Here is a 144,179-nt window from a genome sequence, read left to right as displayed (position 1 = left end):
TGTAACTTGCAATCTATTAGTAGCCTCATTGGGAAGCACACCCCTTTAACTGTGATGTGCACATCCACCTGACTGTAGTACAGCAGGTAATGGCTTGCAGTACTGGGCATCACAGACAGCAGAGATTTCCAGGTTTGTGGTCTATGCATGTGGCAGCACCAGGAATTGAACTTTTTTCTTTTAAGGGGGACGGGGAGAGCTCAGGGCTTACTCCTGGCTCTGTGTGTAGGAATTACTCCCAGTGGAATTTAGGATTGAGCCCACATGGGGCATGTGTAAAGCAACACCCTACCCTTTATATTATACCTCTGGCTCAGGGATTGAACTTTTTTTTTTCTTTTTGGGTCACTCCTGAGCACAGGAGCTACTCCTGGCTCTCTGCACTCAGGAATTACTCCTGTGGGTTCAGGGGACCATATGGGATTCTGGGAATCAAACCCGCATTGGCCTCATGCAAGGAAACGCCCTATCCCCTACCCGCTGTGCTATCACTCCAGCCCCCAGGGATTGAACTCTTGACCTTACACTTGCAGGGCAGTTGCTTTGAGTCACTGACTAATCTATGCAATGGGTAGGGCACTGCCTTGCACGTGGCCATCCCCGCTCTGATCCCAGCATGATTTATGGATCCTAAGCACTGTCAGGAGTTCCTGAGCACTGATCAAGGAATAATCCCTGAGCACTATCAGGTGTGGCCCCAACCCCCCCCTTAACAAAACAAAAGTTTACAATACAACTTTGTTGACTATTACCACTAAGCTGTGCAGAAGATCCCCAGATTTTGTTAGCTACTCATTACAGGTTTCTATCCTTAAAAAACCTCTCTCTCATCTCTCAGTCTCTAGAAAGGACCAGTGTATTCTCTGATCCTATGACTTCAGCTTTTTAACATGTGGAATGTAAGTGACATGTTGCAGGACTTGTTTTTCTCAGTCAGATTTACCTCAGTCAGCATTATGTCCTAAAGTTCTGTCCATGTTTTTGCAAATGGTAGGGCTTCATTCTCTCCCGTAGCCAAACAATAGCTACAAGTGTGTGTGTGTGTATGTGTGTGTGCATTATTAATGTTCTATATATTTCTTATAACTTTTTTTTTTTGCTTTTTTTGGGTCACACCTGGCGATGCACAGGGGTTACTCCTGGCTCTGCACTCAGGAATTACTCCTGGCGGTGCTCAGGGGACCATATGGGATGCCGGGGATCGAACCTGAGTCAGCCGCATGCAAGGCAAACACCCTACCCGCTGTGCTATCACTCCAGCCCCTATTTCTTATAACTTTATCTGTTTATTCCTTGATGAACCTTTAGATTGTTTCCATATCTTGGATCTTGTGAATAATGCTAAAATGAATGGAAAGTATAGACATCTTCTCATTGTTGGGTTTTTATTTGCTTTGGATACATACCCAGAAGTGGGATTGCTAAATTGTATGATAATTATATTATGAATTTTCTGAGAAATTTCCCTATTGTTTTTCATAGTGATTGCACCACTTTTCATTCCCACTAACAGAACAGGAGGGTTTGCTTTCTTCCATATCCCGGCCAGTGTTTTTCTGTTACATGACAGCTATTCTCACATGGGCGAGGTGATAGCTCATTGTGGTGCTGATTTGCATCTCCCTGGTGATTCATGGTGCTGAGCATTTTTTCATGAACCTGTTGGTTTTTTGGATGTCTTTTTGGAAGAAAATTTCTATTTCCTCTACATTTTTTTTGGTTTGGGGGTTCTGTTTGTTTGTTTTGGGAACACACCTGGTGATGCTCAGGGGTTACTCCTGGCTCTGCGATCAGGGATCACCCTTGGTGGGTTCAGGAAACAATATGGGTTCTAGGGATTGAACTTAGGTCAGCCAGGTGCAAGGCAAACATCACACCCTATTGTTCTAGTCCCCCTCCACTTATTTACGTCAAATTTGTATGAGTAGTGCGTGAGTGTATATTTGTAATTTTTTAGAACTGGCTCTGTGCTCAGGAATTGCTTCTGGTGGTGTTCAGGGGACCATATGTGAATGCCACGGATTGAACCCATGTGCAAGGCTAGTGTCCTACTGGCTATGCTATTGATCCAACTCCTGTTTATTTTTTCATCCCTTTTAAACTCATATTCATAATGCTTAGAGATAACTTTTGGCTCTGTGCTCAGGAATCACTACTCTATGTACTATGTCTCTGACCCATAACCAAATGCTTGCACACTTGACCAAGGTGCTGTTGAGGGTTGCACACTTCACTTGTGTTCACATATGTGCTTGCCAGTGGTTACATTTCTGGTTGAGGTGCTCACATATCTTTGTGCTGTATTTGCTGGGGATCAGATACTTTAGCCGTGTTGTGCACATATGCCTGACTGTGCACTGGAGCCACACATTCTGACACAGGGGTTAAGGGGAGCAGAACTGCCAAAACCACCTGGGTGCATGTAGACAGCCCGGGAAATTGAGCGCATGGCTTCATGCTTGCACAGCAGGCACTTTTGCCACTTACTCATCCCCCAGTGCTAGCAATATCAGTGGTAAAGAAATTATGTTTTACTCTAGCAATTTTATAGTACTAGATAATATGTTTATGTTTTAAAAATCCATTTAAGTTAATTTTTGTAAGTAGTGCTCAATTTTACTTTTCTTTGGTGAGTATCCAGTTTTCTTAGTACCATTTATTGAAGAGAAAAAGAAATTTTGGTGGGGGGGTGCCTGGAGCGATAGCACAGCGGGTAGGGCATCTGCCTTGCACACGGCCAACCCGGGTTCAATCCCCAGCATCCCATATGGTACCCTGAACTTCGCCAAGAGTAATTCCTGAGTACAAAGCCAGGAGTAACCCTTGTGCATCGCTGGGTGTGACCTAAAAAGGAAGAAAGAAAAAGAAATTTTGGTGGGGGTGGCACAACTGGCAATATTCAGGGCTTGTTCCAGGCTCTGCTCTCCGGGATCACTCCTGGAGGGGCTCAGGGAACATATGTGGTGCAGGAGACCAGACTCAGGTCAGTTGCATGCAAGACAAGTACACTCCTCACTGTACCATCGTTACAGGAAGAAATATTCTTCACATTTCCTTGTTCTGATGTGCCTGGCTCCTTTACTCTATATTAATAAATCATATTTATTGCAATAATTTATTTTTGGTCTCTATTATATTCATTGGTTTGTGTGTCTTTTTTTTTGCGTTTTGGGTCACACTCGGCTATGCACAGGGGTTACTCCTGGCTCTGCACTCAGGAATTACTCCTGGCCGACCATATGGGATGCTGGGAATCGAACCCAGGTCAGCCACGTGCAAGGCAAACGCCCTCCCCCCTGTACTATCGCTCCAGCCCCTGTGTGTCTTTTTTATACTGGCACCATACTGTTTTAATTAGTATAGCTTTGTAGTATAGTTTTAGATTAGAAAGCATGATGCTTCCACATTTGTCATAATTTTTCAGGATTGTTTGATTTGGGGGTCCTTTGAAGTCACATACATATTTTGAAGTTACACAACTATTTTAGGATTTTTTTTTCTCAATGTGAAAAATGCATTAGGATTTTGATAAGGAAGATATTGAATTTATTGGCAGCTTTAGGAATAAGGGATTTTGGGGGGCAGGAACATATCTAGCTGTACTGAGGGCTTACTCCTGGTTCTATGTTCAGGGATCACTCATGGTGGGGATCAGGTGATTGATTATATGTCGTGTAAGGAAATTGAATGTAAGTCAGACATGTGCAAGACAAATGCCTTACATATTGTACTATCTCTGACCCAGGAAGTAGGGATATTTAAATAATATTATTTGATCCATGAATATGAACTGACTTCTCATTTTTGACTTTTCCAGTTTCTTATACAAAGCCTGTGGTTATCAGTAGTCTTTTATTTCTTTTTTTTTTTTTTTTGCTTTTTGGGTCACACCAGCGATGCACAAGGGTCACTCCTGGCTCTGCACTCAGGAATCAACCCTGTCGGTGCTCAGGGGACCATATGGAATGCTGGGAATCGAACCCAGATCAGTCACATGCAAGGAAAACGCCCTACACATTGTGCTATCGCTCCAGCCCCTAGTCTTTTATTTCTTTGGTTAAATTTGTTCCTAAGTAGTTCATTGTTTTTGATGCTATTGTGACTTGATGATACTCTTTATTTATTTTTCAGATGTTTTGTTTAGATTTTACCTAGTCCTAAAATCATTCTCCAGTTATTATTCCAGACTACACATAATCATAACTTTTCTTCCATTCATATCCTTCTTTCTGGTAGTTCTTTTCTCTTTTCAAAAATATTTGCCTTTCCAAATTACAAACATCACAGTATCTCCTCTTATTTAATCTCCCTCTTCATTCTGTAGCAGAATTTTAAGGATTTATCCAAAAGGTAGCCGACTGGAGAGATACTATAGGCATTAAGGTTTTTGCTTCCATGAGTTTGACTCTGGTTCAATCCCCAGCACCACAAATTGTCCTGAGCTCTGACCAGAGATCCAGGAGTAAGCCCTAAGCACTACTGAGAGTAACTCAAACTCTTACACTCCCTAAATTGGTAGAAGCAATAAGTTTTTAATTTTCTAATTTTATTTATTTACTTATTTATTTGCTTTTTGGGTCACATCTGGCAATGCACAGGGTTTACTCCTGGCTCTGCACTCAGGAATTACTCCTGACGGTGCTCAGGGGACCATGTGGGATGCTGTGAATCAAACACGAGTGGGCCGTGTGCAAGGCAAGTGCCCTACCCACTGTGCTATCGCTCCAGCCCTGCAATAAGTCTTTTAAAACCTCAAGTAGGGACTGGATATTTAGTACAGTGGGCAGGGCACTTGCCTTGCATGCAGCCAACCTGGGTTTGGTCTCCAGCCACATATAGTCCCCTGAGCCCACCAGGAGTGCTCTCTGAGCACAAAGCCAGTAGTAAGACCTGAGCACAGCTGGATATGGCCCTCAAACAAAAACAAAGAACAAAACCCTCAAATATCAGTATCCACAATGATGATCATCAGAATGTTTGACTTCTAAGCCATAAATGAAGGAAAGAAACTAATATGCCAAGTTTTCCATAAACTACATGTATTATTTTTGGAGGACAGTCTTTTACTTAAAGATTCTTATATTACTATTCATCTTATATCAAAATCTTTTATTAACCAGTAATTTCTATAAAATGCAGTAAAAGTATTTTATACTATAAAAAGTAGTATGATTTCATACTACATGGTTTCCGTATCCACCTCCCTTCCCCCCAACATGGCATCTTCCCCCATATTTTAATGCTTCGGGAATTGCTGCACTAACATATGCCTCTGTGTGAGTGTGTGAGTGTGTGTGTGTGTGTGTGTGTGTGTGTGTATGTGTGAATAAGTTTCCCATTTTCCCTTCTATCCTTTTCTTCTTGTTACTGCATCTAGAACCTGATTAAATAAAAGAAAATCTTTAAATGGCTTTGTAATTGCAACTGTAGCCTGAACAGTCAGGATTTTTGCAAACATGGAATTGCTAACAATGCACCTACTCCCTGAAACATTTCCCCTGAAAACAGTGAAAATGCTGCATGCTGAGGTATCTCACACCAAACATGATTCTGAATTGTACCCAGTCACGATTATGAAAGCCAAACTGACGCCATTAATGTGTTAGCTCTTTTGTGGAAAGTGATTTTCCAATAACAGGAATGTACTGAACAGAGATGGAGGAAGGAAAATTATTTTTGCATCTTATGCAAAGACTTTTTGCAAAAGCAAACATTTTTTGGTCTAAGCTTATTTCGTGAATCTCTTGAAGGAAGAAACTTAGGTACAGGCATTTATTGCTATAGTGTAATTTTAGAAACCAAAAAGAATTTTCATCCCCCAAGTATCTATCTCCCTGCCAACCTATAACAAAACACAGCTCACAGGAACTGTGAACAGCGCGAGTCTCAGATGATTTTGCTTCTGCAGTGGTGACTTTCTTCTGACATTATCCAGGGCACCCAGATTTCCTGCTTCTGGGCTCACAATCACCTTCCCTGCCCTTCTCTTGCAGCTCCCCTCCCCCACTCTCTAGACCTTTTCATACTCTATTTATAGCACAGTGGGGGGGAAAAACAGGGTCACAAAATAGGTACAAACTTGGTAACTGCTCCAGCACCGAATAGTTTGACCCTTGATCCCATTTCCCACCTGAGTTCCTTGTCTCCTTTTCTCAAAAACAAGCTTTTTGGGGTCATTTCTAGTCCCCTTCCCTGGTGAAGTTAGTTTTTCTCTGCCAGCCCCAGGAGAGATCCCTGGTGTCTGTTAAAGCAATCTTGTCATTTATGGCTCCACCTCCTCCTCCCCTAACCTCTCTCTCTGACCATCCCTAAGTGTAAGTCATTGCTTTCTGCCTCCTGGCAAGCGGCAGGCTGGAGTCAGTTTCTGCTCTCTTAAAGAAGGTAACTGTAAAATTTTCAGCAAATTTGCAAGCCAGGTGTTAGAATCTTTTTTTTTTTTTTTTTTTTGGGTCACACCCGGCGATGCACAGGGGTTACTCCTGGCTCTAGAATCTTTTTTTTAGAATCTTTTATTATTCAAATTACAGTATATAAAATTATGACCAAAAATGATATGAAACAATAATTGTTCCCTAGTTGTTCTACTATATTTTATTCTTTTATATATACTATGTCATTTGCATCTATTGCAGCTGCATGTCTGGTGAGAATACTATATAGTACTGTGCCACTCTGCATCTCTTCTCTAGTGAACTCAGGGAGAGCACGTTGGCAGCCTGAATTTTATCTTGGTGCAATTATTTACACTAGAACTCCTCCCAGTTTGCCCCCTAAAACATATGGGAAGTATTACCAAACCATTATTGTTCAACACAATGGAATATTCAGCTAGCTCCTTTAGAGTGCCTGAAGAAAACCACAGGGCCCTACATATTGGTACCAGTATTCATTTGGTGGCCCTCCACACTGCTTCTGCAATCTTATGTTTCTCTGGTCTGGATTTTCCTTCTTTTTTAATTATTATAATTTTTTAAATTTTTAGTTTAGGGCTTACTCCTTCCTCTGTGCTCAGGGAGTCTGGTGGTGCTCAAAGGACCATATGTTGGGCCAGAGATCGATCCAGAGTTGGCCATGTTCAAGGCAAAGTGCATTCCCCACTGTATTATCTCTCCGGTGCTCCTTATGCAGTATTTAACTTCTATAATTTGCTCCTATCTCAGCAGCGGAAAGTTTCTCATTCTGATGTCCTTCGACGCCTACGTTTTGCCTATTTTCTTCCTTTCTTTGTCAGACTTGAAGTCATTTGTTCAAATTTCTTGGATTGATTTCCTTTTTTTCCCTTTACTTTCAGTCAATTGTTTCAAACTGGTTTCCTACATGGTTGCATTGAAATGCTGCTGCTAAGGTCATCACTGGCCTCCAAGTTACTAAGGCGAATGAAAAGTAATCTGTCTTTATTTTACTGGATTTCTCAATCACATTTTTATGGGTCTGGCCCTCTGCAACATCCGGATCACTCCCTCTTGGAAAAATGTCTTCTTTCCTTTGCTTCTTGAACATCACCCTTCACTGCTTTCCTCATACTTCTATGACCACTCCTCAATCATTGCAAATTCCCCTCGATTCTTTGAGAAAACTACATTTATTTGATTTTTTTTCTTTTTGGGTCACACCTGGCCATGCACAGGGGTTACTCCTGGCTCTGCACTCAGGAATCACTCCTGGCAGTACTCAGGGGACCATATGGGATGCTGGGAATCGAACCTGGGTTGGCTGTGTGCAAGGCAAACGCCCTACCAGCTGTGCTATTGTTCCAGCCCCCATTTATTTGATTTTTAAAAGGATACTGATTTTTAAAATATTATTATTCTCCTATCTCTAATTACTATCAGCAGGAGCCAAAATATCAGTCTTTTGAGATGCAAACCTGGTTGTAAGTGTGGGGTGGGGGTGGGGCAATGTGGGACAGAGAGGGCTGAGGGGGATTCCAAGTCTGTTTGTATTACTAAAAGTAAGAGGAGCAAAGATGGAAACTAACATTTATTGATATTTATTATTAAATATCTGTCTTTATGTTTTTTTTGTTTTTTTTTTTTTTTGCTTTTTGGGTCACACCCGGCAATGCACAGGGGTTACTCCTGGCTTTGCACTCAGGAATTACTCCTGGCGGTGCTCAGGGGACCATATGGGATGCTGGGATTCGAACCCGGGTCGGCCGTGTGCAAGGCAAACGCCCTACCCGCTATGCTATCGCTCCAGCCCCTGTCTTTATGTTTTATGTTATTTCCTATAATTTAAAACTTTGATATGCATGATTAGATTGCAAGGTAAATACAATAAACCTCATTTCACAGATGATAAAATTGTCTAAACAATCTACTGAGCTAGTACATAACAGATGTGAAAATCAGTTTGATTCTGTCTGTTTTGGGACCACGCCCCATGGTGCTCAAGGATTACTCTTTGCTCTGTGCTCAGAGGAAACATTTGTGATGCATAGGATCAAACGGAGATCAACCACATGAAAAGCTAGTACCTTAATCCCATACTATCTCTCCAACCCCAAAGATGGAATTTAAAAGCACTTCCACTTCTTACACCTTATGCAGCACTGTAGCACTGTTGTCCCGTTGTTCATCCATTTGTTGGAGCGGGCACCAGTAACGTATCCACTGTGGACTTGTTGTTACTGTTTTTGGCATATCAAATACGCCACAGGTAACTTGCCAGGCTCTGTCATGTGAATGGTATATTCTGGGTAACTTGCCGGGCTCTCCAAGAGGGTCGGAGAAATCCAACCTGGGTCGACTGCATGGAAGGCAAATGCCCTACCCCGCTGTGCAACATATATAACATCTCTGATCTGCTCTTGGTTCACAGAGATTCTATAGAAAACAGTTAAATACTTTATTTTTTTATTTTTTTATTTTTTTTGCTTTTTGGGTCACACCCAGCGATGCTCAGGGGTTACTCCTGGCTTTGCACTCAGGAACTACTCCTGGCGGTGCTTGGGGGACCATATGGGATGCCGGGGATCGAACCCGGGTCGGCCGCGTGCAAGGCAAACGCCCTACCCGCTGTGCTATCGCTCCGGCCCCTAAATACTTTATTTTTGGTTTGGGTTTACACCCAGCTGTGCTCAGATATTAGTACTGGCTCCACACTCAGAAATCATCCTGGTGGGATTCAGGGGACCATATAGGGTGCTGGGGATTGAACTGGGCCAATTGTATCCAAGGCAAGTACCCTATTCGCTGTCCTATTTTTCTGGTCCCAACTCTCTTGATATAAGTGATCCAATATTGATGTCCTTTGGCCATTACACTATTAAGATCTTGATAACTTCTCGGTTGTACGAGAAAAAAAAAGAAAAAGTTTACCACCAGGTTAATGAGTAGAAAATGAGAAAGAAATAAGAAGCAAATGACATACATTGATTATTGATCATGATGGAATAAATGAACTAGCATTTTGCTAAGAGGATGGGGGATGGGTAAATAAATGAGTTGCCCTTTACCCTGCTTTAGTCTGTCCATTTTAGGGCAAGTTCCCACACTGAGTCTCCCCTCTGACCCTCCATTTCCCCATCTGCTTAAAAGATCTGTTAGTTTTTTTTTTTTTTAAAGTGAAATTTATTTATTTATTTATTTATTTGGTTTTTTTTTTTTTTTGGGTCACACCCGGCGATGCACAGGGGTTACTCCTGGCTCTGCACTCAGGAATTACCCCTGGAGGTGCTCAGGGGACCATATGGGATGCTGGGATTAGAACCCGGGTCGGCCGCGTGCAAGGCAAACGCCCTACCTGCTGTGCTATCGCTCCAGCCCAAGATCTGTTAGTTTTTAGTCAATATAAAATTTGGGCTTAAAAATAGCACGAGTGGGGCTGGAGCAACAGTACGGCTGGGAGAGCGTTTGCCTTGCACGTGGCCGACCCGGGTTAGATTCCCAGCATCCCATATAGTCCCCTGAGTACCAACAGGAGTGATTCCTGAGTGCATGAGCCAAAAGTAACCCCTGTGCATCACCAGGGGTGTGACCCAACCCCCCCCAAAAAATAGCACAAGTGTTAGCTTGTGGTCCCAACTTTTCATAGAAATTTCTTCTTTCCAAATCCTCAAAAACAGGCCACATTTCTTTGTTTACTTTAACAGTGGGACTTGAGGGGAGTTGTCTGGATCATCTTATCACAAAGTCTTGCCCTTTTGAGTTCCAGCTTTGTTGAGAGAGGGTATCCCCTTAAGTCTGACTATCCCATAAGCCAAAACTATAAAAACTGGCCCACCATTTTCCCCCTTGAACCAAATACCCTCAGAACTATATTCAGGATTACTAAAATCACTTAGATTTTGCCCCAACTTTTTACTTAATGGTAAGACATCCAGAATTTCTATATTTTTCATCAATTTTTTTTTCCTTTTTGGGTCACTCCTGGCTCATGCACTCAGGAATTACTCCTGGAGGTACTCAGGGGACTATATGGGATGCTGGGATTCGAACCTGGGTTGGCCGCGTGCAAGGCAGACGCCCTACCTGCTGTGCTATCACTCCAGCCCCAAAGTTGAAATAATATTACAGGAGCAAAAGATGATACAGGGGTTAAGGAGCTTTCCTTGAGTGCTCCTTGGTCAATCTGGGTTTCACCCTTGGCAACATGTGGTTTCCTGAACACTGTCTTATGTGTCTTCCCTCCCTACCTCAGCACCACTGCAGGACTTGAGCTGCATTATCTCCCAGGCCCCAGGAAGGCCAAGGTCAGCTGAGAATCCCTGGGAGGGACATGCATGTCTTCTGAGTTTCACTTGAAAGGTCATAGAGGAAAAAAAAAGAAGAAAATGAAAGAGGGGAAAAAAGAAGAAACAAAGATTACGATGAACACCCACATTCTGTTTCCCAAATCCTATCATTAATATTTCTAAGCTATTTTATTACATACCAATCTATATTTCAAAATATTAAGAATGGTTTGAGGCTATAGAGAATTCAACTTTTTTGGTTACTCTTTTAAAAGTTGGACATCCTCTGAAATCAGAGGATACATGAGTATAAATTTATAATAATGCTTCACATAAAAAATTAGAAGTATATTTATGATAAATAAAAGAAAATAATTCACAAACAAATTCTTTCACCTTTCAGAATAGGGCCTTTTGCTTTGTGCTATTTTTGTTTGTGTAATTTTGTTACAATTATATAAAGGGCTTATGCTAATTAAGGAACTAAGTTTGTGATTTTAATTACAATCAGTGACCATAATTCCCCCATTCAATTCAACTGATAATTGGATTTCCAGTTTTTAGATTTTTATGAAGGCTATGCTATAAGCATTCTTTGAATTTCAAATTTCATACACTTCTTACAATAATTTAAGATGCTAGGAAGAATATGTTATGAATATGCATTATCAATATGAAGAAAATGAAAGATGTGCTGAAAAATAATCTCTCTTACAAATGAATGCTTTGCTAATGCATATTTCAGGTGAGAAGGCTTTAGTAAAGAAGCTTTTCTGGGCATGTATGTGATCTAATTTGGAGTCATGCCTTAGTTAAATTGTTCTAAACTTCAGTGCACATAAGAACTACCTGCAAGGCTTATTATAAAATTGCAGACCTGATTTGATACCTTAAGATTCTAATCAGTAGGCTTAGTATGGAACTCCAAAACTATATTTCTAGTTGTGCATTCTGACAGGGCAAAAACACATTTTCAGAGACACTATTGATCAAGTCCCAATTTTGTGGTTCTCAGGTTTGACCAAGTGAACCTTAGTAACTCTTCCTTATCAATTTGGATAAGACAGTCATCTAGAATTGGGTGTGACCCAAAAAGCAAAATATATATATATATTATTTCAGTTTTGTTTTATGCTTCAAAATTCTCTTGACCAAGTTTTTGTGATAACAGACATGAATAAAACAGGCAGCTGATCCCTAGCTTACTGTAGATCCACCATATCCCTGCAGAGCCAAACTTGCTCCCACCCCTTAGCAACACCTTCCCTGTTCACCTCACTGATCTATACTTCCTTCAAGATCTTGTTCAAAAATCAGACTTGTGAGGCTAGAGTGATAGCAGTGTGTAGGGCATTTGCCTTGCATGCGGCCGACCTGGGTCCCAATCCCATATGGCTCCCTGAGCACCGCCAGGAATGGTTCCTGAGTGCAGAGTCAGGAGTTTTCCCTGTGCATCGACAGATGTGACCCCCCCAAAAAAAATCAGACTGAACTCCTCCCTCCACCCCAACAGAGAGTTTTTTCTCAGCACAATGTGTATGCTGCATCTATAATCATACCCTAACAGCTCTGAAGAGTCACCTCTGAGCACAGAGCCGGGAAAAGCCCTTGAGCAAAGCTGAGGGAAGGAAGGAAGGAAGGAAGGAAGGAAGGAAGGAAGGAAGGAAGGAAGGAAGGAAGGAAGGAAGGAAGGAAGGAAGGAAGGAAGGAAGGAAGGAAGGAAGGAAGGAAGGAAGGAAGGGAGGAGGGAAGGAAGGAAGGAGGGAGGGAGGGAGGGAGGAGGGAAGGAAGGAAGGAGGGAGGGAGGGAGGGAGGGAGGGAGGGAGAGGGAGGGAAGAAAGGAGGGAGGGAGGGAGAGAGGAAGAAAGAGAGAAAGAGAGAGAAAGAGAGAAAGAAAGAGAGAAAGAAAGAAAGAAAGAAAGAAAGAAAGAAAGAAAGAAAGAAAGAAAGAAAGAAAGAAAGAAAGAAAGAAAGAAAGAAAGAAAGAAAGAAAGAAAGAAAGAAAGAAAGAAAGAAGAAAGGAAAGGAAAGGAAAGGAAAGAAAGAAAAGGAAAGGAAAGGTGTTCAGGGCAAGTTTGAATCCTGAGCTTAATCTCTGAAGCCCAGATGATCCTGACTTCCAACTGTCCATGTTCCATAGCAAGAGAAAATTGGAAAATACAACAATACCCCTAAGATTTGGGGGTGTCTATTTTTCTCAAAGATTTGTATATTCTTCTATGTTTGTTTGAGTCATGTAAATCTACTAGTTTTGTAAATAATAATGGAAATTTTTATGCTGCTTAACCTAAAAAATGTCTTCATATGATCACATAATTTTTGTCTGTTTAAGACATGATTTTTATCCTTTTAAATCTATCTCAAACACTTTCTATTTGGTGAAATGTTTACTTATCAAAAATAATTTTAGGGGCTGGAGTGGTAGCACATCAGGAAGGGCGTTTGCCTTGTATGCAGCTGAGTCGGGTTCAATTCCCAGCATCCCATGTGGTCCCCTGAGCCACCAGGGGTGATTCCTGAGTGCAGAGCCAGGAGTAACCCCTGTGCATCGGCAGGTGTGACCAAAAAAGCAAAAATAATAATAATAATAATAATTTTTAAAAATTTTAAAGAGAATTTTTTTTATCATGATAAGATGAACAGTAAGTTTCTGTTTCTCCTTTTTGTTTACAAAATGCATTTTTGAAATGTAAGCCATATGTGCTGTGTAGATTAAATTCCAAAAGATTACTTTTGTTTTAAGACCTTTCTTTTTTAAACCGTTCCCCTATTTTTGCTTTATTCTCTATGCTTGAATGAGAGACATCTGTTTCTATTTTTGGTGTTCTTTTGTTACATGACAAAGTAGAATATCAAAGTTCTCATTCAACAAGGGAAGAATGTATTCACTTGTTTTTTTTTCCCCTTTCATTTATTTTCATTGGTCTAAGAATTAACAATATTGAATAAAGAGATAAACTACTCCTGAAAATATTCAAACATAGAAGTACAAAGTGAAAACCCCTCTCTCATCTGTACTATTTCTATTTCCTAGGGTTAAAGCCACTAGTTGGTGATTATGTTTTTATACATGTACATGCACATATTTATACATGTGAAACAAACACAAATATTTCTTATTACGCACATACAAAATGTGGAAGTATTTATATATCTATAGCCATAGAAATGGGGTATTGAGGCGCATATGCTGCCTGAGCCCATGTGCTGCTTGTGCCCACGTGGCCGAGCGCATGTGTCACCCGCATCTCCCCTCTTTTTTTTTTTTTTTTTTTGCTTTTTGGGTCACACCCAGCGATGCTCAGGGGTTACTCCTGGCTTTGCACTCAGGAATTACTCCTGGCAGTGCTTGGGGGACCATCTAGGATGCCGGGGATCGAACCCGGGTCGGCCGCGTGCAAGGCAAGTGCCCTACCCGGTGTACTATCGCTTCGGCCCCGAATCTCCCCTCTTGAGATGTGTACTTTCATGCTTTCCTGTCTAGTACTAGGATGTGTGTAGAGCTCTCTCCACCCTTGGAGAAGCCCGAGTTCTCTCTTGAGCGCATTATTCTTACTATTCTCTCCCACTTATCCCTTCCTCCTTCTCTCAGAAACCTCTAAATAAAATCTGTTTACTTAAAAAAAAAAAAAGAAATGGGGTATTGAAGTTTGTTTTATAACTTGACTATTAATGCCTTCAAAATCATGAGTATATTTCCAAATTAGCACATATAGCACTCTACCTTTATTGACTATTATTGATGAGGCATAACTTCTTCAACTGCCCCTCATTATTGGACATTTATATTATTTGCAATATTTTACTACATAACAAATGTTCCAATGGACATCTAGAAAAATGCTTCTACTCTTTTTGTAACTTAGATTTCAGGTTGGATTTCACTGAGTCAATGGTCTGTATATTTAAATCTTTCAAACAGCTACAAAGTTACATTCCAAGGAGGAAACCTTACCAACTTATACAGTTTCCCACACCATATGACGAGATTTCCCTCTCTCTTATGTGTAATGACACACATTCATCATTTCACGGTTTCTGTGGGATGGGGTTGGGCACAGCTAAGTGTGGGTCTTCTTAAACCTTCTCTGAAAGTTGAACAGAGGAAGTATTCACTTCCAAGCTCCTTTGGATGTTTACGTAATTCAGTTTTTTACGCAACTATTGGATTGAGGGCATCAGTTCCTTCTAGCTATTAACCTAAAATGACTCTTAATACCTGGCCATGTGAGCCTCTCCAACATCGAAGATCAATTCATCAAATTGTATACACTGGAAGGTTAGCTAGACAAAAGAAAAGGGGAATTCAAGACTTTCATGTGCTCAAACCATAGCAGTGTCGTCCGGTCTCCATTGCTGTAAGTCACTGGTTCAGAGAAAGTCAGGTACTGCCCACAATTAATGGATTATACAAAGGATGTACTATCAAGAGTTGAGGTGGCTGGAAATCTCCCTGAAGTCTTTCTACAAAACACTTGTCCATTTTTCAGTTGGGTTGTTTGTCTTTATTGATTTATAGAGCTCTTTATATATCTTATATATTATGAATATACTTGTACAGTGGTATATATATATATGTGACATGGGAGGAAGAGAAAATTTTTTTCCAGGCTTAAGTATTCAATTTTGTGAAGTTTATTTTGTCAATTTTGTTTCTTTTTCAAGAAGATTATAGTTTACCAAAAGGTTTTTTTTAAAAAAATACTTGTTTTAAACGCTAATTTTATAAAAAGAATAAAAAATCTTGAAAGGAATGTTTCTTTTTTTTGTGGTGGTGGTGGTGGTTTGAATCCCCACAACTGCTTCAGCAAGTGCCATCACCAGTGGTACCACCCTTGTAATTCCCAGTGCCAACACAAATGTGTGAGCACTAAAACAAGTGTGTAACTCCCTGTGAGCACTACAACCAAGAGTGACATTCCCCAACATTGCAGCAGTGAAAATGACAACAATGAATACAATAAAGGGGTAGGGGGAAACACAATTAATTAGGAGCGATAACACAATGGGTAGGGCATTTGCCTTGCACCAGGCTGACCCAGGTTTGATTCCTCTGCCCCTCTCGGAGAGCCTGGCAAGCTACTGAGAGTATCTCGCCCACACAGCAGAGCCTGGCAAGCTACCCATGGTGTATTCAATATGCCAAACACAGTAACAATATATCTCACAATGGAGACGTTACTGGTGCCTGCTCGAGAAAATAGATAAGCTGGTAGTGACAGTGATACTGACAGTGACTCATTGCCAAACTTTATAAACATTTGAGGTGCTATGAGACCTATGGTTTTGTGTACAAAAGACTGCAAAATTCTTTTTTTTCTGGCTATTTGTAAATGGTACCATATAACCTTTTAATTTCTGTCTTCTAAGAGGACAACTAATCACAATGTCACAAATTACCAAAAGTGACACAAAAGAAAAACTGACATCCTTCCTGGCCTTAATCTTTGATCTGGCCTTTGAGGTCATTACAATTTCTGAATTACATAAGAATTGATTAATGTTAACACATTTAAGGCTAGTCACTGGATTTCAAATCCAGGATAGACAAATTCAAGAAAGCATGTGAGATAAGTAAGCAAGATTTGTGAAGAAAATTAAGAAACAGGAACTAGTGCAGGTGAACTTATTTTTGAAAGACCAGCTCTTACGGGCAGGACAGATATTACAGGAGGTAATAAGCTTGCCTTACTCAGGTTATATTGATATTTTTTTTTCTTTTTGGGTCACACCCAGCGATGCTTTGGGGTTACTCCTGGCTTTGGACTCAGGAATTACTCCTGGCGGTGCTTGGAGGACCATATGGAATGCCAGGGATTGAACCCAGGTCGGCCGCGTGCAAGGCAAACGCCCTACCCGCTGTGCCATTGCTCCAGCCCCTATTGATAATTTTCATAGCAACTTCTATAGGCATTTTAGCATCTTAAAAGGAAATTGTCAAAAAAAAAAAGGAAAAGGAAATTGTCTTAAGACACAATGAAGGGACAAATAAAATCATGGAACTGACTCTGGTTTGATCCATAGCACTACATACAGTCCTCTTTTAAGCACCACCAGGAGTGATCCCTGAGCACAGTCAGGAATAAACCCCAAGCACTGCCAGATATGCCCTCCAAACCAAAATAATAATAATAATAATAATAATAAAATAATAATAATAATAATAATAGCTTTTTTTGAGTGGAGCCATACACAGCAGTGTTTAGGCAAATTGGGCCACACCTGGAGGTATTAGGAAGGGATCATCAATTTTCAGGATCAAACCCACGCTTTTTTTTTTCTTTTTGGGTCACATCCAGCAATGCACAGGGACTACTTCTGGCTCTGCACTCAGGAATTATTTCTGGCGGTGCTTGGGGGACGACATGGAATGCTGGAAATCTAATCTCAGTCAGCCTCATGCAAGGCAAACGCCCTACCCGCTGTGCTATCGCTCCAGCCCCACAAAAATTATTTTTTGATTTATTCATGAATGAATGAATGAGTGAATATCATTTAACTTTTCCAAACTGCCAGTTTATCATCTGTATAATAAAGAAATAAGAACTAATTAGCTTATCCCTCTGTTAATAATCTTTTTATGTACTACTAAATTGTAGTTCCATTAAGAAGGACAAAACAGGGGCTGGAGTGATAGCACAGAAGGTAGGGCGTTTTCCTTGCATGTGGCCTATCCGGCTTAGATTCCCAGCATCCTATATCGTGCCCTGAGCACCGACAGGAGTAATTCCTGAGTGCAGAGCCAGGAGTACCCCTGTGCATCGCTTCCGCCAAAAAAAAAAGTAAAAGACAAAAAAAAAGGAAGGACAAAATACAAAAAAAAAAAAAGAGAAACATATAGGGGCTGGAGAGATAGTTGAAAGGGTAGGGCATTTTCCTAGCACGTGGTCCATGTGGCTTTGACCCTCAGCATCCCATATAGTTCCCTGAGCATGGGCAGAAGTAATCACTAAGCATCATAAAATAAAAAATAGAAAAAGAAAATGAATAACTAAGAAAAGTATTCTATCGCTTTTCTATGCTTAAAGCTTCTTTTTGATCTCTAATTAATAGTTGCTATTGGGCTATTAATGAAGTTTCTTAAAGTTGAATAAATTATTAAACTCACAGAAATAGTATTTAATCCTACGACTGCTATTAGTAGCAGAATCATAACTGATAGTTTTGACATGTGTTTTTTTATAGTTGAGAAAATTTTATTTTATAGATTTATAAAAGTCATAAGGTTAACTTCATATTTTTCTATTTTAGTGAAAACTCTATTTGTTTTTTTAAAGTTGAAACTGAATCTTATAACATGAAGCAGTGCCTATAAGATATATGAAGTGTTTATATTTTATTGTGTCTTTTTTCTTTCTTATCCTACAACTAGAGTGTTACATTTTATTTTCTACAGGTTACTGCTTGCATCTTTTTTTAGTTTATTCTCTCTTAGTGCAAATGTACTTTGCTTCCTCAAATAGAAATATCTTTAAGAAAATATATTTTAGGGGCTGGAGTATATCTATAAAGAAATATCTTTAAGAAAATATATTTTAGGGGCTGGAGCAATAGCACAGCGGGTAGGGCGTTTGCCTTGCACGCGGCCGACCCAGGTTCTATTCCCAGCATCCCATATGGTCCCTTGAGCACCGCCAGGGTTAACTCCTGAGTGCAGAGCCAGGAGTAACCCCTGTGCATTGCCGGGTGTGACCCAAAAACCAATATATATATATGTATATATATATATACATATATATATATTTTAGGGGCACAGCGGGTAGGGCATTTGCCTTGCACGCGGCCAACCCGGGTTTGAATCCCAGCATCCCATATGGTCCCCTGAGCACCGCCAGGGGTGGTTCCTGAGTGCACAGCCAGGAGTAATCCCTGTGCATTGCCAGGTGCGACCCAAAAAGCAAAATATATATATATATATATATATATATTTTTTTTACTCTAAATAATGGAAGGTTTACTGTTCTAGCTATTTCATTTTATTTTGTTGTTGTGGCTATTTTGTTAAAGCTACTTTATACATGTAGTATTTTAAAATATGTTTATAGATATTTTTGGTTTTGTTTTTTAAAATAAAAACCCTTCTAGTAGGCTTACTTTATTTACAATTTTCTTACTTTGGGAATGGTATTTAATTGATGTTCTTGTTTGGTTTGGGGGCTACAACCAGTGATGCTCTGGGGTAACTCCTGGCTCTATACTCAGGGACCACTCCTGGAAGATTTGGAGGATCATATGGGATGCTTGGAATGAAACCAGGTTGGCCACATGTAAGTCAAGGGCCTTACCCACTGAACTATCTGTCCAGCCCTCTATGATATTCTTTAGAGTCCATAAACCATTTGGTCTGGATAAGAGCACTTGTTTCATGACACTTCAACAATAAAACACAGAAAGAAAATTTTAAGATGAATAATCTACTAAAGATGACAATATTTTCATCTACTTTTCTTCATATATTGAAAATACTGTCACAAATAATTCCTCTAGAATTTTCTAACTATGTTCTAATACTTAAAAATTCTAATACTTGGGGCTGGAGCGATAGCACAGCGGATAGGGCATTTGCCTTGCACTCGGCCAACCCGGGTTCGAATCCCAGCATCCCATATGGTCCCGCTGAGCACCATCAAGGTAATTCCTGAGTGCAGAGGCAGGAGTAACCCCTGTGCATTGCCGGGTGTGACCCAAAAAGAAAAAAAAAAGTGGTGAGAAAACCCTGAGAGCACGTACCTCTCCCCATGCCACTGACTCTAAACTTACCCCTAACTCGTGAGGATAGGAGAAATTCATTCTCACATCAAGAATATGTGGTAGCGATTTCCCAGAAAAACTGCTTGAGAAAGGAGAAGAAATATCATTATTTTTTTTCTGAAAATAAACATAATGTGCCTACATAGATGGACAGCTATATCATGTTCAAGAAGTGGGAGACTGGGGCTGGAGCGATAGCATAGCTGGTAAGGCGTTTGCCTTGCACTCGGCCGACCCGGGTTCAATCCCTGGTATCCCATATGGTCTGCCAAGCACCGCCAGGAGTAATTCCTGAGTGCAAAGCCAGGAGTAACCCCTGAGCATCACTGGGTGTGACCCAAAAAGAAAAAAAAAAAAGAACTGGGAGACTAAAACTAGTTAAGACGCAGTTCTTTATGAACTGAGCTCTACAGTCTAGGCAATCTTTAACAGAATCTTTTTTTTTTTTTTTGCTTTTTGGGTCACACCCGGCGATGCACAGAGGTCACTCCTGGCTTTGCACTCAGGAATTACCTCTGGTGGTGCTCAGGGGACCATATGGGATGCTGGGAATAGAACCCGGGTCGGCCGCGTGCAAGGCAAACGCCCTACCCGCTGTGCTATTGCTCCAGCCCCTCCAGCCCCAATCTTTAACAGAATCTTAGCAAGCTTATTATCATTATTTTCAGAAATTTAAAAGGATCTTATAATTCATATAAAAATTCAAAGGCCTAGACCAATCAAAAGATTTTTGAAAAAAATACATGCCTGAGAAATTTTACACCTTATTTTTGAATACATAATAAATGTATGGCAATCAAAAGAATATAGCTTTGACATAATGATAGACATATAAATGAAAAAACAAAATATGTCAAAAATTGATATAAAATCACTTAATTCACTTTACAAAAATACCAAGATAAATAATTTTAAAGGAATTTTTTCCTAACAATGATGCTGTTATACGTGGACATTTTGTTTACTGAAAACTAAACCTTACTTCACTTGTATAAAAAAATTAACTTGGCCAGAACAATAAGACAGTGGGTAGGGCATTTGCCTTGCATGCGGCGAACCCAGGTTTGATTTCCAGCATCCTATATGGTCTGCTGAGCACTGCCAGGAGTAATTCCTGAGTGCAGAGCCAGGAGTAACCCCTGAGCATTGCTGAGTGTGACCTGAAAAGAAAAAAAAATTACTCAAAAATGTATAGATTTGTATTGTATAATAGACTTTAATGCTGTTAAAAATATAAAACTTTTGGTGCTGGAATGATAGCACAGTGGGTAGGGCGTTTGCCTTGCACACGGCTGACCCAGGTTTGATTCCCATCATCCCATATGGTTCCCTGAGAACCCCAGGAATAATTCCTGAGTACATGAGCTAGTAATAACTCCTGTGCATCGCTGGGTGTGACCTGAAAAGAAAAAAAAACTTTAAAAACTCAAAGGAAAATATTTATTATCTTGGATAATCAAAGATTTATTAGCTGTAAATACATGAATCCGAATCTATATATTTAAAATTGTATAAATTTGCTTCATCAAAATCAAATATTTTTTTTAAACTTACAAACTTTCGTGATAACGTTTCAATCATACAATAATCGAGTACCATCCCTCCACCAGTGCCCATTCTCCACCACCAATGTTCTCAGTATCCGTCCTGCCACCCTGCCTTCCCAGCACCTCTCTGTGGCAGGCACGTTCCCTCTTTCTCTCTCCTTTTGGGTGTTATGGTTTGCAATACAGGCACTAAGCAGCCATCATGTTTGGTCCATAATCTACAAAATTAGACATTTAAAAAATTATTTATTTATTTACTAGTGAATTATCGTGAGGTACAGTTACAGACTTACAAACTTCCGTGCTTACATTTCAGTCATACAATGGTCAAGTATCCATCCCTCCACCAGTGCCCATTTTCTACCACCAATGGTCCCAGCATCTCTCCCACCATCCCCACCCCACTACCCCTCCCCCCACCCTGCCTAAAATTAAAATTTTTTTATTCTAAGAACACTATTGGAAAAAAATAAGAAAACAAGCCATTAACTGAGGAAAAAAAAACAACCTTGCAAAATACGTATTTCCTAAAGAAGTTGTATCTAGAATAAACAAAATATTCAAGATATAAAGACAAATAACTCAATGAAAAACACAGGCATATGGGGCTGGAGAGAGAATTCAGTGGTTTGAGCATGTGCATTGGATGCTCAAGGTCCAGATTCAATCCACAGCTGCATGGTTCTGCTGCTCAATCCGTGAGCACTCTAGGATTATCTGGATACTCAAAAGGAGTATATTTTCAGCACTGCCACACTTGGGCCTCCAAGTAGAAACAAATATCCTTCTGAATTTCTGAGTACTAGCTGCCCCCTCTGGGAAAAAAAAGCCTAGAAAAAAGGAGGAAGGAAAGAAGGAAGGAAGGAAGGAAGGAAGGAAGGAAGGAAGGAAGGAAGGAAGGAAGGAAGGAAGGAAGGAAGGAAGGAAGGAAGGAAGGAAGGAAGGAAGGAAGGGAGGGAGGAAACAGCACCATGATCCATGCTCTTGTATAAGCTACAGATCTAGGAGTCACCATTTCTCATTGTTTCCTACCTCTCTCAAATCCCATCTGAGATCTGAATAAATCCTTAAGCAGAAGGGAATCAAGAATAGAAACCAATGTGTCAGCTTTACTACTGATGACGATTAGGTTGAAGAATGTGGCTTTAATGCTTGACAAAAATAAGTTTTCTAACTGAACTCTAGTTTTAGAAAGATTTGCCTATCCTCTTTCTTATGAGCATCTAACCATTTCAGTCTTCTTTTCATAAGGACAAGTCATATATCAAAAAAAAAAAAAAAAAACCAGACCACGAACACATGTCACTGCAAGTAGACCGCTTCTAAAAAAAAAGGCAGGAAAGGAAAGGCCAGCTACTGTTTCAAAATCATAAACTGCGTGGAAGGAGTAAAGACTAAGATAAGAAGCCAGGGCTTCAAAGAAAGTTCCTCTTCATGAAAGCCAGTGGAGGAATGCCTTCTCCTCTAGTACAATGCAACACCAAAATCTATAGATTTCTTTAAGTACTTGTGACAACCTTTTCTCACTTCTATTATCACCTCCTTGATCGAAGCTGGTATTATCTCTCTCCTAGACTGCTACAATATCCTTCTCTCCATTTCAACTACTGGAAGCATCCATTCACATCTATATCCTATCTATTCTCCTCACATCATATGCAGCAATATTTTCACAATGAAAAATTATCATAATTTTCCTTCCCACCTATTTCTTTCCCCCATATCCATAACTTTTAACATAAAGACCCAAATTATTTGGACAGCTCTTAGGGCTTTGCAAAGTCAAGCTTCATTTCTTTCTGAGCATGGTGGTGGAGGTGGCCCTACACTGGGAATGTGCAGAACTTATTCCTGGCTCAATGCTCAGAGATCAGGTCCAGTGGTGCTTAGGTGCCAGGATTCAAACCAGAGTTGACCACATGCAAGGCAAATGCCTTAACATCTGTCTTATCTCTCCAGTCTTTGGCATCATCTCTTGTTGAAGCCTCATTTTTAGACACCCCCTTGTTCTTTGCTCTCTAGTTACACTGACCTTCATTCCATTCTTGAATGTGTCCAACTCCCTTCTGCCTCTGATATACTGCTTCCTTGTCAGAAACTCACTTCCTCCTTTGAACTCTTTGTTTACTCCTGCTCAGCTTTCAGCACTCGGTCAGTCACCATTTTCTTAGACACTTGAGACCTACTGAGTCCTTGCAAAGAATCATTTCTCTTTGATAAGACTTTTTATTATTGTAATTTTACATTTACATGTGTGATCATTTGATCAGTTTGTGCTTTTCTAAAATTTTCTGAGTTAAGTGAGAAAGACACATGAAAAGGATGTGATCTCTCTTCACTTCAAAATATATAGTTTTAGAAATAGCACTTGGTAGGTTCTGTAATATTGAAACACTGAAAGAAAAAAGGAGTTGACCTAAAGTGAGGGGTGTGTGAAGACCTCAAACAATGATTTGAAATGAAGATCTGAAATCTTCAAATGAATTTTTCTGAAAAGAACATAAATATTTTTAGAGAGACCAACGGGATGACAAGAAGAGTTTGGTGAAAAGAGGCAGACAAAGCGTTCTAGGCAGAGGGAACCACAAGTGGAAAAACAGGTGACACACAGTCACCTGAATAGTATGTCCCAGAACATGAGGTGATTTTTTTTTAATGTAGGAGTACTGCTATTTATTCAGCCATTGATTAAGCTGATTGAAGTGTGCATGAGCTCCACATTAGTTTTTTTTTTTTTTTTTTTTTTTTTTTTTTTTTTTGCTTTTTGGGTCACACCTGGCGATGCACAGGGGTTACTCCTGGCTCTGCACTCAGGAATTACCCCTGGCCGTGCTCAGGGGACCATATGGGATGCTGGGATTTGAACCCGGGTCGGCCGCGTGCAAGGCAAACGCCCTACCCGCTGTGCTATCTCTCCAGCCCACCACATTAGTTTTTTTAAAAAAATTTTAAATTGAATATCCATGAGATAGACCAATACAAAGCCGTTCATAATTAGGTTTCAGTCATACAATGATCCAGCACCCATCCCTCCACCAGTGTACATTTCCCACCACCAATGTCCCCTGTTTCCCCTCCCACCACCCGCCAACACCCCACTCCCAACCCCCAGCCTCCCTCTATGGGAGGCACTTTCCTTCTTGCTCTCTCTCTCTCCTTTTCCTTCTGTGAATTCTGGTTTACAACATAGGAACTAAGAAGAAATGATGTTCAGAACACAAATTTTTCAGAATGACCTGAACTGAGAGAATGGCAAAACCATTTTTCAAAATTTTGAAATCTATCCTATGAGCAATAGGAATTTTAAAACAGTTTTTTAAACATGGTGGCGATACAGTTGGATTTTTATTTCCTGGCTACTGTGGGGAGGCCAACTTGGATGGTGTACAGGTAGATTAAATGTCAAGACACAATATTTAAAAGTCATGGTTCATGGGGGCTGGAGTGATAGCACAGCGGGTAGGGCGTTTGCCTTGCACACGGCCAATCCGGGTTCGAATCCCAGCATCCCATATGGTCCCCTGAGCACCGCCAGGAGTAACTCCTGAGTGCAGAGCCAGGATTAACCCCTGTGCATCGCCAGGTGTGTCCCAAAAAGCAAAAAAAAAAAAAAGTCACGGTTCAATGGAAGTGTCAGTGAGGATGATGAAATAAACAGACACAGGTATCTGTATATGAGGTAGAAGACATTGACCTGATTCATGATTAATTATGATCACTCAGAAGGAAGGTAGAGTTGGAAATTAATGCCAGGTTTTTAATTTACACTTGTTTTGGTTTTGGTGGTGCTGAAGACTGAACACTGGGCCTCACATATTCAAGAACTAAGAACAAGGTGTTTGTTTTTTAACTTGGACAGTGCCTGAGCTACATATTAGCAAGATAGAGAGTGTTTAAAAGGTCTAAAATGATTAATAATGGCTGAGACGCCTTAGGAGAGAATACAGAGAAAAGTATGTCAGACAGCCTTGAAGAACTCCATCATGTAATGATAAAGAAAAAAGACTCCCACAAAGGAGACTGATGGGCCCACTATCTGTAAAAAACAAAACAAAACAAAAACAAACAAACAAAAAACAGAAGAGAACAATGTTACCCAGATTAAGAGAATACAGATTTTAGGAGGAAGCACCCACTTCTGCAATTACAGTCCAAGTTCTGCCATCTATATATCAGTTTCTAGGAAGCAATTAATCTAAAACATTTTTCATTTTATGAATCTTTGATTTTCTCTCAGTCTCCCTAGAATGCCCTCTCTCTTTTTTTTCTCCTTCTTTGAGAAAGGGAAAAAATGTTATTTCATTACTGTCTCTTAAGTCACCTTTCATGTTCATGTATTTTTAAGTAATTACTTATTGGCCCCCATTTCCCTTTGTGGCTGTGATGACTAGAGGTCACATACATGGTGGGGTGGTCATATTTTTCAGTGGCATTGTCTAGCAAGGTGTGTGGTTATGATTCACTGCCACTCCCATGCTTTGTTGTGCAGCTGGGGGATCAACCTTAGCATGTGGGGCGGTGCCAGGGATCCAACCATTACTGACCTATTCCAGTGCCACATCTTTCATGATTTTACACCGCTGCTTCTATAACGGTCTTCCTTGAATTAATGTATGAATCAATACAATTAATACAAAGAATATGTGTTTTTTGTTTTGTTTTGCTTTTGGGTCACACCTGGCGATGCACAGGGGTTACTCCTGGCTTTGCACTCAGGAATTACTCCTGGCCATGCTCAGGGAACCATATGGGATGCTGGGAATCGAACATGGGTTGGCCACGTGCAAGGCAAATGCCCTACCCGCTGTGCTATCACTCCAGCCCCAAAGAATATGTGTTGTTTAGTGAACGTTTCCTACTAGATGCACATGTGATAGTTTTTTGGTTTGGGGGCCACACCCGCTATCCTCCAGGCTTATTCCTCACACTTTGCTCAGGGATCACTCCTTCACTGGGCTTAGAAAGTCACATGGAATGTGGTGGATCTAAGCCTACCTAGCTGGCTGCACATAAGGCAAGTGCCCTCCCCACTGTACTACCTCTCTGTCCCCATCCTGTCCCCACATGTATTAGTTCTTGATTTATAATAATTCTTTGTTTCCCCTCACAGGGCATTCTGCTACCGTGGGAAGGTCAGAATCACTTGGGCCCTTTCTCTCTCTCTCTCTTTTTTTTTCTCTTTTTGGGTCACACCCAACAATGCACAGAGGTTACTCCTGGCTCTGCACTCAGGAATCACCCCTGGCGGTGCTCAGGGGACCATATGGGATGCTGGGAATTGAACCCGGGTCAGGTCGGCTGCGTGCAAGGCAAACGCCCTACCCGCTGTGCTATTGCTCCAGCCCACTTGGGCCCTTTCTCACTGGGGAACCCTAACTTCAGAGTTAATTAGAAGTGTTTCAATACTTCCTGGCAGTTTAAACTCACAGCCCTATGCTTACCAGGCAAGGACTTCAAGTCTCTAAGTCATCTTCTGGTTACACTATATTTACTTATATTCTATTTTATTTACTTATTTATGTTGGTTTTAGGGCCACATCCAGTGGTGCACATACCTGTATGCAAAGTATGCGTAATAGTCTATTGAGCTATTTCTCAACCACTTATAATAGCTCCTTCAAATGTTATAAAAACTTTATGATGATTTCTGGCATCAAAAAACAAACTGAAGGGGCTGGAGTGATAGCACGGCGGGTAGGGCCGCCTTGCATGAGGCCGTCCCAGGTCTGATTCCCAGCATCCCATATGGTCCCCTGAGCACCGCTAGGAGTAATTCCTGAGTGCAGAGCCAGGAGTAAACCCTGAGCATCGCTGGGTGTGACCCAAAAAGCAAAAACAATACAAAACAAAACAAACAAACTGGAGCTATAGAGATATTAGAGCAGACAAGGTACTTGCCTTATATGTGGCCAGCACCACATATGGTCCCCTGAACACCTCTCAGAGTGATCCCTGATCATATAGCCAGATATAGCCCTGATCATGGCAGGGTGTGTCCCAAAAACCAAAAATTTATTTTTATAAACTTCTATATTGGACATGATTATCCTCATCTTATAGATGAGGAAACCAAGGTCAAGGGAGAAAAGTAATTTCTTCATAGTAATGTAATTAGTAAGTTGCAGAGCTATGAGTCACAAACAAGTCTTTCTGATTCCAAAGTCCATAGTTTTAACCAACTCTCCCAGAAGTAAATAGTCACATTTTCCAGACATCTGTGAAGAGACATTTTTGAGCTGGCAACTTTCCCAATTCATCTCAAATCATAGCACATAAGCAACAATCTGCTCTCACTCCAAGAATACTTACTCTGGGTACAACCAAGCCCCACTAAGTTGCCCTCCATACCTGTAAAATAATCAGTTTTCCAGTCATTCTTCACCTAAGCTTGCACAAACTCTGGCTTCCCAATCAGCTAGTTTCATTTCCCCTTTCTAAATAGCTCTCTCTTCTACTAAGTTCATAAGATTGTCCTAGAATCCTGGGCTTTGCATGACCAGAGTGGCTAATTACTTTTTTTCTTTTCTTTTCTAAATTATTTTTTCCATTTTGAGTTAGCAGGATTTGCAATACTGTTAACTATACTTTTCATGCCTACATTATTCTAGCAACACACCACCACACACACCCCTCACCAGAGAGCCTGCTCTCCTCCACCAGTGTCCTTCCCAGGGCCACCCCCGGCCCCCACTTAAGCTCAGATCTATAGACAAAATCTCCAGTTCTGGCAACTTTGATTGTTGTTCCCTTTTTGTGTTTCTTTATTTCTTTTTTTGTTTGTTTGTTTGTTTTTTGGGTTACACACGGCGATGTTCAGGGATTAGTCCTGGCTCTGTACTCAGGAATTATTTCTGGAGGTGCTCAGGGGACCACGTGGGACACTGGGAATCGAACCCAGGTCGGCTGTGTGCAAGACAAACGCGCTACTCTCTGTGCTAAAGATGAGTAAAGCTCAACTCTTCAAATTCCATCAAATTATAAATCAAAGACAAGTTGATAAAATGTTTTAAAACCTGTATATAATGTATATAATGGCCAGAGAGACATTACAGCAAATAGGGTGTTTGCCTTGCACATGACCGACTTGGGTTCAATCCCCAGCATCCTATATAGTTCCCTGAGCCCACCAGGAGTAACTCCTGAGTGGTGAGGTCACTGGGTGTGATCCAAAAATCAAAATAAGGGGGCTGGAGAGATAGCACAGCGGGAAGGGCGTTTGCCTTGCACGCGGCCGACCCGAGTTCAAATCCCAGCATCCCATATGGTCCTCTGAGCACGGCCAGGGGTAATTCCTGAGTGCAGAGCCAGGAGTAACCCCTGTGCATCGCCAGGTGTGACCCAAAAAAGCAAAAAAAAAATAAAAAAACCCCAAAACTGTATATATATATTTTCTTTATAGGTACATAAATAAAAATATATACTATTATAAATAAGTTAATGTTGATTTTTTTTTTCTTTTTGGGTCACACCTGGGTTACTCCTGGCTCATGCACTCAGGAATTACTCCTGGTGGTGCTCAGAGGACCCTATGGGATGCTGGGAATCGAACCTACCCGCTTTGCTATCGCTCCAGTCTCAATGCTGATATATTTTTAAATTACATGAAATAGATAAATCCTACAAGTATACAACTTATAATAGTGAGGAGAGGAGAATTAATAAATTTTAAGAGAAATTTTAATAGGCCTATGAAAGTATAAAAGTGTGTTTTTTGCTCAAGCAGACACCAGTAACGTCTCCATTGTGAGACTTGTTACTGCTTTTGGCATATCGAATACACCATGAGAGGGGTAGCTTCTCAGGCTCTGCGTGTGGGTGGGATACTCTCGGTAGCTCGTCAGGCTCTCCGAGAAATGTAGAAATTGAACCCAGGTAGGCCGAAAGTTTTGTTTGAAAATATGATGTTATAGACAATGTTTAGGTGTCTGCATTAAGAATGCTTCTTATCAGGCAGCTGAGACAGAGAAGGGACCACCAAGTAAATGATGTTTGGAGGGCTCGTTCAGGACAGGAGATGTGTGCTGAAAGTAGACTGTGGACTGAACATCATGACCACTTAGTACCCATATTCAAACCATAGCAACCAAAAGGAGAGAGAGAGTAAAAGAGAATGTGCCTGCCACAGGGGCGGGGATGGGGGAGTGGAGGGAGGGATACTGGGAACTTTGGTGGTGGAGAATGGGCACTGGTGGAGGGATGGTTACTCGATCATTGTATGACTGAAACATAATCACAAAAGTTTGTAAGTCTGTAACTGTCCTCACAGTGATTCATTAAAAATAAAATTAAAAAATAAATTAGAAAAAAAGAAGGCTTCTTACCAAAACTGGTGCTGAGTTGTAGCCAGCTACATACTTTCTGAGACGAGGAATCTTTTCGATCTAGTTAATAGTATAAAACCCAGTATTTGTGAACCACATGATTCCTAGCACAGAGTAACCATGTGATCTAGACCAGAGTTCTTCAGTCTTTTTCCACTGGCAGCCCTTTCCAACCTTGTTTTCTTCCTGTCAGCCCTCCCACCTAAGCCAATCTTACCAGTTGGCCTCTTGTCTTGTGCTGTGCCCCAGTCTACACAGCTTTTCTGTCCCTTGGACTATTCTGTGGGTCAATAAAGGGTCCCCAACTGAGAAAATCAGTCTGATTGTCTTGTAATCCAAAACATAGTTTATTATCGCCACAACATAAATACACTGTGTTCTGGCACTTTACAGAATATAAAATCATAAGGTCATGAATGTCTAGTACTTGCTATCAAAACTCTACTGGAAAGCATTATTTGCATGAATGTTTGCTTAAGGGCACCACAGACCATCACGGACTTACAAGTGATGAAGGGAGGCAGAGTAAATTGCCTTTGGGAGAAAGGGAAATGCTTCCTAAATCACCATACTTGATTCACAAAATAATCTAGTGTAGGCATGATCTAGAGTTATTTATATTAGTATTATCTTATTATCTAAGTAAAAATCCTGAGAGCACTTACTCATTATTTAAGTTTCCAAAAAGCTGGAAAAATGATAAATTGCCCCACCAAACTTTTTCATTTTGTCCATTTTGTCTGGGGCAGTTCAAGTGACAGTAAATTCACTGATCCTTTCTTATCTTCTTTCATCATTTTAGCAATCTTCCTCCCCACCATCCCATCTCCCTCTTTCTCTCTTTCTCCCTTTTTCCCTTTTTCCCTTTGTTCTGATTGTGTTTAGGGGTTTTTCTGTGCTTAGGAATCACTTCTGTTGGTGCTCAGAGCTGGTGCTTTAACTCAGGTGGTGGCATGCAAGAAAAACACTTTACCCACTGTACTATCTCTCTGGCTCTCCAGTTCATCAATTGATTTTGTGAGCATACCTCTAGGAGATATCTGAAGGTTGGCTAGAAGTAAACTTTATATTTAATTATGGGTGGTGATTTTCCTGGAATTTTGGGCTAGCTTTCCTTCTTAGTGATGGCTACATGTAAAAATCTGTGCATTGATCCCCTTTAGAAAAATACCTGGCAGGGACTGGAGAAATAGCACAGTGGGTAGGGTGTTTGCCTTGCACACAGCCGACCCGGGTTCAATTCCCAGCATCCCATATGGTCCCCTGAGCACCGCCAGGGGTAATTCCTGAGTGCATGAGCCAGGAGTAACCCCTGAGTATCGCCGGGTGTGACCCAAAAAGCAAAAAAAAAAAAAAAAAGAAAGAAAAAAGCCTAGCATAGAACTACTTTTGATTTGTTTGTTTGTTTATTTTTCTGTGGGCCACACCCAGCAGTGTTCAGGGCTTACTCCTGGCCCTGTGCTCAGGAGAGCATATAGGGTGCTGGGGATCAAACCCAGGGTAGTCACATGCATGGCAAACACCATATCTGCTGTACTATCATTCTAGCCACTACTTTATACATGAAGAATGGTATTCTTATCTATAATGATAGAGATTAATAGTTTATTTGAGGATATAGCAGATCGAGTCCCCCTTTTCCATCTTGTTTCTTGGAAAATCTCATTGTCATGTACACATAAAAAACTTTCCCTCAATAACTAGTCCAAGACCATCCTGTATTTTTGGTACAATTTTTTAAAATGTTGCTTTTTTGGGTCTTCATACTTCATTGCAACATTTTTTTTTTATTATTCAAGTTGGCTATCATTGTGCTTTTCCAAAACCTACTGCCAAACTCATCAGTTCCTATTTTCAACCCTTGGGGATTCATTATTTTCCCTTTCTCTGAAGAAACATCCTTTGTGCATCTGTACTTATTTTAATTTTTTATCATAACAGCAGCAGAAGAAAAAGTATGAGTACTTCATTTAAAATTTTTATTTATTTAATTTATTAGTTTATCTTTATTTTTAAGGTTTGGGGCATACCCGGTGGTGCTCAAGAGCTACTCCTGGCTCTGTGCTCCAGGAGGATCACTTCTTCTGGTGATCAGAGAACCAGATGTGGTACCAGGGACCAAAGTGTGGTGGAAACTTGCAAGGAAAGCACCATAGTCTCTGTGATCGCAATGGTCCTAAATACATTGTTTTACTTTTTTTTGTTGTTGTTGTTGGCCTTTTGGGTCACACCCAGAGATGCTCAGGGGTTACTCCTGGCTCTGCACTCAGGAATTACTCCTGGCAGTGGATTCAATGCTGGGGATTAAACACAGGTCAGCCGTGTACAAGGCAAATTCCCTACCTGCTGTACTATTGCTCTGGCCCATATATCCTCTAAAATTATTGTTGTTTTACTTATTCACTTGGTAGTATCCCTCAGAGACAGAATTTTGCTAAATGACCACTATATTCTGGTCAAGAGTCTCACATGGGATTTCTGACTCTATTCAAAACAGAGTTACAAAAGTAGAAACTCCTGCTTATCTACTTCCCCTCAAAGTAAATATAGTGGAATTTCTAGTTAAATACAGTGGGTTTACATTTGCCTTGCACGTGGCCGACCTGGGTTCAATTCCTCCATCCCTCTCGGAGAGCCCGGCAAGCTACTGAGAGTATCTTGCCCGCACGGCAGAGCCTGGCAAGCTATTGTGGCATATTCGATATGCCAAAAACAGTAACAACAAGTCTCACAATGGAGACGTTACTGGTGCCCGATCAAGCAAATCAATAAGCAACAGGATGACAGTGACAGTGACAGTGACAGTGAGTATTATACATCTCATATCTCTTTAGAGGATAAAGAACTAAGTTAATATGTCACTTCCATTTGATGCAATAGTGTCATATTATTTAATATATAAAGAATTTTCTAATAATATATTTTCCAAACTAGGTGAGATAGCAGTTTAGACTTAATCCATTTTTTTTTCTTCTTGCTTTTTGGGTCACACCCGGCAATGCACAGGGGTTACTTCTGGCTCTGCACTCAGGAATTACTCCTGGCAGTGCTCAGGGGACCATATGTGATGCTGGGGATCAAACCCAGGTCCGGTCACATGCAATGCACAAATGCCCTACCCGCTGTATTATCACTCTGGCCCCTTAATCCTATTTTTTAATTGTAGTTTTCAAGTATAAATCTCAGTATTTGCTTTTTTAATTGACTGAATTTTTGTAGCACACAATACTGTTGTGTTTCTTGTGCACATAAGCCCAACAGCATGACCGGTACCAGTATATCTACCTCTTTCTCCCAAGGACTCCAATGCCCCTTTTTTTTCTGTCACTCCCTCAAATTCAGTTGTGTGGATCAGTTATTCTCTTGTGTTGCCTTTGGTCTTTAGTTGCTATCTTGTTGTAGAACTTTAAGTCACACATATGAGAGCAATCATTCAGTATCTTTCCTTCCGAATGACTTCACTCAGCATGATACCTTCTAGTTCCATACATGTGACAGCAAATTGCATAATTTTGAGGGTTTTTTTAGAGCTGCATGGTATTTCATTGTGTATATATCACAACTTCTTGATCTGTTCATTTCTAGTTGGACATTTGGGTTGTTATTATATCTTTGCTATTGTACTAAGATAACGACATACATGTATATATCCCTTTGAATTAGTTTTTGTTTGTTTGTTTGTTTTGGGGGGATAGATGCCAAGAAGGTAGCCTTCGTCTTTAAATGAAATGTTACTGTGAAGGTTTATCAAATTTCAAAGTAAGAAACTACCTAATGTTCTACTGACAGTATTGTAGATGTCTGTGTGTACTTCTTTTTGCCCTCTGGGTTTTAGTTATAGACTTAGGAATTGAGTGCAAACTACTTACTTCCTCCAACTCATAATACTCACACAAGAAAAGAAAGCATTAAGGACCAGGAAAAATGGCCAAAGTGGAGCTCATACCTAGCTTGGGTAAGGTTGAATTTGATGGTTGCTTTCATTTTACTTACATCTTAGCACCACTGAATGTTTCTCAAATGGTTTCTGAGCACCATCTGGTCAAGCATTACATAGGATGATCCTAGACCCCTGCACATGACCTCTTTTTTTTTTCTAGTAAAAGAAGTACATAACATGTGTTGAGTTAAAAAATGGAGATATGCTGCAGAGCCACTATGATTATGGATGACCAACTGATCTCAGAGATTCTGTTACTCTTAGGAGTGACATGTACTGGGAAGTATCTGATCCAACTGAGGTTGTCTAGGAATCAAGGGAGAGTCTGAGGGCAAGTTGCTTCCTTAGGCATTGAAACCTCAAAGCACAGATCATGCATGCATACTTAGTGTCTTATATTCAGTGTCCTTAGATACCTCATCCCCAGGTCAAAGGGGGATCGATAGATAATTAGTGAATAAAGAAATGAATGAGTGAATGAGATAAAATGTCTTGGCACATCTAAAAGTGAAGGAGCAAGTTCCATAGAAATCTGAAAGCTGGGAGGACTATTTTTTCACTTTTGCTGTTAACGTGTGTTAAAGAACATTATATGATATTGAAGTGGTGGTGTTCTTAAGTATTCTTGGTTTTATGTATCAATAAAATTCCTGACAACACCCAAATGCTAAGGGTCTTGGTTCACCCATTTATCATGGCAGTTATACAAACCTATTGCCCTACCCTCAAACCTTTTCACCTCCTTCACACAGAAAAACTTGCTGCTATTTTATAGAGAAAATGGACATTTAAGCAAAGGAAATACTCTTATCTAGTCAACACCTCACATAGAAATGTGTCAAATGGAAGTGTTACCTCTCCATGCCCACAACAAAGTATCTTCTATTCCACTACTTTAAAGAACTCTCTCTTTTTTTTTTTTTGCTTTTTGGGTCACACCCGGCGATGCACAGGGGTCACTCCTGGCTCATGCACTCAGGAATCACCCTGGCAGTGCTCAGGGGACCATATGGGATGCTGGGATTCGAACCCGGGTTGGCCGCGTGCAAGGCAAACGCCCTACCCGCTGTGCTATCACTCCAGCCCCAAAACTCTCTCTTTCTACTTACTCTCTAAATTTTAAAAAAGAATTTTATTTAAGTTCAATATTAAATATTTTCTATTGAGGGGCTGGAGCGATAGCATAGCGGGTAGGGCGTTTGCCTTGCACGCGGCCGACCTGGATTCAATCCCCGGCATCCCATATGGTCCCCCAAGCACTGCCAGGAGTAATTCCTGAGTGCAAAGCCAGGAATAACCCCTGAGCATTGCTGGGTGTGACCCCCCCCAAAAAGTAAATATTTTCTATTGAAATAATGCACACATATTTATATTATAAATTTGATAAGTTTTAGCATATATCTATGCCTATGATTCTATCATTACAATCAAGATAACAAATATATCAATCACTCCAAGACATTTACTCATGTCCTTCTGTAACCCTTCCTTACATTTGTTTCTGCCTCCTGGACAATAAAGTGGTCATGGATCTGCTCTCTGTCCTGGTGGGCAATTTGCATCTTCTAGAATTTTACAAAAAAGAATCACACAGTAAGTATTATTTTGAGGATTATTTTGATAGATTGAGCTATTGACAAACTTTTGGATTGTTTTCAGTTTGAGACTATTACATTCTTATATTAGTCTCTATATGAATCAACGTTCCTTCCTCACCTTTCTTCCTTTCCTTCTTTCCTCCCTCCCTCCCTTCCTCCCTCCCTCCCTCCCTCCCTCCCTCCCTCCCTCCCTCCCTCCCTCCTTCCTTCCTTCCTTCCTTCCTTCCTTCCTTCCTTCCTTCCTTCCTTCCTTCCTTCCTTCCTTCCTTCCTTCCTTCCTTCCCTCCTTCCTTCCTTCCCTCCTTCCTCTTCCTCTCATAAGTAGTGCCAGGGATTAAACCCAGAGCTCCAATATACCAAGGATGTACTTCAGCCCTTTGAGCTGTCTCCCCAGCCCCATATACTTTTTATGTTAAGTAAACATCCAGGAATGAAAGTGAATCATATTCACTTTACGCTGCGAATGTTTAAAAGAAAATGCTAATGCCTTTACCAAGGCTGTTTTGCCATATTTAATTTTCACAAGCAGTGTAGTAGCATTCTATTTGCTGAATATCCTAATAGTTGGTATTGTCCAGTTTTAATTTTAGCCTTGCTCACAGCTGTATAGCAATAATTTATAGTGGTTTAATTTGTTTTACCCTAATGACTCACAAACATTTTTCCCATGCTTATTTGTCATCAATATATTTTCTTTGGTGAAGCAATGGTTATGTTCATTTTTAAAAATTGTTTTTATATATATATGGAGCTTTGAGAATTTCTTAGGTATTATGGGCAAAAGGCCCTTAGCATGAAAAGTTTCTTATGTAATTTGAAAATAACTTCTCCCTGTGTGTGCTATCTTTTCATTTTCTTAGTCTTTTGAAAAGCTAAACAGTTTTGTTTTGAAAGTCTTTGTATTTTATCTTTTTTTTTGCTTTTTTGAACTGTGCTTTTGGTGTTCCACTTCAGAAGTCTGTCTAACATGCGGTCACAAAGATTTTCTCCTAGGGGCTGGAGCAATAGCACAGCAGGTAGGGCGTTTGTCTTGCATGCGGCCGGCCAATCTGGGGATTGGGATTTCCAGCATCCCATATGCCCCCCCCCCCCCCCCCCCCCCCCCCGCCAAGAACTGTCAGGAGTAATTCCTGTGTGAGCCAGGAATAATCCCTATGCATCGCTGGGTGTGACTCAAAAAAGAAAAAAAAATTTTCTCCTAGTAGATTCTCAGGTTTGGGTTTTGGTTTCAGTTTTAAGTCTAAGTCATTGTGAGTTATTTTCATATATGGTCAAAGTTCAATATTTTGCATATGGATATTCACTTTTCCCAGTATCATATGTTGAAAAGATTATTCTTGCACTGAAGTGCATTTTCACATTTGCTAAAAATTAATTAACCATATATTTCTAGATTTTCTATTCTCTCTCATTGATCTCTTTATAATAGTGCCCGTTCTTAACTTCTTGTTGTTTGATCACATCTAGCTATGGTCAGGTCTTCCTCCTGGCTCTGTCTTCAGGGATCACTCCTGATGGGGCTCAGGAGAACATATGGAGTATTGGGGGTTGAAATCAGGTTAACCACATGCCTGGCAAATACTCTACCTGCTGTACTATTACTCCAGCCCTCATTTTGACCATTTTTGTATCTTTAATTCTGTTTTGGGGCCAGACCCAGATAAACTCAGGGTTTACTGCTGCCTCTGCATGCAGAAATTACTCCTGGTGGTGCTTGTGGTACCATATGAGAGACTGGGGATCAAATCAGGATCAGCTGCATGCAAGGCAAGTGCCTTATCCACTGTACTATCACTCTAGCCGCAACCCTTGAACTCTTTTAACTGTAGTGCTCACACACATATTTGCTGGAGGTTATACTCCTGACCCTATGCTTCCTTGTCTTTAATTGTGGTGTTCTTTGGTCATACTCACTAGTTTTGTGACCTTGGTAAACTCCTGCCTATTCTCTGGAGGTTGCACATTCTGGAGATCCTAGCAGTAGAGTTACCAGGACTTTGCTTGGTGCATATGTAAGGCACCTGGGAATCAAACTCATGGCTAACTTTATTATTCACTTATATGTCCTTGGACACCTAGATTGTTCCATGTGTTAGCTATTGTATTAGTGGCTCCAATGAATATGAGCGTGTAAACATCTTTTCTAATGAACGATTAAACTCTACAACTGTAGATTGTCACTATATGGATATTTTACTACAGCTTTTGCAGTGACTAGAAAAGGGCTGATACAACGGTATAAACATATACTGCTCTGGAAAAACAAAATTTTAAGTTAAGATCCATAGTGCTATCTTAGTACCATATATATTTAAGGTTGTCAGTTAGTCATAATGTAGCATTGTAGCACTGTCGACCCATTGTTCATCGATTTGCTCAAGCAGGCACCAGTAACATCTCCATTGTAAGACTTGTTACTATTTTTGGCATATCAAATATGCCACAAGTAACTTGTCAGGCTCTGCCGTGCAGGCAGTATACTCTCGGTAGCTTGCCAGGCTCTCCGAGAGGGATAGAGGGATCAAACCTGGCCTGTGTACAGGGCAACTGCCCTGCCCGCTGTGCTAGAGTTTCAGTCCTGGCAAAAATGGTGGTACCATGTGGGAGGAAGTCCTTTCCAAGAGAAGGCTCACAAGTAGCCACTGAAGAGAACTATCACTTAAAGAAATAATAAATTACTTGCTAGGACCTATTCCTGAGTACACATAAATTACTCAAGGAAATTTTTAAGTTTTAAAGGTCTTAAAGTAAAAAGTGGTGATTTACTTTAAGAGCAAAGAACATATTTGTGGGACTGGAGCAATAGCACAGCAGGTAGGGCGTTTGCCTTGCATGTGGCTGACCCGGGTTCAATTCTCAGCATCTCATATGGTCCCCTGAGCACCGCCAGGGATAGTTCCTGAGTGCAGATCCAGGAGTAATCCCTGTGCATTGCCAGGTGTGACAACCGCCCCTCCCCCCCATCCCCCAAAAAAGCAAAAGAAAAAAAAAGAACATATTTGTGTATAACCTATTCTACAAATTTCTGTATCCTTTGGGAACTTAACTCAATTTTAACAGCCTGATCAAATTGAGGAAATTAGTACTTTGAAGAAATCATAAATTGAGGGAATTAATACTTTAAATATTTATTATACTTGATAATAATAATAGGGCTGGAACGATAGTGCAGCAGGTAGGGCATTTGCCTTGCACTCGGCTGACCTGGGTTCAATTCCTCCGTCCCTCTCGGAGAGCCCGGCAAGCTACTGAGAGTATCTTGCCCGCACGGCAGAGCCTGGCAAGCTATCTATGGTGTATTCGATATGCCAAAAAACAGTAATAACAAGTCTCACAATGGAGACGTTACTGGTGCCCACTTGAGCAAATCGATGAGCAATGGGATGACAGTGATAGTGATACAGATAATAATGATGTATTAGGGGAAGAGCAGAGAGACAGTACAGGGGATATGGTGTTTGCCTTACATGCAGCCAACCGTGATTTGATCCCTGGCACTGCATGTATTTCCCTGAGCACTGAACCAGGAGTAAGCTCAGAGCACCACTAGGTGTAGCCCCCCAAAAGTAATTATATACAAGAGTAATTACTAAGTTTATGAAAGTCAGTTTATCAAAATGTCAGGCAGTTATTTTAAAATATTACTATTGATATATTTGCTTTTATTCTATGAATTCCTTAAGAAAGAATAAAATACTAATTACAAACTATAATTTATTAAACACACCCCTATTTTACTTTTATTTAAAATCATGAACTTGAATGGTTAGATGCATGCTGAATGTAGGCTATAGACTTAACATGATAATGACCGCTTAGTGCCTAGATTTCAAGCCATAACATCCTAAAGGAGAGAGTCAGAGGGCCTATTTTTACTACATTGGGCCCATGTCTTCCAGGGGGTAGGAAGGGGTGGGGGTGACAGGAGGGACACTGGGAACATTGGTGGTGGAGAATGGGCACTGGTGGAGGGATGGGTAATCGAACATGGTTGGATTGAAATGTAATCACGAAAATTTGTGAGCCTGTAAGTGTATCTCACAATGATCCATTAACATAAAAAATTTTAAAACCATGTTAGTAATCTCATCACTGTCACTGTCATTGCATTGCTCATCGATTTGTTCAAGCGGGCACCAGTAACGTCTCTCATTGAGAGACTTATTGTTACTGTTTTTGGCATATCCAATACGCATGGGTAGCTTGCCAGGCTTTGCCGTGCGTGCTCGGTACTCTCGGTAGCTTGCCGGGCTCTCCGAGAAGGGCGGAGGAATCAAACTCCGGTCGACCGCGTGAAAGGCGAATGCCCTACCGCTGTGTTAAAGTTAATAGTCCCTAGGTGAAATATAGCAATCTTCATGCACTTTACTCTAAGGAAACTTTTGGATTCTTTTCAGCGGTTTTTCATAACAAACCATAGCATCTCAAGTATTTTGGTTCTGCTTTGGCACTGCGGTTCTGGTTTGGGATGAAAACTCCCAAAATATGGTGGTGAGAAAGTGTAATGGTTGTGGGAACCAGTGTGTTACTATTGAATGTAATAAATTTTGTGAAATACCTCATAAAATCAAAATTAAATTGAAAACATTTAGAAAGAAATAGAAAAAAAAATAAAATAAAATCATGAACTTTTTTTTTCTTTTTGGGTCACACCCAGCGATGCTCAGGGGTTACTCCTGGCTTTGCACTCAGGAAATTACTCCTGGCGGTGCTTGGGGGACCATATGGGATGCCGGGGATCAAACCCGGGTCGGCCGCGTGCAAGGCAAACACCTTACCTGCTGTGCTCCGGCCCCAAAATCATGAACATTTTTATGAACATAAAATACTTCATCTTTTTTTGTGGTTTTAAGATATTGTGATTATCTTTAAGAAAATTAAGAGTTTTTTCTGTTGAAGAGCAAACTGAGGATTCAAATCTCATTGACAGGTACTTCATGGTGCAGTGTGGTTTGTTATCAAAATTTTATGATACTATCTGTTAAACATCTTTTCATATAATTCTATACTCAGTGAGTAATTCTATGTCTCTGGCACCCTTTGCTACAGGGGAGGGTAAGTGTTGACCAATTTGCCTGAGAATTTCTATTATGCTTGGCAGCCAAAACTTTTAGTATAAATCAATATGTCAACGTGTGATTTATAGATTAGTTTCCTATATATTTCAAGCATCTGAGCTTGATAAATTCTTTTGGAATTGGGAGATTAGGTCACATCTGGCAGTGCTTAGGGCTTACTCCTAGCTCTAGATTCAGGGATAACTCCTGGCATGGGCTGAGGAATCATATGTGATGTTAGGAACAGTCAACCATTGCAAGACAAGGCACTTTATCCACTGTACCACTTCTCTGGCCTCTGAGCTTGATAAATTCTGTTGTGATTTGAAACCCAAAGATGGGATTGAAACTCAGTGGTATACCTCTTGTTTTGCATGTTTATGGCCCTGGCTTTGTCCCTGGTACCATGAAAAAAAACAACAACAATAAAATTACATCTGAGAAGATCTAAGTTCTGCAAAAAAAATGACCAAATTGCCATGTGAAACTCTAACTGAACAACAAACTTTGTCAACTTTATTTTATTTTATTTGCTTTTTGGGTCATACCTGGCAATGCACAGGGGTTACTCCTGGCTCTGCACTTAGGAATTATCCCTGGCGGTGCTCAGAGGACCACATGGATGCTGGGAATCAAACCGGGGTTTGCAGCATTTGAGGCAAACGCCCTGCCCCGCTGTACTATCACTCCAGCCCCTTTGTCAACTTTAAAATGTAAATAGTAAATTGAGCATATGTTAAATTACTATTTGCATAAAAGAAATAGAAAATAAAATAAAAATAAAAGAAATGAACAACAAAAGTCAAGTTGACATTATCATATTATACTTTTAGTCCTGTACTTCTAATTAAACTGAATATTTCCTAAATCTATTTTATTTTTAAAATTGCACTAACCGATCTTTACCTTTTTGTATCATATTTGGAAAACTTAAGTAAGTATGGTAGAGAATTTTAAGATCTTTTTTTTTTCTTTTTGGGTCATACCTGGCAATGCACAGGATTTTACTCCTGGCTCTGCACTCAGGAATCACCCCTGGCGGTGCTCAGAGGACCATAAAGGATGCTGGGAATTGAACCCAGGTCTGCTGCGTGCAAGGCAAATGCCTTACCCGCTGTACTATTGCTCCAGCCCAAAGGATCATTTTGAATATACTTAATTCCATTTACTATTTAACTAGAGATATTAAGGTCTGATTTTTAATGATTGATACAGTTACGGGAACACAAGTCATATTGCAATCTCTCAATATCTGATTACAAAGCTAATCAATCATCGATGCAGTATTTTGGCTATTTTATATTCCTTCTTTTTAGTAAAGCACATAGAATGGCTGAAAGTACAGATGCCCCCTTTCTTCAGGTGGATCTGCACTAAGTATTTCAGAACATCTGGAATCTTTCACTTTGGGAAATACAAAGTAACAGAGGGTTTTCTCAAGTTTAATAGTTAGGGAAGTTTGGGGGTATTTTTTTGTTTGTTTTGTTTTCATTGCTGAGCCATACCCAGTTTTCCTCTGGGATTAACCCTGGGTCTACACTCAGAGATAACTCCTGGTTGGCCTCAGGGTACAGGGATCAACTCTGCAGTGGCCTTGCCTGCTGTACTGTCATTTCAGCCCTGGTTATAGAAGTTTGATGAAGGCCTAGGATGGTGGTTTCTAAGCAGGAAGTTTTGCTGATTAGTTTCCAAGAATTCTGAGCAGTGTCATTTACCTCTACCCTCAGGTTATTCTCTAAGTTTTGTGAGTCTAATCACTTGGTCTTGTGAGGTTTTCAAAGTTAATTAGCCTCAGCTGCAACTCTCCCTTCTTTCCTTTCCATTTCCTCCTAAATCCACTTTAGTGAGCTGAACCATGCCACTGCCTTACTCTTAGAGAATTCATCAATGATCCTGTTTACCCAATGAACCCTTCTTTCTCTCCTAACATCTGTGCTGCATTTATTTGCAATGTGCATTGACTCAGCTTTGAGCTTACTAGTCCCACTGTCTCTTTCTTCAGAGCATCAACTCCACTATATTTCTCAGCCTTTCCAGGCAGCTATGTGTGCCATTTCTGGGTTCGGCCACTCAAACTTACTGTACTTACACTTGCGTTCTTATATTTACGATCTCTCTCTTTCTCTTTCTCTCTCTCTCTTTCTCCCCGCCCCCCTCCCCTTCTCTCCTCTCTCTAGAAGTTTCTGATACTTCAGGGAATGGCAAAGCCCTGAGTTGGGAGGGCCTTAGATACCTGAGTAAGAAACTGCTTCAAGGCCTTCTCGATCCTTTCCACTAACTAGAGTGTAATGTTAGTGAATAAGGAATATAACTTTACTGTAAAGTCACTGAGATTTGGGACTACTGTACTAAGCTTCTAATTGTATTTCCTCAGTTTCTCTGATGCAGTGCTCTTGTCTGAAGCACCTTTTATCTCTTTGTCCCTTCATTTCTTATTTTCTTGTATTTCTCTACTCATACCTTAAGTATTTTCGATCTAAATTTCCTTTGTCCACTGACGTCTAGAGTAATAAATGTGTCCCCAAATGTTAGATATGTTTTTGTAAACACATATGTACTAACCGTAATATGTGCCATAATTAATGGATTTGCTTCATATATGTTTTTGAAATCTTTATGATTTATTTCTTCATCTCCCCCACTTCCTGGTAAATTGAGATGAATGTTTCTTTTTTGCAGTTTTTTATTATTTATTTATTTATTTTTGCTTTTTGGGTCACACCTAGCAATGCACAGGGGTCACTCCTGGCTCATGCACTCAGGAATCACCCCTGGCGGTGCTCAGGGGACCATATGGGATGCTGGGATTTGAACCCGGGTCAGCCGCGTGCAAGGCAAACGCCCTACCCGCTATGCTATCGTTCCAGCCCCTGCAGTTTTTTATTTTGCAAAGTTTTTGAGTTATGAAGCATCCTCATTCATCTAACCACTTTTAACTGACTGTAACCACTTTTAACTGACTGTAAAGAACTGTCTCATTCCTCTTTTTTGCTGATATATCTTTGCATAGGTTAAGCAATTGATGAAAATGGATTGAATTAAATAAAATTTTGTATTACTTACTTGTTATAAAGACGGTTCTGTGCTGGTGTTACTATGAGACAAAAATAAATAAAAACTCCATTTATCTTTATGGAAACATTCTTCTATCCCCACTGATAAACATATTGAACTATTTGTAGTTCCACAGACAAGACTGCTTTGTAGTTTTGGTACTCAAAAGAATGAATATGATTATAAGATAAATCCAAAAACTCTATTACTAAAATATTAGATTAGCCAATATTCCATTTTCTCTTTTTGCCTGTAATTCAGAAGTATTGGAAAGTGGGGAATTATCTTCATCCAACATTAAATTGTGTTTTCTCTCAGAATAAGTCATCTGAGATCACAGATTATTTTTGTAGCTTTTATTAGGAATTTCATTTACTGGAATAACTGATTTGTATATTATGCCAATATTGTCAGATTACCAGGCCTTCTTTTCCTTTCTTTTCTTTTCTGTTCTTTTCTGCTTTTAAAAATTCTTCACCAGGGGCCAGAAATATAGTACAGAGGGTAGGGCCCTTGCCTTGCACGGGATTAACCTGAGCCAATCCTGGATTAAACAAGCAAAATTCTTCACCATATGTACTCATCAGAGCACTAGTTTTCAGTGAGTTATGAAGCATCCTCATTCATCTAACCACTTTTAACTGACTATCTGTAAAGACTGTCTCGTTCCTCTTTTTGCTGATAGATGTTGGCTTTGCATAGGTTAAGCAATTGATGAAAGTGGATTGAATTAAATAAAATTTTTTATTACTTCCTTGCTATATAGACAGTTCTGTGCTGGTGAATTTCCCCCATGAATTTTCTCCCAGGGTCAAACTTTTTCAATCTTGATTTTAATTCTCTACTGCAATTATCATTTAATGTTTTAAATTTTTTTGTATGGAGCCACATAATGAGCCCTTCGATTGTTTCCAGCCATGTATACTTTTTTTACTTTTTCTTTGCATTAGTTTTATTCAGACATCCTGTTCAGTTTTCTTCCTCTCATAGAGAGTTTTTTTGACATCTATTTTGTTTATAAAGAATTTTCAGCTCCTCTCCCACTTTTATTTTTTATTTTTATTTTTTTTGCTTTTTTTGGTCACATCCAGCGATGCTCAGGGGTCACTCCTGGCTCTGCACTCAGGAATTACCCCTGGCCGTGCTCGGGGGACCATATGGGATGCTGGAAATCGAACCCAACCCGGGTCGGCCGCATGCAGGGCAAACGCCCTGCCTGCTGTGCTATCACTCCAGTCCCTCCTCTCCCACTTTTAAAAAATTTGTTTTTGGGAGCTGGAGCAATAGCACAGCGGGTAGGCATTTGCCTTGCTTGCAGCCCACCGGGTTCCATTCCCAGCATCCCATATGGTCCCCCAAACACCGCCAGGAGTAATTCCTGAGTGCATGAGCCAGGAGTAACCCCTGAGCATCGCAGGGTGTGAAGCAAAAAAAAAATTGTTTTTGTTTTTATGGGCTGCACCAGGCAGTGGTAGGAATTCCTGGTTTTGTGCTTAGGAATCACTGCTGGCCAATTCCAGGACCATATGTGGTGCCAGGGATGGAATCTACATACAAGGTAAAGTGTCCTACCCACTGGAGTATTACTCCAACCCAGATTTTTATTATTAATTATTATTATTATTTTTTGTATTACATTTTAATACCTAAACTTTAACATAGACAGCTTCATCAGCTAGGTAAATTCCACTCATGGCTGGCTTCTCTTTGCGTGTAGTATAACATTGTGTACATCTGTCCGCGATATATATTCATATATATTCATACTTATGACTGCGTGCAGTGGTGTCAACTTTTTTGTAAATATGAATTTTCCCATAGCTCATTATATTTTAATGTATTGAGTCCAATAATAAACCGAGAATATCACTGCAGATTAAACGTCCCAAAGGGCAACCCCTTGCAATTGGATGAAAAACTATACGTATATGTATTTTTTATTGTTCATGCATTTGTGAAAATGAAGGAAAGTTACATTTTCAAAGAGCCTAGAGAACTATACGAGCTTGAAAAAAAATTAGTCTCTTTTGCCTCATTAAATTGGCATGGAAGTAAGGGTATGAGAACCCTCACTGGTACATAGTAAAGCACTGGAAAGAGTAAGCTATTGTTATCTAATGCTGCAGGTGTAAATACCTGGTCTTTGGGAATCCACATTTGCTGAAAATGATGACATCACCATCGCTTTCCTGCTAATTAAGTGCAAACATGGCGCATTCCTCAGAAAACCAGTAACATCCTGAGTATTGGAGGAGCTCAGTTCAGAAGAGTTGTTGACTTAATGAAAACCTTACTTTTTTACTGAATAAAAAAAACACTCGCACACCAAGAAACAGACTTTCAAAAGGGTTAAACATATTTATATCAGGCAGGTGTAGCAGATTCTCCGGGATCTTTGGGTTCATGTCAAACCTTGAGCAAACTCTTATTTGCTCAGTTCAACCGCAAAGGAATGGCCAGGGTTTCTCCATGTGGTTCCAGAAAGTGGCCTGACTCCAGCTGTGCGTGTTGGCGAGTGAGGAAGTTTTCCAGAACTTTCTCAGGACGGTCCAGACTCAGTAGTTACCCAGTTATCTCAGGGGAGGAAGCATTTTCCATCTTCGTGGAATGCAACAGCCCCCGACCCCGGACACATCTAGGTAGGAGGTTCTGCTACTTGGGAGCAGTCCCATTGGATGCTCCGCTTGACCATCCAAGCATCTCCCAGCTGGTTCCCACCCCTTCCCCACCCACCCCCACCTAATCCCAAATCCTTCCCCTTGCCATCCCTCCCCGGTGGTGACTGGCAACTTCGCGGGGTTCTTCTACTGTCGCGGGGTTTCCCCCAGCGCCGCAAAACAAAAGGAGCTGTGCACGCCCGGCCCGTTCCACCTTAAAGGGCCTAGGCTTGCCCCAAGTGTTTGGGTCTTGCGGAGTTCGGGCACCACCATATTTGGAGCGTGCCTACTTTGGGGCGGGAACCTCCCGGGGAGCGATTAGGTCAGCGCTGGGGGAGGTGACCTTGTTTGTTTTCTGGCACCCGAGAACAACTGGCGCACTGTTCCTGCGGCCCCCGTCGGTCTCATTGGCCCGGGCGCTCGGGCCGCGCCGAGCAGCTCCCCACCCCCGGCTCGGCGCCGGGCCGCCCCCGCGGCCTCGCCAGCCCGGCCGAGGCGGGAAAGCAGCGCGCCTGCGCCGTGGGAACCCGGGCCGCAGGCGAGAAGCGAGCGGGGAGCGGAGGGGGGCCGCGGGAGCCGCGGAGCGTGCCGAGCGGCGTGTGACGCGGGGACGCCGCGCGCTCCCAACGTCGCCCCGGTTTGACGCACACGGCACCAAACTGTGAGTTTCGGGGGCGATCGGGTTGGCATTCGCCGGGCCCCCGCGGGTTCCGGGCCGGTGGGGCCGTGGCGGCGGCGGGACTGAGGGTGGCGGCCGAAGTTGGGCGCCGCGGCCTTCGGCGCTCGGGCGCGGGGAGTTCCGCCCGAGGCTGGGTCCCGACCATCCACAAGGACGCGTTTTGCCGCACAGGCTAAGATGGCGGCGGCGGCCGAGGAGGCGGAGTTGGTGCTACACAAGGAGCCCGGGCCCCGGGTTCGGGGAGGCGGCGGCCGCGGCGGCCGCGGGGGGCGGCGGAGCCTGAGGTGAGCGGCGGTGGCCGCCGCGGGGCGGGACTCGGCGGCGGCGGCGTGGGGGAGGGGGGACCTTGGCACCGCGGCGTCGGCGGCTCGGGGAGAGCTGACACAAAGGGGCTGAGCTGGGCACTCGACTTGGGGGGTTTTGTTTAGTCACATGCAGCCGAGCAGCCAGTGAGCAGGAGGGGGAAGGGGCCGGGAGCGGGCGGCCCGGGGGAGAGCCCGGCCGTCGCCATTGCGGAGCCCCGAGTAACGGGGCGGCGCGAGAGCAGGAGCCCCCCGCCCCTCTTGACACACACCCCTCTCCCTCCCGGGGCGGTTCGGCCTAGCCCCGGGGTCCGCGCCCCGCTCCCCGCAACCCCCGCTCGCCCTCCTCCCCCCCAGAACCGGGGGCCCGGCCCGCACCGCCCCAGCTCTGCAGGGCTCGGGAGCCGCTAGGTGCTGGGGAAGCCCTAGCCCGAGGTCACAGCGCTCGGCTGGGAGTTGTCGGGAGGGCCCCGGGGCTCGGTGGGTGTCCAGCTAAAGCTTTTTGCTTCTCCAGGTCGGACTCCCAGGCCTTTGTGGCCCCGGGAGCTTTAATCTCTGCCAGAGGAAAAGCAGGTGTACGCCACTGCTCCCGTGGACCCGAAGATGAGTTGCCCCCGGCCCATGCCAGTGCTTGGACACTTGGGCGGTGGAGCTAAAGGTTTCTCGTTCCGAGACGGCCGCAGACGACTCGCGGGCCGGGATGCAGCCCAGGTTTAAGCAGCCTTAGTGGAGAACTTGGCCTAGACACCCCGAGTAACATTGCCCTGCCTGTAGGGGTCGGAAACCTTTGCCGTGTTGACTCCACCCTGGGCCAGGTGTTTCCTTCTCCCTCGAGAGAGAAAAGACTGGAGCAGAGGCGAAATCTTATTTTGGGGCCGGGTGGCGGGGAGGGGCCTGAATGATGCCCTGGCTCGTTTGGCGGCTGAAAACTCCTCTCTGCACCTCTTACCCCAAAACAGCATCATCAGCTGTGGCTTGCCCCGTGATTAATGCCAGGCCTGATGGCAGCTGGATGCTAGTGTTTGCCTGATGTGTTTGCCTCTCTGCAGTAGTTTAGTGCTATGTTTTTAGTTCCACAAGAAGGAAGGCACTTCAAAAACTAGACAACTCACGTTACTCAAAGGAAGGAAACCCTCCTGTTTGCCTTCAGTGCCATGTGTAAGTATTCAGCAATCATAGCGGTGCAGCCTTGGTAGGTTTGGTAAGAAAGAAGTTGGGATAAAGAAGTTATAATTTAGTTTCAGCGTTTCAGGAGCTGGTAGTAACACGAAGACTAGGCTAGGATTCTTTTTTTTTTTGCTTTTTGGGTCACACCCAGCGATGCTCAGGGGTTACTCCTGGCTTTGCACTCAGGAATTACTCCTGGTGGTGCTTGGGGGACCATATGGGATGCCGGGGATCGAACCCAGGTCGTCCGCGTGCAAGGCAAACGCCCTACCCGCTGTGCTATCGCTCCGGCCCCTAGGCTAGGATTCTTAGTGTAGCTGTGATACCTATAATATTGCTAAGATGCTGGCAGTGTCAAAGTGAGGCTCTTTCAAGCCGTGCTGAACTTCTGGCTACCTTATGCTTCGAATAGTGTTAAAAAAAAATTGAGAAATAACTCATGGATTGCTTTGGCCAGGCCACATTAAGAGATTAATTTACTTATCTGAGAGATGTTTAACCTCTCTTACATTTAGAACACTTTAGATCGCTATTCAAGTTGATTTTGAATTTCTCATCCTTAAACTTTCATCGCCCCCATGTATTTGCCCCCTTTCTGCTTTTCTCTTAACACAAAATAGTCTTCTATTTATAAATACAAGCTATTTTAACATCAGCAAAAGATGTTACTGAGTCATATAGTTTTAGAATGGAAGGAATCTAAGACCAGTTACTCTTACCCTTCATTTACAAATACATTGAGGACCCATTGCTCTTTCCATTCGTATATTGCTGAGGTGAGAAAGTGACTCACTGCAGCTAGTTTCAAAAAATGAGACAAGAGTGTGTTAGAATGTTTGTTAGATAACTTTTTTTGCATTTTGGGTCACACCTGGCGATGCACAGGGGTTACTCCTGGCTCTGCACTCAGGAATTACTCCTGGCACTCCTGGCGGTTCCCAGGGGACCATGTGGGATGCTGGGAATAGAACCTGGGTTGGCCGCGTGCAAGGCAAAGGCCCTACCCTCTGTGCTATCACTCCAGCCCCTGTTAGATAACTCTTGATGAGAACTTGTGACCATAAGTTGAAAGTTTTTATTTAAAGTGTTAATAGTGACTTAGTTTTTGAATTGACTTCCAGTGACACAAACTTAGGTACAAAATACAGGCGTTTTAGGTAATTGCAGAGCTTTGCTGCTTTTGAATCTTGAGGTTTTCAAAAAAGCAGTCTTGACCCAGGGATTAAGAGCAGAGAGCTTGATATTCTTATGGGAAAGCATAAGATAACTTTTATTGCTACCGTTTATTAGCTAAGAAATGAGATGATGCCAGTACTGTTTATTTTGTTAGAGAGTCTTAGTTCGGTTCATGCAACTTAGATCACCTCTGCTAAAAGTTGTGTTACCAGCACTGATTTGTAAGATGTGTTAAGAAATTCAAAAGTAAAATCCATGGTGAGATGGTATAGTCATCTTTAATTTCTTTGGATATCACATTTAACCAGTAGAATCAAACTGTGTTGAGAATTTAAAGCTTTTTATGGACCATTAAAGGTTAAACTATTGATATTCTAAGAAAGTTGATAAGCTGTTAAATTTTCACTTCTGTGTGAGTGGATTTAATTACACACTGGTTTTATGATGATTAGAATTATGCCCAGATTATTTGTAAATATAAAGGGTCTTATCTGCAAACCTTTAATGTTTTGAGGTTTTAATTTGTACATATAGGAGAGTTTGGGATGTGGTTAAATTGAAACCATGGTTATAGAAGGAGAAAAGAACAGTCATTGAAAGTTTTGGGGGATGCCTGCTGTTTAGAGGAAAGGATTCTCAGAAAAGATTAGGAAAAATGGTAGAAAAGCTCTCATCTCAGTATTAAGGTTTGCTTACTGAGATTCTCAGTTTGTTTTCAGAGGTAAAGAGGGCATCTTACGCTCTTCTCATATTTAAAGACACCTGTTGGCTCTGGACCCAAATTTTAAAAAGAGACCAAAAAAAGAAAAAGAAAAACAAACCCAAAAACGTTGAACTACCTAGTTTTGTTTTATGTTTTAACAGTTTTTTAAGAAAGGTATTTTGGGGGCTGGAGCAATAGCATAGCGGGTAGGGTGTTTGCCTTGCACGTAGCCGACCCGGGTTCGAATCCCAGCATCCCATATGGTCCCCTTAGCAACGCCAGGGGTAATTCCTGAGTGTAGAACCAGGAGTAACCCCTGTGCATCGCCGGGTGTGACCCAAAAAGAGCAAAAAAAAAGAAAAGTATTTGGGGGGCTGAAGAGATGGTAAAGCGGGTAGGGTGCTTCTCTTGCACACAGCTGACCCAGGGTTCTATCTAATCTGTGACATCCCATTTGATCCCCTGAGCTTCGTCTGGAGTGGATCCTGCGTGCTTGCAGAGCCAGGAGTAAGCCTTGAACATAGCTAGGTGTGGCCAAAAAACCAAATAAGTGTTCCAATTTTTTTTTTTAACTGCTGATCCTGTAGAATAAAACATAGGCATAAGCAATAGATACTGGAATTGAGATTTTAATGTAGCTCAGTGATAGAGTGCTTGCCTTGCATGAGTAAGGATCAGAGTTTGACGCCCAGTACTGCACAGAAAACCATTACTGTTTTGCAGATAATCAAATGAATACAGATTGTTGTTTGTATTTATTATCGTTAATTCCTCTAGTGTTGAGTATATTTTGTATGAGAATCTGTAAATGAATAAAGTTATCAGATAAAGCAAAGCACTTACTGAAATATTAGTAGTGTCTTTTATTAGAGGGAAATGGCTGCTTTTAAAATGCAAACCACTCGAATTTTGAGAGAATTGTGCATAGTACAACTGATCCTAACACTAGCTCACCCTGCTGGTTGGCTAAAGTATTTCTCTTCTCTCCCTTAAAAACAAAAACCAAAACAAAACCCACAAAAATACTGATAGATCACTGGAGACTTAAGAGGTAGAGCGCCATATTCTGTTTAGCTTGTTTCTTCAGGAAGCTGGAATATTTGTTGAAAAGGTATTTTCTCATTTCCAGGAGCTCAGTTTCTTTACTATCTTTTCTTTTTTTTAAATCTGCCCAAGTTGAACTCGGGAGTTAACAGTAATTTTTTACTAAGAAATCTTACATGATTTGGGGTAGTTATTATGTTCTTGTTCTTTCAAATTTAAGATAAGCGGCCCTTTTACAGTTGAAAAATGTTAGCAAGAAAACAAAGTCCCATGAGATAGCTTTCCAATTGGAGCAAAGCAGAGGTTTGGAGGAGGAAGAGGAGCATATCAGGGCTGCCGCAGCAGCATTGCATACGTCCCTGTGATGGGGGAGAGACTGGATTAAGATTAGTCTAAAATCTGTCTCCTTTGCACTTTCCCTCTACTAATCTTTGCCCTACCTCTTCTGTCTGCAAGCTGTAGCCTGCCCATTTATTTCACTTGGGATTCTTGGAACTGATCTTGTAAGTATCTTTGTTAAAGACTAGCGGTTCATTTTTTGAACTTTTAGTCTAGGTTGTGCTGTAGATGAAGTTGGTTAGAGTGATAAGTAGCATTTAGGCCTCTTTTAGTATGTGTATCATTCATGGATGTTGAAAATACTGCGTTAAAAGTCCTTTGGTACACCTTTCAGAAAGTTAAAATATGGGATGAACCATAGAGATGATTAAAAACAAAACACCTAATACTGTTAGAATTTAAATATTTCACAGTATACAGTATTTGGCCTATGTTGTATCAGTTTTTCAGTTTTAAGAGGAGAGCAATTTTGTCTTGACATGGGTATTTACTTTTTTTACACAAAAGATTAATGCATGCCTTTTATTTTTTAATTTATGTGTTCATTAGGGATGGAACTCAGACACAAATCAATTACCTAAGGGAAATGGTAAATATAAATAGTACTTTCAAAACATTTATCAGGATGATTTCCTATTATTGAATGGTTTGTGGAGGTCAACAAAAATCTTTCCAGAGATGGGATTCATTGCCTAAAGAAACAAGGATGTGTATACCTACACACAGGAAATAATAGTTGCATTTGGAATAATATATAAGAAGCAGGAGGAGATAAAGTTTAAGTATGTAAGTTTTGAAGTAAAATTGCGGTTAAAATCTAGCTATGTTATCTGTAGGTATTTAGATTTAACAATATTGCAATATTCGTAGGTTTTAGGACATAAGGCTTATTTTACATAGTTCACCAGGTTTTGCATTTCAGGAACACATTCTCTTTTTGACTGTCAGCTGATAAGAAAATACATGTTGAAAGGAGTATATTTTAGTGAAGTTATCCCCTAAATGAATTGTGTTGTTTTGCCTTTGTTATATCATACTTAAATTTTCCCACTTAGAAAATTTCCAACCGTGGAAATGGTGGTGAGCATTAATTAGTAAAGAGAAAAGAGGAGTGACTGAGTGCATTTGTAATACACATAAGAACCCTAGGTGGGACTGAGTGAGGAATGTCTTCCAACAGTAGCTAGACTGAGGAAAGGAATTTTATCTTCTCATTGCTTGGAGTCATGGGAATTTCCTCAAATAGCATTTCCTTTCGCCATTTTCCGTTCTACATTTTTCTTTGTTTTGTTTATGTCTGTTGCTGGTACAGTCTTAAACTCTTTTCCCTCATTAATTTTTTGTCTACTGCTACTCCACATTTGAGCCAAGTTGTATCTTAAAATTTACAGATAAGACCTTTCTGTTTTCTTCTTGCTGTTCTTTTTTTTCTTTTTTGGTTTCTATCCTTTTGCCTCGTTACACAGTTTGTAAGTTTTATCTCTTCTAAAACAGCATTATAAAAGCATTTTCTGCTTACCCTATTTCAAGTGGTGTCGTATTGCCTACATTGTTTATTCATGCTGCCATATAAAGACTCTTTGTCTTGGCTGCTAGATATTGGTACAGTGATATTGAACAGAATGGAAGCTGTCTTTTTATTTACTGAGTGGTTGACATGAAATAAAGTTTGAGCATAATCAGAATATTCTCTGCCATTCTAAATGCTGCAGGTTTTAAAATACTATAGTCTTCCAGTGGGGCATTTATCTTAAATGGAGATATATGTAAAATGTAGGTGACATTATAACCATCTGAGAATGTAATTTACCATTTTAATTTATATTTAACTTCTTTCATTTTTTTATGTCACACCTGATATTGCTCAGAGGTTACTCCCAGTGATGATAGAGGGACCATGTGTGTTGTCTAGAATTGAACCTGTGGTCCCCCTTATATGCAAAACATACACACCATTCCATTTGAACTTTCTCCTCAACCCTTTTATATTTGTGCTTGAAAAGTATAAACTCAGGGCTGGAGCAATAGCACAGCGAGTAGGGCGTTTGCCTTGCACATGGCCGACACTGGTTTGATTCCCAGCATCCCATATGGTCCCCCAAGCACCACTAGGAGTAATTCCTGAGTGCAAAGCCAGGAGTAACCTCCGTGCATTGCCAGGTGTAACCCAAGAAGCCAAAAAAAGGGCATAAACTTTAATTTTTTGCTAAGTGATATTAAAATCAGGCACTTAATTTAATACTTTTTATAAAAGAAAAAAAGTGCTTAATTGGATGACAGATATAAGAAGGTCATTTGTAAGACATTTATGTATTGTAGAAGTCAGCGTTTTCCAATAGAAATATGTTGAATTATGGGGATAGAGAGATAGTGCAGCGGGTAGAGTGCTTGTCTTGTATGCGGCCGATCCAGGTTCAGTCCCTGGCATCCCATAAGCACCACCAGAAGTGATTCCTGAATGCAGAGCCAGGAGTAACTAGCCCTGAGCACTGCTGGGTTGACCCCAAAAGCAAAATTTAAAAAAATATTCAACCCAGTATGTCCAAAACATTTCATATAAATATAATTGAGATATCTTACAGCATATATATTTTTCTATATCCAGTCTCAAAATTCAGCATTTATTATATGTTTTAAGCAAATCTTAGTTCAGAGCATCTTAGTTCAGACTAACCAGACTTAAAGATGTTTCAAATCTAGATATAAGTTCTGTACAGATAATGGAGAAAAGAGAAAAGTAGAAATTTAACTGAGATGGTTGAGAAAATAGTACATCTAAGAACATTCATCTAAAGAAGTTATGAGGGTTAGGAGATAAAATATACTTGAAATCAGATAATTAGAGTGACTTGAATCCAGTTTAGTGAATTTGGTTTGTGTATTTTTGTCATTTGAGTATGTGTGGGGCTGGAGCGATAGTGCAGTGGGTAGGGCATTTGCCTTGCACGAGTCCGACCCGGGTTCGATTCCTCCGCCCCTTGGAGAGCCGGCAAGCTACCGAGAGTATCCCGCCTGCACAGCCGAGCCTGGCAAGCTACCTGTGGCGTATTTAGTATGCCAAAAACAGTCACAACGAGTCTCACCATGGAGACGTGACTGGTGCCTGCTCGAGCAAATCAATGAGCAACGGAATGACTGTGACAGTGAGTATGTGTGATCTTTGCTTGGTCATGAGCATGTAATAAATATTCAATTAATATTAAATGAATTAGTAATGAAGCTATAAGAAAATGCTAGAAAAAATGTACTAACAAAACTGTGAATCTTAGAAGGGTAAAGGGTTGCTGTGAGGGAGTGTTTTTATTCTCTGAGTTGCTGGATGGAGGATGATTAAAAAGAGTGAAAATTGAGAAAAGGTCTTTAGATTTGACCATTTTGAAAGACTTGCCTTTAAATCTTTTGTATAGATAAAACTTTCACACAGTCAAGTGCATATCTTATGAGTACATCTTAATGAAATTTTTTGTGTGTATATATAATGTATGTGTGTATATATAGTATATATATGTCTTCTACACAGATGAAAATACATTTTTCCCCCTCACTGAGAAAGATGCTTTGTTGCACTGTCTGTCAGTTCCTCAGTTCCTGTCCTTCACAGAGCAAACCACTATTGTGATCTATCACCACAGATGTTGGGCTTACAGATTTGGAGGGCGTGTGTGTGTGTGTGTGTGTGTGTGTGTGTGTGTGTGTGTGTGTGTGTGTGTGTATGGAGAGTAAAGAGTTGGGCCATATACTCGTGTGTGTGTGTGTGTGTGTGTGTGTGTGTGTGTATGGAGAGTAAAGAGTTGGGCCATATACTCTCCAGTCCTCAGGGCTCACTCCTGGCTCTGTGCTCAGGGATCATTCCTGGTGGTTCTCAGGGGACTATATGTTGTGCTGAGGATGAAATTAAAAGTTGGCCACATGTAAGACAAGTGTCTTAACCCCAGTATGGTCTCTGACCCCATATTTGTCTTAGTTTTGATCTTCTGGATTTTTGTTATCCTTTCTAAGGACACAGGGTTGATGCTTGGACCTCTTTTCTATCCTTGTGGGTATTGTGTGAATTTGGTTTTGTTTGTTCCTCTCTTTTAAAAAACTTTTAGGAAGTTTTTTAAACTTCACACCCAGTGATGCTCAAAGGTTAATCCTGGATCTGCACTCAGGAATTACCCCAGCAGTGCTCTGTGGACCATATGGGATGCTGGGGATAGAATCCAGGTTGGCCTGGTGCAAGGGTGTACTATTGCTCTGGCCCTTGTTCCTCCTTTTCTAGTTTATGTGTTGGGTTAGGTTGAATTTTTCTTATTTATTGATACTGCCCTTTTGATGAATTTCCCTCTTAATAATTCTTTTGCTTTATCCTGTATGATCTAATAGCTCATCTCATTGTCTTTGTTCTCCAGGTAATATTTTTTCTTTTGATTTTTGTGCTCAGGGCTCATTCCTGGCTTTGGCTCTAGGGATTATTCCTGGTAGGATTCAGGGAACCATCATGGCTTCAGGGATTAAACCTGGGTTGTCTGCGTGCAAGGCAAGTGCCCTACCTACTGTACTATTTCTCCAGCTCCTAGGTAATTTATTTATGTTTTGATTTTTTATTGACCCAAGTGTTAGCAGAAGCATGTTGTTTAGTCTATAGATAATTGAAATTTTCCATATTTTCTTTTTTATTTCTAGTCTGATAATAGTGTGATTGGAAAAGGTGCTTGATAAAATTTTGATTTTCACATATTTAGTGTTTGAGCAGATTCTAGAAAATGTCCCATGTGTTTTAGAATAATATATAATCCTTTTAGTATAGAAATTTCTATGAAGCTTGTGTTTCAGTCACTTGATTTTCTTGTTAATTTTTTAGTCTAAATCAGTGAGCCCTGGACTTAATTGGCCTCCCAGCCCTTTTTGGAAAAAATTAATGTGTCCCTCCCCTGTTCCCCCTCTCCTCCCACTTTAAATCAGTCTATTTAAGCAAACAAAGTGCTTCTCTGTCTCCTCTTTTCCTAGTTACCCCCATTACTACTACTGCCTCCTTGGACTTTTCCATTGCATTCCCTCTCCACCACCTTTGGTATCACCTACTTTGGGAAGCAATTGTCTAGATGATCTCAATTCTATAAGTGGTATGCTGAGATTGTGATGTCTGTTTCCTTTGAGGGATGTTGTGTGTTTGGATGTCTGCTTGTTAATGTGTGTGTACATTGATGACTATTAGATTATTATTGTATTGACCAGTTGATATATAATATTCATATTTGTTTCTTGTTACTCTTTTTTTTCCTTTTTTGGGTCATACCCGGCAATTACAGGGGTTATTCCTGGCTTGTACACTCAGGAATTACTCCTGGCAAGACTCGGGGGACCATATGGAATGCTAGGAATCGAATCCAGGTCAGCCTTGTGCAAGGCAAACGCCCTACCTGCTGTACTTCAGCCCTCTTGCTACCTTTTTTGATTGAAAGTTTGTTTTGTCAGATATGACTAGCAAATTACTGTCCTTGAATACCTTGCTCCAGTCTTTCACTCTGAGCCTGTTTGTTTTTACATCTAATTTGAGACTTTTATGAATAGTAAAGGTAGATTTTGGTTTACTCATTTAGCCATTCTGTCATTTGGTGAATTCAGACAATTAACATTATAAATCTCTCTTAAGCTTTTGGTTGTTTTATGTTTATTTTTTTCCTCCTGTTTCTAGCTGCATTTCCATTTGATTTTCCCTGTGACCCATTTCTTCATTTTTTTTCTCCCTTTGAAGCATCTTCCAGAGTTTTGTAGTTACTGTGCAGGTTTTAATCATACTTTCTGTATTAAAACAAGTTATTTTGTGTGCTGGTATTGCCGTATCTTTATTTGACTCAATGGGTTTTCTGTTCATCCTTCTCTTTTGTCTTTTGTTGTTTCATTTTCACCATTTTTTGGTAACTTTATAGCTGGTTGTCCATTTGTTCCAGACTGATCTTTTGTTTCTTTTTTTTTTTAAATAAATACTTAAAATGTTCTCCCCTTTTCTTTAGTGATGGGGAAGGGTGTCACATCATTGGATCATAAGCATCATGTGGTGCCTATGGGGTGCCACTCTTTAGTTGTGAGCTTGTACATGTGCCAGCTCAGTTTGTAGTCTTCAGTCCTGGTGTTCCTTTACATTGTAGTTGTGCTTGCTGAGGGTCACATCAGCTGTGGTGCTGACGTGCTTGTCAGGGGTTGTATTTCTTGGCTAGGGTATTTGCACATCTCTTTGTGGGGATTGCTAAAATTTTTTTGTTTGCTGGAGATCACCAGCAGCAGCACAGCCAGGCACAAATAGTACAGCAGGTAGGTGTGCACTTTGCTGTGTACAGTGCCTTAGGGGATTGAGAGTGTGGTTCTACCCTTACCATGCAGGCACTTGTAAGTCACCAAGCTGTCCCCTTGAGTCCCCATTTCTTTTTGCAGAACTTTCGACCTTTCTTGCAAATGGGGTAAGCTCTGTTTGTATTTGTCTGGGAAAGCCTTAATTTCTTCATCTTTGAATCACAATTTTAGGATAACATTCTTGGCTGGCAGTTTTTGTCTTTTAGTAGTATGAATTTTTTAATTCATATTCAATTCATTAGGTCAGGTCAGTAATTTAGGTTACATACATTTTAATAGCAATATTGTTTTTAAAAATATTTCTTATTGGGACTACTGGCAGCACTGGGGGCTGGGGGTGGAACATGAACTGCAGGGTATTGAATAAAAGTGCTCCCACATGCAAAGAATGTGTTCTAGCTTTTTGAACCTTCTTCTTGGCCCCTGAAATTTAAAAAGAAAAAAAGTTCTCCTGTGCACTTCATTATGGTATTTTCTGGAGTTTGCATAGTTGGTTGTGGTGCTTGCATACTAAAGCCTTGGTGCTTGCTGTGGGTCACATCTTACTTGTGTAGGTGTGTACACCTGTTTCCCCGGATTCATACTTCTTAAATTGTGTGTTTTGATTTAGTGCTTTCTGGCAGTCACCACAGTGCTTACATAGGTGCTTATGAGAGGTCACCCATACCTAGCTGCAAGATACTGTCATACCACTGGCTGACCCGGGTTTGATTCCCAACATCCCATATGGTCCCCTGAGCATCGCCAGGAGTAATTCCTGAGTGCAGAGCCAGGAATAACCCCTGTGCATCGCTGGGTGTGACCCCCAAAGAAAAGAAAAGCCAAAATTACAACTACTTAGGTAAGACCCTGTTCTGTTGGAATGTGAGGTTAAGACCCTGTTATGTTGGAATGTGTGTCTAAATTTCATACAGCAAAGACATGACACATGACAGGCTGGTGATGAATATTTAAGCATTGTGGATTAAATATCAAGTCTGATAGTAATATAAGATTTTAAAACTAAATACATAGATTATCAAGAACAAAGATAACAGGGAAATTGATCATACAAGTAAAACTTGGGAAGCTGAAAAGAAACAAGTTACTTACTTCTCAGATCTGAGAAGACAGGCTTTTTATTATTAGTGAGGAGTGCCTAGAGTTGGCCTGTAATTGGTACTGGAGAGCTCTGGAATAATTTAAGAATTGCTGACTGCCAGTACCTTAAAATAATTTTCTAGAAGTCCTATAGCAAGTAAGTAGCATCCAGGAGCTTCCTGGGAGATGATGGTGTCTTACTTCCGTCCAAGTCTTGGTGTTCAGAGGAAAGCTCTTTGTGCTTTGGAACATTTGGCATAGCACTGGCTATGGGTGTCTACAAATCAGTTTGTTAGAAAATCTGCTTGTTGATCTGGTAATCACCCCTAGTCTCTTTTCCCTAATTTTGAGATTACTAAGTTTAAACTTGTTCCTCCAGATGTGGGATTGGAAAAAATCTTGGTACAGTAAATGGATGACTAAGGAAAAAAAAAGACCAAAATTAACAAGATGGGGATCCACCAAGGATATTTTCCAGACTGAGCATCTTAAAGTGACATCTGTCTATTAACATAGATTTTTTTTTATTGTGTAGGTGTTTGATTTTTTCATCTTGAGGTGTTTTGATTTAAAAATATGAGATGAAGGATCATTAAATACTTGAGGATAAGCCAGAATGAAGGAGAAAGGAACAATTCAAGAGGAAAACATTTCTAAAAGTTACTGATCTATTTGGGAAAGAAAGGGATCATTGTATCTTTCATACAAGAAATAATACTTTGGGTGGGGGGGAGAGAGGGAGGGAGGGGTAGGGATAGGGAGGAAGAGGGAGGGGAGAGGCAGAGAGAGAGAGGGAGGGAGGGAGGGAGGGACAGAGAGAGGAGAGAGAGTACTAACGAATAGTAGGTAGGGAAGGCACTTGCCTGGTATGCAGTTCACTTGGGTTTAATTCTTGGCACCACATACGGTTTCCTGAACCCTGCCAGGACTGATCTTGAACATAGAAACTATGAATAAGATAGAAAACAGTCAGGTGTGTTGTCCCTCTTCCTTCCTGTCTCCCCCCCTCCCCACACCCTCCGCCCCAACAACAACACAATAATAACAACTGGGCAGGGTTTGTGTTGTAGCTCATTGGTAACATGCCTGCCTTGCATGTATGAGGCCTTGGGTTGATTCTTGGAACTGACAAAAATATTCAAAAGGAACAAAAAATCTTGAATCTCCACATTGAAAGGTTTACAGAATGCTCAGTGTAATGAAACAAGTGACACAATAAAAAGAACCCATCATGTTACCGTGAGATTTCAGACACCAGAAATCAAGGGAAGATCCTAAAAGCTTTTGGGGGGTTCAAGATTAAGCATGTAAAAATGTTTAAAAATAAGTAACTGAAAATAATTGGTAATGGATTCACACCATCAAACTCCTGAAGGAAAGGTATTCATTCCAATCTAATTCTATACTACTTTCAGCTGTTATGTGTGGGAATGACCTAAAATATATAAAGCTTGTATAAGGTTAGTAGAATACTTATATCAAGTGCAGTGTATCAGAGGACATTAGGAGAGGTCATGGACTCAGTGCTGGGATAAATTAAAAAGGGGAGGAATTCAGGCAGCTGTAGAGGAAAGAAGAGAACACCTAGGATGATGCTTTGCAGCAGTTCAGATTAGATTTATCAGGACAAAGGGAACTATAGTCTTTAGGAAAAAGATATTTGTAAGAGATTTTTATTTGTAGTTCTCTTTCTGGTATTTTTTTTTTAATTGGGCCATAAAATTAATTAGGATATCTTCTCTCTGTCAAGAGTATAAGATTTGGCATTAGTGACTTTTAAAAATTTGGTTTAACTAGCGGACTTGGATGTAGCTTACTGGTCAAACATAGTGCTTTATATGTGAGGCTCTGAATGACATATACAGGCCATCTCTTGGGTATCTTGTGAGAATTTATTATTATTGCTCTCAGGGCTGGAGCAATAGCACAGCGGGTAGGGCGTTTGCCTTGCACGCGGCCAACCCGGATTCGATTCCCAGCATCCCATATGGTCCCCTGAGCATCGCCAGGAGTAATTCCTGAGTGCAGAGCCAGGAGTAACCCCTGTGCATCGCCGGGTGTGACGCAAAAAAAAAAAAATTATTATTGCTGTCTTTATTTTTTTTACTTGTTGTAGGTCTATACACGTGTAATATACTTGTGGCTGTGTTATTTTGAGTTGATATCTGTAGTTTCTAAGAATTTGTTCATCTAGTTTGTTGTCATGTAGTTGTTGATTAATATCCTATAAAAAGGTTGGTAGTAATTAATTAGCCCCATTTTCATTCTGGATTATGGTAATTTGTCTTTACTTTTTTCTCAGTAATTTAGCTGAAGCCTTGTCAATTTTCTTGCTATTTTCAAAGAAACAACTTTGTATCATTGATTTTTCTCTATTTTCTGTTTCATTTCTGCTGTAATTTCTGCTTTGAGTTTTAGTTTGTTCTGGTTTCTGAAGGTGAAAAGTTAGGTTATTGGTTTGAAATATTTTAAGACATTGATTTGAGGTACATATAGTCACAAATTTCCTTTCACATAGTTTTGGTGTGTTGTTTGTATTTTTTCATTTCAAATGTATTTTATATGTTTGAAATGAAAATAAATATACAAATTTATTTTACTTTTCAATTTTAGAGTTGTTGATACTATTTCTATATTCATTTGAATTTTAAACTTTGTGAAGTCCATTGATTGAATTCTTTTAGGAACAGTTTTATTGATTGCTTTTTAAGTTTTTATGTGAACAAGTCATGCTTGCTTTCTTTTTTGTTTTGTACTTTGGAGAGTGGATTTGAGCCACTCCCAGTGGTGCTAAGAAACTATTCCTCATTTTGTGCTTAGAATTGACCCTTGACTGTGTTCAGGGTACCATAGGCAGTGTGGGAAATTGAACCAGAGTTGACTGAAGTGGCTTCTTGAACATTAATGTCGTCTTGTGTACTGTGTTTCCAGCCCGTCTTGTCATTTTGTATTGAAAAGTCTTTCTATAAAAACTGCGGCTCTACCACAGTACACAGAGTTAGATATCTCCTCTACCTATTTTTTTTTGTACTGTTATTTAATAGTCTTGCTGAGAAATTTCTTTGTCACGCATAGCAGTAAAGTCTCTAAACTAAGTGATTAGCTAATTGGATAGAAATTTCCAGAAATGCCTGTGTCCAGTATGTCTCTTGAGTAATTTTTGAGAAGCTCTGTGTGTGTTGGAACATGCTTTCAGTTCTCACCCAGGAAGTTTGAGACTTTGCCTCATCCTTCATTTCCTGTTTGTACAGTGATTGCAGGTTAGCCAAAAGTGAGCATTTAGTGCCTTTTCTGGGTCTTCTTGAGTATTTGCACAGCTGAGCTCTTATACAAACTTGCCTATACATACATCATCTAGAATCTCAATGACAGACCTTCCTTCCTTCCTTCCTTCCTTCCTTCCTTCCTTCCTTCCTTCCTTCCTTCCTTCCTTCCTTCCTTCCTTCCTTCCTTCCTTCCTTCCTTCCTTCCTTCCTTCCTCCCTCCCTCCTTCCCTCCCTCCCTTCCTTCCCTCCTTCCCTCTTTTCTTTTCTTCCCTCCTCCTTCCTCCTCTCTCAGACCCTTTTTTGTGTTACATTTAGCTATGCTCAGGATTTACTCCTGGCTCTGCACTAAGAATTACTTACTCCTGGAGGTGCTTGGGGAATCATACAGGATCACCCTACCTGCTGTACTAATGCTCCAGCTCCTAAAGATAGATTTCTAAACTTTCCAACTTTTCTTTTTAAGCCTTTTTATTAGCCTCATTTGTTGTCCATTGCCTCAGTGAGTTTATATTTGGAACAATTATCTTTGTATAAAAAATTGTTTCAAACAGATGTTTTTAAAGAATTGCTTAGGGAAAAGGGCTTTCACACTGGGTGAACTCTGAGGCCAGATTATAATAGATTTTGGAGTGGGATCTTTCTAAAAATTACCAGGCATACCAAATAATAGCAGTCTTATATGAATGGGTCAGTGAGGAGCTTCTGTCCCACTGAGGTCACTTCTCTGCTGCTGGTTTTCATTGGTGTTGGTGTTGTGAGATTTTGACTTTGAAAGCTGCTACAGGGTACAGCTGGAATACGGCAACATACAGTGCCTGATGTTCCATTGTAATCTTTTCCCATTTATTCTATTTATGCCAAGACACTGATCGGAATTCTGTCATTTATAATGTTTTCTAGATTTTTATTTTTTTTGGCTTTTTGGGTCACACCTGGTGATGCACAGGGGTTACTCCTGGCTCTGCACTTAGGAATTACTCCTGGTGGTGCTCAGGGAACCATATGAGATGCTCGGGATCAAACCCGGGTCAGCCGCATGCAAGGCAAATGCCCTACCCGCTGTGCTATGGCTCCAGCCCTAGATTTTTTTCTTTTTTTTTTTTTGCGTCACACCCGGCGATGCACAGGGGTTGCTCCTGGTTCTACACTCAGGAATTACTCCTGGCGCTGCTCAGGGGACCATATGGGATGCTGGGATTCGAACCCGGGTCGGCCGCGTGCAAGGCAAACGCCCTACTCGCTGTGCTATCGCTCCAGCCCCCCTAGATTTTTTTCAATAAATGAAACCTTTCAGGGGCTGGAGCCATAGCACAGTGGGTAGGTCATTTGCCTTGCATGCGGCTGACCCAGGTTCTATTCCCAGCATCCCATAAGGTCCCCTGAACACCACCAGGAGAATTCCTGAGTGCAGACCCAGGAGTAACCCCTGTGCATCACCTGGTGTGAACCCCAAAAAATAAAAAAAATAAAAAAAAATAAATGGGAGCTGGAGCAGTAGCACAGTGGGTAGGGCGTTTGCCTTGCATGCGGCCGACCCGGGTTCGATTCCCAGCATCTCATGGTCCCCTGAGCACTGCCAGGAATAATTCCTGAGTGCAGAAGTGCATCGCCAGGTGTGACCCAAAAAGCAATAAATAAATAAATAAATAAATAAATAAAACCTTTCGTTTTTCTGCATTTATCTACTTAGCATAATCTTTTTTTTTTTTCCTTCTTTTTGGGTTACACCTGGCAAGGCTCAGGGCCTACTCCTGGCTTTGCACTCAGGAATTACTCCTGGTGGTGCTCAGGGGAACATATTGGATGTTGGGGATCGAACCTGGGTCAGCCCCGTGCAAGGCAAATGCCCTACCTACTTGACAACTACTTGGACCCGATTAATATAATTATTCTTAAGTTCATCCATGTTGTTTATATTATTTCAGATGTCTGTTCAAGAATTAGCTGTCTGTCTTGGGGAGGGGCACCCAGCTGTGCTCAGGGCTTTATTCTGGCTCTTGGTGCTTAGGGATCACTCTTGGCAGAGTCAGGTTAATACGGGGTGCCAGTTGGCCTTGGTTGTGCAAGGCAAGTGGCCCTCCCACTGTACTATCACTGGGGCCCCAAGAATGAGCCATCTTTTATAAATGATTTCATCCCAAACTGCTACAGCTAATTTTTAGAGTTTGGAAAATATCTGTTTTTGTCTTTGTTGATTTTTATGGAGGCGGCAGGTTCAGGGGATCATAAAGATTTCTGGCGATTGAGCTTGGATCTACTGTGTGCAAGGCAAATGCCCTACCTGCTGTACTATTATTGCTCCAGCTCCTGATTCTCCTTTTTATATCCAGGTATTGACTGATTTGAATTCTGTCATTTATAATATATTTTTAGAAATTTTTATAAATGGAATCTTATATAATAGTTTTCTGCATTTATCTACTTAGCATAATCTTAGATCCATCCATATTGCATATATTATGTCAGACCTACTTTTAACTTTGTGAAGATAGGATGATTCACTCTTTTGCAAAGAAGGGCGGGACCCACACCTGGCTATGCTCAGGATTCAGTCCTGCAAAGGCTCAGAGGACCATATGTGATGTTGGGGATTGAACAGGGCAAGCTCCTTGACCCCTTTATTATCTCTCTGGTTTTGAGTTCATATTTTAAAAATTTAATTTTACCTCGTTTCCTTTTTGTGGTTGATGGTGCTTCTGTGATGATGTACTTTTGATGTGATGCTTATTAGGAGTACCACTTTGCAGTGCTGACCAGGGGTTTTATTCAGCTATGATGCTTGCACATACTTAAATGCGCTTTACCAAGAATTGCATGCTTTGTTGTGGTTGCGACCAGAATCTCATGGCATGGGGTGGGGGTGGGGGACATTGTGCTGACAATCAGACTTGTAGCACTGTTCCTGCAAGATTCCCCTGCATCTGGGTATTACAAATAAAGATGGCATTTTAAGTTTTTGTATAAATACATGTTCTCATCTCTTTTGGGAAATTGTTGGTATGGTTGGTCTTGCTATTTTAGGCAATTGTAGTTGTGTAGAGATAAATTTCATTGGAGTTTTCATCTTGTATTTCCCTAATCAGAAGTGATAATGCATTTTCATGTACTTACCTGCCATTAAACTGAAGCATTGCTTCAAGTCTGCCTTTTTTTTTTTAAATTTTTTTTTTTCTTTTTGGGTCACACCCAGCGATGCACAGGAGTTATTCCTGGCTCATGCACTCAGGAATTACTCCTGGCAGTGCTCAGGGGACCATATAGGATGCTGGGAATCGAACCTGAGTCGGCCTTGTGCAAGACAAACCGCCCTGCCTGCTGTACTATTGCTCCAGCCCCTTGTTTTGGGTTTTATTGTACTTGAAAAATTTAAAGATAGAGTGAATGAGATCTGACTGATAAGTAGTGAAGTGCAAACATTTGTAATTTAAAATATATTTGGAGATGTGAGTTTCTCAGGAAGCCATTGTCATACAAAATAATGTAGTTGTCACCCTAAAAGATTCCCATAGCACTTTGTAATTCATCCTCTTGAACTGCATGCCTCCTTTGTTTATTCTTTCAAACAGCTTTTTGTCTAGAATTGCTTTAACTTTGTATTGAGGCAAGGTACCTGAATTTTGGAGCCACACTCTAGGGGATAGCACAGCAGGTAGGATGTTTATACCCTGCATGTTGCTGATCTCTGGCAACCCATATGGTCCACTGAGCTCATCAGGAGAGACCCCTGAGCACAGAGTGGGTGTGGCCACAAAACAAGAACAAAAGTTTCACTCTGTGGAGAACAGACATTAGTTCTGGCTTTGCATGAGATTAGGACAATAGCGCCTCCCGTGGTTTCTTGGTCTTAATGTAGTTTCACACTAACTTGTTCTGATGATTATGTAGTAAGATAATTACTGGTGTTCTTCCTCTGCACAGTTGTCTTCTCTTTAGTCCTTTGTCCTGCAATTTCTAGTTGCTTTGACTTCTTCAGACTTCTGGCATGGTCTTTCCAACCTAGGGATACCACCTAACTTTAGTTGGATGCTCCTTGGGAGGATCTCCTCACTTATTTCCCTCCTTTTAGGGTCCCTTCAGTGGTATTCTGTCTTAACATTTGAGAACTGTCATTTCACACTTTTTTTTTTTTTTTTTTTGCTTCTTGGTCATAGGTCAGACCAAATCTTTTGGCCTTGTATTGTTTACTTGATATGTACTTAAAATGGTAAATATTACATAACATTAAATTTACTCTCAGAACCACTTAAAAATTTCTTTTATTGAATTACCACGAGATACACCATTACAAAGCGCTTCATGATTGGGATTTAGTCATACAGTGTTCCAATACCCATCCCTCCACCAGTTTACTTTTCCTACCACCAGTGTCCCCAGTATCCCTTTTGCCACCCTTTTCTATCTCTTCCTCCCCCCACCCCAGACTGCCTCCATGGAAGGCACTTTTCTTCTCTTTCCCTTTGTGCATATGGTTTGCAATACAAGTACTGAGAGGTTATCATGCTTGTTCCTTTACCTACTTTCAGCATACAGTTCTTATCCAGAGTGATCATTTCTAACTATCATTGTCCTGGTGGTTCTCTATCCCAACTGCCTTCTCCCTCAGCAGTTGAGGCAGGCTTCTAACCATTCACCAGTAAGTTGATGTACCTCATAATGGAGACATTAAATCCTTGTACGGAAATTACTAAGATGTTACAGGTTAAGCCTTCTGGGTTCTTGTTGTTTTAATTGAGATTTGTTGCCTTCTACAGTTTGGTGTGCTACTACTGTTTTTTCAGTGTTTGAGATGTCAGTGTTTGAGAATGATGGGTCTCATTCCCCTGAAAGAGCCTCCAATGCAGCATTGTTGGGAAGGAATGAGTAAAGAGAGGCTTCTAAAATCTCAGGGCTAGGACGAATGGAGACATTACTGAGACTGCTCGAGAAATTCGACGATCAACAGGATGATGATGATGATGATGATGATGATGATGATGATGATGATGATGATGATATGTCAGGAAGCTCAGTATTTTATTTTTTTTTTCTTTTTGGGTCACACCTAGTGATGCTCAGGGGTTACTCCTGACTCTGCACTCAGGAATTACTCCTGGTGGTGCACAGGGAACTATATGGGATGCCGGGATTTAACCTAGGTTGACTGAAATGCTGGGTGGCAGTTTTGGGATATGGATGTGACTGTTGGGGTTTCTGGAAATACTGGGAATTTGGGGGAGGTAGCCCATCTGACCCCGAGAAAGTGGAGATTTTAGTCACAATCCTGCATATCTGAATTTTCAGCAGGTTAATTTCTCAGTGAGGTCTGTCCAGAAATGATGGAGTCTGGTTGGCAGCATGGCAGCGATTTTTGGATTGTGGGAGCAAGTGGTTGCTGGGGGCTCTGTTTGGGTGGGCACTGGGCTCACCCGCCTTCACCAACCCCTCTTCCCCCACTCCGGGGTGCCCCAGATGATTCAGCCATGTGCAATGTCCAAGAGAAATTTGAAAGAAATTTTCTGTCTTGTTCTCTTTAAATATTTCTGCGTTTCTGGAGCAAGGCTAGTATAGATGAGCTGGCATGATGGTGCTGGGGGTGGTTCGTGGGTATGACTCCTGCGTACCTAAATTTTTGGCAGTTTAATTTCTCAGAAAACTTGGTCCCAAGTTGATGGAGTCCTGCTGGAAGCGTGACAGAGACTTTGGGATGTCAGGAAGCCTGAGGGTACTATCAGGCGGCTGATACTCTTGCCTAGCAACTTCAGGTTGACCCGGTAGTGGCCATGGTGAGGACTGGGACTGGGTTGGCAGCCATGTGTAGCTTTGGCCTTCCTAGCGGGCTGCAGCTACCAGTCCAATAGAGTTTGGGCAGGGGCCACTTGTCTCGTTGTCCTTGGGTCTGGTGTCCAGGTAGTTGGAGCCTAGAATGCTGAAGGACTTGACGAGATTTTCCTCCAAGACATGCTGCAGGTGGTAGTGGCAGCCAGGACTGAGTCGCATCATGGTCTAGGCAGGGTCCGGGGGTGGGGGGGGGTTGGAGCATAGCCATGGCCTTGCTTGATTCAGGTGCTCCAGACTGGATGCCGTGACTATTCGAGTAGAGCCTGGCCAGGAGGCATACTTGGGAGTCTCCAGGTAGTCAGAGCTCCAGGAGCTGAGGAGCCAGATTTTCCTCCAAGACACACTGTGGGCAGTGGTGGCAGCGAGGTTTGTGCTGGGGGTGCAGTGACTGCATTAAGTGCAGTGAAGATGCCCAGTCAGCCTCTCATGAAAGGAGCTAGGGACACCTCTGCAAGTTCATGACTGTTGCTCCCAACCCTGTTGGGACACAGGGTTGGACTCAAAAAGCACTCTTTTTGAGAGAGAATGTTTAAATGACGCTTACGTTCATTCCTGCAGATACTCTGACCACAGCACCCCACCCCCACTGTTCAGAGTGCTGAGAGCAGCTCCGCCAGCCCTGGAGCTTATTTTGGCTTTTGTGACCACACCCAGTGGTGGCCAGAGCTGTTCCTGGCCCTGTGCTCAGGGATCACTTTTGTCTGGCTTAGGGTACAGATCGAACCCATATTTGCTATGTGCAAGGCAAGTGCCCTACTTACTGTATTATCTGTCCAGCCCAGGACTGCACACATTTTTTGTGAGTGCACCACCTAACCTCTATTCACCAATCCTCTGAATATTTGGGTTGCTTCTACCTCTTCACTATATGAACAAGGCTGCAGTGTGTGGGGTTTGTAATTATCTCTAAGATCTCTTTGAGTTCATTCTTTTGGATATGTATGCAGACCTGAGATTGCTTGGGTAATACGGTAATTCAATATATTATTTGTTGTGCAAACACCATACGATATTCTGTAATTGCTTCAGCTTTGTACTTTTCTTCTAACAGTGCAGTTTCAGTTCTTTGAATCCTTGTCAGTACATGAACATTAAATTATAGTTTTGTTGCGGTTTTAGTTTATATTTTATTTACATTTCTCTTAGGAATTGCAGTGTTGGGCATCTTTATGTGCTTGTTTTCTCTTTTTAAAAATCATTTGATATTTGTCTTATTCTATACTTTGCCCAGCTTTTAATTGGGCTTTTGTTAATCTGTTGGAGTTGTAATATTCCTTATATATTTGGAATATGAACCATTACCAGAAAACGGATAAAAGTGTTTACCTATTCTGTAGATGCTCGTTGTACTCTGTTTGGTATTTCTTTTTGCATTACTTTTTAAAAAGGGATACACATGCGTAGTGCCAAATTCTTGGTACTGATTATCAATGAAATTAATTTATTCATTGAAACATTACACTGGGCTGATTTCTGTCATTTGTGGTGGTTTTTTTTTGTTTGTTTGTTTTTTGCTCTTTTTGGGTCACACCTGGCATTGCACAGGGGTTAGTTACTTCTGGCTCATGCACTCAGGAATCACTCCTGGCGGTGCTCAGGGGACCATATGGGATGCTGGGAATCGAACCTGGGTCGGCCGTGTGCAAGGCAAACGCCCTACCCGCTGTGCTATTACTCCAGCCCCATTTGTGGTGTTTTTGTTTGTTTTTTTGACTACATCTGAAATTGCTTAGGGTTTACTCCTGACTGTGCTCAGGACTCCTGGTAGTGGTTAGGGGAACCATATATATGGTGGCAGGAATTGAGCTGGGATGAGCAGCAAGTTCCTTAACCTCAGTAATAGCTCTCTGGCCTCATTTGTATTTTTAATAGGTGCCTTTATTTTCCAAAGTAAAATTAGTAGATCTAGAAGTGTGAGGATTTTTTTTCTCTCTGGTTATTGAAATGGCGATTTAACTCTTTGGCCTGAATTTTACTAATCTTTGGTCTTCCTTTGTATATTTTAAGACAATACAAAATTGTCTGTGGTTGGTTTAGTCTACATTTTTATGCATGTATTGTATGTCATCCAGTATAAATGCTGAAAAGACAAATGGATTCTTGCTCTCAGTGTCGACGTGGTAGTTCAGAAAATATGTATATAGAATTGATGCAGCATTTTCATTGCTTGCTATGGCACTTGAGAAACACAACTTTACGTAACTGAAAAAAAAAATGAAAGATCCAGGGTGGCTGAGCTAAGTAGTAGGAAACCACTCACCCCTTTTTATAAAAGTGTTAGCAAGTTAGAGATAGGAGGTAAGTATAGTTCACTGTTGGAGTTCCTGCTGGCAAAGCACTGAAACCAACTGCATGGACTGAACTGTGAAGACAATCCCAGGACCTGGACATAGGGTGACAAAGTGATGCAAGGAGGACTGACATTTCCCGGAGATTAGTATAGATTAATGATTGGCAATTACTGGTGGCCAGGTTTGGAACGTGAGATATTGACACCTATTGGAATCTAGACAGATAGCTTTGTTTCTTCTTATAAACCATAGAGACCCTGTACCGATTTTTGCCACATATAACTTTTAATTGAACGTTTTGCCTCCCTCTTACCACCTACCCTTGTTCCACACATTTTGCATTCCTTTTGCCCCTATATAATATCTGAATGTAAAATTGTGTACAGTGCATCAGCCTGTAGTCCCATCTATCGACTGCATCGGAATCAACTATGTGTATCCAGGTCACTGGATACTGCAAAACAGTATGAGTTCAACATGTTAAAAGGTGTGTTGGCTGAGATTGGGGCCTCTTCTTAGAGTTGAAAAGGTTAAATATAGATGAAAGAATGGAAGAGTAAAGGCTGGGAATCCATAAAGAAAGCTGACATAATTGATGAATAATACTGTAAGACTTGAACCTTCAATAAATGTAACATCTTTATGCTATCTATTATAAAATAATGGTTCGGGTAAGGTTAAATCAGACATTATAGCCCTGAAATGGAACAGTTTTAGTAATCTAGTTGAAAATAGTAGTAACTATAATGGTACCACTTTATGAGAATAAGTATTAAGAAGAATAGTAACTTGGTTGCTGTTCAGGGTGAAGGAGAAGGAGATTGGTAAAGTACTGTGATTAAAAAACATAGTACGCTTTCAGGATTTGTGAAATCTTATCAAAGTATTGGGGGTTAGATCTTTGATAGAGTGTTAGTGGAGTGTCTTTTAAATAAGTCAAGTTACACTAAAGAGTCCCTGGCATTTAATACTTAAATTGTTTAGATAGTTTTTTGACTACTGTTAATAAATCCTTTTTTGTCATACTGTAATTATTAGACTTGTTAATGTTTTTTGGTTTGTACATAGTAAAATTTTATTGTTGTTTTGAGGCTACACCTGGTGGTGGTCAAGGCTTACTCATGGTTCTGCACTCAGGGATCACTGTTGGTAGTGCTCAGGGTACTATATGGGGTGCCAGGGGATCAAATCCTGGTCAGCTGCATGCAAGGCAAGCACGCTACCCACTGTACTATCTCTTCTGCACATAGTAACATTTTAGGTAAACATTGATAAAAAATATTCTTACTTAAAAAATACTAATTTTTACTTAATTGCTATCACCAATTTTAATTGAAATTGAAACAGATATCAGTCTTTTAAAAGAGATTTAGAACCTCAGTTTCTCATTGGAATAGATTATTTTCCCCAGGATAAATGCTTAGCATTTATTTACTGAAAGTTAAGATGATCGTGTTTTGTTAGACACTTTCATACCTGAGGCAAAAACTAAATGATGGTTCTTACTGTATTCTTTCAGGTTTGATTTAATTTCGAATGAGATTTTTCTTGCGGCGAGATGTTAATAAGACAAAATCTAGGTAAGTAGAAAACTACTTTTTTAAATGTCACATATGTAGTAGGAAAAATGGAGGGGGGACAAAATTGAATGTTCAAGTATATCTTCAAGTACAGAATTGGTGAAGTTTTTGTCTTGTTGGTGCCAGGTTGATTGAGCCTAGGGCCCGATACACACAAAGCATTTTCCACCACTGAGCTGTAGGATCAACACATTTAAAAAAAAGTTTATTTAATCACTGTGAGAACAGTTACAAAGCTTTAGTGTTTTGAGTCTCAGTCTACAATGATCAAATATCCATCCCTTCACCACTGCACATTTTCCACCACCAAAAACCCCAGTATACCCCCATCCCACCCCTACCCCTGCCTCTGTGGCAGATAATTTCCATATTACTCTCTCTCTACTTTGATCATAATTCAATATTTTGACCCCAATCCCACCATTGTTATTTGGAATTTTCCCCCAACACTCAGACTACCGAAAAGGCAATAGTAGACAAATTGTTTTCTTTTTTTTTTTTTCTTTTTGGGTCACACCTGGCAATGCACAGGGGTTACTCCTGGCTCTGCACTCAGGAATCACCCCTGGCGGTGCTCAGGGGAGCATATGGGATGCTGGGAATCGAACCTGGGTTGGCCGTGTGCAAGGCAAACGCCCTACCCGCTGTGCTATTGCTCCAGCCCCAGACAAATTGTTTTCTATTGCTGGTTATGAATAGTACATGATGTTGGCCGTGCAATCTTGGAATTCTAAAGTTTTAATAATTAGGTCTGGAGAGATTTCTGCCAAGAGCTGCTCGGTTCCAAGATTTATTTGTGTCTCTGGGATCATGGCCGTTAAGAAGCTTAATAAGTATCAGGGGGTGGGGGGAGAGTTCGTGGGTGGCATTTCAGGGTTCTGCTGGGTGGGGGAGGCCCAGTGTGTGTTGTCACTGCTGGCCCGTACCTGGATTTTCCAATGAAATCTGGAAGATGGCAGCCACTAGAATTCCCAGTGAACAGGCGGAGGGACAGCACCCGCTCCCATCTGGGGTGGCCCAGTGAAGGTGGCCTAATGCAAAGTTTGGAGGCCTTTCTTTCTTTCTTTCTTTCTTTCTTTCTTTCTTTCTTTCTTTCTTTCTTTCTTTCTTTCTTTCTTTCTTTCTTTCTTTCTTTCTTTCTTTCTTTCTTTCTCTTTCTTTTTGGGTCACACTTGGCGATACTCAGGGTGCTCAGGGGTTATGCCTGGCTTTGCACTCAGGAATCATTCCTGTCGGTGCTTGGGAGACCATATGGGATGCTGGGAATCGAACCCGGGTCGGCCGTGTGCAAGGCAAATGCCCTACAGCTGTGCTGTCACTCCAGCCCCTCTTTTTTTTTTTTTAAATTGAACCACCATGAGAATAGTTGCAAAGCTTTTAGGTTTAAGTCTCAGTCATACAATGATCAAACACCCATCCCTTCACCAGTGCACATGTTCTACTACCAAGAACCCCAGTATACCCCCATCCCACCCCTCACCTTGCCTCTGTGGTAGATGATTTTCACTTTACTCTCTCTTACTTGGATTACATTCAGTTTTCGACAGAAAACCCACTATTATTATTTGGAATTTTCCCATAACAATCAGAGCTGCCGAAAAGGCATCATTAGATAATTTGTTTTCTATTATTGCTAATGAAGAGCTTATGAACTTGATTACTAAAATACCAGAAAGTGCGGAGGCATTTCTGCCAAGAGCTGCTGGGTTCCGAGATTCGTTTGTGTGTCTCTGGGCAGATCAACAGATTTTTAAATAAAATTTTGATATACGAAGATTTGAATTTTTTCATATACTTGTTTCAGTTGATTTAGGAATAAAATTTTGGCTATAAAATTGTAGATATTCACTTTCACTTTGATGTTGAGCTAAAATGCACCTTCTAGTGACTTAAACTTAGAAAATGAAATTGGTAGAAAATTTGGGAAATTGCTTCAGTATTCTCAAAGGATACTTTAGTGTTGATTTTGACTTTTGTTCATTTTACTTTATCTGTGAAGTATTTGCACAAATTAAGTTCTCCAGATTTTTGTGAATTTAGTGGTCAGAGTGGTAAATTACAGTTTATTGTTTTTCTTATGTGTTTCTACTTAGTGAATTGTCTATTCTGGTTCACTTTATATTTTAGGTCCTTGGACTCTCAGAATACTGAGTTGTGGTCATTTACTTTCAGTCTTATATGTGAAGGAAAGCTTTCTATTTTAAATTGTTGAAATGTTAAAAAAAAGACATTTTATTGAAAGGGGAAGATGGTGGTAGCATATAAACGGTCAAAAATGTATGCTTTGATAAAATTGCTGTTGATACATACTTTTCTATTGGGCTGGATGTTTCAGATATAAAAAATTAACTAATCTCAATTTTTAAAAAGCCAAGCATTCTAAATAATGTGCAATTAAATCATATATTCTGAATAAGTAGTTTAGGATTAATTTGAAGCATTTTACTTTTGTGGCAATAATGTAATATGACAGGGGTAGTTTGGAGAGAACTTCTTGTCCTCTATATCTTTGTTTCTTGTGCTTAATTAGTTTTTACAAGTACCTCCTATGAGAAAATGGGTCCTGCTGTGTAGAAAGATTTTATTTCACTTTTTTGGGGGTTAATATGGTCCTTTTCTATATTTTATAACATGTATTGTAACACATACATATTCCTATACATTTTCGTGAAGGGGAGAAGCTAGAGTTTTATACTTAAGATCTTAATTTTATTTACAGGTTGAATAATACCTATTAGAACTTTTATTCTGATTTTATATGGTTAAATATTGCTTAATGAGAGGCACTGGGTTAATATATTCTGATCTTGTTGCACAATATTTTTCTTTTATTATTAAGGTATACTTTTTATTATTTTTTCATTAAAATTTTTTAATTTAAATGAATTTTCCTTTGAGGTAAGCAGCCTTCTTAATTGTATAAGCATAGCTTAATTTTTTGTGTTCTTGAACTTTAAAGTACATAGTTATATAATATGTACACTTTTGAAATTTTAATTCATTGTTTGAGTTTCCTCATTGTTGTATAACTAGTTCATTTCTTATTAAACTGTTGGTTTTACCATTGGCTAATAATAAGAAAATTTGGGGAATTCAGCTTCATATGTCTTAAAGTGTATCTGACTCATTTGTACCCACCACCAACATTTCAATGCAATCACACCATTAAGATGACCCCATCTACTCATTTCTCTCAGTTCCACCATGTTTTTTAGAGACAAAGAGTTATTTTCATTATTTTTCAGTTTATTTGCTTTGATGGTTTTTATTCAGCATGCAAATGAAGTCATCCATAGCCTTTTACTGTGTAACTTCACTTAGCATATGCACCTCAGTTCTACCCATGTTACAAAGGGCACAGTTTCATCTTTTTAAGTAGTAGCACAATAATCCTGTGAGTGTATTTGTCCCACCTTCTTTATTTATGATCTTCTGTTCACATTTAGGTCGAATCCATATTGGCTCTTATAAATAATGTTACTACTTGAAATCCTATGTTTCTATGAACATATGGTTTCAAGATACCACCCACCTCCAACTTAGTGTGAACCTTGGATCAGTTATGTAACCTTATGTTTAAGATGCTAGGACCTAGATTTTAAAATCTTTGATTAGTTTTGAGGGGAGTGGTGCTCAGGAGACCTGAGGGCTGAGGATATATAGTCTTGCTTTGGGAACAGTGGTACAGGAATTGAACTGGGTCAGCCACATGTAAGACATGTGTCTTAACCCTTGTATTTTGCGACCCCTGCTATATACTTTTGAATTGATATTCTCCTATCCTTTTAATAAATGCCATGGAGTGGTATTGCTGGAATCCATAGTGCTTCCTTTGTAAGGAATTTCTATTCCATTTTCCATAGAGTTTGCTCCAATGTCTATACTAATCGATAATCTACATGAATTACTTTTCTCCACATCCCCACTAACTAGTGTTCCAGTTTTCTAGCCTCACAGGTGTGAAACAATATGTCATTGTGGTTTTGATTTTTATTTCCCTAATGACAGATGATGTTAAGTAATTTTTTGTGTCTGTCATCAATCTTTTGTCTCTTTTGGAAATGTATTTATTCAGATCTCTTGCCTAATTTCGTATTGAATGGTTTACTTTTTTATTGTGTTTTAAAAAATTATTTTGGATATCAACCCCATCTCAGATGTATAGTATCTAATACCTTGTATTATCAGTTGCCTTTGTTTTTGTGGTAGTTAATTTGTTGTGCAAAGCTTTACTTTATTTTAAATCTCCCAACCAGTACTCAGGGGGTCTGGGATGTGGGGCCTCTCCCAATGATACTTAATTAACTTGTTAGACTATTCAATAGTAGGACCCAATGGGCCTGAGGCTGCCCTGGCTACATTTGTTTATGGAGTCAATAGTGGGTCCTGTACTTGCAAGGCATGCATTCTGACCCCTAAAGTACATTCGTGGCTTTAAAACTTTTTAATTGGATGTAGTCCCATCTGTTTCTGCCTTCGTTTCCCCTTTCCACTGGAACCAACTCTCCAAATACATTTGTGAGGCTGAAATCCAGAAATTGTTATTACCACTCTTCTGTATGGTTTTGGGACTTAACTCCAAGTCTTCAAGCTGTTTCTTCTAATTTTTTTTTCCTTTTTGGGTCGCACCTGGCAATGCACAGGGGTTACTCCTTTACTCCTGGCTCATGCACTCAGGAATCACTCCTGGCGGTGCTCAGGGGACCATATGGGATGCTGGGAATCGAACCCAGGTTGACCGCGTGCAAGGCAAACGCCCTACGTGCTGTGCTATTGCTCCAGCCCCTGTTTCTTGTAATTTTTATGTAGTGCACTATTTTATTAAATACTTGAATAGTTCCAGTCTTTTACCATTGACTTTTTCCAGCACCATTTGCTAAAGATGCTTTCCTTTTTCTGTTGTATGGTCTTGGCTCCTTTGTTGTGAATTCAGTGTCCTTATATGTGGGTTTATTTCTGGGCTCTATTCTGTTCCTTCTGTGTGTCTGCTTCACTTTGAATACTCTACTCTTTTGTAATACAGATTTGAGTCTGGAAGCATAATTCCTTCGTTTTTCTTCTATTAGGATTACTTTGGCTATTCATGATATTTTGCTCCACCCCTTTGAACTATCCCTCTGGCCTTTGTATTTTTTGTTTGTTTTTGGACCATACCCAGTGATGCTCAGAGATTGCTCCTGTTCTGTACTCAGGAATTACTCCTGGCAGTGCTTGAGAGACCATAGGGGATGCCCAGGTCTAACCCAGGCTGACTGCATGCAAGTAAGTATCCTACCTGCTATACTATCACTCCAGTCCTCCTCTGACAGTTGGGTTTGCCAAGTTTTCTTTGTAGAGCTTTTGCATCCATATTCATCACAGATAGTAAATTGCTTTCTCTTTTCCTGTGCTGTCCTCATTTGGTTTGGGAACCAGGATAATGTTGACCACTTAAGATGTTTGGGAGTGTTCTCCTTCTGAGTTTTGGAAGAGTTTGAGAAGGATAGGTACAAATTTGATGAGGATTCAATAGTGAAACCCTTATGTTGACCAATAACTTGGATTACTGTTGGTCTGTTCAATTTATTTCCTCCTGGGTTATTGGAAAACTGTACAATCCTAAAAATTTGTATATTTGAAATTATTCAGCTTGTTTGCATATAGATATTCATAGTAGTTTGTTACTCTTTTTTGTAAGTCTTGTTACTAGTTTTAATTCCACTGGTTCCGTTTCTGATTCTTTTGATCAGAATTTCCTTTTTGTTTTCATGAGTTAGGGATTATCACTTTGTTTATTCTTTTAAAGTGTAATAGATCTTGGTTTCATAAAAATTTAAATTTTTGGTTTCTTTTTTATTCCCCTCAATTTTTTTCTTCTATTGACTTTCATTTTATTTATTATTTTTTGTAGTTTCTTTGGATGGAGGTTAAATTGATTAAAGATTTTCTTTGTTGGTAAGAGCCTAGATTGCTATGAACTTTTTTCTTACTATAATTCCTTTTTCTTTTTTTCTTATTTTGGGTTTTTGGGCCACACCTGGTTGTGCTCAGGGCTTACTCCTGGCTCTGCACTCAAGAATCACTCCTGGTGGAATTCAGGACCATAAGTAGTGCTAGGGATTGATCTGAAGTCTGTCATGCTAGATAAGTCCCTAACTGCTGTACTATTTCTGTAGCCCGTCTTGGTATTATTTTTACTGCCTCCTACAGGATTGGGTAGCTTGTCTCATTTTTATTGCTCTCCAGATCGTTTTTGATTTCCTCTTTGATGTCTTCATTAACATTGTTCAGAGGTGGGGGCTGGAGCGAAAAAGGAAAAAAAAAAAAACCTGTTCAGAGGTGTGTTTAGTGTTCATGGTCAAAAATATACATATATATATTTTTTGGCTTTTTGGGTCACACCCGGCAATGCACAGGTGTTACTCCTGGCTCTGCACTCAGGAATTACTCCTGGCGGTGCTCAGGGGACCATATGGGATGCTGGGATTAGAACCTGGGTCGGCTTTGTGCAAGGCAAACACCCTACCCACTGTGCTATCACTTTAGCCCCCATGGTCAAAAAATTTTTTTTCCAGTTTTTCTCTACTATGGTTGAATGTTAAAACTTTTTGCCATAGTTGCCAGAAAATGTATATAATGTTTGATTTGCATGTGTGAAGCCTTGGGTTCATTCCCTTGCATCTCCACTTGAGGCTGGGATGTACTGAGTTCAATGATGGGGAAATTGTGACTATTCAGCGTGCATAGGCTGCTCAGTTCACAGAGAACAGGGGTGGAACTGGAGTGGTTAAAGAGGTTTGGGCTTTAGATAATAATAGTGAACTTTCTGTTTATGCCTTCAGTTTGTCTCCTAGTTCTGTGCTGAAAACATAGCAGCATGGTTTTGGAATGCTGTTGTTTATGTTTCTGATTCTGTGTTATCCATCACTATGCTTTGTCCAGGTACTTTCTGTTTTTCTAAAAAAGAACTTTGACCATTCTTTTAGTGCAGGTCGGATGGTGGTAAACAACATTAGCTCTAGTTGATCTGGGAAAATCTTTGTTTCTCCATACCATTTGAATAATTTTGTAGGATGAGTACTCTCAGCTATAAGATTTTATGTTTTAGGAATATAAATTTGTTATACTACTCCTAGTCTGTAGGGTTTTTTGTGGAGATATGGGGTGTTAGTCTGATTAGGATGTCTTTGTATATTACTTTTTCTCACTTTTGATACTTCATTGGAAAGTATCCTGGGGGATGTCTTATTGCATATTGGATTGGGGCATTTATTAGTTTCCTGGATTATATGCTTAGTTCTTTTTTTGGCTTGAAGAAGTTCTTAGTGTTACTTCTTTGAGTAGAGTTTTGTTCCCTTCTAACTTTACCTGAGATGCCCCATATTATTTTTGTTTGCTTTTGAGCCACACTGTGTCAGTACTCCAGGGTTACTCCTGGCTCTGCACTTAATTAATCCCTCCTTATCATCCTAGCATCCCAGATCCTAGGGATTAAACCCAATTTAGCTTTGTGCAAGGCAAGTGCCCTACCCGCTGCTGTTGTTTCTCTGGCCCTGATAGCCATCATTCTTATGTTTTCTCTTCTAATGGAATTTCTCAAAATGTTCACTTTTCCTAAATATTGCTACTTTTTCCCATTTCAATTTTTTTTTCTTTTTGCGTCGCACCTGGCGAGATACAGGGGTTACTCTTGGCTCTGCACTCAGGAATTACTCCTGGCAGTGCTCAGGGGACCATATGGGATGCTGGGAATCGAACCCAGGTTGGCCATGTGCAAGGCAAACGTCCTACCTGCTGTGCTATTGCTCCAGCCCCACCATTTCGATAGTTTTACTTTTTCTTTCCTCTGTGAAAGCCTACTTTTTATGCTTTCAGTGAAAGTGTATATTTAATTAATTGTATATATTTTACCCATTTAGTCTATTTAGATATAGTGGATACAGATACTTCAATCCATGTACTATCTATCTCTCTGGTCCCACTTGGAGGTTTTCTGTTTTTTTTTTTTTTTAAAACAGCTTCCGTCCTTTCTTTTGGTCAGGAGTGCCTTCTGTTACTGTATTTTGGTATATTTCATTCATGTTTCATTTGATGCATTTTATTGATTTGTTTAGTTTGGTGTTTTTGGGTCACAGCTGGCAGTGCTCAGGGTTTACTCCTAGCTCTGCTTATGGATTACTTTCTGGTGGTGCCTTGAGGACCATTTGGGGTGCCAGGAATTGAACCTTGAGTCAGTGCATGCAAGGCAAGCATCCTACCCACTATAGTATCTGTCTAGCTCCTCGTTGATTTTCTTCAGAATATTTAATTTCATTGTTTGGCTCCCCACTTTTTATTGCTAGGACTTACTTGGGGTTTCCTTTCTCATCCATTCTCCCACAGGATTTAACCTTTCAGGGTGTTCCTTTGTTTTCCAGTAGGGGTACTGTGGCTCTAATTTTGGAGATCTGTTTATGCTTTTCATATCCAAGATCTAAAAAGGGGGAGAGGACTCCCTGTGTTGGATATTTCCTTCAATTTCTGCTCTGTGTAGAGAGAACCAGCCTCGTTTTCAAGCCCTCTTCTCCTCTAACCATTCAATTGTTGACTTTTTTCTGGAGATAGATTTCCAGATTTTCAAGGAGGGGGAGGGGACACTCCAGAGGAGGAAGGATTCAGTATCTAATCTACACTGCTCTGGGCTGCACCAGGCGATTTGATGCCCCTTTATTCTAAAGGAGCTCCCTAGTCCTGAAGAATTTCTGTAAATATTAAGTTTCTGCGTTGTCCTCTCTGAGAATGTTAGGAAAGGGCTTCATTTGCCTTGTCCTGTCTGCTAAAATCTCAGGGCTGGGACAAAGGGAGATGTTATTGGCACCTGGCACCAGTTTGAGTAGGGATGACAGTGATATATTGATACAGTGAACATATATGGCAACATACTTAAAACTTTTAAAATGTTTAAATACATTTTGTACTGGTTTTCATTCATCTGTGTTTGAAATATGTGTGGTTTACTGTTACAGTTTCATGGAGGATTTTTATTGTGGCTTGATTGCTTGTAGCAAGTCCAAAACAAGGAAAGGTTTTTTAACACTGGGACCAATTTGTTGCTTTTCTTTAGCTTCTGCTATCAAGGTTGAATTCAGAGTTGGGATTGACCCCATCTCATGCTGTTTGTTGTATCTCCTACAAGGATTTTCTTAGACACAGAATTTTTTTGTTTCTGCTTTATTTTTTCTTATGTTGGGGTTGGGCTGGGCACAGCAGTTGGGCGTTCGCCTTTCACACGGCCAACCTGTGTTCGATTCCTCCGCCCCTCTCGGGGAGCCCGGCAAGCTACCGAGAGTATCGAGCCCGAGAGGCAGAGCCTGGCAAGCTACCTGTGTGTATTGGATATGCCAAAAACAGTAACAATAAGTCTCTCAATGAGAGACGTTACTGGTGCCCGCTCGAACAAAGAATCTGAGTGCAGATTCTTGGGACAAAATGGGATGCCAGTGGTCAAACCTGGGTTGGCCATGTGCAAGGCAAGTGTACTATTCACTCTAGCCCCTGTCTGTTTTATTACAGGACTCATGCCCAGTCTTGGCTGGAGTAGGTTGGGGAGCCAAGGCCCTCCTGGATGGTGCTTCGTTGGGCAGGAGTGGGCGAGCACCAGGGCATATTCAGGGGTATTCAAGGATAGGCGATACAGTGAATGGTTTCAAGTGGTAGAACACATTTCTGGCATCACACATGGCAGACAGCATCACACATGCCAGACCTGTGCTCTACCACTTGAACTATTCCCTAATTCTAGATGCCGAATGTGTTTTCGGTGGGAGGCAGAGGTGTTGGGCCATGTCCAGCAGTTCTTAGGGCAGTATATGTAGAGTCAGGGATTTTTGAAACAAAGTTGTGGCCACTGCAGCTACATACAAGGCAAGTCCTTACCTCCTGTATTACTCTCCAGCCGAAGGCACAGATTCTTATTGAATACTTACTTTTTTATTTTTTCATTCTGGATGTGAGTGTGTTTTTCGTTAACACCTTTATGGTAATTTCATTGGGAAAAATATAATTAAAATTTTATTTTGTTCAGTTAGCAAAACTACTGTTATTTTAGGTGTTATGTTTTAGTATTTATTATTGCATAACCAGAGTGTTTACCTCCTTTCTTCCTTTTTACATTTTATTCAGGATAAATGTTTTTATATGAATTTTTTTACCATTCATTACAAACTGAATGTAATCTGCAAATTGAAAGTTAAGTGAAGTACTACTAGGATTAAGTCAATTAAATCTGAATTAATATCATATTGCTCATTTCAAGTTTTACAAATGTGTGTGTACATGCATGTGCATTTATTTATTACCAAAAATGCAAATCTCAGCTAGATGGAAGTGATAGAAAGAAGTAAGCGGAATGTGTGCGGAATATCTGCCTGTGATATCTGCATCCATTACACTCCAAATCTTCACAGTTTACCAGACGAGAAGTTCCCAATTTGGAGATCTTAGAAATAAAGATTATCATGATATGAGTTTTTATATAATCCTCAGGTTGTTTTTTTTTTTTTTTTGCTTTTTTTGCTCAGGGGTTTCTCCTGGCTCTGCACTCAGGAATCACTCCTGGCTGTGCTCGGGGGACCGTATGGGATTCTGGGAATCGAACCCAGGTTGGCCACGTGCAAGGCAAACGCCATACCCACTGTGCTATCACTCCAGCCCCAGATCCTCAGTTTTTTATTTCTCTAGAATATGTGCCAGAAGGGTGTCCTGCTGGATTGTTTATTGGTTGCATTATTTGACAAAATAATCAAACGAGGGGGTAGTAGTGATAGTACTGTAGGTAGGGCAGTTGCCTTGCACACTGCCGACCTGGGTTTGGTCTCTGGCATCACCAGGAGTAATTCCTGAGTACAGAGCCAGGAGTAACTGCTGAATATCATTCAGTGTGACTCAAAAAGAAAAACAAAACACAGACCCCAAACAACACCGTAGTGCCCCCCCGCATGGTCAAATGATTTCCCAGCAGTTTTATGAGTGGTTTGGTTTCTCAATGTCTTTGCTTCTTTATCCCTTCTGAAATGTGTGAAGTGATGCTGTGTTTTTAATTTGATATTAAGGCTGGACATCTTTTGTGCTAGATGAAATACTTATTTCTTTTACCACTTTTTAATGGACTGTTTGGATTTTTTTTTTTTCTTTTTTGGGTCACACCCGGCCATGCAAAGGAATTACTCCTAGTGGTGCTCGGGGGACCATATGGGATGCTGGGAATTGAACCAGGGTCGGCTTCGTGCAAGGCAAATGCCCTACCCACTGTGCTGCTGCTCCAGCTCCTGTTTGTATCATGTTTTTGAGGGTCATATTATAATGTGTATATTTCATTTTTTATGACTGTTTGACTAATACAGTACTTTATGGTTGTTCTAGTTCTTTAACCAATCTTCTATGCTTGGGCCTTTGGATTATTTGCACCATTAGGCTAGTATGAATAAGGATGCTCTACGTATCTTTGTACCTTTGTTTGAAAACCAGTTTTTAAAACCTGCTTATAGTTCTTCAGGATGTCTTGGAGTAAAATTATGGTCACATAATAATTTACTTTTGGAGAAACATACGAACTTGGTAACAGCAAATTCCACATTTTATATTTCCACCAGGAATGTGCAGTAATTTCTATTATTTTATGTTTGTTCATAGTGTTTTTCTTAAAAAAAATTTTAGCCATCCTGAGTAATATGTGGTAGTATTTTATGATTTTGACTTGTATTTTGTTAGTATGTGTTAGTGATCATCTTTTCATATTATTTTTACATTTTGAAGAATTGTCTATTCAAGTACTTTGTCTATTTAAAAATAGGATTCAAAAAAAACAAAAAAAAAATTAAAAGGGGCTGGAGCGATAGCACAGCGGGTAGGGCGTTTGCCTTGCACGTGACCGACCCGGGTTCGAATCCCAGCATCCCATATGGTCCCCTGAGCACGGCCAGGGGTGATTCCTGAGTGCAGAGCCAGGAGTAACCCCTGTGCATCGCCAGGTGTGACCCAAAAAGCAAAAAAAAAAAAATAAAATAAAAATAGGATTGCTTATGTTCTTAGTAGGGTACTTATATTCTGGAGCCTAGAGTTTTAGATAAATGGTTTGTGAGTACTTTTGTTCTGTAACTTGCCTTTTCATTTTATTAATACTTTCCTGTGCACAAAAGTTAAACTTTTGAAGATGTCAAATTTGTTGTTTTTCCTTTTGCTGCTTCTGTTACCAGATCTAAGAAAGAAACCATTGTCAGTCCAATGTCATGTTTTATATTTTACAATAATTTTTTATAACACTATGATTTTTTTAAATTTTGGTTCTGACATTTAGGTCTCTAATCCAGTAGGATTAATTTTTATGTATGAGGTGAATGGAGCGATAGCACAGCGGGTAGGGCATTTGCCTTGCACGCGGTAGATCTGGTTCGATTCCTCCGTCCCTCTCAGAGATCCTGGTAAGCTACCGAGAGTATCCTGCCTGGCAAGCCTGGCAAGCTCCCCATGGTGTATTCAATATGCCAAAAACAGTAGCAACAAGTCTCACTATGAAGACGTTACTGGTGCCCGCTCGAGCAAATCGATGAACAATGGGACTGGATGACATGAGGTGAAACAGAAATAAACCTGAATTGTATCTGTCTTATTATCTATTGAAGTAAGATTTCTTGAAATAAGAATTCAATCCCCGTTTATTGGTTTCAGCATTCATATTGAAATAAAGTTTACCATTGATCAGTGGGTTTATTTTCATAGTCTTATTTTAGTATGTTTGTGTATTATACCAGCACAAAATTTTCATTTCTAAAGCTTTGTTATGAATTTTGATTTGGATTGTGTGAATCCTCCAATTTGGTAGGGTGTTTGTTTGTTTTTTGGGTCACATCTGGCGATGCTCAGGGGGTAGTCCTGGTTCTGCACCCAGGAATTACCCCCGGCAGTGCTCTGGGGACCATGTGGATGTCAGGGATCGAATCTGGATTGACTATGCAAGGCAAACTCCTACCCACTGTACTATCACTCTGTCTTCTCTCCAGCTTGTTTTTAAGATTGCATTGGATGTTTAATCCCCTTGCAATTTTTTGTGAACTTAGGATCATTCACTTGAGCAATTTGATTTTTTTGGGGGGGGCATCACATACAATATTGTTGATGTAATTGTTATATAATTCAGAAATCCATTGCTGCTATACCACTCACCACCTAAGTATGGACATCCCTCCACCACTGTTTCTATAGGATCAGCATTTCTGCTTTTGTAGAAAACTTGAAATATTGACAGGAATTGAATCTTCATTGTTGACAATTAGGAAAGTGTGCTATTTTAACACATGACAAGATATTTTAGACTCTATTAGATGGGTTTTGTAACTGAATGTGGGCTTCTGAAAAATTTGGCAACAGTAAAAGTTTTCTGAAAGTTCAGTAACTAAAAATTCAAAATCTAATGTGTAATGAACCCAAAGTGTTTCTGGCAGTGCTTGTATATATTGAATTTTGGGGGCAAAAAGAGATTATGACCGAAAAAAGTTATAAGAAATCCCAGTTTTAGACCATGAGTATCGGACTTTTTTTAAGAAGCTGAATTGCTTTTTAAATTTTATTTTACATGTTTTATTGAAACTGACTTTTCTATTTTATATTTCCAAGCTTGTTATTGTTTTATAATAATAGTTTTATTATTTAGGATTTAAAAATTACAGGAACATAATTTTTTCTGTGTGATAACATATAACTTGTCAGCTGTAAAGAAAATAATTAATCTTTCCTCTTTGTATCTGCTTTATTTTTTTCTTGTTTATTCTGACTACAGTTGCTGATAATTGTGTTGTCTTGTTCTTGATCTTAGAGGGAAAGCTTTCAGTTTTCATAAGATGCTCTTTATCAGGTTGAGGATCTTTGCTTCTACTCATACTTATTTTTGGTCATTCTTTGGGTCACACTCAGCAGTGTGTATTCCCTAGCAGAGGGTACTCCCTGTCATGCTCAGGGAATCATGTATTCTGAGACCCCCACATGGAAAGCATGTACCTCTTTGAGCGGTCTCCTGGGTCCTCTGTTAAGATTTTTTATTTATCAAAATTATGTTGGTATGTTTCCTGGGGATTTTATTTTTTTCACGATAACTTCATTTATTTCATGGGGTTGTGGGGGGGATGCAACTAGGAATAAATCTATTGATTGTTTTGGATAGTGTGGAATATCTTAACGTTTCAGTCCATCAACACTGGATAACATTGACTCATTTTTGTTTTCATTATTTCTTCAGCTATGTTTAGGCATTTTCAGTATAGACCTTTTATCTTTTTTTTTTTTTTTTCTTTTTGGGTCACACCTGGCGATGCACAGGGGTTACTCCTGACTCTCACTCTGCATTCAGGATTACCCCAGGCGGTGCTCAGGGGACCATATGGGATGCTGGGAATTGAACCTGGGTTGGCCGCATGCAAGGCAGACGCCCTACCCGCTGAGCTATTGCTCCAGCCCTCCTATTCCTAATTATTTTTGATTTTATTATTGCTTTGGTGATTCTAGATTATTCATTGTTAGTATTATAGAACCACAACTGACATTTATATGATGATTTTTATCCTACATACAACATTGCTGAGTTTATTAGTTCTTAGTTTTGTTTTTGTGGTATGATTTTTTTCTGCCTTAATCTTCTAGCTGGGACTTGAACTTTCATGCTCATTATACTTTAAAACATCTCGTTGGTTCTGCCAATAGGAGTTTATTATTTGGTGAGGGCTGTTTTAAGTAAATAGCATGGACTGGGTGGCTTAAGTAACAGACATTTATTTTCTCACAGTTCGGAAGGCTGGGTGTCCACAGTCAGCAAGTCAGCAGTTTGGTTTCTTCAGAGGCCTCTCTCCTTGGTTTGCAGATCAACACTTTCTATCCATGTCATTATAAGGTCTTTTCTCTGTGTGCATGCATATTTAGTGTATCTTCTAACTTGAGACATGAAGTCCTGATATCTCCTTAGAGAATATCAGTTAGATTGAATTAGGGTACACCCTCTGCCTCAATGTAGTTACCTCTTTATTTATTTTTTATTTTTTTTTGCTTTTTGGGTCACACCTGGCAATGCACAGGGGCCACTCCTGGCTCTGCACTCAGGAATTACTCCTGGAGGTGCTCAGGGGACCATATGGGATGCTGGGAATCAACCCGGGTTGGCCGCGTGCAAGTCAAACACCCTCCCTGCCATGCTATGGCTCCAGGCCCCCTAGTTACCTCTTTAAAATCCCTATTTTCCTATAAACCCATTGGCTTCTGGGGGTTAGGATTTTAGAAATTTTGATAAGGGAGGGAAGACACAACTCAGTCTGTATCAGCTCAACATGTATTAATAAATGTAATATGTTAAATTATTTTGTATTCTGGTTGCTGCTTATTTAACAAGTTGCTAAAATGATGCTTTTTTTTTTTTTGGTAATATTTAACCATACCCTAGAAATGTAATAGCAGAGTGTAGCAGAGTGTAATATTATATGTGTAACTTCTAGTTTGTTGTGATAACTAGATATGTATCTATGTCATTTGAAAGGTAAGCTAAAGTATTTTTGGAAAATATAAAATCTAGGTGGAATTACATTTTTTATTACTTTTTTATATTACTTCTGGTATGAGTTTGATTTTAAAATCATTTTGAGGGGCTTGGGAGATAGCTCAGTTTGTGATCCCTGGCACCACATGGTCGTTTTTGGGTACTACTTGGGGAAGGTGTTAGTGGAAAATCTAGGCCATAAAGAAGGGATAAAGGTTGTACAGTTAATTGAGAGAGGTAGGGCCAAGATGGAGGATTTTTTTTTTCTTTTTGGGTCACACCCGGCAATGCACAGGGGGTTACCTCCTGGCTTTGCACTCAGGAATTACTCCTGGCCTGGTTCAGGGGACAGTATGGGATGCTGGGGATCGGATGCTGGGAATCGAACTCGGGTCGGCCCTGTGCAAGGCAAATGCCCTTCCTCCTGTGCTATTGCTCCAGCCCCGGAGAAGGATGATTTTTGTGATTAAACAAAGTCCAAACTACAACAGAACACAAATGTGACCACAGAATCCAATGTGCAGCTCCATAGGAAGTGCAAAGCTTGGAGAATTTCTGCAAGGAACTTGAGAACAGATAGGAGTTCTAGGAGCACAGTCCAAGGAAATTGGGAGGTGGGAGCACAGGCACAGATGGTGGCTGAAACAACCCACAGTCTTACAAAACTTGTGTATGACATAGGATGTGATTCTGAAAGGGTCTCAGGCCAACATTTGAAGCTAGTTCGCATCTATGGCCTCAGGCAACTACATTGCCTTCTGGAAAAGACAAATACACCCTCTCCCTAATGTTGTAATCTGAGTGAGAGGGACTAACCCAGTGTTAGGGAAGAGATGTGTTTCAAAGAAAATGGAATATTGGTTCTGTTAATGCTCAGTTGCCCAAATATTGGATCCTGGAAATGGTTCCAGGATGAGGCACTGGAATATGTGTTTGTGGGGCAGTGTTGAAGTTGGTGGCGGGACAAATGACAGGCAGTGCAGTTCTGTCTTGCAAAGCCTCAGCAGAGGTCAAAGGTAGCACTCCGTGGAGGCTGCATATAATTAGACTTCACACCTAGCCCTCACAGCATGAAAGACAATAAAGAAGTGGAGAAATCCACCCAAGTACCCGCAAGCCTCTCAGGTACAAACTTCAAAGTTAGAATAGTAAGAGTGTTTAACAAATTGAGGGAAGCAATTAAAGAGACCTCTAAAAAAGAGAAAGTATTAAAATAAGAGAAAACTGCAAGAAATCACTGAGCAAGGTGGATGAAATAAAAACCAGATGGTTTCAGTAACATTGCTCTTTCAGAAGCTGAGGACCAAATTAAGTCTTGTAGATAAGCTACACAAAATTACCAGTAAAGAGCAAAGGGAAAAATCATAAAATGAAAACTATCAGAATTATGGAACAATTTTCAAGATAAAGGGCATTCAGATTAGTGTCAGAGAGATAGTTCAGCAGCTAAGTTGCTTATGTTGCAGGTGACTGATCCCGCTTCAACTCTCAGCACTTTAAGGTCCCCTGGCTGTGGCTCAAAACCATACTAAAACAAATATATCCAAACAAGTGATTAAGGAAAGACTGGAAAAGAATCATAGGTAGATGATAGCCTAGAGCTTTCCCAACCTGTAGCTGGAATCATCTACCAACTCCAAGAAACTCACAGTTTCAACAATGTAAAGATAAGTTAAACACAAAAAATATATAATTAAAATGTTAAAAGCCAAAGAGAATCCTTAGACCAGCAAGATCAAAGAAGCAGCTTGCATATAAAGGAACCTTCATTAAACTCAGCAGCAGATCTATGAAATGAAACTCTGTAGGTAAAGAATGGCTGGATGTAGCAGACAAGTTGGATGAAATAAACATCCCAGTGGGAATACTCTACTCAGCTAAGTTAATTCAGATACAGATGAATGGTATAGAGCTTTACAAACTAGAGTGAGAGAAGTTCATGCTCATTAATCAAATTTTACAAGAATACTATTTGTTACCTTCAAAAGGCAAAGAAATCCTATGTGTAGGTGTCAGGAACCAAAAAATAAAATGAAACGATACAGAGAGGAGGAAAAATGGACTTTTGTAAAATGTACTCAAATTGACTTATATTGAATTTAAGTATGAGTTACAGACTTAGAACTGCTGAGGTAAATTACAGGCAGAGGACAATACCAAGAAGTGGTCATTTTTAACCTGTGATCACTGTAAAAGGCAGGTATCAAGATATTGGGAAAGAAAATAAAGGCAAAAGAAACAAAGATGAACTTTATAAACACCCAGAAATTATGATAATATAAAACCTAAGGTAAAATTTTAATATAAAAATGGCACTGAATTTCTTCATTTTTAAAAAAAATTAATTTTTTTTTCTTTTTGCCTCTCACTGCTGAATAGACAGATAAAATATCAGCAAGAAATATTGTCCTTCAAAGAAGAAATGAGGAACTGGGCTTAATAGGAATGTGTTGGACTATTCATTCCCCCAAAGCCAAGTACATGTTCTTCTCCACTAGACACTTTAAGTATCTCTTGACTACAGTGCTTTGAAAGTGAAATAAACCAGACAGGAAGCTGAAGGTTCAACAGTTGAATGAGAATGAGGACACAGGTTACCAGAACATACGTGACACCATGAAAGCAGTTCTCTGTGGGGAGTTCATGACAGTGTAAGTAAGCATTGAGCAGGAAATAAGAAATGACTAACGTTTATATCTTACAAAATTTTAAAAAGGACCAAAAGTGAGCTCAAGTAGGAGGGAAGTAATAAAAGTTGGAACAGAAGGAAATGATATAGAAACGAAGAAAACAGTATAGAAGAGGAAAACTAAGAGCTGTTTTTTGAAAAGAACAAACAAGATTGACAAACCTATAGGTAGACTTGTGAAGAATAAAAGAATACTTATTGGGGGCCGGAGCGATAGCACAGCGGGTAGGGTGTTTGCCTTGCACGCGGCCGACCCGGGTTCGATCCCCGGCATCCCATATGGTCCCCCAAGCACTGCCAGGAGTAATTCCTGAGTGCAAAGCCAGGAGTAACCCCTGAGCATCGCTGGGTGTGACCCAAAAAAAAAAAGAATACTTATTAAGTTGAATCAGATGTGGAAGATAAGTCATATCAAATACAACTAATATTATGCTGTGAAATTGGAGGACATAGGAGAAATGGGTAAAATCTCCGAAAACTGAAGTAGGGTTCCTGCACAGACCAGTTAACTAACAGAAATTCAAATGGTATGCAAAAGGGTATTCTACAACAAAATTTCACATCCAGACAAGTTCACTAATGAGTTCTTTCAAACATTCTCTAAATATAGCCTTCCAAACTATTATTCTCAAAGTCTGCCAAAAGTTGAAGAAATAAACATAGATTCAAAAATCCTTAAAATCTTACAGCAAACTGAATTGAGCATTCTATAAAAAGGTGCATATACTACCATGAAGTGGGATTTATCACAGAGATGCAAGAATAATTGAATATGTGTAAATCATTGTGATATATCACCTTTAATAAATCATATATTCATATATCAATAGATATGGACTGGAGCGATAACACAGTGGGTAGGGCATTTGCGTTGCATGAGGCTGACCCGGGTTTGATTCTTCCCTCCCTCTCGGAGAGACCGGCAAGCTACCGAGAGTATCCCGCCTGCACAGTAGAGCCCGTGGCGTATTCGATATGCCACAAACAGTAACAACAAGTCTCACAATGCAGATGTTACTGGTGCCCACTTGAGCAAATTGATGAATGGGACTTACAGTGCTACGATATCAATAGATGTAGAGAAAGTATTCAACACAGTCCAACATCCATTGGGGAAAGGACTTGATGTAGTAGAGTTCATCAATCTCAAACCAACAGCTAATGTCATACTTAATGGAGAAAAAACTGGAAAGCCTTTTGCTAAGAACAGGGACAGGACAAGTATGTTCATTCATTGCTATTATTATTATTATTATTATTTTTTTTTTGTTCTTGGGTCACACCCGGCGATGCACAGGGGTTACTTCTGGCTCTTCACTCAGGAATTACCCCTTGCAGTGCTCAGGGGACCATATGGGATGCTGGGATTAGAACCCGGGTCAGCCGCGTGCAAGGCAAACGCCCTATCCGCTGTGCTATCGCTCCAGCTCCCATTCATTGCTATTATTAAACATACTATTGAAAGTCCTTGGCATAGCAGTTAGGCAAGAGAAATTAATGGAGTTGGGATTGAAAAGAAGAAGCCAAACTATTTCTACTCACAGATGATGTGGTATTATAAATAAAAATTCTTTTTTTTTTCTTTTTTTTGGGGGGGTCACACCTGGCGATGCACAGGGGTCAGTCCTGGCTCTGCACTCAGGAATTACCCCTGGCTGTGCTCAGGGGACCATATGGGATGCTGGGATTTGAACCCGGGTTGGCCGCGTGCAAGGCAAACGCCCTACCCGCTGTGCTATCTCTCCAGCCCCTATAAATAAAAATTCTTAAACACCTCTGCGCCCCAAACTTTTGGAAACAATGCAACTGTACAGTAAAGTGGCAGGCTGTAAGATTAGCAGAAATCTGTAACATTTTAATACACAGATAGTGAGATTGAAGAGAATATTAAAACAGTCCCATTTGCTCTTGTGTCTTCCTATTTTACCACTATTAAGTACTTGTGAATCAACGAAGGAGGTGAAATTCTTAATAAAACTGTAAAAAAAGGCGACATAGGAAATGGAAACATCCGATTTTCATGAAATTGAAGTTTACATCATTAAAATGACTATACTGCACACATTTCTGTGCAGATTTAGTGCAATCCTTATCAAAATATGTGTGGTGGCAATATTTATTTAGGGATTTGGATTTTTTTTTTTTTTCCGTTTTGGGTCACACCTGGTGATGCACTTCGGGCTCCGCACTCAGGAATTACCCTGGTGGTGCTCAGTGGACCATATGGGATGCTGGGAATCGAACCTGGATTGGCTGTGTGCAAGGCAAACGTCCTACCTGCTGTGCTATTGCTCCAACCCCAAGGGACTTGGATTTCTTTAGGAATTATTTTTGTAGTATTTGTTTCCAAATGTGGTACAATAAGACTGAATGCCCAAAGCAATCCTGAGAAACAGGGTGAAAGGCTTTGTTTTTCTTCAGTTTAAATTCTACTACACGATAATAGTAATCAGAACTGAGTAGTAGTACTGGAATAAAGACCAGCTGAATAGAATTTGAGAGCCAAATACGAATCCTCAAATGTATGGACAGTTCATTTATGGCAAAGCAGCTAGTTGTATAAGGAAGTACAGCAAATGGATCAAGGAAGGAAAGAATGAAGAGAAAACTTGGCCTTCTGCCTCACACTTAAAAATTAATTCAAAATGGATCGTTGACCATTGGCTGGATCAATATTAGACCTGACTTCACAAAGTATACCCGGGGGAAAACATTTTCTCTCATGAACTCTACATGATAACGGTGTTTGAGACAGAACTCTGCTGTTAACTTGAAAAAGAACCCTTGATGATACTAACTTCAGAGTCATTTTCAGTGATTTGATGCCATTAGTTAAGAAAACAAAAAAATAAATGGAATTTACTGAGCTAAAAGGTTTCTGCACTGCTAAGGAAATGACCAAATCAAAAAGACAGACTGCTTCGTGGGGGAAAATACCCCCTTACCATTACATCTGACAGAGGTCTAATATCCAACATATACGAAAATACTCACAAAACTCATCACCAAGTAAAGAAAGGATACACTTCAGATTACCAGTCTCAAATCCGGGTAGTCTCCTGTACTGAATTATCAGCTAGAGACTGAAATTCATCCCCTTCTTGATACCAGTCACAGGTCAAGTTTTATACTTGTGCTTCTTTCTGCTCTATTGACTACAAAGCAGAGGTTCTGTTGCCTTGTTTTGATGCAGTTAATTTTGCTAGAAGAGCTCATAGAATCCAGCATCTCATGTCTTACTAATTACTAATATTTTCAGCTTTTTTTTAATAAGAAAATACAACTCAGGAACAGCGAGGTAAAAAATATGTATGTATAAAGCCAAGGTATGGTGGAAGGGTGCAAAACTTGGTTACCAGCCTGGAGTTCTTTTGAAACGTAGCTGTTTAAGTTTTTTTGAGGCTTTATTATAAGATGTCACTGTCATCCCGTTGCTCATCGATTTGCTTGAGCGGGCACCAGTAACGTCTCCATTGTGAGACTTGTACTGGTTTTGGCATATCGAATATGCCACAGGTAGCTTGCCAGGCTCTGCCATGCGGGCTACATACTCTGAGTAGCTTGCCGGGCTCTCGAGAGGGGCGGAGGAATCAAACCCAGGTCGGCTGCGTGCAAGGCAAGTGCCCTACCTGCTATGCTATCGCTCCAGCCCATTTTATTTTATATTATATTATTATAAGATATTATAAGATATAATTGATAAAAATCATTAGCCATCAAAGTAACCCTTCTTCAGCCCTCTTGCCCCCTAGGAGGTGAAGCAGTAATTTCTAGCCAGAATTACGGTTTTGCAAGCAGCAAAACATCTCTGTACTTAAGGTTTCTGCTTTCTTAGAAACTTTTTTCCTTTGAAACCATAATTTCATCATAGTATAATTATAGTTTCTCCCACCCCCAAATAGAGATTAACCTTTTAGGGGAATGGGATGGGCTTGGGGCCATACCCACCAACCAGTAAGTACTCAGGGTCTGTTCCTGGTCTTGTGCTCAGGGGTGACCCCTGGTGGTGCTTTGGGGATCAGAATCCTGTGTGGGGATAGATCCAGCATTGGCTGCATTGCAAGGCAGGCACTTTAACTCCTGTACTATCTCACCTCTTTTTTAAAAACGTTTGTACTGAGGCATTTCGTAATATGATATAAATTGTTAGATTGGTTTTTGTTTGTTTGGGGACTGCGCCTGGCTCTGTGCTCCAGGGTTTCTCCTGGAAGTTCTCAGGGACTTTGCACAGTACTGGGATTGAACTCCTCTCTCCTGCATGCAAAACAAAAGCTTATAACCCGTTGAGCTATTATCTGGCCTAAGATTGATGTTTTTTTCTTCCTATTCCAATGTCATATTCCTGTGTAACTTTTTTGTTGCTTCAGAGTTGTATTTCTGAAAAAGAAGTTGCTACCACTTGGTGGCACTGCTTGGCTTGAAAATGAATGATAGTTTACGATTAACTGTAAGCTCTTCTGCATAAACGATTAAATTCAGAGGGGATCTGTTTGATACTAAGTAACTTAGTATTATACATATTTGGTTCTTGCTATATAAATAAAACAATTGAGTTTTAATAAGATGGAATAGAAAAATACAAACCAAGGTTTAGTTTTCATAGGGAGGAAAGCATACTTTAAAGAAACTGTTTTTCTTCACCCATTACTTATGGTTCTGCCTTAATCTTCTTGTTTCTAAGTGTCACACAAAAATACGCTTTTTGGGGGCTTAGTTTTGAGTCATGTCTGCAAGTACTCAGGGGAAGCTCTGCTTAGGGGTTGCACTTTACCAGGCTGCAGGGACTAGATACAGTGACGGCAATTAAACCCAGTCCTCAGCCTTTGCGTACTCTTTCTCTGTCCATAAAAATTAATTTTAATACTAGAAATAGTCATCTTCAATCTTTTATTAGGATTATTTTCCAAACTGAATTTTATTACATAAAGCCGAGAAGTTGGACTTTTAAATTTTAGGTGGTCAAGGTGAATGAATCATAGGGGGAAAAAAGAATTTTAAGTATTTAATTTTGGAGGTGAAGAAATAGCTGAATGGACTAAACACATGCTTTGCATACATGAGGCCTGGGTTTAGTCCCTGGCATTACTTGGTTTCCGAGTATTGAGCCATGAGTAGCCCTTGAGTACTGTCATATGTGGCCCTAAAACAGCATGAATATCTAATTTTGTCTTAACTGTAGTGTACTAATAAAGTGGCTATTCTGTCTTATTTTATGTTCCTCTTTTTTTTTTTCTTTTTGGGTCACACCCAGGGATGCACAGTGTTTACTCCTGGCTCATGCACTCAGGAAGTACTCCTGGTGGTGCTTGGGGGACCATATGGGATGCTGGGAATCAAATCCAGGTCTGCCTCTTGCAAGGCAAATGCCTTACCCGCTATGCTGTTGCTCCAGACCCTATTTTCTCTTGAATATCTGTGAGACAGACCATTACAAAGCAATTCATGATTAGGGTAGCTTTCTTAACAGGGTGGCAGCTTTGGGGTGTGACATGATTGCCAAGGCTTCCATAAATATAGGCAGGTGTGTGTGGGGGGTGAGGTAGCCAATCCTGATCCTGAGAAAGCATGGAGATTTCAGTCACAAAACCCACATATCTAAATTTTTAGCAGATTATATCTCGGTAAGGTCCTCTCCTGGTCTGTCCTGAGATATGGAATCTGGCCACAGGCATGGTGATACATTTGGATTGTAGAAGCAAGTAGCTGTCAGGGACTCGGTTTGGGTGGGCAGTGGTGGGCTGAACCATCCCCCTCTGATTTACCCTGTACTGTTCAGCCTGGCATGGGTCCTGTGGCTTTTGATCTCATTAGAGATTGATTTATGGGTCTCTGAAGCAAGGCCAATAAATGAGCTTGCTTTGCTGAGCTGGAGGTGGTTTATGGGCGTGGTTCCCACATACCTTTTCTTAGAAAACTTCTTTCCAAGTTGTTGGGGTTCATCCAGAAGCACGGCGGCATTTTAGGGGTATCAGGAAGCCTGGAGGTACCATCAGACTGATAACGTATTTGCCTCTGTGTGGGTACAGGTTGACCTGCTGATGGCACCGCCCCTCCCTCCCCCATTCTATTTTAAAGAAAGTTTATTTAGAAATCCTGAAGTGTAAAATGTGTTTTTCATTTCTAGACATAAATTTTACTCCTAATTGACAGTACCACAATGACTGAAATACTTGGATAATTACTGTATTTTAGGTTATAGACAGCATATAGAAGAGCTCCAGGTGCTTTTGTTTTTATTTTTAAAATTTTTTAAATTATTTATTTTTTTTGCTTTTTGGGTCACACCCGGCTGTGCACAGGGGTTACTCCTGGCTCTGCACTCAGGAATTACTCCTGGCGTTGCTCAGGGGACCATATGGGATGCTGGGAATCGAACCTGGGTTGGCCTCGTGCAAAGCAAAAGCCCTCCCCGATCGCTCCAGCCCCTCCACGTGTTTTTTGAAATTGAAATAAAATACAAACAAGTGCAAGAAACTCTATGACCTTAGTTTAAATGATAAAGTAATACCATGTGACCACCACTGATAAGAAATAGAATACTGCCAGTAATCCAGAAATGCCCTTATTTCAATCCCTAATCTTTCTTCTCTTCCTGTTTAGTAAAGTAACCTCTAGCTTCGCTTGAAAGAATAGTTTATTTTTTTTAAATCTTTTTTACTTCTATGTAAGTAGAATTTTATAAAATTATTACTTTGTCTCTACTTAGTTTGCTTAACCTTAAGGCTAGGGTACTAATGGATGGCTTCAGGTGCAGTTATAGCTCATTCATTATTTTCACTGTTGGATATTTGGATTCAGTGATGCTGCTGTGAATTTACCTGTGCATGTTTATTTGGATGGGTGTTGATCAGACACAGAGATTAACTGGGACGTTAGATTAGAGGATAATGCAAGAACTGTTCTTCAGAGTGGTTGTATGTAATCCCATCAGTTGTATATGAGGATTTTTATTACTCTGTGGTCCCTACAATACTTGGTTTATTAGCCTCTTTAATTTAACCCTGTTGGATGACACATTTCCCAAATTCCATAGGGGACTAAGTACTTTGTCATAAATTTATTGGTATTTGTATGTACTCTAGTGTGAAGTCTTTTCTTTTTGCTTAACATTTTTTCTTTTCTTTAAAAAAATATATTGCCATTGGGGCCAGTTATGTGGCATAGTGGCAAAGTACATGCCTTCCATGTATGAGACCTTGGATTCTATCCATAGCACTGCAGAAAAAGTGAATTGAAGCTTGCTTGCGTTCTTCTTTAAAAATATTGAAAAGGCTAGGAAAATAGTTCAGGAGTATGTGCAAGGCCCCACATTTTGTCCTTGGCACTGCACGGATTATCTAGCACCACCAGCTCTAGAAGCTCTTAAGCTCCTCTTGGTATGCCCCGTGGTAGCCTTTAGCACTGCTGTATACTAACTTTGAACCTGAAATGTCAAGCACAATTGACTGAGTATTGCTGGGGATGAGCCCCAGGTTCCCTAATCTAGGATGAGCCCCAGATTCCCAGGGCCTAAGTTTATGAGGCCCTCGCAAAAAATAAATTTAGAGTAAATAACAAACTACTTCTGTTGGCCTTTCTTTTCTGTCTCACTGACGAGTGAGTTTACAGATAAAGTTTTCTGAATTATATGTTGTAGATTAATAATATGTTGTAGATTATATGTTGTAGGGTGGGGGTGGGGGCATTAGGCATTTTTCAGAACTTAATCTAACTAGCTTTGCACTCATGAAATGAACCCAGGTCAGCTGTGTGCAAGGCAGGCTCCCTATCTGCTCTACTACAATTCACTCCAGCTCATATAGGTATATTTATTCTATTTGGACAAACAAAATTATGTAGCATTACTTCTTGAAAAGATTGTCTCCCCACCCTACTGCTTTCAAACAGTGTCATGTGAATCACCTTTGTCCTAAGTCATGCAGTCTGTTTCTGAATCCAACCTTCTTACCCCCAACACACAGTAGGTCTACTTTACTCTTGCATACCAGTTTTAATTTACGTAGCATTACAGCTTTTTTACGCAATAAGGCATACCTCCCTTACTGTTATTCTTGAACTTTTCACATTCATATACATTTTTGCAGCCATCTTGTCAATATTACAAGAATTAAATCTATTTTGAGAGTTGACATCACAACCCTGATGCAGTTAACATGGAACAGATAGTTTTGTTTTGATGAACAGTAATATCCTCTTAGATGTTAACATAAATAACATAATTTTGTGCAAAATGTGCTTTTCAAAATAAAATTTAGGAAGACCATTAGCATTGTCTAAAATTTTTACTATCTTTTATGTGCAACTTAATGTAGCTGGATCATCCAAAGCACCAGCAGAAACCCTATAACCAAACAGTGTTGTTGTCTTTTTTTTTTTCCTGTTGCTGTGACATTCCTACTAATAAGGAAAAGGAAAATGAAATATCAAATTGAATATTTTAAATTTAAACAGAATATTTCAGAACTTGGAATCATTTCTCATTGCCATTTTAAAAATTGATGTGAAATTTATATAATATACAGTCTTATAAACTTGAAAGTCAGTGTTATTCAGCAGCATATTTGCAATATTATGTAGCCAGCAGCTCTCAGAACTGTTTCAGCACCATGTTAAGTGATGTTAAGCATCACTTAACACCAGATGTTAAGTGATTGTTTCCTGTTACCCCTTTCCACTAACTTCAGGTACCTTTTACTTTTTGTGGATTTACCTGGTTTCAATTTTCATATGAAAAGAATCATAATATGTAAAATTACTAGCATCCCTCTACTGCAGTCCATTAGAATCCCCTTTCCTTCCATCTTTCTTCCCCTCTGGTAACCCAGCTCATTAGTCTTAGTCCAAAGCATTGTTTCTTTGTCCCTGTCTTTGCTTTAAAAAACAAAAACAAAAACAGCAACGACAATAAAACCCACATGACGTTATCTTGATACCTTTGATACCTGTCTCTTTTTGATTTGTTTCCCTTAATGTGCCCTCTCAGTCTACTCCCCTACACACACACACACATACACACACGCGCACGCATGTACATACATGCATGCACACGCACATGCATGCACAAATGCACGCACACAACCCCAAACTCAAACCCACACAGCCACTTTTGTTCCATATTGTCCCAAAAGGCAAGCTCTTATTTTTTCTTGTGATGAGTAGTGTTCCATTGATACACCATATTTTCTTTATTCATTTGTCTCTTATTGGGCACTTGAGTTATTCCCTGTCTTGGTTATAATAAATAATGCTTCAGTGAACACGATATGAATGTTATTTTTGTGTTTTCTGTTGCTGCATCATACTGATCTACATATATATATATTTGCTTTTTGGGTCACACTTGGCAGTGCACAGGGGTACTCCTGGCTTTGCACTCAGGGGACCATATGGGATGCTGGGAATCGAACCTGGGTCGGCCGCGTGCAAGGCAAACGCCCTACCAGCTGTGCTATCTCTCCAGCCCCACTACATATAATTTTTTGATAATTGTTCATAAAGTTTGGTCTAACTTATATTCCTACCAGTTGTGTCTGAGAATACAGATTTCTCCATACCAGCATCACTTGTTTCTGACCTTCCCCCCCCCCTTTGGCGCGTGTGTTGGGGGGGACTAGGGAGTGCCAACTGAAGTAGTAGTCAGGGGACCTTGGGGCCATTCCCAGCAATACTGTGAGCCTGGTGACTCAGTACTTGGATCGAGTATTACAGTTCCTGCAAAGTTTTCATTCGAGTTCTTTGTGCTATCTCTCAGGCCTGTTTCTGGTCTTCCTGATGTAGGTCATTCTCATAAGTTTGAGATGATGTCTCATTGTTTTGATTTTGCATTTCCCTGGTAAGTGATATTGAGCATTTGTTTAATGTGCATGTTGGCCACCTGTATGTCTTCTTTGGGGAAGTGTCTCTGTCTGCTGAGCTCTCTGCTCCTTCTCTCACCACCCCCATTTTAAATGTTTTTTTCTTCTCTGTTTTGTTTTTTATTTCTTTATTACAAATTAGCTATATGTGAGATTTTTATTTTCACACCATCAAGTTTAGGCCATTGATTGATTTTGATTCCAATTCCAGTGATACTGTTTTTTATTATCATAGCTTTGTTGTGTAATATTACTTTGTTGTATAATTATTTTGTTGTATTTTCGTAACTTAGTTGTATGATAACTAATAGCTTTATTGTATAAGTTGGGAGCATGATACCTCAGTTCTTTTGTTTCAGATTGCTTGGTCTATTTGAAATCCTTTACGATTCCTTGTAGTCTTTATTGCTTAAAATTGTCATTGGGATGAGGACTCTGGGTTCAACAGGACTGGAAGCAGAGATCTCTGTGTCCTCCAGAGGTCACACACATAAGCCACCTCTCACGGGTGCCAGTTAATCTCGTCATTGGCCACCATCCATATGGTATGTCCTTCTTTTCCGGAAGGGAGCACAGTGCCCGCCATAGCCATGCCACCGGACTCTCACCAGGCTGTTTGACTTGGGGTGCCCCAAAGGGGGGCAGGGGAGAATCCTCCCCACCCCAAGGGACCCAGCCCTGGCAGTTGAAAACCTCTAGAACCTAACCACTGCTATGCTCAAGGCTGGTCCTCACACCCTTGGGCCGAGCCTCACACATGAGTGAGCCTATTTCTGGACTCTGCAGCCATGAATGCCACCACATCACATGACACTCCTTACCAATTCTCCAAGAGTACCACACCACATTTGATGGGATTCAAATAGTCAGCAACTAATCATATAGGAAAATACATATATATTTAAAGATATATATATATCAAAGTTCACAACGCTAAACCTTTAACAACATGTTAGTGATATCTTAAAGAAGGTCTTAATGGCCCCTGCCAAAATAGAACAATCTTCACACTATTTCCTCTTTGATTATTTTTTTATAGCATTTTCAGCGGTTTTTCATAACAAACAATGCAAAATATATTATTTCAGTTCTACTTTGGGGCAGGGTTCAGGACTTGGGATAGAAACATCACAAATACAGTGGTGGGAAGGTGTAACGGTGGTGGTGGAATTGGTGTTTGAATATTAAATATAATCATGTATTATGATACTTTATAAAATAAAAAATTTTTTGAAAAGGGTTAAAAATACAAAAAAAATATGTCACTGGGAGTTTTTTTATTTTTAGCCACATTCCATAGTGCTCATGAATCTTTCCTTGCGATCTCTGATGCTGTGTGAATAAATATGGATTGGGCCACATCCAGCAATGCTCAGGGCTTATTCCTGGCTCTCTGCAGGGAATTACTCCTACTGGGGCTTAGGAGAAAGCAGATGCCCTACTCACTGTACTATCTATTCCTTTGTAAACAAGATATGGCATATTTTATTTATTTATTATTTATTTATTTATTTTTTTGCTTTTTTGGGTCACACCCGGCAATGCACAAGGGTCATTCCTGGCTCATGCACTCAGGAATTACCCCTGGCGGTGCTCAGGGGACCATATGGGATGCTGGGATTCGAACCCGGGTCGACCGAGTGCAAGGCAAACGCCCTCCCCGCTGTGCTATCACTCCAGCCCCAAGATATGGCATATTTTAAAACAAGGTACTTACAAATAGTACAGGTGCTTTTTAATTAATATATGAGCTTACATTTACTGTGAATGCTGGTGTGAACTTCATCCTTATTTTTTTCCTTCTTTCTATGTTCCCATTGTTGCATTAATTTTTTTATCAGTTGAATTATCTTCCTTTTTGTGGGGAGAGGTTGATATTGAAGCAAAACCAGTCTGAAACATGCAATGCATGCGCTTTACCATTGAACTATCCCTGGACCCTTCTTCTATTTTTAAATTTTACTGATTTGAAATTACTATTTCACTTGTTACTTTTAGCACTAACATTTTGTTCACAATTATAATTTTCCATATGAAAATCATCTTTGTAATTTATTTTTATATCACTAAATGCTATTTTTCATTTTATCGGGATTATTTTAGAAAAGTTATCAGGTGATTAGATTTATTTATGTTTGTGGTTTAACTGCTCACTAATGTGTATTGATTCTTAATGTCTTTTTTGATATGTATTCCTTGTGACTGAAATTTCTTTATGCCTCAACTCTGACCTGTGGATGATAAATTCTGGAAATTCTTACTTATTCATAAGTGCCTGTATTTTGTACACATCTGTGCTAATTTAGCTGGGTATAGAATTTTGTGTTGAAAAGTATTTTTACATTTTACTCTCATACTGGCAAAATATGTAAGGCTGTACGAAGCAGTTGTTCCTACTCATTGAAGGTGGAAATGCATACTGTTAAATTTTGCAATATATGGAAATGTATACTAATCTAACATACTTTAAAGAGTATAAATTATTGAAAAAATTTTTGTGTCTGAATACATATTTATTGTAGCATTGTCTGTAATGTCTTACATTTCAAAGAGAGATATAAAGTAAGCACGTTTCTGTGAGTAAAAGGAGGATTGAGGGGCTGGAGCAAGATAGCACAGCGGGTAGGGCGTTTGCCTTGCACATGGCCAAACCAGGTTTGATTCCCAGCATCCCATATGGTCCCCCGAGCACCACCAGGAGTAATGCATGTGCATGAGCCAGGAGTAATCCCTGTGCATCGCTGGGTATGACCAAAAGAAGCAAAAAAAAAAAAAAAGAGTGAATGTACACCAGACTTTATTACATTGGTCACTGAAGTGAGAGAGAGTGGGAAAGGTTAAGGAGATTCCAACGAATGTATTCTGCCTTTGTAATTTAAAAAAATTACTTAAAAATCCTCTCATTTTCTCTTAAAACCTTGATGATGCTACTAATGATGGAGTTTTATGTTCCTTTATACACAATTAGGGTTGGGCTTTTTGTTTGGTTGGTTGGTTTTGGTTTGGGGGCCATACCTGGCAATGCTCAGGGCTTATTTCTGGTGGTCATAGGGGCCCATATGTAGTGCCAAGGATCAAACCCAGGTTTGTGCAAGGCAAGCACTCTACATGCTATATTACCACTCTGGCCCCTAACTTAGTTTTGGTTTTGTATAATTTTTCGGGAAATGAGTAGAATTCTTTCAGTCTTAGTGTTGAAATTTCCTCATGAGTGTCCAGTGCCATATCTGTTCTTCCTCTTAAAGCTTATTGTGTTCCTGAGCTCTGAAATATTTTTCAACTGTGTCTCTTGTATTCCTCTGGTTCTTCTATATTTGATTCCTTTTTGGTATAATTCATGGATCTGGGATTTGTGTCTCAACTTGTTTTGTGGGAGGGGAACAACTAGCAATTCTAGGGTTACTCCTGGCTCTGCACTCAGGAATTACTCTTGGCTGTGCTCAAGGGACCATGTAAGGTGTCAGGATTGAACCAGTGAGTTGACAGTGTGCAGAGCAAGCACTCTACCTGCTGTACTCTCTCCAGCCTCTCAACTTTAAAAAACAAAACAAAACACCATTCTCCCCTTTTTTATTTTAACTTTTTCATACTGGAAGCATTAATCTTTTTCATCATAAAACCTTTGTATCAACTCAGTTCTTCCAGCCCACTTACTGAGGATACATTAGGCGTTTCATTTTTTTAATTTTAATTTTAAAGGCATCTGTTAACTTTCTTAAGATTTTAAAAACTAGCTTATAGACTGTAAAGATAATAAGTATGTAAATAATACTTTACTTTTTGTTCTAATTGACTTTATAATCTCAATAATTAAATTTATGTTTTATCAGTTTGTAAGTATAACTTAGTTGTATCATAAAATTTCACTATGCACATTAACGTTTAAATCTAAAAATTAGCCATTTTTAGATTCTCTCACATATAACTCCCTCAAAAAATGTTTTTTTCCTTTTCCTTTCTTTTTTTTAAATTTTCACTTTTTGGGTCACCCCCAGCGATGCACAGGGGTCACTCCTGGCTCTGCACTCAGGAACCACCCCTGATGGGGCTCAGGGGACCACATGGAACGCTGGGAATCAAACCCAGGTCAGCCGCGTGCAAGGGAAATGCCCTACCCTCTGTGCTATCCCTTCAGCCCCCAAAAAATGTTTTTTTCTGAGTTGTCAGATGAATGTTAAACTTCCAGCCTGTGTGCCCTCATATCTTAATATTTGTCTGTAAAGGTGTGCATAGTTGAAATAATTTTAATCCCAGACTTTGAGATTATTGCTCCATTGACTTAGTCTTGACAGTGAAAAGTTTGAAACTGTTCTGATTTATGTATTTGTATTTTTTTCTTTTAAAATTTAAAAAGCCTACTTTGGACCAAAATGTTATCACATGTAGAACTCTTGCCTTGCTCATGGCCAACCTGGATTAATATCTCAGCACCCCAGATGTTCCCCAAGCTCCAACAGAGAGGTCCCTGAGCTGAGTCAGGAGTAAGCGCTGAGCACCACTGGCTAGGTGCCAAGAACCAAAAACAAAAACCTAGAATAAACCCAAACAAACTCCCCCTAATTTAGTGATTTTGATTATGCCCACTCGAACAAATCAATGAGCAACGGGATGACAGTGACAGTGATTATTTGAAATGATTAGGTTTACTCTTTTTTAGCAGCACTTCCCTATGACTATTCTGATTTGTGGTTTCATCTGTGTTGCAGTGTCTCTCTAGTCCATTTGCTTCCATTTCATTGTCATGAAAAAGAAAAAAAAATCATTCTTGGCACTCTTAAATCATGAGTGGCCACTTCAGGCCCCTTTTCTTTAGATCATTGGGTTAAGCATATGTTTTCCTTTATTGCTTATTGAATATTATTTCACTGAATCCCTGCTTTATCCCCACAAGAATGTTATTGGCAGTTCTTACACTGTGCCTTTTCCTCTGACTCCTTACCTTCTGCCCGCTTATCCTGTTTATTATACTCTAGGGTACTGTAAGTTCCGAAATATCTCCTCCTAGAATAAATTTCTACTGGTAAGGGCTTTCTTCATCAAATAGTAGCTGTGCACAAATTCAGAATAGTCATTTTGTAAATGTAACAATTTAATGACAAGGATTCTAAAGAATTAACACATACTGGGTAATTACAGAATGTTGGAGTCTATGCTTTATATTTGTATAGTGTGTAATTTAATCCATACAATCCTTTAAGTAGGTTTCATCCTTACTGATAACATAGTAAAGTTTAAGGTAAGTGGTTAACTTTGTTCCATACTAAAAATTGTGAAATCGTTTTTTCAAAGGCGTGTCTGAATCCAAAGAGTGAGTCTCTTGGTACAGTGCCTTGTATAATTTAGCTAAAAATTTTCTTTTGTAAGACTTGTTGTTTGTATAGGACTTCTGCCTCTTCTAAACTATGAACTGTACAATCTGTATTACTTCTCAAAGATATACTGTATGGTCTTTTGTGTAATTTATATATGTATGGGTCCTATGAAGTCTTTTTGCTTAACTGGCAGTACTGTAAAAATAATGCCAGTGATACCATTTGATTAGGAGTATAAAATAATGTCATAGCTTTTGTCACCTATGAAAAACAGCAATGTAGTCTTGATAACATTCTGATTTTATGGAATGGGTAAATGTGAAATTACAAATTCTCTAAATCTTACATTTCTTGCTGCACATTGAGCATGGTGTCGTACTTCAGATGAATAAATACCTTTTACTCAGCCATTCTTTGAAACCGTAATTGTTTGAATAGAACCATACATTTGATCATTAATAAGTACATTCATTTTCTAAACAACTACTTTCTGTAACATTTTGATAATCTGTGTAATTATTTAAATTAACAATGTCTTAATTTATAATGGATGTTCCCAAATTGAATAAGTTAAAAGCCTCATTGGCAGCTCAAGTGCAATGTCAGAAAAATTAAGTCGTTACAAGTCTGTCATTTGTCATCACTGTCACTCACTGTCATCCCGTTGCTCATTAGTTTGCTCGAGTGGGCACCAGTAACATGACCATTGTGAGACTTGTTACTGGTTATGGCATATCAAATATGCCACAGGTAGCTTGCCAGGTTCTGCCGTGTAGGCGAGATACTCTCAGTAGTTTGCCTGGCTCTCCGAGAGGGGTGGAGGAATCAAACCTGGGTCAGTTTCGTGCAGGCGAACACCCTATCCACTGCGCTATCCCTCCAGCCCATTTGTCATCATAAATCTATAACCTATATTTAGTTTTTGAATGACAGTATCTGAGAGATACACAAGTGCATATTTGGGTTAAAGGAAGAAAAATTTCTTATATTTAAAATTGACCATACTCAGGGCTGGAAAAGTAGTATAGCAGGAAGGGCCTGTGCTTGCATGCAGCTGACTTAGATTTGAACCCCAGCAAACCATATGGTCCTCTGAGCACCTCCAGAGTAAGTGTGGAGTATCTTACTTATCTTATGCCAGGGTGCAGAGCCACAAGTAACCTCTGGACGCTGCTGTGTTTGGCCCCAAAACCATCAAGAAAATAAATAAAATTTACCATACTAAAGGAAGGTGATTGTAGAGTTTCTTGGGCCCTGAATTTAGAAAAATACAGTAGGTTGAGTAAATGATATTAGCACTGCAGATAGGGCATTTGCTTTGCTTGTGGCTGACTAGGGTTTGATTCCTCTGTCCCTCTCGGAGAGCCCGGCAGGCTAACTGAGAGTATGCCACCCTCAAGGCAGAGCCTGGCAAGCTACCCGTGGCGTATTCAATATGCCAAAAACAGTAACAGCAAGTCTCACAATGGAGACATTACTGGTGCCAGCTCAATGATGAACAGTGGGACAACAATGCTACAACAGTGCTACAGTGCTACAAGTTTATGTTTCATAAGACATTTATGATAGAAAGTAAATCTTCTAGTTTTATGCCTATACCTGCCATTTATCAAGAGAGACAAATAACTTCTTATTGTAAATGTTGGAAAGCATACACAATTCAAGGGTCATTTGGGTCATTTCATAATGAATATGACAGTAGCCACCTTTGGTTATAACTGTAGTTTACTGCCTTGCTGTATTTTTTTTTTTGGAATGTAAAAATATTTACTAGGAAGTAACCTATCATATCCATTCTTTTATGTTATTATTGCCTGTTATTATCTTGCAAGATTACTAAAGTAATGCTCTTGGAACTCTTAACTCATTTTCTCCCATCCTCTTCAAAATTTCCTTCTTCAGTTTACCCACTTAGTAGTTCCTTGAGATATGCATTATTATGTTCTGTATTAAGTGTACTTAGCAGTAAAAATCTTTTTATTCTTAGCTGATTATGATGTACCTTATTTGTAACATAAAGATTATATATATTGTTATGTTTGCTGAATACAAGTTATATTGAATTTAATATTTATAATCTGATGCCAGCAGCAAAACTATTGAACAAGTTCAATATAACTTTTGGTGGTTAGTGTTAAAATCAGTCACCTGTTGATCATTGATTTGCCATGGCATTGCTGCATGCTGGGAAAAAAGCATATGTCCATTGTATCTTACTAAAACATTTTTCTCTGTATTTTTACGTGTTTTTTAGATGTTCAAACTCTGACCATTATTTTCTATATAGCCAAAGGAAAAGATTATTTTGACTATAGTAGAATTGCCATGGTACAGATAATTCTAATCTTGGTGTGTTGATGATTCAGTGCTTATAGTTCCATTGTTCAGGAATCAGTTTATCAGCATAATGTTAAGGTAAATAAACTTTCAGATAATTTTGAACTTAGACAATGTTTTTAAGGTTCAGTAGTTAATTTTTTTCTTACATTTTAGCTCATTTCAAATAATGTGAAATGTTATCTAAACATTCATAGTGTATATGAGAAAGACCCTTAGAAATTATCTTAGCAGCATCATATTCTCTTCTACAGTGTTTTTATTGGCACAGATGCTCAACCACTCTAGTTCACTGTTAAACCCTTTTTGCAATGTTAAATTGTTCCTATTTCTAGTTTTTCTTAATCTTAAGATGAAATTTATATCTTCTATGCAGCAGATACGTTAGTTATAAACCTTAGTTCTAAATTTTGCTAGGCTTTCTTGTTTTCTTTTTCTTTCTCTCTCTTTCTTTCTTTCTTTCTTTCTTTCTTTCTTTCTTTCTTTCTTTCTTTCTTTCTTTCTTTCTTTCTTTCTTTCTTTCTTTCTTTCTTTCTGTCTTCTTTCTTTCCTTCTTTCTTTCTTTCTTTCTTTCTTTCTTTCTTTCTTTCTTTCTTTCTTTCTTTCTTTCTTTCTTTCTTTCTTTCTTGCATGCTGTTCTATGGATAACTTATGTATTTTTTGTAGTTGTTTTTTTTTTTTTACTATAATACCCAGAGTAAAATACTACCATTAATGTGGTTAGTAAACTTGCCTTGTACAGTACATGACCTTTAGATATAGATGACTGTACATTGTGTATAGTATATTTAGACTTAAATACTGCTGTAATTTTAGGAGTAATATTTCAGTTAAGAAATGTTTTGCAATTAGAATGACAGTTGTGAATGGCTTTATCATCTTGTCCCAGTCTCATATATGACTGACATTGTCATGTTTCTCAAGGATAATTTAAATTAGAAGTTTTAAAATCAGGCCAGTGTTATCTGTAACTCAGTATGGTAACATTACAGTTTATATCTGTTGAATATAGTTATTAAGCTGTGTGGATGAGAGTAAGGTGTACTATGTATCTTATGTGAAATTACACAACATGATAAAGGTTGGCATCATGTAATAAGTACCTACAAAATATTAACGTATTTGCAATAAATACAATTAATAATGTACATAAAGAATGGAATTAACTAATATACTGTCAAAAAAGATTATTCATGAACAGAAAGTGGACAGCATAGATTTGATGACAGAAAGGTTGTATCTCATCTGAATTACTGAGTGACCTCGGAAGCTTGCTCAGAGGAATTACAGAATAATTATGTTAATATGCAATTATCACCTCATTTCTTCTGTAGTAACCTCAAGATGTAGTGTAGTGAGGGTGTTATAGCAAGTGCTGATAGTTTGCAAAAATACTGATGTTTGAAATTTCTGAGACAATAAGTCTAGCTTGAGGCATATAAGTGATGATCTGTCATCTTGAAGACAGATCTGACCTTTGTACTTTTTTTTTATGCTCACAGTATATATAACTACAGGCAGTTATAGCTGTAGAACTCATTACAATTTTTCCATAAACTGAAATGTTTTATGTAGATTTAAAATTCCATTTGCAGCTTTTTATAAAGTGTGTGAATTTTTAAAGAACATTTTAAAATTCATTTGAAAGAAAAATATAAGGTTATATGATTTGTGGAGGAGGACTTAGTAATAGTGTCTAAACATTTTATTAAAAGATACAAATTGATGTAGCTATTCATTGAACCTTAGGGGATCCAAACAACATAAGTTTATTAGTTTTTCTTTTTTTAAAGCTTAATGTTCCTGCTTTGTTATATTAATACAAACTGGTATTGATGGTGGTGTGTTTTCATATCTGTACATATATATTTGACTAAAGACTATCTTGAGACAGTGTGCAGTTACTTACTGATCAATTACTTTTATGGTGTGGGTACTATATAACCATTTGCAAATGTGGGAAATTAACTTTTCTGTGTCAAAATTTGACTTATTAAGTTAGATTTTGATATCCATTGTTTTGCAAAGTATATTTCAGCACAATGCCATGAGTCTTAAGTGCTATTTTTAAAAAAAATTTATTTGAATGTCTTTCAATTAAAACATGTTCTGAAAATAAAAAATGTTTTATTGTTGCTAACATAGTAGGTTATTGAGTTGATTTTTTTGTATGTCTTGTAATGCAGATTTTTAATATTAATGTGCTAAAGAAAAATGTGTTTTTGAGCAGCAATTATCATTTGGGGGCAGGTAAACCATATTTTATTATGTAGGTGTTAAGGATTGTTGATTCATAAATACCTCATTTTATATTTCAACAATATTTAATTTGATCTCTTGTTTCTCTTTTGCTGAATGTGTTTTATAAATAAATCTGTTATATACATATTTTTTCTGTTTTTGGTGAAGCAGTTTGGTTTCTTCACAATGTGAACTTACGGAAGGCACTTATAAAGTCATTCTGGTAATGAGGATGCAGTCTCCAAGCCGACGTGATATTCTCATAGTTTGTCACCCTGCTGTTCAGGGGGTACCGATGAAGTTGCTTTAAATGGGAAGCGTCTGTTCCATCTCTGAACCTCTAACACCAGAACAGATGGGAGGAACATGGAACATGGAAGGTTTTACCTCTGAGGTGGTAACAGTGAAGCCACTCATTAACACTGAATTTACCACTTCGTTAGCAACGTTGCTTCCTGTTGAGAAAAGCTAATATAGGCTTTCAGATTGACTGAGCATATATTTGTCTAGCTTTGTGATTGTAATAAGTAGGACTTGAAAGTGTCTGAAGATACTTTTTAATTCTGTCATCCATGTCAGATTTATAAGATTGTCCCTATTTGAACATTTTACTTTTTCCACCTAGTTTTATGAGAGATACTAGGAATGGGTAATAGAACATTAAGGTTTGCTTCTCATTGACATTTGCACACTCTTTCCTAACACATATTTATGTGCTACCCATTTTTAACTTCTGTGTATGTGATGGAGAGATTCCTGCTGGGTGCTGCATTATCACCATTTTGGGGTGCTATCATTGAATATGATCTTATTGGAAGTCTATTTTTATTACTGTGGATGTTTGCCAACTTCAAAGAAATTCTAAGACCTATGAGGGATGGAAATGATTGCTGGTATAAGTTAAAATCATATTTGTAATAATGTTTTAAAGAGCATGTGTTACAAAAGTGCTTTTCTATATAAGTGCTTGCTCTAAGTTGTAGAATGATAAAGTAATTAGAAAATATTGTTGAACTGTCTTACAAAGCACAAAATAGGTACCATTTAAAGATAGCTTTTTAATGCTATCATTGGGTTATAAATGAATGAACATTGGGTTATAAATTGCTGTTGTAGCAAATACAGTACTAGTATGCAAATAATTATTTTTAAGAAAAGTAATAGAATTAATTTTTATCTAAAAGGAGGAATCTAGTTGTGTTGTTTACTACTATGTCCATAATGCTAGAGAACTGCCCAGTACATAGTAAGGACTAGAGTAAAATCTAGAGGATGAATAAACTGTACTTAGTTGCTGTGTACAAAAGGAAAGAAAAGTGGAATTTTATGCCAGTACAGATAGTACTGGTATTGCCATATAGGTTCTTTAAATTATATATCAATTAAGGAATTGATTTTGATATATTGAAGTTACTGTTAGTGAATCAAGAAACTCCGTTTTGATGCAGTTTACATTACTTGAGTCAGATGTTTAAATGTCAAAGGCAGAATACTTTTTTTCTTCTTTGATTTTTGAAATTTTTGCTTTTGCACTTGAGATTTTAATCGTTTTTCACTTTAGTTTTTAATTCAACAATTACAGCCTGAATGCCTCTGCCAAGCACTGTGCTAGTTTTGAAGATATGAAGATCACTAGGTCACAGTCCCAGCTTTCGAGACCATCCATTTTTCCAAGGAGACAGACAATTCTTACATAATAAGGCCATCTCCAAAACCAAGATAGGAGAAGAATGTCAGAGAATTGACTGTAGTAGGAGAGGCAGTTCATACAGTCTGTCACACTTTCAGATGTTTACTTCTAAAATCTGTTTTCTTCTCACAAAAATAAAGTTATGAAAATGAGTATGGGGAGTTTTTTAAAATTTGAGTTTTGGACCATACCCACTAGTGCTGGGGACTGTTCCCTACTCAGTTCTCTTGAGTTGCTCTTGGCAGTGCTTGGGTGAACTATGCAGTGCCAGGGATTGAACCTGATTCTCAGAAAAAGAGTTTGAGTTCCAGCACTTCAGCTTTTGAAAAAAATTACCTGCTTGCTCTTCAAACCCATGTTCTCTCTTGAACACGTGTCTCACTTGTCTGTTTCTTTGTTTGCTTATTTCTCTCAAACACATTTTGTTCAGTAAAAACTATCTTCACTAAAATTTTTTTTTAGATTTTATGTTCTGCAAACCAAAAGTTAAATATATTTGTTTCAGAGCAAATCATTACACTTGACTCAGATCACAATGGGATAATCAACCTTAGGGAATGCCTAAACTTTGGAGACTCTAGTTATTAGGTGACATAAAAGTTCGTTCATTTAAAATATATTTAGAACTACTTGTACTTTAAGAAATAAACCCAGTAAACCTTTTTTTAACTGTACAATTTTGATAGAGTGTGAAACATATTGAGACAAAGCAATCTTAAAAAGTAATGATGACCTACTTTTTATGAATATACAAGTAGCAGTGTATTATATTAGTGACTGATGTTTTTAACAGATAAGTTTATTCAAAAAAGGCTCTTCACTAGATTTTGTTCCTTTTTCTGGATTTACTGTTTTTTCAAGTGAAAAAAAGTTTTATTTCTGAAAATTTTATGTTGACTGTCTTTCATAAAACTTGTTAAGTGATACCTTTTTTTAGTAGCAGTTCAAAATTTTAAAGATTTGTTTTTTCAGTCAGTATCACTCAGTTTTACAATGTCTATTTCTATGTATGTGTTTACATTGCTTCTGTTAGACATTTTTGTATATAATGTGGTATTGCCTAGCACCTAGAAAAAGTTGACTTTTGATACATTTTATATTATTTTTTCTGTTTTTAAAGTATTTCATTATTCTTAGAAAATTACTAGAATTTTAATATAAAGAATAGAATTAAGCTACAGAAGTGTATACTTTAAACTCTCCATACTTTCTGATAGTATTTTTTTATGCAAATCTAAATCTTTTTTTCCATTTTCTAGACTACATGTGTTAAATGGGCTTGCCAACAATATGGATGATTTGAAGACAAACACCGATATTACTGGTGCTAAAGAAGAACTCCTGGATGACAATAATTTTAACTCAGACAAAGAAAGTGGAGTTCATAAAACAAAAGATTGTCAAACATCATTTCAGAAAATCAACACATTTACTTTGCCTGAGGAACTATCAAAGGACAAATCTGAAAAAGCCTTAAGTGGAGGCCAGTCATCTCTATTTATACATGCTGGTGCTCCTACTGTTTCTAGTGAAAACTTTGTTTTGCCTAAAGGAGCTGCTGTTAACGGACCAGTTTCACACTCCTCCTTGACTAAGACTTCCACTATGAGTAAAGGCAGTGTTTCATTAACCACTGGACAGCCTGTGGATCAGCCAACAACAGAGTCTTGTTCAACTTTGAAAGTGGCAGCTGATCTTCAGCCGTCTACACCACAACAAGCAAGTCAACATCAGGTTGTATTTTTGTTATCAGATGTAGCACATGCTAAGAATCCAACTCATTCCATTAAAAAACTACCTACCTCTGCTTCAGTTGGTTGTGATACTCAAAATTCAGTAGGGAGTAGTGTAAAGTCAGATAGCACTTTAATAAATCAAGTAGAGGTGGGTGAAGATGGTGGAGATTTGTTGGTGAAAGATGATTGTGTCAATACATTAAAAGGAATTTCCTCAGGTACAGAATTTAGGCCAGAAAGTGATACAAACTGGGATCCCCAAAAAGAATTTATTCAGTTTTTAATGACTAATGAAGACACTGTAGATAAAACTCCTGTTCATTCTAAAGTTGGTCTAGAAAAAAAGAGAAAACGAAAAATGGATGTAAGCAAGATAACTCGTTATACTGAGGACTGTTTTAGTGATTCTAATTGTATACCAAATAAATCAAAAATGCTAGAAATTGACTTTCTGGAACAGAATGAAGAAGTGCAAGCAATTGACTCACAGAAATATGCATTATCAAAAGTGAAGCCTGAAGCAACTGATGAAGACATAGAATCTGTGGATTCTTTTCAACAAATAATTTATAATTCAGATAAGTGTGGAGAAGACAGTTCACCTGTTCACACAAGCACTTTTCTTTCAAAAACCTTAAAAAAGAAATGTGAAGAAAGTGATTCTGAGTCACCTGCTACTTTCAGCACCGAAGAGCCATCATTCTACCCCTGTACAAAGTGCAATGTGAATTTTAGGGAGAAAAAGCACCTCCACAGGCATATGATGTATCATTTAGATGGGAATAGTCACTTTCGCCATCTTAATGTTCCAAGGCCATATGCTTGTAGAGAATGTGGACGGACATTTCGAGATCGTAATTCTCTTTTAAAGCATATGATTATTCATCAAGAAAGAAGACAGAAGTTGATGGAGGAAATTCGTGAATTGAAAGAGCTTCAGGATGAAGGAAGAAGTGCACGTTTACAGTGCCCTCAGTGTGTTTTTGGAACCAACTGCCCTAAAACATTTGTGCAGCATGCTAAAACGCATGAAAAAGATAAAAGGTACTACTGTTGTGAAGAGTGTAACTTCATGGCAGTAACAGAAAACGAATTGGAATGTCACCGAGGTGTTGCCCATGGAGCAGTGGTAAAATGCCCGATTGTCAGTTCTGATATAGTCCAGAGAAAAACGCAAAAAAAGAATTTTATAAAAGACTCTGTTTTAGGATCATCAAAGAAGTCAGGTAGCTACTTATGTAAAATGTGTCCTTTTACTACTTCAGCCAGAAGTATTTTAAAAAAACACATTGAGTATTTGCATTCGTCATCATGCATTGACTCATTTGATAGCCCTCTTGGACTTGATCAAAGAAAAACTGACATTGTAGAACCTGTAGATGTTGATAGCACTAAACCTTTAGTTAAGCAGTCATCCACATTTCCAAAGAACTCTGCTGTCAAACAAGATGTAAAGCGGACATTTGGATCATCCTCACAATCAAGCAATTTTTCAAAATTCCACAGGCGACCACACAGAATACAGAAAGCTCGGAAAAGTATTGCCCAGTCAGGTGTAAGTGTGTGCAATCAAAACAATTCTCACAAGACTGTTACAACTAAAAGCAGCATTGACCAAAAACCTAAGTATTTACATCAAGTAGCAAAAGAAAAATCAAATGCCAAGGCAAATAGCAACTATTTTTATAGACACAAATATGAGAACTATAGGATGATTAAAAAATCAGGTGAATCATATCCTCTGCATTTCAAGAAAGAGGAGACTAGTTCAATAAATTCATTACATCTGTTTTCATCATCTAGTAATTCTCCCAATAATAGTTTTATTTCAGACCCTCATAACTCTGACATCAAAAGGCCAGAAAACTTTAAAGACCACAGACGAGTAGCTGTAAAAAGAGTTGTTAAAGAATCTAAGGAAGAAAGTTCTGTTGGAGGAGAAGAATTGGATAGCTATCCAGATTTCTTGCATAAAATGACAGTTGTTGTTTTGCAAAAACTTAATTCTGCTGAAAAGAAAGACAGTTATGAAACAGAAGATGAAAGTTCTTGGGATAATGTTGAGTTGGGTGACTACACTACACAGGCCATAGAAGATGAACCATATAATGATATTAATCAAGAACATGTGAACTTATTCCCTTTGTTTAAAAGCAAGGTAGAAGATCAAGAACGTGGAGAAAATACAGCCCTTAGTTATGATCAAAATGATGGCTTTTATTTTGAATATTACGAAGATGCTGGGGCTAACAACTTTTTGCATGAGATACATGATTCTCAGCATTTAGAAAATTCAGAATCTTCATTGTCAAAGCATGGTTCTGTTTTTCATTGGACTGATTTGTCTCTTGAGAAGAAATCGTGTCCTTATTGCCCAGCAACATTTGAAACAGGTGTTGGGTTGTCAAATCATGTTCGGGGTCATCTTCACAGAGCGGGATTAAGCTATGAAGCCCGTCATGTTGTATCACCAGAACAAATAGCCACAAGTGACAAAATGCAACATTTCAAAAGAACTGGCACAGGAACACCTGTTAAGCGAGTTAGAAAAGGTAAGTTTTCATGTAACTAACTGGGCTAATTATCTTAATTCAAAATCAGAGGATTTGAAGGTTTTGTTTGAATTTTATATTTATTAGTATCACATACCTTAATATTTCAGAATTAGTTTTAAAGTGGTCAATATAAAAGATTCTGATATTACTTTAAAATTTTTTTTAGCTATAGAGAAGTCTGAAACTACTTCTGAACATACTTGTCAGCTCTGTGGTGGTTGGTTTGATACTAAAATTGGATTATCAAATCATGTTAGAGGCCACCTGAAAAGACTTGGAAAAACCAAATGGGATGCCCACAAATCTCCAATCTGTGTGCTGAATGAGATGATGCAAAATGAAGAAAAATATGAAAAAATCTTAAAGGCATTGAACAGTCGTCGTATTATTCCCAGACCATTTGTAGCTCAAAAATTTGCATCAAGTGATGACTTTTTATCTCAAAATGTTATACCTCTTGAAACGTACCATAATGGCCTAAAGACTGAAGCTTTATCAGTGTCTGCATCAGAGGAGGAAGGACTGACTTTCTTAAATGAATATGATGAAACAAAACCAGAACTTCCTAGTGGAAGGAAGAATCAGTCTCTTACACTGATAGAACTGCTTAAAAATAAAAGGATGGGAGAAGAAAGGAATTCTGCTGTTTCTCCTCAAAAGATCCATAATCAGACTGCAAGAAAGAGATTTGTTCAGAAATGTGTTCTTCCATTAAATGAAGATAATCCATTGATGTATCAGCCACAGAAAATGGACTTGACTATGCACTCAGGTAAGAGGACATTTATGACCATCATCTATCATTTAAACACAATATAGTTCTTTAATGGAATACTTAGAGAAAATACTTTGAGTCTTTATTTAAGCTGCTTTTTTTACAGAACAGAGATTGGTCATACTATCATTTCTATATAAATCATCAATTGGTGCTCAACAGCAGTGAATTGTTTGCCTCATATCTTGGTCTGATGTAAGGTGAGAACAAAATTGAAAACGAATATACAACTGATGTGTTAAAATACCATTTGCTGTACTCGGCGTGTAGTTCTGTGGATGGGGAGGTATTATTGACAAGTAGAGCATTGCTGAAAAGGAAAAACCTGTCATATTTTTTTGTTAGTCCTCCTAAGTGATATGTGTTTGTAAGATTTAGTTCAGTTCCCTACTGTTTTGATAAAACAAAGCAGACTCTAAACAGAATGGATTTGGTATCTGTTGTGTGTTGTGATTAGTCTGAGGAAAATCCTCCATTTCCAATTTCTCATTTTAGTTGGCATAAGGTGGTTTTGGAGAACTGTTGAGTGTAACATAATTGAACTTGTAGACTTCCTAGAGGTGTTCTAGTGGAACAGAAAGAATTTAGCTTAGTGCTTGTGCACTGGTGTTGTTTCTTTCTCTAAGGAATATTTTTTGTGTATTGGCAAATGATGCTGCAGCTAAAGTAGCAAAACTTTACTTGGTATTGTGTGGTCTGGCTTATACCTGTAGAAAAAATCTGTGTTTTTTTAGTATCTTGATCAGTTTTTTTGGAATGAGAGATGTTGAAGGTAAATTTAGTTGATCTTGTAATTTTGCCTGAGTTGAGTGTGTCTGAGATAATAAAAATTGGTCACTGGGTTGATAATAAAAATACCGTCATGTTGTTTTGTTTACTTTGGGCTGACTTTGGAATATTCCAAACGTTTGTAATGCAGTTTTGATTTAAGGAAGGATTATCTGGTATTGAAGTGGTTTGTAGAAGTTTATTCTTTATGGGCTTCTTTCTTTTGTACAAAGAATTTATTAAAGTCAGTTTTGCAGAAGGATAAAATATAAGGAAGCTATGTCAACTATGTTTACTAAATACAATACACTTAAGAGATGAAAGCATCTTTGGCTATCACAATAATGTTGAAGAAACCAAGTGAAATGTCTGGGGGAGTCTGAGAAGTTAGGAGTTTTCTTAATTGTTTCAACATGTTTTCTTTGCTGTGATGACTTAAGATGTTAGCTTGTTGATCATTTATTTAGCACAAAGATTTTAGCAAAAAACTTCAAATCATTAACTTCATTATTGATTGCGCATTCAGAGTAATGAACATAAAATGCCCTGAATAAAATGTTGTGTCTAACAGCTGTTCAGTGGTGTGTTTTACCACCTTTTCTCCCAGCCTTCATCAGAAAGCCTAATTTAGTATTAAGCCTTTTACGGTTTTGTGGGTAAAACACTTTAATTACCACTTTGTCAACTAGACTTTTTAATTCTTTTTATTGGTAATGTTGTAAGCTTTGAATCTTCTCAACAGAATGGTGCTATTCAAATCACAGGATTATATTTTAGGTCTAGAAAATGATCTGCGTAACACAGAAATCTGCAAAAAAAGTGATAATAGGTGTTAAATCCAGTGGAGCTCAGAGGTTCAAGACACTTCTCTTCCACCTTTCCAAAGAGCATGGGTTGGCTCATTACTAACTACAAACTAATAATACTTAACCTAATCCCCCCCTCCTTACTTTAAGTTACGTTATTTCATTGAACGTTTTTAAAACCATCTTATTGTGGTACTTTTCTTCACGCTTTTAGCTAAGAAAATTTCACTTTTTGAAGTGAGAACTGGATTATAGTTTTCTTTTGAACGATAGGTATGCCTGTGAAGCTTAGAACATGTGTGCATTGCAATACGACGTTTACAAGTGCTGTTAGCCTGTCCAACCACTTACGCGCTTATGCACGAAAGAAGAGTGCTGGACTTTTGACTGGTACAGGTATGTTTGAACAGATAACACAGCAAGTCTGATTGATTCGCTTTTTTTTTTTTTTTTCTCACCGGACCGGTGCTAATTCAGATCATATTTATAGCTTTGGTAAGCAACATTTGAATCTGAATACACAGTAAACTTCAGCAACTTGTAAACTGACTAGGTACAGTTTTAAGCAAGTTACTATTTTTCATTTGACTCTTAGTGACTTGATTTTGAGGGAAAATAACCCAATAGAGGCATGGAACTTTTGAGTCTTCATTATTCCAGTTGATTTTTAAATACTATTTTTTGATTTTTTTTAAAATTTATATTTGTTAGTAGAATCCAGTAAGTCACCTCACTTTCTTTTAAAAGTAGAGAGAAAGAGAGAAGAGGGGAAAAGTTGTTAGACTTTGCCTGGGGAAATAATATAGTGAAAATGTAGCTTGATTTGAAAATTAAGCAAATTAGTGAGTTTTCATTAGTATGTGGATAAAACCTTCAACTTAATAATGGCCCTTGTTAACAGCTGAATAGATTTTTCTTTTTATGTCCCTAATCTATATTTTGGATTTAGAAATATAGCTATGCACAATAATGTTGCCATGCACATTTCTGTGTTATTTTAGGCTGGTTAACCCAGCCTTGCAGATACCTCTTCATACTGCTAGTCTGAACATTGTATTGGCTTAGTTACATGTAATATTGCTTCTTATACCCTACAAAAATGCCTATCCTTTTCGTTTGTAACCTTTCAAGCTATGCTGCTTTAGCAAATCTCATTTCTCTCATATCTTAAAATTTCCTCTTTCCTGAATGGAACTACATGCATTCTTTGCCTCAAGTTCTCTTTTCAGTCTGTTATTTCTCTTTTTTCTATTAGCTCACTGCCTTCTGCTTTCTTCTAGCTGTTGTTTTCCCAACATTTTTGTTCTTCCTCATGTCTTCCTATGACTTACATCTAGTTTTCTCTCACCATAAAAGAAATACTTGTAGTCATACTAGTGTTGATCTTCTGCTCCTGCTCCCTTGCTTTATTCTTTAATTTATTCTTTAACTTTAATGCACAGATAAGCAGTTATGACTGTTTACCATTTAGAGGGGAATAGAGTGAATTTGACTTTACTTGATTAGTCTTATGTGAAGTTTTAGTTTTTTATATTGATCCCATTCTCACCAAACTTGGAATATCATTGCAAACATTAGAAACAGAAGTAAGAAACTACAGAAACAGGAAGTAATCTTTATTGTTATCATAGCCACTGCTGAACATTTAGTGTGTGTCAGGCACTGTTACATATAACTTACATTTATAGTACTTACACATAATGTAAGTACATATAGTACTTACATATAGTACTTACATATAACTTACATTTATAGTACATATAACCACCATATGACATATTGTAATTCTCTGTATTTTATAGATACTTAGGGCTTAGAGAACTTTAAGTAAGTTGCGACTAGATATAATACAAGGGGTGAGGTGCTTTCCTTGAACGCTTGTGACCCAGTTGGAACCCTTGGCAGCGCACACTGCACACATATGATCCCTAAGGACTACTAGGTGTATCTCAAGGTTTCTCCTCCCCCTGTTGCCAACAGTTAAGAATATATTTTTTTAAGCTCACACCATTTACAGCAGAATTGAAAATAAAATCAAGACTTTATAAAAAAAATCACAGTTATTTGCCACATACAGATGAAAGTTACTGGAAATTGTAAAATGAAGTTGGTTTTAAAGTGAAGAACATTATGATAGACTCAGAAAGTGTGTCTACTTATAAGGCATAAGGAAACAAAAAATGGATATGTCTCAACTGTTTTTTTTTTTTCCTTTTTGGATCATACCCGGCATTGCACAGGGGTTACTCCAGGCTCTGCATTCAGGAATTACTCCTGGCGGTGCTTGGGGGACCATATGGGATGCTGGGAATCAAACCCGGGTCGGCCGCGTGCAAGGCAAACGCCCTACCCACTGTGCTATCACTCCAGCCCCTGAACTGTATTTTAGAGGAATTTTGAAATACCCATTTTGGAATATTCTGATTTTTCCTTTTGGCTTTGGGGCCACACTTGGCTTTTCTCAGGGTCTACTCCTGATTTTGTGCTCAGGGATCATTCTTGTCTGTGCTGTGGGGAGAACATAAGGAGGCATCAAACTGGGGTGAGCCACGGAAAAGGAAGCAACTTAACCCTTTTATTTCTTCAGCTCCTTTAGATAAATTTTTAAAAGCCAAATGCTGACATACAGTATTTCAAGTCAATTGGAATTTTCTAGTTAACTTTAAATCAATGAAAGAAAATTTATTATGTATACAAATATGATAGGGAAAGGACTTTTATTTCATTATCTTCAGAATACTGCATACATTGGAAGGAAAGTGTCATGGTTGCTTGTCTGTAATAGACTCACCTTTCTTAAATAATGATTTTCACAGTGAGAAGAAAATAACTTTAAAAACTGGTACTAAATCTTTTCATCAGTTCCACTAATACAGTATCTCTACATTATTTTTCAGTAAAATAAATATTTTTCATACCATTCATTTCTGAGAGGAATATGAGATTGCTTAATAGGATCTTTAGCCCATTATTATCTTTAATGATGCAATTAACCATATAGGCTAGAAGTAACAACTGCTAATGAAGATATAACATAGTGCCAAGTGCTGAGTGATATATGAGCCACTAGAAAAGTAAGCCCTATATTGTGGAAAATGCCATTGAAACACTTTCTGCTGTGATGGAAAGGGGGAAAATAGTATTGTGAAAGCTTCCCATGGTGTATTAAATTACTTGTCCTTTCATGAGTGCCTCTGTGATGTCTTTTAAAATATTACAAAATAATTTTATAGTGATTCAAAATAATCTTCATCTTCAAAATAATTTTATAGTGATTCATTCAGTTGGAAGAGTACAAGTAAAAAATTCTAATCATCTTTTGATTAAACACTAAAGGAGCAAGATAGATTCTAGTTAAAGGGAATGCCTTGTTAATTCCTCTTGACTAGCCTGTGAGATATATAAGAATGAGATGTGGCCTCAGTTAATCTCAGACCCGAGCAAGGCTGAACAGAGTGAGGTTGATCGAAGGGGGGCAGGTTAGCCTGGTGCCTGCCAAACAGCCCCTGAAAGCTGCTTGCTCCCACAATCCAGAATCACTGCCATGCCTCTAGCCAGACTCTGCCACCTTGAGACAAATCTCACTGAGATTTCACTGTATCACTGTCATCCCATTGCTCATCGATTTTCTCTAGCAGGCACCAGTAACGACTCCATTGTGTTACTGTTTTTGGCGTGTCAAATACGCCACGGGGAACTTGCCAGGCTCTGCCGTGCGGGCGAGGTACTACAAATTTCTATTAAAATCAGACTCGGGAAATGGTGCAGTAGTACAGCAGGGAGGGCACCTGCCTGACACACAGACAAGCCGAGTCTGCTACCGACACCTTCTAGGATCATCCCCGGAGCCAGCAAGGAATGATCCCAGGGCATCACCAGATGTATGGCCCAAAACCAAATAATGAACAAACAAAATAGTAAAATGAGGCTCAGTCAAAATAAAGGAAGCCCGGGTAAGGGGGTTCCCTCAAAATATACATACTGTCCCCACTACTGAGATTTGCTGCTGAAAATTCGGTATGCTGGTTTAGTGACTGAAATCTCCAGACTTTCTCATGGTCTGGATGGACTACCTTCCCCCGCCACCCTGTATCTCTGGAATCCCCGACAGTCACATCCACACCCCAAAGCTTCAACCTAGTTAAAATTTTTTTTAAAATACTACACAGCTCTGCCTTCCTGATAAAAATACTGAATGCCCTGAACAGACACAATGACCTCTTAGTACCTATATTGCAAACCATAATGCACAAAAGGAGAAAAGGAAGAAAGTTACCTGCCGTAGAGGGAGGCACGGAGGGCAGAAGGTGGGAGTTTTGGGAACTGGGGACATTGGTGTGGGAAATGTACACTGATGGAGGGATGGCTTTTGGAACATTGTATGATTGAAACACAATCATGAATAGCTTTGTAATGGTGATTCATTTTTAAAAAAATAAAGGATGAGACAATGAAGTGCTACGGAAATGAAAGGCACTTGCAGCTAGACTAGGATCCTGCAAGACATTGAAGTAATAATTGATTTAGACCCTGAAAAGGAAAATGCATGGGATCAAGGAGTGGAATGAAGAGACAGTTTTTGAAATTTTGTTTCCAAGTATTAGGAAGATAAGGGAGAGCAAGTAAATTGTACATAGAATTAACTTAAATCTGTGATGTTGAAATTTTGTAGCAAGAAAAAAAAAAACTGAAACCTTTCAAGGATTTGAAAAAAGTCTTTTTAAAATATTTTTCTTCACTTTATTTAAACATTACGGTTTACAAAGTTGTTCATGATGCATTAATTACTGGCATTTAGTATTCTGCCACCAGTCCCACCACCACTTGTTACCTTCTGTCCACCATTGTCTTCATTTTCCCAACCATTCCCCAAGCCTGCCACATAGCAGGTCTACAATAATTTATTTGATACTGCTTATTACCTCTAAATGGCTAAATGATTTTTTAAAAATCTTAAAAGAAAATTCCTGAAAATTATATCTCACTGTGGGGACATTAAGGCCTGGTTTGAGGGTTTACTAAGCAGTTGTTGCTTTTTAAGTCTTCTTAGTTAATGTTTTTGTTAATCAAGATTAGTTGACTTCTAGTTACAGTCTTCTGGGACACTAGCATTGTAAAGTTTGGCGATATTTTGAATGTGGCCACATGCTCCAGAAAAATCCAGAATATTTAACTGGGCAGTCCTACAGGAGGCATGGCATCAGCTGCTGGAATATGAGTGCTGTTGCTGCCTGGGCTTTGGTAAGGCGAGAACTTGGCCCAGCCCCTCCTGAAATCACCCAGAGAAACTGCCTTTTGTGTAACACAGCCAGCGAACTGATTCACACAAATGGTGGGGGTGAGTTGGAGCGTTGAAAAGGAGGAGCAGTGGGTGAGGGAGATGGGTATACCTGCAAAGGATGTGGTATTGGAATTATGTGTTTGGGAAACCATCATTAACAGTATTGAAAATGACTGAATCTTGAGCCAGAGTAATAGTACTGTGGGTAGGGTGTTTTCCCTTGCACATGGTTGACTTGGGTTCTATCCTCGGCATCCCATATGGTCCCTGGAGTAGCACCAAGTCATTTCTTAGTGCAGAGCCGGGAGTAAACCCTGAGCATCACCTGTTGTGGTTCCTCCCACCCCCTCCAAAAAAAAAAAAATCACTGAATCTCAGTTTTAAAAGTTGCTAGTTTTGGGGTCTTGTTTTGTTTTTAAATATAAAAGTAAGTAAAGCTGTTTTTAAGGGAAATGATGTGATGAGATAATTGGGAAATTGTAGATGTGATCATTTTGAGAGTCCTTAGGACAATGACAGAATCTAAGGGAAGCAGAGTAGTTATACCAAAAATGCTATGAATGGGGCTGGAGATTAAATAGTATTGTGGGTAGGGTGCTTTTCTTGCTCATGGCTGATTTCAGATCTATCCCAGCACTGCATATTGTCTCCAGTGCACCCAGGATTGATCCCTGAATACAGACAGCTCTAGGAATAAGCTCTGAGCACTGCTGGATATGGCCCCGAACCTTCTTCTCTTCCTCCCTGCCAATTTTTGAATTAAAGTAAGCAGACGTTATCTAGTTAAAAATTCAAGAGTAACAGAGAAGGGAACAACAATTAAAATGTGGTTGTTGGTCATGTGGGGGAAAGATGATGCGGGCCGAATATAGACTAGAGACAACACAATGGCCACTCAACACCTTTATTGCAAACCACAACACCTAATCAGAGAGAGAGAACAAAAGGGAATACCCTGCCATAGTGGCAGTGTGGGGTGGGGGGAGACGGGACTGGGGAGGGGGGGAGGGATGTAGGGTTTACTGGTGGTGGAGAATGGGCACTGGTGAAGGGATGGGTTATCAAACTTTGTAAGGGAGAAACATGAGCACAAAAATGTATAAATCTGTAACTGTACCCTCACGTTGACTCACTGATTAAAAATAAACTATTAATTAAAAAAAAATTCAAGAGTAAGGGAAAAGGGTCAGATGCTTTAGTGATTTAAATCCTATAACTGGAAAGAGGGAAGGTGCTTGTACCAGTCCGGTGAATCCATCTACTACCATGATATCTGGTAAGCAGAGTGAAGGCTTCGTTGCTTTTCTAGACTCTTTGGTCTAGCAGTCTTATCACCTAGTTGTCTACTATAACAGAGCAAAAGCCATGCTATTGAATCACCACAGGTTTTTCTTCCCCAACCATAGTTTTTACTGTAGAATTATGGTGTACAGTAGCATTCATAACAATACTTTAGGTTTGCACCACATCTCTCCATCCCCTTGGCAGCTCTGTTCTTCTGACAGTCTCTGAGGGTCTGTAAGTGCATGTAGTTTGTTCCTTCTGTGCTTCTATATGCTCTACATGAGTGAGATCACCCTGTATTTGCCCCCCTGATTCATTTTGCTTAGCATGATGCTACTAGTTCCATGCAAGTGGCAGGAAGATGCATGATTTCCTCTTTCTGTTAGCTGAAGTAGTATGCCATTGTGTTTATCTACCACAGTTTCTTTATCACTCACCTGTAGTTGGGCAATTGGGTTGTTTCTAGATCTTGGCTATTGGACTAGTTTCTTTCCCCACTAAATCTACAATAGTGGAACCAAGAATTTTATGCCTTGGTAGCATAAAACATTTGTATTTTATGATCCCTGCTTTTTCTGGCTATTGGTTATAAAATTTAGGAATTCTGTTTGAAATTTTTTTTCTATCAACTGTTTTTCATAAAACTCTTAAATAGTTCTCCCTCATTTCTGTTGGTTCTGTTGCTAATACTGAATTTTGTCTCTAGATTTCTTTAAGCAATGAACTTAATCGAGATTTTTGTTAGGGTTTTTTTAAAATGTCGTCTTTTTTTTCTTATATCTTTCTATAGTTGTAGTATTGTTTGCTGTGCTTTTTCTAACAAATTTCAGTGTTCTTTATAGTCTGGATTAACACAGTTAACCCTTACCAGAACAAAGCTGTTTGATGGCGAAGCTAAACTATAGATTATCTGCACAAAGTTTTTTTTAATGGAAATAATAAAATGCACATGTATTTTTTACACATTTCTTTTGGGAATAAAGGCAAAAGGCTACCTGGTTCTCCAAGTATGTCCTTTACTTGTCTAAAAAGTGAAAAAAGGTACGGTTCATAGATTTTCTTAATTGAATATCTTGGAGTTTGGGAGATAGGATTAATGCTTGCTATCCGATATTTAAAACGTGTATTTTGTTGTAGTCTTAGCCAAAGCTAGCTAACTGAAAATAACCAGCTTGAGTTCTGTTTGGATTTTTGAGGGGAGGAACATCCTGTGGTGCTCGGGAACTGCTTTCAGGGGTGCTGGCAATAGGACTAGAGCTCCCAAAGCACAATGTGGCCATCAGCCTTTGGAGCATCTCCTTGGCCCAGTAGTTTGGATTTTGACTATAGTGTGTAGCGCTCTTAAGAATTGTAAAAAGCCAGATTAGATCAATTAGGATTGTCAGTTTATTAGGCTTGGCTGTATTAAAATTATTGTGACCCCTATGTAACTTGAATGATTAAACAAAATGTTATATTAAAGATACTTTAAATTTTTTAAATAACTATTTCCTTAACTAATTTTGTAATTGAGAACAATATCTACTTCTATTAACTAAGCAATGATACTTTGGAAACATTTAAACTTTTAGAGGACAGAATGTATTTATATTCAGATAATTTCTTCTAAACATAAATGATTAAAATCTGATTTCCATTGTATATTTTAATTTTATTCCAATTTTGGGTGTATCTTTTGTTGCCTGTTGGTAGTGCCTAAATTGCCAAAATTGCCAAATAAAACAGCATGTAAATTAAATTTATCTTAAAAGAAAAATTTTTTCATAGCACAGAGAAATAATAGCTTTTCTATCTTGTTTGTTGAAGTAAACAATTGTAGCTAGTCTGTTACTAGATTTCATGTTTCAGTAAGTTGGAAAAACTCCACTTTCTATAGTTAAAAGAATGTGATAAAGTATTATCTTTACCTTTTCGTTTCATATCTTGAAAGTGTTTGCTCAAAATAACATTTTATACTAATTATCCTTACTTTAAAGTACACTAGAGGCTTCTACAGATGTAATTTTTCTTTCTCAAATTACACCCAAGTGAAAAGAATACCTTTGTTTGCTTAAATTCTTGCTTGTTCTTAAATTGTCTTAACCATTAAGCATATAAGGCTGCTGATAACCATGCTATAACTTCCTATTTTGTAGGGGAAATTTAGGCTCTGTTCTTCTAGACTAATATTTGTTAAGGTATAAACTAATTCTTAGACAAAGGAAATTTGCTTTGCAAATATTTTACATTTCATCCTTTTCTTAGTAAAACTTTAAATTATGCAGAATCTAACTTTGCCATGATTATTTATTGTTTTGTGTTTGTGTTTTAGTCATTGAGAATGAAAACTAAACCTTAAAACATTACTAATTCTAGAGTAAAAATATTAAGAGAAAATCATGGTGAAAATAAAATTCTTCTGAGGTTGCTAATGAGTGTATCTTTCAAAAGACCTAATGATTTGAAAGGGAGCACATTACTTTCTGTAACAATAAAGAACACAAACTGTTTTAAAATGTATATATTGTGAGGCTTCCAAGATAATACAGTGGGTTTGGCACTTTCCTTGCATGCAACTGACCCAGATTTCGTTCACAGTATCCCATTCGGTCTCCCAAGCACCTCCAGGAATAATCCCTGAGCAATAGAGCCAGGAGTCAATCCTGAGCACCACTTGTGCCCCAAAACAAAGAAAGAAAAACACACTTATTATAGCAGTATAATTAGGAGCGAAGAATTGGTGTTCAGTATAGTGACGATCCTTTCTAATTTCTCTGAATTGAGTGTGGGAGTTAATACTTCTCACCTATTTTAATACCTGGTTTGTTGATTTGTTTAATGGGCCAAGAGATTAAGTAGAACCGAAGGAAGCCTTTCTCAGGGTTGTAAGGTGCCAGGACCCAGGACTGGGTACATAATTTGCAAAGATCAGTGTAAAATGAAAATGCAGTGCTTTGTGTTAATAACTTCCAAACTTTGCAAAGCATTAAACTAAGTATGGTACCTTGTATAAACTAAACTACACAGTCCAACATTTAGGAAAAGTCTGTTTTGTAGGTGCTTTGTGCGTAGGAAAGAGTGCACTTTTCTTAACAAATGGTTTCTCCTATCTCCCATCCTTATTTCATACAAGTTAATGTGTTCCCATGCTCACCATCCCATTTCCTCACAGCTCCCAGGGAAAAAAGCCATATTTTTTCAGTTGAGGCTCAGAAGAAAATGCTAATATAAGTTATCCTACATGCGGCAGCCTTCTGAACCTTTTAAGGATTAATGGCAACAGTGAGAATTGAGGTCGGGTTGGCGGGGTGGGGGTGGAGTGGTACCTTACCAAGTAGTGCTCAGGGCATCCAAACCCCTGGTAATTCTGATAGATAAAGTGTGTGCTTCTAAAGAGGACTCGAGTGTGTGGTGCTGCTGCTAGAGATCAGAGTGCTCAGGACGCTTCCAGTGCCACTCCCTGTACTGGTGCCAGGGATCAGACTGGAATTGGATGTATGAAAAGTATAGACTTCCACTCTGTACTCTCTAGCCTCTGGATTAAGTTTTTAAATTTTTTAAATTTATTTGTGTTTTGGTTTTGGGTCACATCTAGTGATACTCAGAGGTTATTCCAACTCTATGCTTAGGGTTCACCCCTGGTGGTGCTCAGAGGACCATATGGGTTGCCAGGGATCTAACCCAAGTCAGCTGCATGCAAAGGCTTATCCACAGTGTTCTCTCTCTAGTACCAGGATTAGTTTTTCAAGTCTACCTCATACTTTGGATACTACTTGGATCATGAGCATTCTCTTCTATCTCACAATTACCATGACTACCTGCACCACCAATTTATAAGTATTGGAGTTGCTGCTTACATATTTTTTTCTAACTTTTTGAATGATGAGCTTATGACCACCTTTATGCCCAGCTCATATAGATAACTAGACAGGGAACTTTTTTTTCATTTCTTTAATAGAGCTGTATACCTTATTTTGGATATATTACCTGGCAGTTGAGTTTTGAGCTAGTTAAGGGTGAAGCACATGAAATAATTGGTCTTTAAAATGCTTGGAGAAGAGGATATTTTATCATTAAATAAAAACATTTTGGTGATGGGACCAAAGAAATTTTGGTGATGGGACCAGAGAGAGTACAGTGAGTAGGGATGTTGTCTTGTATATGGCTAACCTGGGCTTATACGTATGGCTCCCTTGAGCCCTGCCAGGAGTAAGCCTAAGCACCGTCAGTGGGAAACCAAATTCAAGAAATTAAAATTTTTAAAATGTTTGATGGCTGTTAATTTAGTTTTTTTAAAAAAAATTTTATTAGTAACTCACTGTGAGGCACAGTTACAAACTTATGAACTTTCATGTGTGCATTTTAGTCATACAGTGATTGTTACATCCCTCCACCAGTGCCCATTCTCCACCAATGTTCCCAGTATCCCTCCCACAACCCCCACCACCCCACCCTGTTAATTTACTTTTGATATACTTTACCACAAAACTCAAGATGTTTTTAAGAAATACTCTTACTCCATTAGGTTATTTATGTAATTAAAAAGAATTAATTTAAGTGAGTCTATGTAATGGGAAGGACAAAATAATTCATTTGATTGTTTATGTAATTTTTCTTTTGTCTATAAAACTAATCTCTCAGAAAGCAGACTTAATTTCAGTGTGTTGTATTATTAATTTGCCTTTCACTGATTAACTTTAGTATTTTAGAATAGTGTTTCTCAACAATTTTTTGGCCAGTTCCCATTACCAACTTTGTTCCCATCTTTTCACCCCCCCCCCCCCACATGGTTGTACAATTTCATGCTCTGCTTTCCCTCATTTATGCAGTTTTCCCCTTTGTACCCACTTCCCCTCCCAGTTAAAAAAAGCTGCTTTAAACACATATGTTGTCCTTGTTACTTTTAGACATATGTTGTGATCTTTATTATTGTATTTTGTAACACAATAGTGTGGTTTGGTTTTTGGTTTGGTTTTATTTATTTTCAAGGATTTAGAACTGTATTATATTTTCTTCCCTAGTAATAAAAAGTAATTGTTTTACTGAAAGTATATTCCAAAACTATTTGTGTATGGCCATATAGCTTAGTTCAGTTCCTTTTCTTTAAAAACAGTATTTTTGGACCCAAAGAGATGGCTCACATGATTAAGTATATACTTTACATTTGGCAGTCCTGGGTTCAATTGTGGCACATGGTCCATCAGCCATCACTAAGGAGTGACTTGTGAGCACTGGGAGAACCCCCCAAAAACAAATTTAAAAAAACATTGTAGTCTTAGGTAGATTAGATTCTACAAATTCACTAACTTCAAAAATTGTTGCAGTCTTCTCATTGAACTTGGTCCATAGTGTATTTCCTCCCTTCTTGAGTAGGAATCTAAGAAGAGTTTGTGAGACGTGGGGTTTATTCTTTTCTGAATAGATGGTACTAAGAAGAATCTCTAGAATTTATTGTTTCAAAAAACAAATTTCAATTGCCAGAGCAATAATACAGCAGGTAGGACATTTCCAACTTGGGTTCAATATCTGGTATCCTGTATGGCCCCTGGAGTCCTCCATGAGTAATTCCTGAGCACAGAGCCAGAAGGGAACCCTACTTTAATGTACATAAGTACAATAGTTTTATTGTAAAGACTGCTTAAAGTTTCAGTTTAGCAACTTATGCCTGTGAAAAACTGTTACACCTTTGATTATTTTTAAATTAATTTTTTATTGAAAACACTGCGATTTACAAATTTGTTTGTTATACAGTTATGTTAAGCATTTAGTGTTCCAGCACCATGTCTGACTTTTCCTTCACCAATATCGTTTCCCTCCCTATCCAACCTGCTCCCTTAGGCACATAGCAAATTTACTTTATATTGCTTATTCCAACAAAACTTTAAGAACTGGCAAATTGAACAATCAGGAAATAAATTAGTGGGAGACAATTAGTAATTACTATGTGATTTTTGACCTACATAAAGAAGAAAATTGAAAAACATTTAATACAAAATAATAATACGCCTATTCTTATTTACATATATGCATATTGAACTCTGGAGTTTAAAGTCTTACTACTTTTGCTTTTTGGGTCACACCTGGCGATGCACAGGGGCTTATTCCTGGCTCTGCACTCAGGAATTACTCCTGGCTGTGTTCAGGGGACCATATGGGATGCTGGGAATTGAACCCAGGTTGGCTGCGTGAGACAAATGCCATACCTGCTGTGCTATCGCTCCAGCCTCAGATTTTATTTTATACTTGGATCTCATTGTGGTAATCATGTCTCACCTGTCATTAATGCTCTTAAAGCAATTCTATGTCAATATATTATGGAACTTACATGCAGTAAATTTTCCCCTTACTGTCACTGTCATCCCATTGCTCGAGTGGGCACCAGTAATGTCTCCATTCGTCCCAGCTCTGAGATTTTACAGCCTCTTTACTTGTCTTTCCCAAGGATTGGAGGCTCTTTCAGGGTCAAGGGAATGAGACATGTTATTGTTACTGTATTTGGCATATTGAGTACACCATGGGGAGCTTGCTAGGCTCTTATGTGTGGGCGAGATACTCTCGGTAGCTTGCCAGGCTCTCTGAGAGGGTCGAGAATGTATATCAGAGAATACAAGCTAGTATGTTAAAACCAAACGCATTTGTGCTGCTTTAGGCACATCAGTAGGCTAGACTATAAGAGGTCCCCTTACACTTACATATAAACACTAGGGTTTGCAAAGTTGTTCATGATGATTTGTTAACAAGCATTCAGTATTCCAGCACCAATACCACCACCATTATACCTTCCCTCCACCATGTTCTCCAGGTGGCCTAACCACTTCTTAAGCCTGCCCCCATATAGCAGGCCCTCAGTAATTTATTTTATGTTTCTTGTTACCACACATTTGCTAACAGAATGTTCAAAAGATGTTTCCTTGAAGAAAGTTAGTGATAATTGTTGTATCTCACCATGGAGTCATTAAGTTCCTGTATAAGAGCTTTCTAAGATGCTAATAAAGTTAAGCCTTCTTTGTTTTTGTTTCGTTAATTGAGATTGGTTGCCTTCTATGTTACATCTCATCCAACCTAGTATGCTGCTAGTGATTTTTCAGTGTTGTAGAGTTTGATATGTGCTCCTGGATGTCCGGAATTTTTAACTGAGTGATACAGCTGGTCTTAAATTTGTAACTGGGTGGCAGCCTTGGACACCTTTGATTATTGGTTTTACAAATATTCATGAGCCCCATAATACTGAAACTGAATGTGTAAGTGTTGTTTGTTTTGGATATTTTTTTTCTAACTCCTACTGGAATAGCATGGTAGGAATAAAGCTGCTTTTCCCTTTAGGCTTAAACCAACTGTTAAATGGGAACATTTGTATAATAAAAAAGATGTTTTACGCATCTTTTCATTTAGTGAAATACTGTAAGTCATCTTTTTTAGTGTAGATGTCCTTTTGACCTACATGTTAATTGTGTTATTTTTAAAAAAATGCATTTCTGAATAAGGTGAAGGTGAAGGTTGGATGTTGGTAATTGAAAAAAACTATTCGTGTACAATTATTCATGTTTTATAAATGATGATGGAGATAATAAGGTACTGAGATATTTAGGCACGGTGATATGAGATCCTAGGCTTCTAGTCTTTCCTTATAGACAAGTTTCTAAAGAATTCCTGTGCGTGTGATTCTCTAAACATACTGAAATTACTCTGTACTATGAATTCTTAGTCATGTGCTGTCAGAGACCACCTACTTTCTAGAGTTATAATTCCTTTAACTACAAAAGGTGTGGCATTTTCTCTTAAAATGTAACGATCTTATTCACAAAACTGCCTGAATTTTAGTTTATAGAATTTAGTGTCAAAAGTCATTCTTTTGTCTCTGTTAAAAATCAGTGTCCTTTGTCTTAAAGTAAAAATGTGTTTTGTTTTTTAACTATTGCAGCATCTTAAATGTAACTGAAGTGCTTAAGCTGGTATTCTTTTTGCATACTTTCCCATCTTTAGCTGCACCTCTTTCTCAATTTGCTTTCTATAACATTGACATTCTGGGAATTAAGTTTCAGAGGATTGTTATATTTTACTTGTAGTATTTCTGTAGTATTTGTATTTTAAAGGATGTGTCAGTAGAGTGTGGCAGTTTTGAGAGCAAACAGTCTTAACACAGTCTTATCAAATAATAGTCTATCTGATATGGTCCCTCATCCCTAGTACCACCTACACTTCCAAGCACTGCCCCAACCTCTACCTCAAAGTCTTGACTTGAGGATCCCAAGAGATGGATAGCTCAAAGGACAAGGGTTGTTGAGGGAACTAGGGAGTTCTTTGTCTAATCCCTGGCACTGCACATCCCCCGAGCTTGCCAGGAGCAACATCCAGGTCACTCACACCCCACAGCACAACTGGGTGTGGCCCCCAAACAAAAATAATCTGCCTGTAAACACATATACAAATGCTTGTTCTGAATAGGGACAGGGAGTGTTATGTCCTTTTTACCCTAAAGATGGAGAAAGAGTGAGGTGTAGCATTTCATTCTTTGTTCCCAAATTCTTTACTTCCAATGAGGAAAAAGTAGGTGCATGATACCTTGCGCTTCCTGATATTTTTGAAGAATCGAATTCTATGCTTAAGCTAGGTCAGTGACATACATAGACACTGTGGCACTGTCCTCCCATTGTTTATTGATTTGTTTGAGCGAGCACCAGTAATGTTTCCATTGTGAGACTTGTTACTGTTTTTGGCAAATCGAATATGTCATGCATGGGTAGCTTGCTGGGCTCTCCGAGAGAGACAAAGGAATCGAACCCAAGTCGGCCTTGTGCAAGGCAAACGCCTTATCTGCTGTGCTATGGCTCCAGTCCACACAAAAGAGGTTACCAAGGAAAAATATGTACAGTCCATTTCAGATGTATGAACAACTTTCAAGTAAGGAAAGGGGCTTCAGAGATGTGGAAAGCGGGTACATTCTGTGCCAGCCCCCTGCGGGGAGGGGCAGCTCGTTCTCCACTGCTCACTCTCATACTCTCATACTCTGCCACAGCTCACTCTCATACTCTCATACTCTGCCAGTGTCCTGGCCCCCAGGCCAAAGCACCATAGGATAGTTAAGAATTTAAGTGTGACTGCTAGCAACAAATCTCATTTAAACAAGTGGTACAGAGGTGGTCTACAGGCCTGATATCTCTATTAAGGTTAAAAAAACAAATGCATATGTTGTATAAATGTCAAAGGTTTATAACTGAGTTTCTGTTTAATTTTTACTTTAGACACATTTATTATGTTCCTAGTATATGACAGACAGACTCTTGACTGATGAACTTTTGTTAAGACTTGGCCAGATTTAGGTTGCTAAGCCTTGAGTTTCCCATTCTTTAATTTATAACTTGATTTCTAGTAGTTCTTTGCTTATCTTCTTCTGAGGCTAAGAAGAGAAAGGTTGTGAACTTGACTCTTGAAGAGGCAGGTGCCAGGAAGGTGAAATCTATAGCTTGGATGAAATTTAGGCTTCTTATGATTTTTAATTTTCGGTATGACATTTCCATTAGCATTGTCATTTGACTACTTGTAAGGAGCTATATTTGCTGGTTGTGAAAAGTAGCATCTTTTCTTTTGGAATCTCGACTTCGAACAACTCAATTCACAGAGTCATTGAGGAGCCAGTTCCTGTTCTCTCTTTCCTAGAATTTTCCCACATGATTTCACATGGCAGGGTAACAGAAGAAAAGCCATTTGGGTGACTCTTGTTATGACTCTTGTTACATTTGAATCCCCCTCCCTTGGATCCCTACAGATAAATTCTTAAGTTCTCTTCCTGCTAACTCACCAGCAGCATCCTGAATACTGTCATCCCTTCGTTCAAAGGAATGGTATAGTTGTATTTAATAAGGACCATGAAAATGTTATGTTCTATTTATTCCTGCTTGTAAAAAAAAATTTCTTATCAGATTTTTTAAAATAAGTGATTAAAGGAGAAGCCAGGTAATAAATATCAAGAACAATTAACAATAAACTTTTAATCCATTTTAATATTAAATATTCCCCTCCTTTTAAATAACATTTGTAAAATTGCCGCAGAAGAAAATGTAAACCTAAAAAGTAATTTGCATTAAATTTTGGTCCATTTGTAAACTTCTGAGATAGTCTGAATTAACATTTATTTTTAGTAAAATAAAACAATTTTTTATGTAATATAGATTGATCAAAAATGAAAGTTGTCTTTTTGCCTTTTCAAACATAAGACCAGTGATAATTATAAGGGCAATTTATTATTTGAAAATTCAGAGTGATTTGCTATAAAATTGATTGTTCATTGATCTAATTACAACCGTGATGCTATTCCTCTGCCAGTTTTTAAAGCACTTAAGATCTTAATGAAGCAGTAATCAAATGTATACTGATTGATCTTAAAATGTTATAATTTGTTAGAATGACAACCTTATTAAAATTAAACCATAAGAAAAAGTTAGCTTATTAATTTCAAATTGGGTATATTTTTTTCAGATCTAATTCACTGGAACTAAAAGCAATATAGGAAAAATGTGTGCATATAATATAACTACAACTAGAGGAAACCACTGCACATTAATGCATGTTTCAGGAAATACAAATGCAGACATTTTCTAGCTTGAATTAGAAGACCTTTGACCTTCATAGAAACATGTATGATGTATGTTTTAGAATATATAAGAAATGTCAAGTCTTTTCCTTCTTTTTAAGCCTTAGATTGTAAGCAAAAGAAGTCAAGATCCAGATCTGGAAGTAAGAAGAAAATGTTGACATTACCTCATGGTGCTGACGAGGTCTACATTCTCAGATGCAGGTATATGCCAATATTGTCATAAGACATACTTCATTTTGTCTCAAGACATATTTTATATTTTATTGGGGATTTTTTATTTGTGAAAGAAAGTGAATTCTCAGCAATTATGTTTTAAATGAACTTTGGGGAGATAAGCCTAACTTGTAATTCAATAACTAATGAACCAAAGTTTCTATCTTAGTTAAGAGCCTCTTTGATAATGTGGTTTGCAGTTTATATTGTTGTGTTCTATTAATTTGGTTTCTTTGATTTAATTTATTTTATCTTGAGTTTCTGGTTATTGGGAACAATTTTCTTTATTCATAATTCTAAACTAAGTAAACTCTTTCATTTTGTACTTCATTTCGTACTTTCTTGGGGATTTGAAAGAATTCTGAATCAGAGCTCTTTAAGAATGGTACGTTAAATGGTACATTTAATACAGTTGTTTTGAGTATATTAGGACATAAAGGTATTAATCATCTTTTAGATAATGTTTCTGCCTCTATAAATACAACTATTGCTATTGTGTTAAATAATTTTACCTTCATTTAGAAACTTGTCAGGAGTATCTCCTATAAGTGGTGGTTTACATTTTATACTCATGGATTTTACATGAATTATTTTTAAATAAAGGGAATTGCTTATGTTAAGAGAACTATTATCAACTTCTTCTGTAGGTTTTGTGGCCTAGTCTTTCGTGGACCATTGTCTGTTCAGGAAGACTGGATTAAGCACTTACAACGACACATTGTAAACGCTAATCTTCCACGGACAGGAGCTGGCATGGTGGAAGTAACGTCACTACTTAAAAAGCCTGCCTCCATTACAGAAACTTCATTTTCTCTACTAATGGCAGAAGCAGCTTCATAGAACAAAGAAACCTTTTAAATAACAAATTTGAATTGGATGTAAATTTGAAATTCTTTGTTTTTTTTATGCCACATTAAATTATCCATTTATAAATAGTAAAGCAGGAAAATGGGGAAAAGTGAATTAGAATGACATCAGAGCAAATTGAATACTTCAAACAGTAAGTAGTCTATATTTTCTATAGGGTAAAAGATGTGTTTTTAAGGTTTACTAAGTTTTATCAGTTAACTCTTCACTCAGTAAAAGAACAGTACATGTAAGCCATGTAAGCAGTCATCAATAAACAGTTGGACATGAATATTTAAAGACAGACTTACTGGAAAATTATGTTTTCTGCAGTGTTACCAGAATCAAGATTCTGTTTATTCCCCACAAGACTTGCATTGAAAGATAAGATATTATATTTTGTTTGTATGTATTTAGTGTTTTGTATAATATCAGGAACCGCTAACTAAATTTACTCAACTTAGGGCATTAAATATCATGTACTTCATAGTTTGAGACTGTTCACTCAAATAGGGCAGAGTACAATTCTATCTAGATGTGTAAGTGTTTTTTTTTTAATCACATGGAATGATTTTTTTTTTATACTAAAAAGTGGAGGAAGATTTGCTTAAACAAGTGTTTCTAAAAGAAATATGTACATAGTCCTGGAAATTATTTGTGGTAAGGAAATATTCTTTACTCCAGTTGCATTTCTCAGACAATAAAGTGGTGCATCCATGCTACCTCCTACTTTGTCAACAAAGATGCTATTTACCCTTTACATTTTTGTATCATAATAGATTTTAAAAATCTAATGTTCTTTATTGCAAAACATCCTTTTGTTAACAGATTTGTTTCTTTTTAATGTTTTACTTAAAAATTGACATGCTTACAGGACAGGTTTACTCTTTATTTAACATTGTAGAAATGTAATTAATAAACGATGCTCACTACACAATTTAGAATAGACTTTCTCATTTATATTCTCTTCCAAATTGATCTGTTAGCAAAACTTAATACACCAATTGAAATATTTCTACATATGATGAGAATGTTTACAATTTAAATTTTAGAACTTGTTTTGGATGTGATTATATGTACGAAAATCGTGTAACACTATGCTCATGCTAAGAACCGACATAATGGAATTACTGAAATAAATGTGCTGTGAGGAATGGAAAATATGGTGCAAATGTCTTGGTCATGATAAATTGTGATTCTTCTTTTAAACTCTTTCCAAAAGCAAATTACTTGTTTTAATCTGAAATCAGATACCTTTACAAATAACGGTTTTTGTATGCAAGCACCATTTTGTTTTATTTCATGTAGTATATGACTAATACTATAGTTGAAACAAGGATATGCATTGATACTTTTCTTCTTATGTAAATAAAGTTAAAAACGGTTAAAATAAGGAGTATTTTGGTAGAGTATATACATACCTCACTGCCAGTGAAATCGCTTTCCTATGGTATATCTCCTTACCAGAAAAATCTCTAAATAAAAAAAGACAAAGAAAAACTTAATGACTACATTGTGAAATATTTCTTGTTTTTATCACCAGTGCAAATAGCACTTGAGGTTTTGTTTTAATTTAATCTAAATTGTTTATATTTTACTCACAGGATGTAGTTTTTCAGAAACAACATTAGATAATTTTTGTGAGAAAGACATTTTCTCTTTTATGATTAATCAGACTTGCAAATCCACATCAGTCTTAGATGTGAACTCAAGTTTAGTTTTTATATGTTCATTTACATATATGTAAGCATATATAAATATGTAATATGTGTGTACATATCTATATATATAAACTCAACTTCTTAAGTATACTTACGTGTGTGTATGTACACACATACAAACACACACACACACACCCATTCTCAGTCCCTGGTCTCCTGATCCTCCTGGTACTTTTGGGTAAGGAAAAAGTATTTTTAAGTTATTTTCATTTTTAAAGGGGTTAATTGAATCTATTGTAATGATACTAAAACATTTTTGTATACTAGTTGTCTTTTACTAAACAACTGTCATTGATGCTTAATACAGGTACATTATTTGGAAGAAATACTAAGATTATAAAGGTCTGAGTTTTACTTTTAAAGATTTATGAAGACTTGCAATTGTTAGAGCCCTTTTTAGCTCTAACTTTTATAATTCCATAATTTTATTACTAAGGCAGCAATGAAGAATATAATAGGTGGTTTGACTATAAGTTTAATAAGCAAATTTGGATAAATTTTTTTTGTTAAACTATTTAAAACAATTCTTTTTTTTTTTTAAATTTTATTGAATCACTCTGAGATAGTTACAAGCTTTTATGTTTGGGTTACAATCACACAGTGATCAAACACCCATCCCTCCACCAGTGCACATTCCCCACCACCAATATCCCCGGTATACCCCCCCTTTCCCACCCTCCCCTTGCCTCCGTGGCAGACAATATTCCCCATATTCTCTCTCTTCATTTGGGCATTCTGGCTTGCAACACAGACACTGAGAGCTCATCATGTATTTAAAACAATTCTTGATGTTAAAAATTAAATTACTTAAATAGAATGATTCAAATAAGAGTAAACTAAAAGGATTCCTCAAGGGAATTAAAGAACATTTTTCATAATGAGTTTAAAACTTGGGAAATTAAGAAGTTGTTTTTGTCGATTAAAAATTTAATGATAAATTTTTGGCATCACAAGAAAAACTCAGTTTTTTTGTTATACAGCATATTTTCATTTACAGATTTGACCTGATTCACTATTATTGTGTGATTTCAATTCTCCTTGCTGAAGAGATTAGAGCTTTTTTTAAAAAAAAATAGATTTTTTTCTTAAACTCACTGAATTTTTTTTTTTTTTTTTGGTGATTGTGGCAACATATTTACAATAGTAACATTTTATTGCACCTCTACTACCACCGGAGACCCTTCACCATTGTCCTAATAATAATAATAATAACCTAATAACTTGTAGCTTTCCTCTTCCTTTCTCTCCTCAGCTCTTTCCCCATCTGCAATGCTTAATAACTTGAGTTCTATAGTTAAAGACCATTTGTTGTCATTAGACACTATTCTTTGCTTTGTTGCTTCATATGCCACATATAACTGAAATCACCCAGTATTTGTCTTTTCTCACTCCTATTTTCCTTAACATGACACCTTCTTGGATGCCTACATATTGCAGCAAAAAAGCAAGACATATTTTTTTAGCTAAGTAGTAGTCTGTTATGTATAAATTTATTTCTTTATCTTCACAATTTATCTTTTCATCCATTAATGGATACTTAGATTATTCCCCTATCTTGGCTACTATATATAGTCTCCATAGGCATAGGTGTATATATATATTTTTTCAAGTTAATCTTTTTATTTTTTTTGGAATAGATGATAAGATGTAGAATAGCTGAAACAGTGGAATTCAATTTTTAATTCTTTGATAAGTTTCCGTGCTGTGTTTTTATAAAGGCTGAGCCAGTTTTAGTTCTGTCAGTAGTCAGACAAGGGTTACTTTTTCACTGCAACCCCCCCAAGCTGGTTGTTTCTGATCTTGATACAGCTCATTCTCACTGGTGTGAGGTTGTTTCAGTGGCAGAACAACCCTTCCTATCTTCTGTCTCAAAGCTGCTATGGCAGTTTTGTGATTCTGTACAAATTTTAGCATTTGTTTTAAGTACTGGAAGACTACCACTGGAATTTGGACAGGAGAAAAAAATTTTTTGTCTTGAACTGTATAATGTTTTACATATTGCAGTCATTTTGGCAGTATTCTTTCAATTCAAGGACATGAACCATTTTCCCATTTCCTTGTGTCCTTTTCTATTTATTTTAATAATGACTTAGTTTATCCAAATAAGACCTTACATTCTTTGCTATGGTGATTGATTCTGAGGTGCATGATGTTTTTGGACACTGCTAAATGGGATTGTTATATTCTCATATAAAAAATACCTCAGGTTTTCCTGTGTTGATTTTGTAGCCTGTCACTTTACCATATTTATTTTTTCTAGAAGTATTTCAGTGAAATTTCAATGAAATTTATTCTACGTGTATTATCATATCATCTGCTAATGGTGATAGAATACCTTTGATCAATTTTCTTGCCTGATTCGCTGTGACTTCTAGTACTTTCTTAAATAAAATTAGAGGAAGTGAATATCTTACCTTGTACCTGATGTTAGAGGGGAGACTTTCATTTTTTGGTCATTGAATATGTTAGTGGTAGATTTATTATATTTGGCTTTTATTGTCAGAATACACCTTTTTTTTTTGAAAGTTTTGTTATGAGGGGATGTTTAGTCTTGCCAGAAACTTCCTCTGCATCCATTATATAATCACAGATTTTTAATATTTCGTTAATATGGTATATATCAAATTAATTTATTTGCATATCTTGTATATCCTTGTATCCCTAGAATAAATCCCACTTTACTATCATGTATAATCCTTTTGATATATTGAATTCATTTTTCTGCTGTTTTGTTGAAAATCTTTACATATCAAATCCCTTACCTGGGATATTGGTCTGTAGTTTTCTTTTTTTTGTACTCTTTTGGTACTAGGGTAATGTTGATTTCATAGAAATCTTAGGAAGGGTATTTCCTGTTACTTTGATATTTTGGTAGATAGTAAACCCCCTTTGAAGGTTTAGCAGAATTTACTAGTAAACTTATCTGAACCTGGACTTTGTTTTGGGTAGATTTTTCATTCCTTTTTAAATTTCCTTGTTAAGAGTTCTGTTCAAGTGTTCTGCTTCTTCCTGGTTTAGTTTCAGATAGATCCTTAAAATTTGCTTATTTCTTCTAGGTTTCCAATTTCGTGGACAAAGTTGTTCATAATAGCTTCTTATAGTCCTTTTTTTTTGCTTTGTTGGTCACACTTGGCGATGCACAGGGGTTACTCATGGTTCTGCACTCAGGAATCACCCCTGGCGGTGCTCAGGGGACCATATGGGATGCTGGGAATCGAACCCAGGGTCGGCCACGTGCAAGGCAAACACCCTACCCGCTGTGCTATTGTTCCAGCCCCTCTTCTTATAGTCTTTTGTATTTTTTTTAGCTCTTTGTTGTAATTGTTCCCCTTTCATCTCTGTTCCAGTTTACAAGCTTTTCTTTTTTTTTTCCTTGTAAGTTTAAATAAGGGTTTTCTTTATTCTTAAAAAAAAAAAACAGCTCCTGATTTTATGATTTCACTGATTCTTTGTATCATTTTCTTTTTTTTTCTTTTTTTCTCATTGAATCACTTTGAGATACAGTTACAAAGTTGTTCATGATTTTCAGTCATCCAGTGTTCCAACACCCATCCTTTCACCAGTGCATATTTCCTGCCACCAATGTCCACAGTCGTTCCCCCCACACTACCCCCCTACTCCCACAGCCTGCCTCTATGGCAGACACTTCTCTTCCTCTTATTTTCCTTTTAGGGACTGTGGTTGCAGTATTATTACTGGAAGGGTATCATACATTTCGCTTATCTCCTTTCATCACTCAGTTTTTGTCCAGAGTGATCGTTTCCACGTGTCATTTTTATAATGGTCCCTTCTCTGTCCTAACTTCACTCTCTCTCCCTCTTGTAGCAAACATCCTACCATGGACCAGACCTCCTGGTCCTTGTTTCTATGTCTTTGGGCATTATTCACATACTATGTTTTTTTTTTTTTTTTCCTTTTTGGGTCATACCTGGTGATGCACAGGGATTACTCCTGGCTCTGCACTCAGGAACCACCCCCGGCGGTGCTCAGGGGACCATATGGGATGCTGGGAATCGAACCCAGGGTCTGCCGCGTGCAAGGCAAACGCCCTACCCACTGTGCTATTGCTCCAGCCCCTATGTTGTTATTTTTTTTAAAACCCACAAATGAATACAATCATTGTGTTCCTCTCTCTCCATCTGATTTTACTTAACATAGTAATCTCCATGTCCATTCCTGTTTAAGCAAATTTTACGACTTCCTTTTTACTAATAGCTACTTAGTGTTCCATTGTGTAGATGAACCAGAGCTTTTTATCCACTCATCTGTTCTAGGGCACTTGGGTTGGTTTCAGATTCTGGCTATTGTGAATAGTGCCACAGTGAACATAGGAGTGCAGATGGCTTTTCTGCGCTGTGTATTTGGGCCACTAGGATATATTACCAGGAGCATTATTATCATATAGAAACTCAATTTCTAGTTTTTTGAGGAATGTCCATATTGTTTTCCAGAAAAAATGGACCAGTCAGCATTCTCAACAGCAGTGAGTGAGAGTCCCTCAATTTCTAGTTTTTTGAGAAATGTCCATATTGTTTTCCAGAAAGGCTGGACCAATCAGCATTTTCAACAGCAGTGAGTGAGAGTCCCATTCTTCCTGAATCCACACTAGTCTGGTTGTTCTTTTGGATGCATGCCAGTGTCTGTGGCATAGATATGATTTGCATCTCTCTGATAATTAGTGATGTGGAGCATTTTTCATGTGCCTTTTGGACATTTGTATTTCTTCTTTGAGGAAGTTTCTGTTCATCTTTTCTCCCCATTTTGGCATCAGTGTTTATCAAGGATATTGGCCTATATATATATATATATTTTTTTTTTTTAAGTGGTGTCTCTGTCTGCTTTTGGTATCGGTAATATTTGCTTCGTAGAAACTGGGAGTGGTTTTGTTTCTTCACTGTCCCGAAAGAGCCTGAAAAGGATTAGCAGTAGGTTCTCCTTAAAGGTTTGAAAAAATTCAGTTAATCGGTCTTTTGCTTCCATTGGGCCTGGACTTTTGATTTGGGGAAGAATTTTAATTTCCATTTCAATTTCCTCAATAGAGACAGGTTTATTCAGGTATTCAAATCTTTTGTTTCAGCATTGGAAGGTTAAAGAAGTTCAGGAATTTACTCATTTCTTCTAGGTTCTCTCGCTTCATGGCATAGATTCTCAAAGTAATCTCTGATGATCTTAAAATATTCTGTGCTGTCTGTTGTGATGTTCCCTCTTTCATTTCTGATGTATTAGGATTCTCTCTCTCTCTCCCTCCATCTCTCTCGTGGCTTATTGATCTTTTTTATTTTTCTGAAGTACCAGCTCTTGGTTTCATTGATCTCTTGGATTTTGGCTGGGAGGGGATATTCCAGTTTATTAATTTCCGCTCTTAAGTTTTATTATTGCCTTCTTCCTACCTGCTCTGGGCTCTTGTTTTTTTTTTTATTTTTTGTTTGTTTTTTGTTTTGAATCATTTTCCAATTTCTTAAGTTGTGCAGTTAAGTAACTCATACGAGCCTTTTCTTTCTTGCTGATGAAGGCTTGCATAGCAATGAACTTTCCTCTTAACACTGCTTTTGCTGTATCCCACAAGTTCTGGTAGGTAGTGTCCTCATTCTCATTTGTTTCCACGAATCTTTTAATTTTCTTTTTGACTTCCTCTTCAGTAACAAGCTATTTAATTTACAGGTGGTTGCATTTTTCTCCATTTTCTGTTTGTGATGTATGTTGCTTGTGGCTGACCTGGGTTTGATTCCTTTGTCCCTCTCGGAGAGCCCTGCAAGCTACCAAGAGTATCCCGCCCGAATGGCAAAGCTGGCAAGCTACCCATGGCATATTTGATATGCCAAAAACAGTGACAACAAGTCTCACAATGGAGACGTTACTGGTGCCTGTTCAAGCAGATTGATGAACAATGGGACAACAGTGCTACAGATTTTTGGGCCACAGCTGACAGAACTCAGGACCTATTCCTGGCTCTCTGCTTAGGAATGACCCCTCGGTGCCATATACAGTGTCCTGTATAGAACTGGGGCCAAAAACATGCAAGGCAAGTGCTTTAACTCCTGTACTGTCTCTCTGAAGATTTTTTTTTTTTTTGGTCACACCCAGCGATACACAGAGTTACTCCTGCTCTACTCAAGAATTACTCCTGGCGGTGCTGGGGGACCATATGGGATGCTGGGAATCAAACCCGGGTCGGCCGCGTGCAAGGCAAACGCCCTACCCGCTGTGCTATCACTCCAGCCCCTGATTATTCTTTATATGAATTTGGGCTGGAGTGATAGCACAGCGGGTAGGGTGTTTGCCTTGCACACGGCCGACCTGGGTTTGATTCCTGCAGCCCTCTCGGAGAGCCCAGCAAGCTACCAAAAGTATCCCGCCCGCATGGCAGAGCCTGGCAAGCTACAGTGGCATATTTGATATGCCAAAAACAGTAACAAGTCTCACAGTGGAGATTTTACTGGTGCCTGCTCCAGCAAATTGTTGAACAACGGAATGACAATGCTACAGTGCTTCTGTTTGTGATTAACTTCTACTTTCAGTGAATCTGAGAAGATAGTTGATATGATTTCTGTGCTTTTTGCTGAAGGTATATTTTGTATCTCAGCATGTG

General features: G+C 38.9%; 1 protein-coding gene across 13 annotated transcripts; it reads left to right on the top strand.

Annotated features, from left to right (window-relative positions):
- Window positions 1–46,127: 46,127 nt before the first annotated feature.
- ZNF644 (zinc finger protein 644) lies at window positions 46,128–137,378 on the top strand. Of its 13 annotated transcripts, none has more exons than XM_055138642.1 (10): window positions 46,169–46,261; window positions 47,096–47,739; window positions 51,128–51,174; window positions 71,317–71,377; window positions 86,169–86,273; window positions 112,292–115,320; window positions 115,490–116,095; window positions 117,946–118,068; window positions 134,909–135,011; window positions 135,671–137,378. In XM_055138642.1, exons 4-10 carry the CDS (start codon window positions 71,334–71,336, stop codon window positions 135,861–135,863), a joined length of 4,203 nt encoding a protein of 1,400 aa, XP_054994617.1. In that variant the 5' UTR covers window positions 46,169–46,261; window positions 47,096–47,739; window positions 51,128–51,174; window positions 71,317–71,333; the 3' UTR covers window positions 135,864–137,378. The 13 variants fall into 13 exon arrangements, with proteins under 13 accessions (XP_054994618.1, XP_054994620.1, XP_054994627.1 ...); XM_055138641.1 differs by lacking the exon at window positions 46,169–46,261 and adding an exon at window positions 46,268–46,563; XM_055138646.1 differs by lacking the exons at window positions 46,169–46,261; window positions 86,169–86,273 and adding an exon at window positions 46,268–46,563.
- Window positions 137,379–144,179: the final 6,801 nt, after the last annotated feature.

The sequence above is a fragment of the Sorex araneus genome, chromosome 5 (genome assembly GCF_027595985.1).
Source record: "Sorex araneus isolate mSorAra2 chromosome 5, mSorAra2.pri, whole genome shotgun sequence".
In the NCBI taxonomy this organism is placed as follows: Eukaryota; Metazoa; Chordata; class Mammalia; order Eulipotyphla; family Soricidae; genus Sorex; species Sorex araneus.
The sequence above is the reverse complement of the archived record's forward strand: the minus strand, read 5'-3'. Positions and strand labels throughout refer to the sequence as shown.

Bases quoted from the DNA above. Each gene is read 5' to 3' on its own strand.
- ZNF644 (XM_055138643.1), top strand. From the start codon at position 71,334: ATGAGATTTTTCTTGCGGCGAGATGTTAATAAGACAAAATCTAG. The intron at 118,069-134,908 runs GTATGTTTGAAC...CTTCTTTTTAAG, and splicing joins TGGACTTTTGACTGGTACAG to CCTTAGATTGTAAGCAAAAG. The intron at 135,012-135,670 runs GTATATGCCAAT...CTTCTTCTGTAG, and splicing joins GTCTACATTCTCAGATGCAG to GTTTTGTGGCCTAGTCTTTC.